The sequence below is a fragment of the Sceloporus occidentalis genome, unplaced genomic scaffold (genome assembly GCF_023333645.1).
Source record: "Sceloporus occidentalis isolate IW3139 unplaced genomic scaffold, rSceOcc1.0.p SCAF_38, whole genome shotgun sequence".
Taxonomy (NCBI): domain Eukaryota; kingdom Metazoa; phylum Chordata; class Lepidosauria; order Squamata; family Phrynosomatidae; genus Sceloporus; species Sceloporus occidentalis.
In genome coordinates, this window is record NW_028317018.1 from 929728 (window position 1) to 1073906 (window position 144179).

The 144179-nt window shown below is 39.2% G+C and overlaps 1 protein-coding gene across 1 annotated transcript; it reads left to right on the forward strand.

Moving 5' to 3' along the window:
* The first annotated feature begins 45850 nt into the window (after positions 1–45850).
* Positions 45851–100114, forward strand: LOC149290586 (Krueppel-like factor 7). The gene is made up of 4 exons (XM_089488537.1): positions 45851–45952; positions 82879–83491; positions 95590–95713; positions 100063–100114. The coding sequence occupies exons 1-4, from the start codon at positions 45851–45853 to the stop codon at positions 100112–100114; spliced, it is 891 nt and encodes a 296-aa protein (XP_089344663.1).
* The last annotated feature ends 44065 nt before the right edge of the window (positions 100115–144179 follow it).

Below are 144179 nucleotides of genomic sequence, written 5' to 3' on the forward strand. Positions count from 1 at the left end.
TAACAGGTCACACTCTCTGCTGAGTTACAGTGTCTCTGGAGGGATGACCTTTCACTTGTGCTTTTTTCTTTTTTACTTTTTCCTATGAACAGGATTTTATTCCCCTCCATGTGTCACCGCATTGTCATCGTGAGATATACTCAGCTAGGGGTTGGAAATAAAGTCGATTATAACAGGTGGAAATACAAATGGGGTTATAGAACATATTAGAAAGGTACAGCTTTGCTTCGCCAAAGAAGGGACCCTGAATGTGGGACTGTATCTTGTGGCAGACCAGGGCTTTGTAAATTTTGGACTACAATAGGGAGCATTTAACTCTTAAAGGGGCAAAGTAGCACAGTCTACACACCTTGGATGCTTTTAGACAGCAAGTAAGGCCTGTATTTTATTGCAAAGGTCACACTAACCAGGTGTGGTGACACGTGTGAATATTTTATGGGACATCCCCCAGACTGTGAAGTCAGTGCCCCAATACATGTTTAAATGCCCTCTTTATCTTCTCTTCATAAGGTGTAGACCCAACGCATTCTACGGATGGCAGGACATATGGCAAATATAAGGTGCAGATAACACAAATAATGTAAGAGTTAAATAGCACATTAAAATTGATTAGGTAAATATATTCACTCATATTATTAAAAAAATACATGTGCACATCAGAGTACTCTTAGAAACATGTCTTCAACAGGAACAAATGAGAATATGTGATGTAGTGTTTCCAGACATTACAGGGAATAAAATGACATTTAGAAGATAGATGGAAAATACAGCATAGTACAACTAGAAACTCAGTGCTTAAGCGGTATTTAGGAAATTATGGGACGAATCAAGATCGCCCTCCACCTATCACAACATATTGCTACGAAACAATCCTCAAAGTCTTTTTCATTAAATTCAGGGATACAGTATTTCTATCATTCAATGTATTTCTCTGGGACATACAAGGTCGAGGTTTTTCATTAAATTCAGGGGGGAAATTATGTCAATAACTTAATTTGAATTGGGCTGAGAATTGAGGAACTCTGTCCTGAGAATAATAATTGCATTTATGCTGCTTTTGTGGCCCAAAGTCTCTGCTGTAGTTGACCTCCAGTATTTGCATCAAACCCAACTAGCCATCTACTTAATATAGTGGCAAATTCTGACCTAGGTCAATAAGGTCTACAGAAGCAGAGTCAGGGGGCAACAGTCTCTATTAGGCTTGAAACTGGGCTCAATGGGCTTGGTTGTACTATGAAAGGTGTGCAGCCCTCAGTACATTAACTATGGCAGAGCAAAAGGATATATCATATCCCGACAGTAGGAAGAGTCACTGCAGTGAAAAAGGAGGACCTTCACTACTTCTGAAGGTATAAGGAGGTGGCAGAGAGAGCTACCCTGAGTCAAGCCACAGAAAGTGGGCACCACTGGTTAACTGGATGAAAGAAAAAACCCTTCACACAGTATTCAGAACATTTTCATCGATATTTATAGAACTTTACAGATCTTAATGGGTGACATTTTTATTCCCTATACCTGTCTGAGCCCAAGAAGAATTGTTTTTTCCCCTTTCATTTATGATCACTGCACCTTCCCAAAAAAGCAGTTTATTACCTAAAACCAAAAGATCAAAGTTTAAAAAAGCATATGGCTTCTTGTAATAATAAACCCTTGAATTTCAATTAAATCTTTTGAAAGTGGGTGATTAACATTGACAATAAAGCCTGATTATATAAAATAAAGGAGTTTCAAATATTTTCACCAACTGTGATATAGTCCATAGACCTATAAACAGTTAGTGAAGCTCTGTAAGAATCTTACTTGTGGAAATAGTTCAATTCCATTGTGTTTTGGTTTGCCTCAATGCATGTTTATACTTCATATTTAGATGCTTCATCTCTGATGTGAAGATGTATGTACTATTTACGTGCCAATGACTCCTTGACTTCTGAAACATCACATCAGGTTTCTCAACGGTAAATCACCTGGTCACTAATTTGCATTAAAAGTTGTGATGTCCCACTAGAAGATATTAGTAATCAAGAACGAGTTTGCAGACATTCAGTCTATTGCCTACCCCAGGTGTGCCATGTGAAAGATTATTCCTACATCTATTTGGATTTCTGATCTATTAGTATTCAATTTGAAATGATGTAAAATATATTAACACCATAATGAATAATTTAAGGCCTAAACAATATAATGCTGTAAAATCCATGTGTTAGAAATGGGTAAGCCATGGCTCACTCGAGCAGGGGCTGAAAAAGACTTGATCTGACTTGAGAAGCAATCACCCAAGATGAGTCAACTTACCCTCTAGAGACATACAGTAGGTTTTCCCATGCATTCTTTGAGACACATGTGGGGACCCAGTTCCTAATGGAGACAACCATAACTGGGAATCTTTTGTGTTTTACACAAAGTCTCTGTGTAAAGCCCTGCTTTCCCAAGTCAGTTTCTTCTTTCTCAGTCCAGGGAGTGATGTTTGGTCATGCTCATTCCCTAGCTACCTTTCTCCCACTAAAGGTTGTCTGGGGTTTCACAAAGCAACTAACCGAGAAGAGGGAGAGCTCCAGGCAGCCAACATTGGAAAGTTCCCTGGTATTCTGGCAGTGTTCTGATGTCCTTCAATCTTATTTTGACTAAGCCATGAATTAGGTGTAGGTCTGGCTTTAGCTCACACTGTCCCCTTACCCCGCTCTACAATGAACTTTTTACCTTAAACAGCTCTGTCTTATATTGCATCTTAGCGAGTATCTTGGCTGTCTATTGCTCAGTGCTTCACACAATTCTTCTGATAAGCACTCAGAGCAATCACTCATATACTGTATTTAATAATAGTTTAACATTATCTCTAAATGCATTCCTATGCCTTTTTTTTTTAACTGTTACATAAAAATTATCTACTGACCACAGATTATGTTTTTTTCAGCAGTAAATAGTATCTACTTATTCAACAAATATAACCCTTGGGCATTAACATAGTTTAAATTTGTTTGCTGCCTTCAGGGTTCTGATTTCTTAGGTGAACATTAGCCCACGTGTTTCTTGCAGCCAGATATTTGCTGACTAGAAGTGGAACAACTAAATGAAAATGTATTAAAAAAAATAACAAACAACTTCACTGCCCTATCTTATCGTGACTGTTAATATTGCATGAGATCTACTGGATGATAATTGTGATATCTACCAGACTTTATATTTACAGGAAACAACATATAATTCCATTGCCTGTGGAGTGGGGGCAATCCAATGCTCACTCATTAAGAAAAGTGACTGGTTTTGAATTAACTAAGTTTATGAAAAAAAAGACACTACAAAGTACAAAATAAATACAGTTTAATCAGGAAATGCATTTGAAAAAACCTTTGAGTGAACTATTCATCTGTGAACATCCTTCACGCTATGTCATGCCAGTTTCTGCATTTTGCTTGTATATAATATCTGGGGCCCTCTAAAACGTCTCTGTTTTTTTCTCGAGAGCTTTAACATGAACAATATACTCTTGACCTCCACACTGTTTACTCGTAAAATGGCGGTGAAATAAAAAAAAACCAGAAACAGGGGTTGGATTTTAAAGGACGCAGGTTTTTAAACTCTGCTACATGTTTTAATGTAATGAAAATGAACAGTCCATAAACCTTATCCTAAACAGCTTACTCCATTAACATAAACACAACTTTTTAAGATTAACAAGAACTCCCATGAGGAATGAACCCCTGCCTTGAGCCTTCTCTTTATGAATATCCCACCAAATACCACCGGCTGTAACCAAACCCAAACTGGTCGGTCGGGCGCTACCTTCCAAGATTCCGCAACTATGGGTCCCTCTCCATAGTGCTTGATCCTGTCTGACAGATGGGCTAACCTGACCCCCAAAATCCATCTCTCAAAACCAGGAACCCAAAACACCTGATCATAAATGAAAAAAATCCAATTAGGGTGGGATAACTCGTAAAATAAATAAATCAAAAGGAAGTAGTCCCTGTCTAGCAGTCTATTTTAAATCCTTCTATAACAGAACCTAACAAGCCCAACATGGTTTAAGGTATGCCACTTTTATCCTTATAAAACAGAAAACTACCTTATTCAAAGGCGCATGGGATCATTCAAGTTTAAAGGTAACAAAGTTTCTAGTATTTAATCATGTTATTGTGCACACTTCCTTTTATCCTAGACAGGTTTACCTCTATCTATAACCTATATTATAGCATGATCCAAAGAGCTTGTCAAATGTAATAAAAATATATGGATTTGCAATCAAATACAAATTCAAACATTTTATTGGGGTAATAAAACAATTATACTGCAGACGTAAATATATTTACTTTCATTTTTGTCTCTGCCTCAGTCACCTTGCGACGTCTCAGCTTTAAGGTTAACATGTTTTTAGCTCATTTACGGATGCATAAAATAATCCATAATTTACAGTTGCTTTGTGAAAACAGAAGATCAAAAGACGGCAAGGAACCTTAGTGAAGCAGAAGCCATCAGGTCTATTCATTAAGCAATCACTCTGCTACTGTGTTCATGCTCCTATTAAAGTTAAGGCTCCCAAATAATGTATTTACATAAAACAAGCTTTGTGTTTTGGCTCTAAGAAAGTGTAGGATGTTTTATTTTAACCAGTTACTAGCACAGTGTTTTCAAATCTTGTTCCAAGGGTATGATAAGTGTGATGGTGTCTCTGTGCAAATCAAAATAACTCAAAATTTGTAACATATACTTAATGCAGGGGAGGGCAGGTAAAGCCAAGTGGCCCCATCGGTCACTTGTCCTCCCTGTTTCTCACATATTTACACACACACAATCTCACAGTTACACATATTTACACATTCATGCTAACACATAGTCCCTCATACACTTACATATTCATGCTAAGAAAAAACACACACACTTTCATGCTCACACTCTCATTCATGCTAACACACAAATACTTACTCTCCAAACCTAACATACATATGTACACTCCATCATACTCACCCCCTCACTCCCTTACTTTACTCACAGCTTTCTTTGTAGCTGCTCATACTCTAAATGAGCAGTCTCGCTATTACCGCAGGCTCACATAACATTGTGTGACCCTGCTCCATTCCGGCAATTTGGGCCGATAGAAAATGGTTCACAAAGTTCCCCAGGCTGGTCCAAAATCATTCCAGGTCGGACAGGCAAATTGCCCCCAGGTCACTCCGCTTCCGATTTAAGTATGGTACGAGGAAAATCGTATTTAAACTGAAATCGCTTTATCATCACTTTTTGTAGTGTAGCTCTCTCTATATCTGCAGTCTTCTACTTATGAACATCAATTTGCAATTGAAGCATAAGTGAAAATATGGGCAACTTAACATATTACAGTGATCCAACATTATCAATTTGTAGAACATTTGATTCAATTGGTCAATGGGACCCCTAAACTTAATAACATGGTGTATTATATAAATATTTATAATTTGGCATATTTATTTGGGGTCAGGAAATTAATATTGTATTGTACAATTAATCATGATATTTCACTGCTAGTTACCTATAGAAGTTCACCATGCTAAAAGATCATTGTGTGCAAATAAGACCCAGCTTAATTTGGATATTGCCATGACCGCATATAACAGCAAAAGCCTGCACTCAGGATGGATGGATAAACATAGCTCTCTGGCACAATAGCAAGATGAGTCAGTCCTGACCCCTTACCCTGCAAACAATGCCACAGATAATGAAATCATACGTCTGTTCTCATGCGTAGATGTCTCTTGGGATCTCTTGCCCATCAGTTATCAGTTCTATAGCTTTCATTTTGTTTATGGGCTTGTCCAAAAGTGAACATCACTATGCTTTTTATCTGTCCAGGCATGCTCAGTCTAACACATACATATATAAAAAAAATCAATCTTGCTACGTCTTCTCGCCTTTTAATTACTTAATGCTGTGTCTCTTTTGTTTTTCCTTGAACGCCAGAAATAATTATGTGGGTCAAGCTGGAAAATGTTCTTTTATGATTAATCTTTTGTTTCGTTAAATAATATTGCTATAAATTACAGATTTTACAGTAAGAAAAATAAATATAGGTGCATTAGCCCAAGAAAAATGGAGTCTTTAGTTATAGCTGTCTTTTTTATTGGCTAACTTAGAAGAAGATGAAGAGTTGAATAAGCCTTTGAGTCATCAGAGATATATTCTCCAGGGGGAATCAATCTGAAGAAAAGACCACCAAGGTACCAAAAGCTTATGTAACTTTTATTTCTACATTGGTCCAACAAAAGGTATTAGCTATTGACTCCAGATGTAAGGCCTTACTGAAGTAAGGGCCAATACGCAATCATTTGTGAAAAATTGCTAAAATACAATGCTGACCAGAGTATTTTTGCCTTTAGGTACCCTAAAGACCTTATTTAACAAAATAAGCATGCGTTTTGATATCCCAGGTCTAATATTTGCCCCTAATCAAGATTTTGAAAATAATTTTTAGAAAGAATCCCAAAATTCTCAGCCAAAACCCTACAGACACTGGTGCAAATTAAAAATAAAAGGTAGGCAAGCAGAAACTGTACAGCAGGCAGTATGTGGAATAATATTCGGTTTTCTAACTGACCTTGTATCATCTTGTCAACTTAGATTTTATGAAAATAATTTAAAATAGGTCATAAGGTCAGTAGAGTGCAAGGCTTTATTCTGAAAGTAATTACTCCAAAAGGTAAGTGTTTTTCATGTATTTTGAAGATTGAAGTGTTCACATTACGATCAGTCCTTCGTATGTTAGAAGGCAAGCAACACCATTGCTGTGTAAAGTCCATGATTTTCCAGCGAGCTTCTGAAATCTAGAGGAAAGGGCAAAGTTCCAAAGATACATTGCTTAGAACTGTAGAAGATCTCTAGAACCAGATGAGATCCCTTTCATTCTAGAATCAAAAGAAGAGACGCAGCATCATGCTTTATGTGATTGTTTTGGGGTTGTTGATATGCTTGTGTCAAAATAGTCCATTGGTTTATTATATTTTCAAAATGATTTTGGTTTCCTTTCTTTTTTGTTTCTTTCAAATAAGACTTAAGAGAACAAAAATCCTATTTTTGGCAGTAGGGAAAAACCGAAGTCACCAGTTTTTTTTCAGGTTTTTATGATGATCCCTACAATTTTAGAACCCTCCTTCATAATTACTCAAGTGCCCTAAAAAGTATGGTAATAGTGAGTGAGACAAAACTATTTTGTGACACCTTAGACCCTTTTGGGCGAATCGCATTGTCCTACTTGTAAGAAGGGAAATTGTTTTTAGAAAGTCTTTATTTGTTCTGAGTTTGCCAGCAGCATAAATCAAAATGAGGGTAATTGTTAGAAACAAATAAAAAATGTATTAGTGTGGAACCATTATGGTAACTGGAAATAATTCATGGACTTTATTTTCTTCTATTCTGAGCAGAGCTTAATATCGCCGTTTATCTATGCAAATTCAACCTAACCATCCAAAAGCAAAATATTGTATTCCGTTTACTGCCCGATCATAGCAAGGCAATAACTTTCAGGAAGCTTTTTACACATTAAAGATGTTTTATTGACCTCTGGTAATGTATGGTGCAACATAACTTTAGAACATCCCATAAATAATTGACATTTATGTCTCCATGCTGATTGCAGTTATTTTATACTGAAATGTGTGTACTTAGGGGATATTATCACTGTTGCGTAAGCTTATCACCTAAATCCAGGTAATTGATGCCTGTCTGTGTTACAAAAGTAACAGCAAACCTGTTGACAGAGCCAAAGATTGCAGTTTGTACAAAAATCGGAGATAACATTAAATGAAATTAATTTACTAGATCAGGTGCACTAGTCATAGAAGGCTGCTTCTCCTGGTCTTTCACTTTCCTTCTGGAAATTAAATTGCCACTGTTGTAATCCTTATTGCAATGTTAACATTCTTGTAGCAAACTGAAGGAGTTTTTTCGTGAACTTTTGACAGATAGAAGGATACTTGCAAGATTTCTCGAAGCATTAACACTGGGTGACCAGGTCAGGGCTTAACCCAACGCCTTGCTCAACATGGCTTATCAGCATACTTCTCAAAATGTAAGCTGCCAAAAGGGCACATTCTGGGGTTGTGGCTAGAGATATTGCTAGCGTCAGTGCTCGTGTAGTCCTCCTCTCCCCTGATAAGCCACCAAATCTCCCTTTTTTGGTAATTCTGGGCCACCACAAAATGATTTCCAAAAATGAGAAATACACAGGCCTTTTGCTAAAGGCAGAGGCGTATATAGGGTATGGCAGCCATGGCACGTGGCATTTTTTATTTTTTTTTGATGCGGAGGAGAGAGAGGGGCGTCTAGCAACCGCTCGGCGCCCCTCATTCTCCTCCACGAGCCCTCTACCCCCATCCCGGTGCCGGCATTTCATGCAGAGCGCCGCAATATGCCGGCATATTGCGGCGCTCTGCATGAAATGCCGGCACCAGCGAGCGGCTTTTAAACACTGATGCGGAGGAGATAGAGGGGCGCCGAGCGGTTGCTAGGCGCCCCTCTATCTCCTCCGCATCAGTGTTTAAAAGCCGCTCGCTGGTGCCCGCTGCTTCACTGCTGGGCGCCGAAATATGACGTCATATTACGGCGCTCAGCAGTGAAGCAGCGGGCACCAGCGAGCGGTGCAGGAAGACAGCAACATCGTGCTCCCATCGCTGGACTTCAAGGTGAGAGGGGGGGGTTAAAAAGTGGTAAGGGAGGGAGGGGGGTTAAAAAGTGGTGAGGGAGGGAGGGAGGGAGGGGGGTTAAAAAGTGGTGAGGGAGGGGGGTTAAAAAGTGGTGAGGGAGGGGGGTTAAAAAGTGGTGAGGGAGGGAGGGAGGGGGGTTAAAAAGTGGTGAGGGAGGGAGGGAGGGGGGTTAAAAAGTGGTAAGGGAGGGAGGGAGGGGGGTTAAAAAGTGGTAAGGGAGGGAGGGAGGTTAAAAAGTGGTAAGGGAGGGAGGGGGGTTAAAAAGTGGTAAGGGAGGGGGGTTAAAAAGTGGTAAGGGAGGGAGGGGGGTTAAAAAGTGGTAAGGGAGGGAGGGGGTTAAAAAGTGGTAAGGGAGGGAGGGAGGGGGTTAAAAAGTGGTAAGGGAGGGAGGGGGTTAAAAAGTGGTAAGGAAGGAAGGGAGGGGGTGGGTTAAAAAGTGATGAGGGAGGGAGGGGGTTAAAAAGTGATGAGGGAGGGGGGTAGATATAAGTAAAGAGTGTGCATTAATGTGTGGATGCATTGAGTGAATGAGAGAGAGCATGAGTTAATGTGTGGATGAGTTGTCTGAATGAGGGCGAGCATGAGTTAATATGTGAATGTATTGTCTGAATGAGGGAGAGCATGAGTTAATGTGTGGATGAATTGTCTGAATGAGGGAGAGCATGAGTTAATGTGTGGATGAGTTCTCTGAATTAAAGTGTGAATTAGTGAGTGACTGTAAAAGTGTTTGTGTGTATCATAGATGTATAATTGTGGAAGGGCAAAGATGGCACTAGCAGGAGGTTTGAGCCTTGGGGACCGAGATGGCACAGGCAGGGTGTATATGGGACAAAGATGGCACTGGCCGGACTGTTTGGGGACAAAGTTGACTTGTGGTGGGCTATTTGGGGACAAAGATGGCAAATCTTATGTGTGTAATCTGGGTGCTGGCCAGGTTCTATGTCGGCAGTGTGGACGCCAGGGCTGGTTTTGCGGTGTGCAACCTGTGATCTATGCCTGTAATTTAGGGGGTTTTAAATATACCTTTAATGCCGTGTTTTTATGTGAATTCCAATTGATCTTTACCTGCAAAGCTGGGTTTTTGTGTTATGCTGTAGATCCATATCTGCTATGCTATGTTTCCATACATTATTTATGTGTACCTGCAAATACAGGGTTAATATGTCTTATTCAGTTGATCTATACCTGCGATGCTGCGTTTCATATATTATTATTGTATACCTGCAAATACAGGACTTGTATGTCTGATTCTGTTTATTTGATATATACCTTCAGTGCTGAGATCACAAGTGAATTTCAATTGATCTGGGTTTGTGTGTTGATCTATACCCGCTATCGGCACCAGGGACTAATATATATATATATATATATATATATATATATATATAGGCAGCAGGGGCTAGTAAATGGGTTTTTATTTGGACAGGGGCGCAATTTCAGTGCTTGCCATAGGCGCTATTTTCAGTAGATACGCCTCTGGCTAAAGGCATATAATTGTTTGAGTATTTTTGGACAATTTTGTTTTCTTTCAATTAATAAATATTTTTTGGCCCAATGTTTTTGCTTGTGGTAGTAGAGGGTCAATGCAGTCATCTGTGTTTCCCCTAAACAGAAAACATGATTCATTACTTGTGTGTCTGTCTGAAAAGAAAAAAAAAGAAATCTGTAAAATTACAATTTACCCTCCATCCGAGGTGTGACCTTCAGTGACTTTCTTACGTTCTTTATTTATCTCTGTAGCTATTAAGTGCTTGTTTAGCCAACAAGAATCTATTGATTAGACATGTCTTTGATGACATGTAGAGAAGTGTAATGGCTAAACAATGTTGTTCCACTGAAAACTATGAGCTTTCTAGGCTCAGAACTAGTAAGCTCACATAATGATGTACAATGTAAAACAATATTTAAATAAACCTTCCACGTGGTGAGATGTGCCAAACTATTCACCTGGAATCGCCTCAAACACCAACCCATTGAAATAATGAAACTTCATTATTTCATTCTATGTAGTATTAATAAGAACCCATTGTATCAAATTGTGTATTCAATTTAATTATAGTATGCTCTGGAGACAGACATCCTAAATTTATTTAGGCAACCATTAAATGTACCTTGTAATGTGTAGCACAAAAGCTGTTTATGTACTTTGGCAAAATCGGGTTTGCTCTTCATAATGTAAAGGAGTTACAACTGCAACACCCTGAAAACACAGCTGTCAACTTCCACTGTATCGAATAAATGCCTGTATCCGATGTATGATGTTGAGTACACAAGAATTCTCAGCTAGATTCTTACATTGGTGTGATACCGCTGTAAATCATTCGTTTTTCATATTGTTGATAATACATACCATATTTGCTCGATTATAAGACGACCCTGATTATAAGACGACCCCCCAAATCTGAATATTAATTTATGAAAAAAAGAAAAAGCCTGAATATAAGACGACCCTATAGGAAAAAAAAGTTTTACCAGTAAATGTTAATTCATGTAAACTATGTGAACAATTTTTTTTAAATAAAACCTATGATTGAGAAAAATATTTTGTTTTTATTTCCTTTTTTTTCAACCTGCCCCCCCAGTTATGCACATCTGCCCCCCGGGGTTGCCACTCTGCCCCATGATATGCCTTTTAACCCTCTAATTGCCACTCTGCCTCCAGAATTGCCTTATACCCCTATATGCCACTCTGGCATTTAGGGGGTTAAAAGGCATATTATGGGGCAGAGTGGCATATAGGGAGGTATAAGGCATTTCAGGAGGCAGAGTGGCGTATAGAGGGTTAAAAGGCACTTCTGGAAGCAGAGTGGCATTAAGGGGGTTAAAAGGCATTTCATAGAGCACTTTGCCTCCAGAAATGACTTATGCCCCCCATTTAACACTCCCTCCCCCTCCCTCCTCCAAACTTACTGGAGCTTCTGAGTCCCCGGTGCTTGGTCCGGGCAGCGTGTAGAGCTCTACGCGATTCGCGTAGACAACTTCCGCTGCAGCCGAGAGAAGGTGCGGTTAGCGGCGGGGGTTGTCTGCGTGCATCATGCAGACCTACCCGGCTGTCAGAGATCACGGTGAACTCTGATCTCCGACAGCCAGGGAAAGTCTGTGGGATGGACGCAGACAACCCCCGCCGCTAGCCGCACCTCCTCCTGGCTGCAGCGGAAGTTGTGTATGCGAATCGCGTAGAGCTCTACACGCTGCCAGGACCAAGCACCGGGGACTCAGAAGTACCGGTAAGTGGGGGGGTAGACAGGAGGATCCAGGTCCCCTGCATCGCTGCGGGGGATCTGGATCTTAGTCTCATAGTCAGTCCTAGTTGAGGTCTGATTATAAGACGACCCCGATTGCTCTGGAAAAAACCTCATCTTATAATCGAGCAAATACGCACTACAATCATATAAATAAATTAAGATATTCCCCTAATGTATTGCAGGTACTCACAATCAACCCACCAAAAATGAGGCGCATATACATAAAAAAACAAAAAAAAATATAGTGTAAATCATATGATTCTAACAAAATGAATATAATATTAGTGAATGTGCACTCCCAAACAACTGTAGGGACTTTTACTGCACAGTTGGTGGACTTTTTAATTGAACCGCAATTTGCACAATGCGTTCCATGTTGTGCCGTCAGAGTCTATGAGTGTTGTCAATACACTATTTTTATATCTTAAAGCTATACCGTGCAATTGGTCTCCTTTTATTATTATTCTCCAAAGCCAAGAAGTATACTTGATGAGCCTTCTTCGCACAGTTGTTCACGCATATTATAATCATTTTTCTGGAATCATACCTATTTGCACTATATTTATATATTTTTTTGCTCTCCCTTTTATGTATTTGCAACTCTTTAGTGCAGTTCAAGTGACTGAAGTGGTGTATTTATGTGGACCCAGTTCCTACCTAAACTTCAGTATGGCCTTGTTCTCCAAGTTATATGTCAACCAGACTGCTGCCCCTCACAACTGGGCCAGAATATGACACTTGGTGGGACACCACAGCTCCACCAGTCACATCACAACTCCATATGCCATGTTCATAATTCATGTGAGTCCAAGGGCATATGCAGAAAAGAAATAGTCTATGGCCATGCACAGTAGGAATGGAAGCTTCCATGAGACAGTATTAGTTGGTGGTATTCTATGCTCTTGTCTTCCTAATATATGAATATTATGTCACAAGATGGTTATTGTGCCCTGTGGGAAACTAGACCTTTATATTCCCTGTATATCATAAGGAAAGAGACAAATTAAGTTGAAGCCCTATAAAGGAAACGATCCAGACCACCCCATCTTTTCCCGGTGCTAGTCATAGCTGCAGTGCTAAGGTCCATTGGGATATAGGTCTAGAAAACCACTAAGCCTTCCGAGGTCTCTGTTAGTGTTAATGTATATTTTACCAAAATACATCGTACAGATTTTTTTTGGTTTCTTTTCAGCGCAATAACAGAAAATGGTTGCTTTTGAAAAATTTCTGCAGGTTTGAAGAAATGCTTGATAACAAAGGAGACTGTTTAGGTGGTAAGGAAGTAACACAGACATAAACAGAATCTCTTGTGTCCTGTGGGGCTTTGTGTTCTTGGCACCATGATGATGAATAGAATTGGCCGCAGCTCTACAAAAATAGCATTGTTTGCTCTCCTTTCTGATTGACAAACGTGGTCTTTTTTACAGGTTGGTGAGCAGACTCATGTAACGAGGCAAGCAGACATTGCCTTCATTTCTGCAAACATGCCTGGGGCCTGCAAACCATTTCTAAGATGGGGCAAATACTAAACAGGAATACAGATACAAAAAATAAATTAGCTAAGCGATAAAATGCAAGAATTAGAAATAAAGGTTTGAAATTGTATAAGACATATTGGGTAGCAGAAAGACATCAATGGTGACTTTGAGGATAGGGACTTGGATACAGTAATAAGTATTGTAAAACTGAACATGTAGGTATTTATGTATGAAGGGAAATGGGGCAAAGCGATGTAATTGCCATAGCAACAATTGGAATGTTCCTGCTGATTGTTCCACTTTGCATCAGATTTGTAGTGGCTTCCAGAAGAGTTGTTGAAACAGAATAAAATTGTTACATTAATAACAATGTCCTATGTATAGAGATACAGGATTTAAAACGATTTTAACTTTTACAGTGTGTGTGGGAAGAGTATGAGCTATGTGCACAGTGATTCTTATCAGACATGCAATTCTATCTTCCTGTGTTTACGGAGAATAGCATGCTTTATCATGCTACAGTGTTCAGCATACAAGTGCATCTGTCAAAATATCAGGATGAGGACTTGGAAATACTATATGTAGTCAATGAATGGCCACACAACCATTCTCAACCACAAATCCTATCATCCGCAGATAAAAGGTAGACTTGGACACCAGCCAACTCTTCGTGTTCATCTTCGAGGGAGGAAAATCTTCGTATTCCACGAATATCCGCCCATTCCTATGTTCAGTTCGGGCGAATATTCGTGTACATTCTTCGTGTTTGTTTTTTAATTTGTTTTTGCTGTTTTTTGTAGAAGGGGTTAATACGGGGTCAATGCGGTACGCACTACGCAGCAGCTTTGGCGCCAGGATTTTAAATGTCCGTACAAGCAACTCTATTGGTCGCCAGCAGGGGCCTCCTCTGCCATCAACCAATGAAGTTGGTTCATTGCAGACAAGCCCCCTGCTGGCAACCAATAGAGTCGCTCGTACAGACTTTTAAAATCCTGGTGTCGCAACTTGGCTAGGAGAGACCACTGGTCTCCCCACTCCAAGAGTTAAAGGTCCGTACGAGCCACCAATAGAGTTGCCTTTAACTCTTGGAGAGGGGAGACCATGGTCTCCCCAGGTCAAGTTGTGCTGTCAGGAGTTAAAGGGCCGTGCAAGTGAGTCTATTGGTCGCCTGCAGGGGCCTCCTCTGGCATTAACCAATTGGTTGATGCCAGAGGAGGCCCCTGCAGGCAACCAATAGAGTCGTTCGCACGGCCCTTTAAACTTCTGACGGCGAACCTACGGATTTCCGCTCTCGCTGACCCCTGCGATGCTACGTAGATAAGGTAGGCTAGATGGGGAAGGGACCAGGGAGATTAGTATATGAAGACGAAGATGAACACGTGTTCGTTTTCATTTTCGCCCGAATACGAATGCACAAGTCTAATGAGAGGTGCCCATATTACATTAAGAAAATGTCTCATGGTATGTGTCACGGAGCTGGCTTGTCCGACCGACTACCTCCGCTGTCTTGTGCTCCCTTAGCCTGGGACAACACACTTTCCCCGGTTCCCCAGTCACTAGCCGAGACTCAGTGTAGGGTAAAACCAAACGAAGACTGATTTATTTTAGACACACAGAGCTGGATATATCCAGCAAAACACACATTAACATAAAACAAGATATTGGGACACAAACCTCCCCCTTAATCTGCCTCTCAGAGACAACAGGGGCAGTAACGGGATTAACAATACAATAGGGGGGAGACTGATTTATACAACATTAAACATCAAAGAATGGTGGTCACTCCCTGGTGGCAGATCCTGGCTGTCTGCCGGAGATAATCCCCTCAGCCAGTGATGAGATGATACTGCTGGGGGTAGCCACAGAAGTCTCTACAAACCCAGGGCCCATAGTCAATAGGGAGGAGGCTGGCAGTCAGGCTTCTCCAGTGGCCCCAGTGATGGAGGCTTCCGTCACAATTCTCCCCCCTTCGAATTGGACTGACATAGGATGAGACCCCAAACGGGTTGACTCCGTAGTCAGTCAGTTTATTTGGCCCATTAATTCCCTCCCAAAATTGGTGCTCCTGCTGCTGCTGGGGAGATGGGCCGGCTGCGCCATCTCCCGGGTACCGCTGGGGAGTGATGCCGCCTGCATCCCCTCCCTGGTGCTCCTGTTGCCGTTGAGGAGAGAGTTCCGGTTGATCCGGTCCTGGAATTAGGTTCTGCTGCTGGGGGGGCGGGTCGGCCGCTGTATCTCCCTGAACTCCTGCAGCTTTGGTAGGTGCTGGGCAGAGGCCAGCGATGCTCTGCCTGGTTGCCAGCACTTCAGCTGGGGTTAGGGAATCTTGTGGGTCGGCCTGCCGCTGGGGAGGGAGGGCCGGTTCCTCTGCTCCCGGACATGTGAGCTGCCGCTGGGAAGATGGACCTGCTGTCACATCTCTCGGTTCCTCCCACTGCCGCTGGGGAGGAAAAACAAGTTCCTCCGCTCCCGGACATGTGAGCTGCCGCTGGGGAGAAGGGCCGGCTGCCACATCTCCCTGGATCCCTGTAGTCATTGCAGATGTGGGGCAGAAGCCAGCAGCGCTCTGCCCTGTTGCCAGCTCTTCAGATGGGACTAAGAGATCTGGGCAGACTGCCCAGCATTCTGAGGCCCCCGGTGTGGAGACTGCAGTGTTATCCACCCCTCTTGGGTTAACATCCTCAGATGTAAAATCAGTTAGATCCACAATCTCTGGATCTGGTTGTGGAGCACAGTCGCACAGCTCCAGTATCGGATCTGGATTAGCTGCCCAGTATCCCTCTGACTCAGGGGTGGAGACCGCAGTCCCATCCACCCCGCCTGGGTCAACACCCTCAGCTGACCACTCAATCACATCCACAAAATCCATACAATCCCTGGACACTGGGGCATTCTGTTGAACGCGGTCAAACAGTTTTTTATACGCCTTCTCCAGTTCCCACTCCTGCGTAATTAAAAAGTCTAAATCACTTTTAAGTCCTAGTGCATCTGGGAGGTCCCACTCCCTGAAATCCCGGATGTCCTCAATCCGCCACTCCGCTGTACTGCCGAAGTCCGGATCCTCCTGAAGACTATCCCATAATAATCCAGGGCCACCAAAGTCATAGCCCTCTGGAGAACAATCTTTCGCAGTTCCCCAATATGCTTGCTCTGTATACCACTGCAGAGCCCTATAGTGATCTTCCAGCTCTACCTCCTGTTGGACCAGCTTGTCCAATTCGGATACCCATTGCTCCTGGGGTTGCTGTCCCAGGAAAGACATCCGTAGTTCCCGCTGGTCTCTAATCTTTTGTTCGGAGCTTGGAAGACACCGACCCCGGCGTATAACAGCCCTCTGCCATACTGACCGTCGAACCACTTGCCTCAGGTTCTGGTATTGTTCTGTAGGCAAAGCAGTGGTGTAGCAGGAGAGGATGACCCGCAGCAGTCCCTGGAATTCGGATACCACATCCATGTCCTTGTCAAGGCGACCGAAGTCTGCCGTCCTGTCGGTCAATCCCGGTAGAAAGTAAGTGTCCCTCAGACTAAGAAGAAATCCCACCGCTTGCCACCAATGTCACGGAGCTGGCTTGTCCGACCGACTACCTCCGCTGTCTTGTGCTCCCTTAGCATGGGACAACACACTTTCCCCGGTTCCCCAGTCACTAGCCGAGACTCAGTGTAGGGTAAAACCAAACGAAGACTGATTTATTTTAGACACACAGAGCTGGATATATCCAGCAAAACAGACATTAACATAAAACAAGATATTGGGACACAAACCTCCCCCTTAATCTGCCTCTCAGAGACAACAGGGGCAGTAACGGGATTAACAATACAATAGGGGGGAGACTGATTTATACAACATTAAACATCAAAGAATGGTGGTCACTCCCTGGTGGCAGATCCTGGCTGTCTGCCGGAGATAATCCCCTCAGCCAGTGATGAGATGATACTGCTGGGGGTAGCCACAGAAGTCTCTACAAACCCAGGGCCCATAGTCAATAGGGAGGAGGTTGGCAGTCAGGCTTCTCCAGTGGCCCCAGTGATGGAGGCTTCCGTCACAGTATGTCATGGTGTTAACTCTACAGGAGCACTCTAAAGGGGCAAGTTAACTTTTTAATTACTGTGTTTTGCATGTATCCTATATAATAAAAAATATTTCAGTTATTATATCTCTTACTTTGAGCAAAGGCTAGATTGGCAAATACCTATCCCTAAACCAAAGGGAAGAGATATTTCTATCCTTGACCAACATTGTAAATGAGGTAAATGAGGTTGTCTTAAAATGGTTACAATTTTATTCAAAGAGTACTTTATAGAGACGTATGTTTGTCCCTGTGTGAATTGATATGTTGGCGAGTATACAATTCTGTATTACTCCAGGTTAGTGGCTGCAGTCTCTGGGAGTGATGTGTGGACAAGCCCAGTCCCACACTGGTTTCTGCTTACTTTCTTGCCAGTCATGCCAACTATTTACCTATTCTTTCTACCCTTTAAAGTCTAACCAGAAGCCCTGGATGCGGCTTTCCCCCAGGAGAGAAGAGCTCTGCACAACTAGCCTTGAGAGATTCAAAGATATGATAACTGAGTCTTTTGTGGATGTGCACACAATTCTACATGGGAATCCATGGATTTTAGAAGAGCACATGGAGATATTCTCAGTGAATTGTACCCCTGCAGCTATTCCAAGGACACAATGGGGCCACAAATTAAATGTTACCCTACCAAACAGGCTAACTTGCCATTTCATGGAAGGATGATGGACCAGGGAGCTTTAGGGATTGTTTAATATAGAAACAATCTGCTGGGCACAGGAAAGCTGGTGGAACATCCACAGGTCGTATGTTTAGCTGCAGGTCTGTCAAAATGCATGCTCTGGTCATAGTGTCCTTGAAGCTTCCAAGGAAATGCATAGTTGCTCAGTTTGCCTTCCTTTGTGTTTCATGACCTCTTGCATTGCTTGCCTTTAGTATCATATCCTTCCTAAACAAAGCCATATTAAATATCTGATTATATGTCACAAGTTCATGTGATTTTTTTTTTGGTTGAGTTTGCACCTAACTTCCCTTTGACTGCAATTTGTAATAGAGACCCGGAAACATGACCTAAAATGTTTGTGATTTGCATGATTGTGTTAGGATTACAAAAAGTTAACATGCTTAAAGTGTCAATTTCCTATTCCCTTAGTTAACCAATAGTGTATAAAAGTGCACCCTGTTCCACCCTGTAGACGACGATGGACATAGAATAGGCAGGAAGGACATAACCAACAGATGACCTATGGAATGTTTAAAATGCAGGCCAGGAATCATTCCAAGATGGTTTAACTCACTTTATCATGAACTCTTTATGCACTTTGAGCACAAATTTAAATTATTTTTTCATGACACCTTCAGTTTTGTCTGCAAAGATATATTTGTTGAAAAATATTGGGGCCTGACCTCATAGATGATTTTTTGGCTGAATGGGCACAAATTCCCACAGATACAACCCAAAATCTTGAAGAGTGGAGGCTGCTATAGCTGCAAAGTGTGTGTGTCAAATCTGTATTATATATATAGAATTAATAATTATCACAATTAATATAAGACTATTAATAGTGTCTCAAAGCAAAATACAGTTCGGCATCTTGCAGTGAAGAAGGTAATATGCGTATAAGTGGATTTTTTGCTTGCTTGGAAGCATCCTCTGCAGCCATTAGAACAGGTACCAGCTGGAATCAGCTGACTCTACTCATAATTAATGTATGTGGGCTAAAATAAGACATTTTGCAGTACAGGCCTATTTTAATGGAGTTTCTCACTTGTGTCAGATTTTTTTTCTTCATCCGTTGCCAGCTTTGTGCACAGGCCACTAAAAAGTGGGTCATGCCAAACAAAAGTGTAGTCTACTTGAACACTGGAACAAATCAATTTAATATAGTAAAGTCTTCTCTGTAATGCATCGGTAAGAAATGCACTATAAACGTTTTTTTGCGCATAACAGGGGGGCTATAAGTTCCTAAAATGTGCACAGTATAGAAAAACGCGTTTAACCTATTGTGTACCAGATTTCTTTGTAACAGGCTGCATTAGTTCAAAAATAATACATTGGTTTTACATAATAGTGTGAGCTTTGTAGTTTTCATTATGTTACATATAATTTTACCATTTTTACACATTAAATGTCAGGTGATTATATAAATGCATTTTATAATCTGTTCTCTTTCAGAGTCTTTTGATAAGCCTTGGTAAAGGTACTTTTTAATGTGCCTATGAAAATGGCAATGCTAAACAAACAAACAAAAAAACCATACATACATATGGACAAACAAAGTGATGTCTGCTAAATGAGGAGAATTCATATGTTAGAATAAAATCACGGAAATGTCATTTGAAGTTCTGGTAATGTGACATTAATCCATCTTTATTTCAAGTGTTTTTTTGCCTCAGTTTATTTGTCTAAATATATATGTATTAGTTGTTTCGTAACAATTCCATTATCATCCTCACTCCTTCTACCCCTCCAAATTCTTCTCACAATGGCTAAACTAATTTAGGACCCCCCTAAACTGCTGTGACCTGCACCTTATCATTCCCTATGGGTCTCCTTAACCCCTATACTCCTGCCCATGTCTCACTTAGATATTTTGTGGGTTTGACTTGATAAAGGGAGGTTGATACTCTCAAAAGCTCATCCTTAAAATGGAATGCTAGTCCAATAAAAAATATATATATTGCAGCACTTTTTTTTCACTACCAGACTAACATAGCTATCCCAAGATACGTTCATATTATATATATATATATATATATATATATATATACAGAAGTGCAAGGTATCGCGTTTGAACCCTATCATAATGAACATTGGACATTGCCCATGGATATTTATAGATTTTTTTTTCCGACTAGCACAAGAACAAAGGAGCAACCAGATACATAACTAAGCTGGAATGGAAACTGGACATTAATTATAATTTAACCACACCGGAAACTCCCCGCAGATAAATAGGAATCATAATGATGTAGCAGCATAAGCAGGAGGGATTTGCACAAAGCTCACCAAACTTCCTAGTAGGGAATCACTAATAATTATCCTAAAAGTCTGTCTTATCGGCGATATAATGCAACTGCTTACAGAGACACAAAATGGCATGCACATGTCTTTAAAGAGGCACTCTAACCATTGTTTGTGCTTCAGAGGGTCTGTCAAGACTCCCCACACACATGCGCTGAAATCACTTCCACTGATTTCAATGGCAGTTCTTTCCCTTGACCACAAAGGGGATGGTGCTCTGTCCCCTACCTATACATGCATTCTTTGTTAGTGAGGCTAAAAGTGATAGTAAACTGTTACAATAACATACATGCTACATTGTGTAATTTATAACAGAGAGAGACAGATACACATCAGCTATGATAATTAGCTTTCAAGATCATTGCTTGAAAATATATGGGCCCCTGTGATACATGATTTGTTTTGGGTTGACCATTCTTTCACATTTAAAACATGAGTAGGAACCGCATTTGTCAGATGGTTTTGGTGTCCGGAACAAAAATGGTGCTTATTAAAATCAATTGACTTTTGTCTGGTTGAGCATGATCCAGTATCATCTTCAGTTCGGTATCCCAGGCAAATGTCATTTCCGTTCTTGTGATTGAGCCAGTATTGGAGAAGGTCCTAAGTCAGTCAGTATACTGGTACTCAATGGTTGTTGAGTTAGCTGAGCAGAGTAGGAAGTGTGAAAAAGAAAATATCTGCTCCCATTCTGTATCCTTTATCTAGATGCCAAGAATGGCTCAGCTTATGCCAGGGTTGGCTCATCCACCACTTTTTAACACTATTGTGCTTTAAGATTAGTGTCATCTGTACGCCAGCAGTTAAACCTCCAATACCACATTATACAGAGATGTGCATTCAGTAACAATACAAATACCAATTCATTTATATCAGTGTATCCTCCCAAGATTGTATCGTGAAGAGACAATTTTTATTTAAAACTATAGGCTAAGGGCCGATGATTAAGTATATTATATAATACAACAGAACCATTGGGTTTTAGAACGTTTGTTCCCATAATAAAGAAGATACAGTATGCTTGCCATTAGATGAATAACAATGACAAAGACCAAAGTAAATGAAACGAAATCAATGCATTTCGCTCCTAATAATAATTACTCTTCAGCGACATATTGGAAATTATATAGAATTATGGCCAGAATGACTCATCAACAATGCCTTGTAAGAAGGATGAGCCACTCTTAGAAAGTGTATGATGTTTCAGATTTTCATGCTGCCAGGAACTAGGACATACTGACGATACTCTAGCCTTAAAGGGCCTGGGACAGCTTGAAAACCCTCAAGATCAGCATCCTCTTCTCCTTTTGTACCAGTATGTCTTAACGTGTGTTAATCTTATTGTTTAATGTTATTGCCAACTTTCACTGTCCCTGTGCTGTAATAGCGCAATGGAATCTTATTGAGCTCTATAAATAAATGTAATGTGATACCTGCATCAGCTATAACTGCTAGAGTACTGTGTCCATGTGTGCCACCCAACACAGATTACAAAGAAACCAAGTCTCTCTTCTTCATGAAAGCCTATTGGTAAGCAGTCAATTTGGCTAGATATACAGCAACATTAAGAAACTCCCTTACCCCACAAAGAAGCACTGATGTAGAGATTCTACAAAATAATGTTTTCAAGCAACAGTTAAGGGAAGCCATAATATGGCTGCAAATAACATCGGACATATCGATCAATGTCTGTGTGTAGCTAACTTACAGATAAAAAAAGATCTGATGCCCAGCTGCCCAGAACCATTCACAGAACAGAAAATATAAAGATTGAAAAAGGTTGTTTTAGATAGAAATAATGGTATTTTGGTTTAATAAACACATGTGCCACTTGTTCTGGAGTGTATGCATTAGTGCATAAGAATTCTCTTTGACTATTCATTCCTCAGGTTCTGGTCTTTGCCTATTAGACTTTCAACCCCATTATCCATTCCACAGTAACTATAGGTACACAAGACACAAAGCCAAACAAGACCGTGGGCCAACTGCACACAAACTGAGGAGGACTTTGCTAAATATTAACCTCTAGATACCTAGAGACATAGAGAATATAGATAATATATTCCTCTAGATACACACAAAGGAAGTTAAGCCAATTCAGATCCGCTCAAGCTCTTCCCATTTTGACAAGCCTGCTCTACCAATAATGCCTCTGATCTACTATTTCCTAAGGGAAATTTAAGGAGACAAAAATTTCACCTAAATGGTCTATTTTTAAGCACTGTCATATATTTTATCACAATTCCTCGATTGCTCACACGCATGTAGGTGCATTTGTATAGTTCTACCACATAAAGAAGACTGAACGCTTAGAACACAATAACTTTAAGCATTGTGCTGGGTCATTAAAAGAAACATAAGCAAAAATGTTTCCTATAATCAGGGAAGATGAACATGAGACAACAGCCAGATGCTAATTCGATCTCTACAGCTGATTTATGTGAGCAGAAATCTGATCTTGGATAAAATGCATATTTTATAATATTCCTCCAGCCAAAGATGCACTTAGGTACAGCAAATGAATGGAATTATTCTCTGCAGTTTGGTTTAGATGGAAGGATTGGCTGAGAGAAAATATATTATACCATTCGGTATGAACAGTCAACATATATAAGATTAGTTGTATAGGTATTGGGCATAATTATTAGTAGGGAACATGCTTTAATATTTTTGAAATTTATATACCTTACAAAAAAATATAAAAATAAACATGAATAAATAAGTTAAGTTATTAAGAGTAAAGGGTTGGGCAATCTACATATATGTACAACTATGTACACCTATAAATACATTTACTTAAGGGAAAATGATTCACTTTAAGTTACTTTTACTTAAATTTATGCGGAAATAGGATTTTGTGGATTTTTTTATTTATATTTTTACCAATAGATCACGCAATAGGATACATCCTAAACTAGGTATCTAGGTTTAGCTTTTCAAGAAAAAAAAAATTTATATGTTTTCCTAGTTAAAGAGTAAGCCTGGTATAGAAATATCATCTGGGAGAAAACAAGTGCCCCAACTCCTGGCAATCAAGAGGTTAACTCCATAGTTCTCCAGCTCACAGTTGTCCAGTACATAGATTTTTAAATTATATATTTTTTTTTAAATTACACATTTGTAGATTTTGTTAAACAAAAAAGTTTGCATTTCTCGCTTTCGCTCTGTAGAATAAAAATACAGAAATGTCTTAAAATTGTAGTAAAAAGTGGGCTTACAGCACATTTGTTATATTGGGGCAATACATTTAAAAAGGCATTGCTTCTCTGTTAAATATGATGGGATTTTAATGGGCTATCCATACAGAACATTTGGCCAGTTTCACAAACTGATCTAATTTTCTGAATATGCTAATGAATAAATGGATGAATCTTATGATATCCACTCTGGTGCAATAACCCACCAGGCCATTCAGAATATTAGGTTATCGGTTTGCTCTCATTCCAATGAATCTGTCAGTTAGGTATATTGAGAAAAGCAATACCAGAATCTAGAAATGCATTAATCTAGTATGGTGGAGCACCATGTGATGATAATCAGGGCCAATAGCTAAAAAGATCCCAGTCTAGGCAGCTGAGAATTAAGTTTCAATAAATTTCTTGGCTGTCAGTGTTACAAATGAGTTCCATAAATATTCTTGCACCAGTACCCCATATTCTATAAGTCTGTGTCATCATTATTCAATGTATGTACTTTAGTACATAGTGCTATAGGGAAGTGAGATTTTTCTATTGTGTAGAAATGTTAATGACACCAAAGCAGAGTGGTAATATTGGCATGTATTTATGTTTGCTTTTACACACTGCAACATTAACATTTTACTATATAATTTGCCATTAATATTAGCCACACATGCATGTCTTTCTGTTAATTCTGTTTTCCATTTTTTGGTAGGGGAAATTTCATATGTATACTTGGAAACCCTCTGGGTATTCCCTGGAGACTGTGTGTGAAACGCCGCTTCTCTGGTTCTCCAAGTTAACACCGGAATCCTCCGGGTCGCAGGAGCAGGGTCCTAACACGCCCCTCTCCCCTACCATTTTCCCCTTAAATGGGGGGTGTCCCATGACATCAGCAGGAATGACCAATGATGTCAGGATCACCCACTGATGTCCGCCAGTAGTCCTGGCCGCAACCTGCAACCCCCTTGTAGTCTACCTCCGGGTAGTCGAAGCCTAAAAGCTCCCAGGTATGTTCATATGCCACCATATATAACATTAATTTCTAAGTAATGGTGAAGGAAATTCATTGATAATGGGGATAAAAAAATGTTAACTCGAAATTTTGGTAATCCTTCTGTCAGGACTAATTTAAGTTTAATTCATTCAAGAACATGCCAGTAAGATGTACCAGAAGATTTACCGTATTGGCTCGATTATAAGACGAGATTTTTTTCAATGCTCTGAAAAATAACAATTGTCTTATATTCAAGGTCGTCTTCTAATCAGACCTCAAATAGAGGTCTGACTACAAGACTAAGATCCAGATCCTCCGCAGCTCTGCAGGGGATCAGGGTCCTCCTCTCCTGCAGTCGGTGGAGGTCTGTGCGATGCAGACAGACAACTTCCTCTGCTGCTGCCGGCACTTCCTCTGGGGCTTCTATGACAGAGCGCCGGCATCACATGACCTTCTGGTGCTCCTTCATAGAAGCCCCAGAGGAAGTGCCGGCAGCAGCAGAGGAGGTTGTCTGTGTGTATTGCGCAGACCTCCACCGGCTGCCCCACTAGACATCACGGAATCCGAAGCACGGGGGAGAAGTCTAGGGATGCACTGGTAAGTCGGGGGAAGGCAAGAGTGGCATATGGGGGTATAAGGGCTTTCTGGAGGCAGAGTGGCATAAAGGAGGTTAAAAGGAATATCAGGGAGACAAAATGGCATATAGGGGGGGTTAAAAGGCATATCTGGCGGCAGAGTGGCATATAAGGGGGTATAAGGCATATCTGGGGGGCATGGGTCGTACAAACCTTTAACTTGGCCTGAGGACTGAGGAGGTTTCCACACAAAGACTAACACAAAAATTCTTCCCAGGTCTAGTTGCGGCGTTAGGAGTGAAAGGTCTGTACGAGTGACTCTATCGGTCGCTTATCCTGACCTTTAACTCCTGGAGCAGGCCCAGGCGGAGTTTCGCCATCAGGAATTAAAGGTTAAAGATCAATAGAGTCGCTTGCACGGAGCTCCTCTGGCATCAACCAATGAAGGAGCTCCTTGCCGGCGACCAATAGAGTCGCTCGTACGGACCTTTAACTCCTGATGGCAAAACTCCGCCTGTGCCTGCTCTAGGAGTTAAATGTCTGTATGAGCGACCGATAGAGTCGCTCGTACGGACCTTTAACTCCTGACACCGCAACTAGACCTGTGGAGAATTTTTGTGTTAGTCTTCGTGTGGAAAAAAAAATCTTCGGATTCTACGAATATTCACCCATTCCTGCGTTCGGTTCAGGTGAATATTTGTTTATATTCTTCATGTTGGTTTTATTTTTTTGAAGAGGTTAATACGGGGTTAACGGGGAAACGCTATATATATATATATATATATATATATATTATATATATACATATTTACACATACACACCGATCAGCCATAACATTATGACCACCTGCCTAATATTGTGTAGGTCACCCTTTTGCTGCCAAAACAGCCCTGACCTTTCTAGGTATGGACTCTATTAGATCTCTGAAGATGTCAGCAGCAGATCCTTTAAGTCCTGTAAGTTGTGAGGTGGGGCCTCCTTGGATGCATTCTGGTGCCATGTATCCTCTCCAGGTAAGTGACACACGCGCACAGGGACATCCATGTGACGTAAAAGATGAACGTGATTCATCAGAACAGGCCGCCTTCATCTGTTGCTCTGTGGTCCAGTTCTTAAGCTCATGTGCCCATTGTAGGTGCTTGCAGAAGTGGACAGGGGTCAGCATGGGCACCCTGACTGGGCTGAAGTTACAGCTATCATGTGCATTAAAGTGCATATGATGGTTAGGGTAAGCTTTAATTCTATATCTGATCTTGATAAGATAGATTACATTTACTGCAAAGACTTAACTTGTATTACATGTGACTGTCCTACCTGTGGTTTAAGTCAGACATGCATTAAGCTTTTTATTTTCAAATGAAACTAGGAGTATAGGAAGCTGCTAAGTACATCCATTCTATATACAGTGTAAGAGGACATTAAGACATTTCATTATAGCAGAAGCATAACCACCAGAAATCCCCAAAACACAGACAAGGTTTAACATTCAGTAACTATAATTATGCTAACTTATGGAATGCAAAGTATTATCTGTCGATGTAGATTTCTCAAATAGCTTTGTTTTTGCTATTTTGGATGGCAGGGGGTATGAACTCTGCAGAAGGTACCCAGTTAAGCTCTTTTACTGTTCTTACCCTGAAGAAATACATACAATGAAGAAAGAAAAGTCTGAAAATAGGTCAACAAACATTTCTTAACCTTGGCATGCAAGACATCGCTTTCTGAGTTCCACAGAAAACAGCAGAAATGCCAGGGTAAACTATTTCCTTCCCTGCAGCCTTTCAAGTTTTGAAAATATCTGAAAGCCATTCAAAGCAGCAAACGTCTTAATAGAACACTTTGGGAAATTTGACATATTGAACTGTGCCATTCTCAGTTCACTGGAGATACTAGTGGACCGAACACTATAAACCTTTCTATGGCATCTCCTTTTTTATGATTACTGTGTGAGGTAGATATCACTGAGAGTTTGGAGGCAAATATCAGGGCACACAGAGACTTCACCCTGTCAATGCATTGTTATTTTAATCGGTGCATCATTCTTACCTTTATATTTGTGGTGTAAGTGTTTTAAAGGTATGAAACTGCAAACATATGGCAAAGTGAACGTTGATCAACCAGAGTCCCAGTAAGTTCCATCTATGGAAATGGAAGGAGATCTATAAACAACAGTACAGTGAGGGAATTAAAAAATGCATGGGACAGGCATAAAGCTATCTAGAATCTAAGACAAGACCAAGGATTGATTAAGGTCTGGGTATCTACCTCAGGATAAATGGGCAGACTAGATGGGCCTAATGGTTCTTATCTTGTGTCAAATGATTCTAAGTTCCACACTTAAAGGTACTATCTACTATTCTGAGTAATTAGACGCAACTCGCAACTCATTGTTGTTTCCATAAAATTTAAGAAGAATCTTAAAGGCTTGAGTTTTTTTCAGCTTTTAGAAGAAAGAATAAAATGAGAGGATTTCATGAAGCGCACATGCTTAACTATGCCTAGCTTCTCCTTCTATCCATATTGTATGTATTTCAAACTAATTTGTCTTCAGTCTGCCATTTCATCTGAAGAGACCTGAAGGTTTTATCTTGAGACATCAAAGAGTTTCAAAAGCATATATTTTTCTGTTGGGCCAATAAAATGGTGTCACTTTCAACTAAAGACTATCTTCTCATTACATTAAATTACATTACATTTATTTATAAAGCGCCGGCCGATTCCGCAGCGCTGTTACATTCATTAGAAGAATGTATAAACAAACACAATAAAACATACAATAACAAACTGGTGCAAAGGAGAAGAGGGCCCTGCTCTTGCGAGCTTACAATCTAGCCAGTGGTTGAGGGGAGTGAGACAATAGGAGAGGACAGCTTGGGTGAGGATGAGTTGATCTGCTTCTGATGTGTTGAAGCCGTTTGTTCTGATGGCTGTAATTAGGATGATGGTTGGGAGTACTGTAAAGCAATGTTGTACGCTTCCCTGAACAAGTGGGTTTTCAGAGAGGTTTTGAAAGTTGTGTACGAGGCAGAAAGTCTGACTGAACGGGGAAGGGGATTCCACAGGAGTGGAGCGGCACAGGTGAAATCCTGAATACGGGAGTGGGAAGAGGTAACAACAGTAGAAGAAAGCAGCAGGTCATGACAGGAACAAAGAGGGCGGGTAGGGATGTATTTGGATAGGAGGGTAGAGATGTAAGGGGGTGCTGAGTTGTTGAGGGCTCTATAGGTCAGGGTTAAAAGTTTAAATTTGATTCTGAAGGGTATGGGGAGCCAGTGAAGTGATTGGCATAGTGGAGCAGCAGATGAGGAGCGGCGGCAGAGAAAGATTAATCTAGCTGCAGTGTTGAGGATAGATTGAAGCGGTGAAAGGTGGGAGAGGGGTAGACCGGTTAGTAGGGAGTTGCAATAATCCAGGCAGGATATCACAAGGGAGTGGATTAGTAACTTGGTGGTATCTTGTGTGAGGAAAGGGCGGATTCGGGAGATGTTTTTCAGGTGGAGGCGGCAGGATTTGGTGAGGGACTGGATGTGAGGGATGAAGGAGAGAGCAGAGTCGAGGGTGACACCAAGGCAGCAAACCTGGTCTGTTGGATGGATAGTGGAGTTATCAACAGTAACATAGATGTCAGGAAAAGTGGACATAGCAGATGGCGGGATTACCATGAGTTCGGTCTTAGAGATGTTGAGCTTTAGGTAACGGGACGCCATCCATGATGCAGTTCCTGATAGACAGTCAGTGAGGTGAGTTAGAAGAGAGGGGGAAACGTCAGGAGCAGAAATATAGAGTAGAGTGTCATCTGCATATAGGTGGTACTGGAAACCAAAGGAAGAAATAAGTTTTCCGAGTGAAGTGTAGATGGAGAATAGCAGAGGCCCAAGAACTGAGCCTTGAGGAACACCAGTAGATAGCGGTAAGGGAGAGGAGCAAGTTTCAGTAAATGAGACACTAAAAGTACGGTTAGAAAGGTAGGATTTAAGCCATGAAAGAGCCGTGTCACGGATGCCATGAGCATGGAGAGTTTGTAGGAGAAGAGAGTGGTCGACTGTGTCGAAAGCGGCTGAGAGGTCCAAGAGAACAACCAGTGAGAATTGGCCTTTTGTTTTAGCTGTGAGGAGGTCATTAGTAATTTTAGTCAGTGCAGTCTTTGTTGAATGCTGTGGACAGAAGCCAGATTGCAGAGGGTCAAATTGGTTCTCTGGAACCAATACTGCTATTTCAGTTTTCCTTAACATACAAGGGATTGCAATGTTTTGGCTCAAAGGTGAAACACCACCTTGTGAACAGTATTTGTAGGGAAATCATTTGCTGATGTCCTGCACAATAATATATTGCAAGTTTTGATCACAATTTATAAAAACAGCAACACGAACTTGAGTACTCTGCAGAATAGTTAGTGCTTTAACTATTTCTTCTATCTATTAACTACTCTTGTTCTTTTTTCTATAGACCAACATTTTTGCTGATCTGCACTTCTCGGTCCTCTTCTCTCTCCTAGTTCTGCTTCCATAATCCTGTGCACCTTTGTTTAAGTGACCTTTACCCATACTATCTCTCACTCTTGCTTATGTCTGACAGGATTATCAGAAAATTGATGGTTGCTTGCTAATTAATATATATAGTAAGTACAATCTAATCTTAAACCTCTTTTGGAATCATGAAAGAGATCAGAAAGTCGCTAATTTGACCATATAATTTTTAAAGAATTAGTTTATATAGTAAAATATTCACTGTGGCCTCCCAACGATGTAAACTTTGTGTCATGGTGTAAATCGGTGCCCTATCGAAAGCCTAATCTGGCTCTGTAGTTAAGTATTACTTATTTAACGTATGTCTTCTTATAGTATGAACTGTCACAGTCAAACACATCTCCAGCTGCCTGCCATGTGGAGTCGGTTCCAGAACGCTCATTGATTGGCTTAAAGCAGCCAATCAGTGCTGTGAAAACTGGACCTTGGAATGGGTACTGCAGCTTCACCATCGCCTACAGGTAAGTAGTGTGTTTTTACGTGTTTAATGAATACATATAAAAAGATTATAAAGTAGTTTAATAGGCATTCTTGGTGAGGCTGACTGGGACACCAGAGTGTCCCTTTAATATATTTACTTTATAGCATTGCATACAGAAACAATATTTTCTCAAACCGCACTTGAGCATGTCTCTCAAAAGCTTAGGAGGGGAATTCTGAAATAATCATTAGACTTTGTGTTTGCTTGTACACAAGCTTGTTAATGGGAAGCTGTCATTATTGACATTTTCCCATTGACCCACCATTGATTTTTACCACTGTTTTAAAAGTAGCTAAGAGTCACAAAAAGAATTATCCTAAAACCATCAATTATGCTTACATTTTCCTTCCATCAGTGGGTTTCCTGGAGAAGAGATGTAATTGGAGAACGTCTGAGATTTCATGTCTGACGGATAGGAAAATGCTTTTACTGCTCTCTTACCAAATAAAGTAAATAATTGTCCTTTGTCAACATCTTAAATTCACCATATTACAACACTATATTATATATTGCTAAATATTCTGGATAGCTAAGGACTCATCATGGCCTCTTTTTTGATACTTTTAATATAGCAATAATTTGTGGGAATTTTCCACAGTGCTCCTTTCCTGGACCTTTATGTAGAAAAGATATAGGCAGATATGCATCAGGATACATAGATAAGAACAACCAGTGACTGCAGAGTGTGTAGTTGTGAACATGCCATCAGACGCCTTTGTCTTTGGTCCTGTGTCTCTGGTTGTCTTTTTCAGCACAGATGTCCCTGCTCCACCTATCAACTACCGTATGCATCAGTATCCCTTTGCATATGTACACAAAAAAGAGGCCACAAAAAACATAGCCTATTACCATGTAGAAAGAAAGAAAGACAATGATGCCCTACACAATGGAACATATGTAAAGATTAGACAATTACACAATTACTTTGAACATAGAACAAAAAAAATAATCCTGTGCTGTTTGCTATAATTTAAGTTAAACAAATTTGTTACCATAATATTTTAATATTATATTTCTAAGTTCAGTGTAATGGCTTTAGAAAACCACTCTCCCACTCAGAAGTAATCAGTGCGTTTCTTTTTTTTCTTCAAATATATGATATTGCTGACTTATTCGGACAGGGGAGGGTTAACTTATTCTAGAAAATGTATTACATGTGATTTTGGTGGCCAAGAGGTTAAATACCCCAGGGCACATGCTATATAGGATGTGACCCACTGGTCAAGAAAAGGTTTATATTGTTAACAATAAATGTCATTTTGTAAGTAATGACTGCAGATTCAGTAAGAGAATACAATCTGAAATTGGATACGTTTCTTGATGAAAAAGCACATTGGATTTACAGGAATCTGAAGGTTATGTTTTAACTGTCTTTGAACACATTCTCTTTAGACACAATCTTTAAAGGATCTTCTTCTCATCCTGGCTCCCACTGAGGTCTGATTTTACACTAATATCATTAGGTAGATTTCACCTTAAAAATAAATTATATTTATAATCTAGTAAACTAGTATGTCTCCTTAAATTACTTACATCGTTCTATAACACAAGGGAAATGTATGTGTGTGTAGATTTTGAAGCATGCAGCCACATTTATGGAGTTTAAGGGATTAGGACGTTAAAAAGATCTGCTGTACAAGCGATTAAAGTACATTTGGCACCAGCCCACTGGGCATTTGTGCAATTGTTAGTTCGGTTCTGAACTATGTAACTATGTAACTTTAAGTTCTGAGTTATGGGTAGACGAGCCTCATGTACGAGTCTATTAGTAAAAGACAATGGGCACATTAGGTCAGTCATGGTATTGTATGTATATAGTGAACATGCAAGGAACATGTAGAGTTTGTAAGAGGTACAGGCTACATCCACGTGGGGTAGATGTGTTATATTTCTGTTTAAAGTTTGCTATGAGCAGAGAAATAATTCTGTCAGTAAACAGCATGGATATTCACTATTAACCTTGACCTTGTTGCTGGGAAACTTAACAGACTCCTTTACTACTTTAGACCTCAGACATATCAAATTTGTGCTTTGGTTATTTTGTACTATAAAAGGCACTATTAGTGCTAAAAGGTCTGAAGTGGGTTAGTATACTCTTCAAGATTAAAACATAGTTTACTCTATCAAAGTAACAGAAGAAATATGATGTAGATGTCCTTTCATATGTATTCTTTAGACACATGAAGAGTAGGAGAGATGATCTAAAATCTAATATGTGAATCTCTTTGTTGGCAGGCAACCTGCTGAATGTGCTAATAAAGAGAATTATTTGAATTCTTCCAGCGACAGTCCGACCTGGCTTGGAGTACATAAAACATACGACCCATTCAAATTTTCTCAAACGCACACACAAAAAAAGAACGTCTCAGATCATCTAGATGAGAGACTCTTACGGTAGCTATAAAGGTCTGTGATTTCTTGTGTTTGTGAGTCAAATAAGGCACTCCACCTAATTATGCTGACTGACTCATTCAAGAAAAGACACACAAATGACACGTTGCAGCCCAGGAAAAAAAGAGGAAGGAATTTTTTCCCCATCTCCGTTTAATGGTGTTGTCCAAAGCCTCAAAAATGTCACTCAGGTTTCCATAGTTACCAAGCACAGCAACATGAGTAGCAGCAGAGTAACTGAATATATTTCAAAGGATCTTTTGGTCTTCTATGTATAAAACTTAGGTGCTGTTCTACTGCAATAAAAAAGTAAACCTTGGGAGTCATTGACTGCCTACAGATATTTCAGTGTTTTTTTAATAAATGATATTTGTGTAATTAGTTCTCTCACCAGCCACATGTAAGTACAGATGCTTCAAAAAGACAACAAAATGTATCAAGTAAGAAAGATTTATAGTATTTTTCCAACTTTCATTATTATTATCTTTTATTTATATAGCGCAACAAATTTACACAGAGCTTCTTATAAGGGGTCTGACAAAACTATCATTCACATACTAAGTTAAACTGATACATTAGGGTAACTTAAGAGTAATAATTGAACTCTTTGATAACGATAATAATATACCACATTTAATCTTTTAAAGTGCTAGGGGTTGGGACACATTTTTTCCCGTGGGAGGCCAAACCAATTTTTAGGTGACAACTTTATTACCAAAGGGAAATCTACACATATATATTTTTTCTGGCCTCATTAAGCTATTCATAGAATCCTAATCTAAAGCAAACAGTGAATCCCTTCGCATAGAACAATGATCTTGGGATAATATAGGTAGAAGATAGGTAAGTAGAGAAGCATCTGACAGAAAAAGTGAATTTCGAATAGATAAGATAAGGGCCATATAATACATGTGTATGAAAAGAAATCCATACACAATTTTGTGTGGGCAGTCTTGCTGAGAGTTCTGTAGGTAACGGTCAGGAGTTTAAATTTAGTTGTGGAAGGTATAGGGAACCAGTTGAAGAGAAGCACAGTGAGACAGTAGATTAAGAACTATAGAATAAGAAAATTAGTCTGGTAAAGGTGTTCGAAATGGATTAGGGTGGCGAAAGGTGGTGGGACCAGTTACTAGGATGTTGCAATTATCCAGATGGGATAGCACAACATAATGTATTAGTGGTTTAGTAGATATGAAGACAGCTAAATTTCCTGATTGAGTAATTGTGAGCGGTGAGGGAGGGAGCGAGAGTCAAGTGTAGAACCATGCTAGTGAACTTGGACTATTGTTTCAAATGATAGGACAGATTCACGTCCACCAAACATTTAGAACTCCTAGAAAAGAGGGACATCAATAGAAGAAAGAGGAACAAAGGGTTCTCTGTCACAAAGAAGAACGGTGCCTCCTAAAGACGGACACTTGGGAGGTGTGAAATGATAAATTGGCGAATTATAATACTTGTTTACCTTTGCAGACCATGCAATGGAACATTAACAAAAAGCAGACCCATGTGTGTTTTAGATATAATGCTGTAATTTACTATAAGTCGCTCTAGTAGAAATTAACTCCTCAAGGAGCAGGGATATTTTACAATGTTTGTGCAAACAAGCCACAGCATTTTTGTGTTTTTGCTATGTCATTAACCCATTGAGTTTACCCATGCAAATTATATATATATATATATATATATATATATATATATATATATATATATATATATATAAATAAATTTAGGACAAGTAGGGCTTTATTTTACAGTAACATTATTATTTTTTTATTGTTTCACCCATAAAACTATACCTAGCCAGTCAAATAGGAAAAAAAGAACAAAACAGTTATTTAGGTACCGGATTTTGGAAACACCTCATATGCCTGGTATTTGCATCTTTTTTGGTAGTTACAAGGCTTAAATATGAATTATGTGCATCACTGTTTCCAAACTAGGAGTTTTAAAAATGTGATATACTGATTTTTCAGTAGTAGAAGCACCAACTAATTGTCTTAAACAGCAACCTATGTCCTTGAAATTGCATACTCACGGGGATATATCTATATATCTATATTTACACACAAGTAAATAATAAAAAAAATAAAAATAAGTATGGCATTATGCACAGCAGTGAAATTACAACAGACTAACACATTTAATTTGCGTATTAATCCTTACCATAATCTAGCTCAAAGATTTTAAATCTCATAGCAACAGTTTCAAAATATACACAGTATATGTTGTTTAGACATATTAACATAAGTATATATTACTTCATCCACAAAGGGCCAGTTTACATAACTGCTACGATTTTTTTTCCAAATTTGTGGTATCACAGAACTGCTAATAATAGGTACACTTGCACAATAGTACATATGACCCTTATGGTCATAGAATACAGAATATCTATGATTCTATGCGTATGATTTTCTATTTTATTCATATGTTGTTGTATAATAACTATAATAACTATAATAACTGTGTATTCAGCCATTGGACCTAAAAGACCAGCAGCTCTTACCACATCTCTGACTGGAGAGGCACAGGGTTCCTGTGCTCTGTTGCTGGTACATGGATGCAGAAAACAATAGGGTATGGCATCCTTATTATGAATTTTGTTACCAATATACTTCCATCACTGTGGCCAAAGTTCTTGTTAGCAAAGCATGAAGTACGTAAGTGATACATACTTAACATTTTAATTTATTTTTATTTTAAAAGTATTTATTTTACTTTTATTTTTTATTTATCAAAGCTTTAACAGAAATACTCACCACGATGACACTTTTTGACATCCTGCTTTACATCCTGGAAGCCTCCACAGAAGACAGAACACTGCAGCATAGCATGTGATGTCATTGCATAAATATGGGGGTTGCGTATTGCCAGAAATATCAAAAACTGTGGCCTTATCTTTAGCTTCATGCAGGGGCATCTGATATCACCAACCTCAAATTATGTACAATGTCCCCTAAGGAAGCCGTATAGCGTAACCTTATCTTTGCCAGTACACTGCCTTATGCAAGGGACGTCTGACATAATTGCAAGTCTGTGGCTCTGCCGGAAGAGGTAAGACTGGAGAACTGTGAAGACCGAAGAGATAGCGGGGTAAGCACTCGGAGAGGGAAAGAAAGCAGGGATGCCCATTGAACAAATAGTAAATTTATCATCACAGTGCTTCACCTAACACAACACTAGGTTTCCTACTGCCTGCACAGTTGCATCAATGGGCGTAACTAGAAACCACAGGGCCCTGGTGCGAAAGCTGCCCCGGGCCCCCCAACTTCAGCAGCTAATCACTCCAATGGCCATTTAAAGTGGTAGCTCGCCTGCCACTTCAAGGCAAACCTCTTAGGCGAGTCCTACACTGAACAATTCACCTTGCTACTTTGAGCTAAAGGTAAAAATCTCTAATGAGACAGAGAGGGGTATTCTCTAAATCCCTACACATTTATAAGCCCTTAATAGGAACCACATGGGGTGGGCAGCAGCAATTGTAACCTTGCTGTGAAATACAAAATTTAAATACTTGGGATATAGCTATTTTTTGGTTCTATATATACAAACACATATACATATGTCCTGCACCCGCTTAACTCTCACCTCTGCTGCACCTTTATCTTTGGCTACTCGCGCACAGAGCAGCCTTGATTTTACTGTGGTTGTGTTCCTGTGCCAGTTCAAAATAGTTTAGAAAGAGCCCTTCCGACCTGGATCGGTGTGTTCCAGCAGGGCCAGACTGGTCCACCGGGAAATTTCCCAGAGCCTTTCCTGGTGTGTATTTGGGTGTCGGTGTGGCAGAGCCTTTCCTAGTGTGTATTTGGGTGTCTGTTTGGCAGAGCCTGTCCTGGTGTGTATGTTTTGGTGTCGTTGTGGTAGAGCCTTATCTGGTGTGTGTGTGTGTCATTGTGGTAGAGCCTTATCTGGTGTGTGTGTCTGTGTGGTAGAGTCTGTCCTGGTGTGTGTTTAGGTGTTGGTGTGGCAGAGCCTGTCCTGGTGTGTGTGTTTGGGTGTTGGTGTGGCAGAGCCTGTCCTGGTGTGTGTGTGTCTAGGTGTCGGTGTGTGCACTGTACTTACTGTAGTAATAAATTAATTTATTTAATGTTTACTTATCTAGAGATAAAACTCCCTCCTGAATTTGTAGTCACTTAAAAGGACAAAACTTTCTAGGCCCAGAAATCAGTGAGAGGAAAAGTAAAGGTATTGTACTATTTACTCTTATTTCAATCTGCATATTTTATCACAAAGGATTAATTGCAGAAACTTGAATGGTGGTTGGGATCTTCATAGTGAAACCCAATTTAGTTGTAAGAACTGATTTCATTATTCCCATTGGTTTCACAGTCCTTCCCCCTTAATAGAGGACCTACTGGCAGACCACTTTGCACCATGAACTGTGTGCATTTTTAAAAATAAAATAATAATGGATCTGGGGTAAGGTATTCATTGGATGATGCAGTGCTAGAAACGGGGTGGTGGTATTAATAGCCAAACTTTTCTTACAAGAATATCATGAAGAATAATGTGATCACTGTTTTTTTTTCACTGAATAAAATGGACCTTTTTCATCTATACATTTTTGCAGTAGCAAATGTTTTGATTCTATTATGTCTAATGTATTTAATTTATTAGGGCCTTTTAACACTTTATTTGTATGGCAAATGGTGTGACTCGGGTTTGTATAAGGGGTGCATGTAGGTACAAGAGCTCGACCACGAGATACAATATATGGGGCTGGTCTCCAAATCTTTCCAGGTCTGCTTTTCATTCCCAGTCCGGCTCTGCGGTCCAGCTCGGAGGCGCCTTTCTAAACTATTTTGAACTGGCACAGGAGACAGGAAGAAGGGGAGAAGAAACCAGTGTAGTAACGCCAGTGGTTGCATTGTCACTGTAAAAATGGGCAGACACTACATACACATGGCAAGATTAGACATTAGGACACAATAGGACAAGCAGTGAGGAAGTTCTGATATTACTCAAAACAAGCTTACTACAAAAAAAGCAGTTACAAGGTGAATGGTAGGAAGTCAAGAACACGTATAGGTTTAATGTTAGTGTTTGATCATTCTGGGATTATTTAAAAGAAAATACATCCAGGTCAGGCCTGCAAGCTGCTCAGGTACTCTGTGCCAAAAAGGAACTCAAATCACATACAACTATTGAAACCCAAAAGATCTATTGTACTTAGATCTGGAGATATATTGAAAGCAAAGCATATAAAACATATATTTCTGTCTCAAATTTGGTAATAATATCTAAATAAAAAAACTTTAGGCTGAGCCCTTAATCAAAAAAATGCACTGTCCGATTTCTTTGAGAATATGACGTATTTAGATGTCACCTTGCAGCTCACCAATGAGCTGCTCCTTTCATGAGAGATGCTCGTTTTTCACATAAGACCACTGGAGATCTAGGTCAAAATTAAGTTTAATTACTGGCAAAATGTGGCAAAATGTTGATGGCGGCTTGATTCACTGTCTGCAATTAGACACCGTGACCGCTTAGAGAAAGCAGCTTATAACTTCTAAAGTACAAACTGCTTTCTAAAAATTCCCAGGTCAATGTAAAAGATAAACTTGACCTTTTTGGGGGATAACTCTTGTCCTGTACTCCATGAAAACTGATATCCATTGCTCTGGTACTATTGGTTTATTTTACCTCTGCTGTTTCCATCATAACATTGTTAATATCTACGATATCCATATACATGTGTCATTCATTATTGTTCAAAACTTATTCTTGAAACATGTACCCTAGAGATTTTGTATAGTAGACAATGATTTTTTTTCCTTTTTGAAGTGCAATGATCTTCTTCAAATAAAAAGGTTTGTCCTTGTTTGACAATAAAACGCTTCCCACTACAGACTTTCATTAGAGTCAGTCTATGTAATTAAGATTGAGTAATTCTATTGTTTACTACAAGGCAGTATGATAAAAAGTCAGTGTGTAAGTCTAGTAGACTAGGTCAAAATAACACAGCTGGAACACATATACACGACTGAAAACATAAACACATTATAACTTTTTGTTTAAGGCAAACAGCACAATAATAACAGTTTTAGTCTGATCATAGTGATAAAAATGGTGGGAGTTGCACTTTAACCCCTTCAGTACCGGGACGTACCTGGTACTTCCTGGTTAACAGTCACCAGTAGACCGGGACGTACCAGGTACGTCTCCTCCAAAAAACGCCCCCACATCACCACAATCGCGGTGATCGTGGGGGCGCTGCTGCTGCTGTCTGCCCAGGAGTCCTGGGCAGACAGCACAGCCTGTCTAAGCCCGCCCCCAAGCCCACGATCACTCCCACGGAGTGATTTTGTAGGCAGAAACAGCGATTGCAGAAAAATCTGCAATCGCGGTTTCAGCTGCCACAGGCAGCTTCAGGGAAGGGGGGGTATTGAATGGGTCCCCACACAAGTGTGGGGGCCTGATCCAACACCCCCCTGCTGCCTGATCGCTCCATGAGAGCGTCAGTGCAGCGTTAACCCCTTCAATTCCCGTTTTTTACCAGGCAGACCAGCAACAGCAAAAACGAGCCCCCAGAAGTCCTCTGATCAGTCCTGTAGGACTGATCAGAGAGACTCCTCCCCTACAATCTCCAGTCTATTGGAGATTGTGTCCCAGCTGCCAGAGGCAGCTTCAGGGACAGGGAGACAGGGTTCTTTGGTCTCCACATGAGTGTGGAGACCAGACCCCCCCACCCCCACCCTTCCTCAGTTAACCCCTACCCCCCTCTTCCTCAATTAACCCCTTCAATGCTGCGATTGTGTATGACCCCCATCGCAGCATTGCAGGGGTTAATATTAGTCCCCACAAGCTTGTGGGGACTAAATATCAATCAATGCTGTGCTTCAATGGAGCATCAGCATTGAAAGAGTTAAAAAAAATAATGTAAAAAATAATAATAATTAAAAAAAAAATTAAAAAATAAATAAATTAAAAAAAATTAATAAAATAATAATAATTAAAAAAAATTAAAAGCACTGACCTGAAAGTCCAGGGTGCTTCCAGGTCAAATGCTGGGCTGGGCTGATCAGGGGTAATCAGTATCTGTGACAACTATTGCAGTTATTAGACTACCATGCCAAATTTGAAAAAAATTACATTTCAAAAACGTGATGCATGCCTTGCAATATTTGCCCTATACTGGTCAAAATAGATAAAAATCCTGGCCATGTTGGGTGGTTTCCAAATCAGGACAAGTTAATGAATATATTTGGGATAATTTTTTCCCATTGGTTTAATGTGTGTACAATTTGTATGTATACAAAACTGTAAAAAAATGCGTTTTTTTTCATTTTTTCCCCACTTTTTTTCAAACAAAACAATGTACTACCCAGCTTACTATGGTTTCAAATGAAAGCCCTACTTGTGCTGAAAAAAACAATATATGATTTGTGTGGGTGCACCAATTGATAAGAGAGAAATTACAGTTGAAGAAAGACATGGCAAAAACACAAAAACGGCTCCGGTCCTTTAGCGACACGTTAGTATCAAAATCCCGGTCCTGAAGGGGTTAATATGAAGCTTATTTTTACTGAAGGTAAATAAAACATAAAGATTAATATGTTTAGTGATCAAGGATTTGAAATGTCATTGGAAGTCCTTTGTAAAATCGCACACGAGGTTCATACAGTAAATGTTTTGCTATACAGTTACACACACGCTCAATTATGCATTATTTTTTATGTGTGCTTCAAGTTAGAACATAAAAATATGGGCTTACATAAAAGAATAAATAAAAATGATCCATTTGGGGTGATTATTTTAATGCACTGAGAATTTAAAAAAATGTCCTAGATATATAATATAAACTTGTCAATGTTTACAGAATTTAGCGTAGATTACAATATTGCATTATAAATGGCTCTATAATCAAGAAGGAGGGGAAGTAAATGAATAGAAGATGCCATTTGTGATTTAATGATAAAACAGACAGGGCTAAATTAGAAGTCTTAATTATAGTTCACAGGGATAGCTATCATGGCTCATTGACTTTCCCTTCTATGTCACTCACTAGAGAATCAGACTCTTGCTTTACCAGTGAAAGAGGACTAAGTAGCTTATCTTTTTGGAAATCATCTTAAAAGGAACTGTGTCTCACTTTCACACATTTATTGTTTTTGTCTAAACACTATCGTAGGAGCCCATGATAAGCATGAAAAGACCCCAGCATGATGAAAATCTGTATGATTGGCTAGGTAATGCACAGCAAACTTTACTTCTGTCAGGTCTAGTGGAAAAGTGCTGATCCTGTTGTAGTGCCTCCAGTTGACTTCATCTTTAAAAGACCACAAATATGCCTGGTCATGGTAAAGGCAACAATCATTAATGTGATGAAAAAAACTTTAGGAAGGCATCTCTTTCATGGGTGTAACAGATTTTATTTTTAACCCCTTAATGACAAAGCCCGTACATGTACGGGCTCAAAATGCATTGTTTTCAATGGGTTTTGGGATCGCCCATTGTCCTTAAGGGGTTAAACAACCACGTGATCCCTGCGTTCAGATTTGATCAGAGGGAGGTGTATTGGTTATTTCATTTCCAGAGGGTTGAGCAATGCATGGAAGATCAATTAATGAGAAACTTTAAGATTAACATTTGCCTGCAGATAGGAAAGGATATGCTGCTTAAAAGGTTATAGGGCAATCACTGTTGTGATTTAAAGATACAGAGCAAAATGTTTATTCTGTACATAGAGCAGTACTTGTGAAACACAAATGCTAGAGGCTGAGTCACTAATAGAGCTCTAAGGTCACACAGAGGTTACGCTTACAAATGAACCAGAATGTCTGTGGTACCTGGTTCAACTTCAGGCCAACAGACACTTTACCTGCAAATACATTACTGATCTTCCCAATAAATTTGTAAAAAAATCTATACCGTTGGCATCATTGAAGACTGGTAGGTTGGATGAATTGTATAGGGGTGGAAGATGCCTGTGTTTCAGCACACAGTTCTCCTATATGACAAGTACTGGCTCACAATGCATTGTCCTTAATGGGTTTAAGGACAACCCAGAAAGGAGCACTCCAGTGTCTCATCTGGGATGTCAAAAAATAGTGCATTTTAAAGTACTTTGAAAGTACTTTAGAAAACATTAACTTACCTTTAGTGGAAGTTGCAGCTTCATAGCTGCAGCAGAAAGGCGCCTCTGTGTCCCACCATTTCATGAGAAAGTGCTCCAAATTGAAATCACTGGAAGTGATGCACAAAGTGTTTGCTGAGCCAGCATTGGTGGTAAGTACACCATGTGCCAATAGATGTGTTCTGCTGAAAACACCTTCTGTATGGCAAATAAACTGGGACCACACATAAATTTAAACATTTCAACATGTACACTATATGACCAGCTTGACATTATACTCCAAAACCATGGCCATTAATATACAGTCCAACCCCCCACCCCCCCAAACCCCTTTGAGCTATAACAGCCTTAACCCTTCTGGGAAGATTTTTCAAAAGATTGTGGAGTATTTTTGTGGCAAGATGTGCCCATTAATCCAAAAGAGCGAGCTCAGGCGATGATGTTGGACAAGAAGGCCAGGGTCATTCAATCGGGTTAAAGTCAAGGCTTTGTGTTGGTTACTCAACACTAAACTCATCAAACCATGTCTTTATGGAGCTTGCTGTGTGCATGCTGGAAAAGGAAAGGAATTAAAATCACTCCAAATATTGTTGAAGTTGGAATTAAATCCACTAAAAATAGTACAACATCTCAATAAAACTTAACATTTAGTTCTACACTTAAAAGGGAATGCCAGACAAAAAGGATGAGAAATGCAAAATTGTATCTAGTAGTGCAAAATCTACAGCTGGTTTTGAGTCTCTTGGAGCTTCACCGGCTATGTGCCAGCTTCATCAGGGGAACCCGTATTTCTGGCTTATTAAATAACCTGTATGGTAAAAGAAAAAGGTCTTCAGCAAACTGGCATCACAAAGTTGGAAACAATTGTCTAGAATATCTTTTTATGATGTAGCATTAACATTACCCCTCGCTAGAAGGGGCCCAAACCCAGAAAAACAGCCCCAGACCACTATCCCTCCTCCAACAAACTTTACAGTTGGCTCAATGCAATCAGGGAGGTAGTGTCCTCCTGGCATCTGCCAATCCCAGATTGCCAGAGAAGCACAATCTGTCACTCCGCAGAACTTGTGTCCCCTTCTCCAGAGTACAGTGGCAGCGTGCTCTACTCTGGAGAAAGGGACACGAGTTCTGCAGAGTGACAGATTGTGCTTCTCTGGCAATGGTACTGGTACCGGTCCGTGGCCTATAAGCTACCGAGCCACACTGCAGTTCCGGGCAGCTGTTATCTTTTTTTCATTTAGCCCTGCTGCGGGCAAACAGCAGGATGAGGATCCAGATCGCCCGCAGCACCGCAGGGCATCTGGATAGTACTCTCCGGCAGCCACGGACGTCTGTGCGATGCAGACAACCCCGCTGCTGAAGGCACTTCAGCCGGGAATTCTATGAAGGAACCACCATAAAAGCCCCGGCAGCAGTAGAGGTTGTCTGAGCGCATTGCGCAGACTTCCCCCGGCTGCCAGAGAGGAGGATATTCCGCTGCTGCCTGCACTTCCCCCGGGGATTCTATGACGGAGCACCGGCATAGAAGCCCTGGCGGATGTGATGTGTAGCAGCAGAGGTTGTCATCGAGGAGACAAAAGATAAATCGGCTTCCCCCACTAGGCACCAGGGATATCGGGGGGGGGTGGTAGAGTGGCATATCTAGTGGGGCATAAAGCATATCAGGAGAGAAGAGTTGCATATCTAGGGGGGGCATAAACATATCAGGAGGCAGCGTGGCATATCAGGGGGGGCAGAGTGGCATATCAGGGAGGCAGAGTAGCATATCTAGGGGGGCAGAGTGGCATATCTAGGAGGGCATAAAGCAGGGGCCCCTGTGAGATCGGCAGCCAGGGCAACCACAAGAGCCCGGCTACTTACCTGTGGGAGGGTCTTTTGTACTGCACGGAGGAAGCGGAACCCAGCAGAGTTCACGTGACATCACACAACAGTACAAGAGAAAGCAGAGGGAGGCCGTGCCCCCTGCTGAAGTCTGTGAGCGGCATCGAGAGAGCTGCAGTGCAGGTAAGGGGGTGGGGAGGGTGTTTGAATGAGTATGCGTGATTGAAGGAATGAATCTGTGAATGAAGAATGAGTATATGAATGAATGAGTGTGTGTGTGATAGCATGGATGTGTAACAGCTGGAACCTAGGCACGATGGGACTGTGATTTCTGTTAGCAATCACACTCCTATCATGCCAAGTCAGCCAGTACATGCTGAAACCTGGCTAGCTGCCCCTCTTGTGTATTGATGCTGCCAGCAGTATGGGGTCTGCACATCACTTACAGCCACCCTCTACCAGCATGTACTGGCTGACTTGGCATGATAGGAGTGTGATTGCTAACAGCAAGTATCTCAACCAACCAGTCCTGCACGCTGCAGCTGCTGATCGGGCAGCTGTGCACCCCCTCACAGCTGCACCCAAGGGCACTCGCCTCACTTACAGCCCTGGGGGGATTTCTCTATTATCGGTCCCCCCGTTTTTTTTTTGTTTAAAAAATCACGTGGGCTTTTGGGATCAACTAGAGAAATGTTAAAACCATAAGATCCTAATCTACAACTAGCGTGTCAAAAGCATAGATGTAGCATAACTTTTACTTTACTGAGAGGGCAGTAGATAAATGGAGCAGCAGCTCAGCAAAAGTGGTAGAGACTAATACAGTATGGGAATTTAGAATGCTAAGGAATGAGTCTTAACCAGGAATAACAGACTAGATGAGCCGAACAATTCTCATCTGCCATCAATTTATGTGTTTTTAGTCCTGTCTGATCAATCACCTAGCAATGAAAGGGTTAAATAGAGTGGAGATGGTAATACTGGAGCCAAAATGCCACCCATTGTAATTGAAACTCTAAATGAGTTATACACACAAAGAATTACTATCCCACCAAGTAACTGTCACACCGGTCCGATGGCCTCGGCCATCACTGTGCTGCGCGTCCCCTTTACAGCCTTGTTTATGGCCAGTCACTGGGGCTCAATAGTGCCTTGACTTCTCATACAATGTTTAGTTAAATGACTTGGGTTTCTGCAGTCTCCTTACATTGAATTATACATTGTTAAGGGCTACCTCAGCCCTGAGTGAAACTTGCCAGCCCTTCATAATGAACACTGACGTGAGGTACCTGGAACCACAACTCTTGGTTAGTAAATGAAGCCCCGTAGCGATAGTAGTTGTAATGAATACTACTAATATTTTTACGTCAGATTTACATCCTTACAAGGTTTGGAAATCAAGCCAGAAAGCGATTTCCTCAGCAGAAAACACTCACAAGCAGCTCTCTCCGTGCATCTAACTAACTCAGGCAGCGCGGTCCGAACGTGCAGCTGCTTATATAGTGCTCTAAAAATAGCCCTTCTTACACTGCCTTGTAAGGCAGCGAAGAGACTCGGATGCAGCCAACCAGAGGACGCCTACTTTCGTAAGCCCTGCCCATCCTGTAAGTCTGCGTTTTCAATTGGTCGTGCGTGACATCACAGCCCTTAGCTGACTAAGCCACACAATTTCCCTCCCTGTTCTCCTAATATGGCTACAGGCTCTCGTGAGTGACAGCTTCTTCCAAGAATTGTTTGCAGCTGCGCAGTGGATCGAAAGAGGGGGGCTAGGAAGGGGGGAGAGGGAGGCAAGAAGGGGAGGTACTCACTCATCTGCCAGATCTGGAGGAGGAGGAGGGAGACAGAGAGGGAGAGAAAGTCTCTTAAGAAGCAAGGAGGGGGAGAGAGAAGAGGGAAAAAAGATCGCGAGAGAGGAAAAAATGCAAGCACTTCTGTCCCCCCTTCCTCCTAAAATAGAGAGCTAAGATTGCATCCAGGATCAGGCAGCACTAGTATACAAACAGATGATGGCAATTTAATGTCAGTGAGTTTGCATCTTTCTTCCTGGTACAAGCTCTGGAGTGATTACTGCATTCAAAAGGATTTCTTGCATCACTTAAGTGCTCTGGATGTTGACTTTTTCATTATTTTTCCGAATCCTTTTTAGACATAAATATTAAGCACCCCCTGATTTTTCTTCCCTTTTTTTTCCAAATGCTTGGGTTTGAATGATCAACACTTGTTCTCCTGCTTCTCGTTCTTTGCATTGACTCTTATCAATCCTCCTTAACACATTTTCACGAAGGGGACTCTGGATCTATCTTTGTTATAAGAGGACAGCAGTCAAGGAATATATACGTTTTGATTCTTCTTCTTACTTGCATTGCAAACATGGATGTTTTGGCTAGTTATAGTATATTCCAGGAGCTTCAGATTGTACATGACACTGGCTACTTCTCAGCAATGCCATCTTTGGAAGAGAATTGGCAGCAGGTGAATGATTTAAATTAATCTTGTAATCTTTAACTGCATACACACACACTCTTACACACACACTCATACACACACACACATGCACATTCACTTTCACATTCATGCCTGGATTCTCCTTGGCATCTTGCAGAAACCCCTCTACCTTACATTTGGATCAGGTTTTTATTCCACCCCATCCTAGCATCCAAATAAGTTTAAATCCTGTGATCTCAGCCCATACCTCGTCTTAATGTGATCCTTAACATTCGTTCCTAATTCTCTCAGGCAATGTCTGTGTCGTTTCTGCAGACCCATTTTTCTAAAAGCAATATGCTTAATCAGCAAAAAAAAACCCCCAGTGACTTTTTAACAGGGTCCTGATCTTCTGCTTTTTATCATCAGATACCCCATGACACTTAATGATATTATGAGAATTTCACAAATACAGAGAGTTTCATTCATAATTATGTCCCTCTTAAAAAGGGGAAACATGCAACTCACATTCAGGCTTGTTGATGAGCGTAGAATCCATACATGCAACTGAACACCATATATGCACATGTGTGTTTGCCAATGTGTATATAAATCTGTATCTTTTCAGGGTATATTGACTGATGTTTGGGTTTCTCGGCTACTGTTTTGCAATCCTTTGAGATGTTGCAATTTTTATTGTGTGTGTGTGTGTGTTTTGTGAGACATTGGAAGACAATAGCTGCAGCTGTAAATCAATTACTGTATTAAACAAAAGAGTTGTCTTCTAGGTATGCCTTGCGCTGCGTACTGTACTTTATACTACTTACAGGAGCAGTGACATGTGCGCACTCACAAATGGGTTGATGGGTGAAAATGGCATCTTACTGTCACCTTGGTGTATTTAAAAAATAATTATAATAATAATGGCGATCTCGTCAGTTGATTTAAGTACCTAGTCCTTGATTTAATCCAAATATTTTATTAAATATGCTTGTTCCAGTAAGACGTTTTATTTTTCAATTGGACGTTTGGTGTTATGTGTGATATTCGGATATTCTTAATTGTTCTAGTTTAGTTACAGCCGGTGGCGTAGAAAAAGGCAAAGGTGCTGAAATAAGTGTTTTAACGGGATATAGAGAAATGGAGACACAATGGTTCCCTGGCTAACAGAAGTTGCGTAACTGGTTGTTCATTCATAGAGTCGCCTCCAATGCTCTTTATCGTTAAAACTGTCACATTGATGCATAGATCATCGTCTTTCTAGAACAAGATATGACAATTAATAAGCTCATTACGTGGTGCTTCTAATTTGGTGTCCTCCGAGATGGTTTTATTTCCTATAATGTGCATGATGAGCATTGGATCTGCTGCCATTTTTTATTTAAATTGAGACAACTAATTAAAAAAATTAACACCCCCCCCCCCTAAAAAAAATAGAAAAGCGCAATGCACATGGCCAGTAGTTTGAATCAGTTGCATATTAATAACAGTCTAGACAGCTCAATGCAAGATAATCTGTTGACATAGCCAGCATGCCCAAGGCAGACTGTATGTGATACTTCGGCTGCAGCTGTTGCCTGCCCCAGTAGGAAACCATAACAGCATTTGCACTTTAGAACAATAGATCAAAGTACAGTGGGGATCCCATTTAAGTTTTAAGAGTCATAATAAAGGAGGAACTCTGAGCTTGTACGAGATCGTCTTTTGTAACATGGTTTGTGTGCAGCGAGCCCTGGCAGTTAACGGGTTAAACGCAAGTCTCCTACGGTCTTCTCCTTGAATATAAACCTGTACCATCAGATATTAGAACAATCTGTACTGCTAACTCACAAAACACGGAATGCACGTCATTTTCAATATTGTTACGGAAACCGATCCTGACGACTTTTCCTTCGTGGTAGGACCAAGCGTAGTTTTGGAGAAGGAATGCCATGTTGTCTTAAGAGTCTCCGTGGAATTCTAAATAAGGGATCTTGGATTTGTGTCTGTGCTGTGTGAATCACATAACCTAACATTTAGTACATTGTAGAAGCGTAGAAGACAGGAGTTAGGATGTTTAAATGGCTGCCTTCCATTGACGTCGCAGCACACAATCACAAAAATAGCTGAAATTCCATTGGAATACAGAAACAAACAACCGGATCCATAAGTTTGTGTTGCCAACAATGTAGTCGTTACTGATCTTCGTTATGATACGTTGTCCAAAAGAGCTAATTGTTCATTTTGACACATAATGTATTTCTAGCGCAATTTTGGTTATTCTAAAAAGCAAGAGGAAGGCCTCCAAAAGCAACAGCGTCATCAGAATTTCCATAAGAGCTTTATAATGTGTGACTGTAGTACCTCGCGCAGGTGGATTCGGGGATATGTATAAGATATTTAAGAGAAGTGTTACATCCCATTGTATTTATTGTATTAAAATTGTTTCTATTGTGTTTTATTTTATATATATTTCTACAGTGACACTTGTTTATTTTTTTCAAGGCAAAATATAAATTATGGTATAAAAAGCCTTCTTCTCCATTCTGTTTCAAAGCACCATTATGAATAATTAAGGACCAAAGCATATTGCCCTGGTGTTTAATAATTCAGCATTAATCGCTTGCAGAACCATTAGTATTTGTTTTAAGCGTCTGTACAGAGCAGATAGACTGTAAGCCATTTGTCGTGTAATTTACATGATTTTATTGGTGACAGTAATACATGGAAAGCGGTAAAATGAATATAATTGGAAAATATTTTTATTTTTAAGAATTCACAATAAATTCTGTTTTGAGATTTCTTGCTTGTCATATGCACTGCATATCCGCGCATGTATTATATGGGCCAATAATCGTGCTTGATCCATACTTTCTAAGAGCGGACTTGCATTATGTGTTGTATACCTATGCATGGAAGCAAAGTGTAGCTGTGATCAATTTGGCATGCAGTGTAATAGTTTATAATATGTTTTATATTAAAAAGAGGCGCTGTTCTTGCTTATCTGGTGCCACTAGTGGTCTATCTGTGGTATGGAGTGATTATTACTTCGAAGCTGTTCACACCTTAACAATATATATTGATATTGTTTTGGATGTAATAAAAAAAATAGTAAGTATGTTGCCACAAATTGGCTTTAGCTTAGGCCAGTAGGCTATATAGTTTATATGTAAAATTTGGTTTGAATGGGCCAGGCTTTATATTTGGTAAAATACCTTTAATTTGCACACACAAAAAAAAAAATAATGTGGCCTTCCGCTTCTCTCTAGACCAATCACAAGAAGGCTCATTCTCACTTTGCCTGTACTTGAGATGAGAGGCAACATGTTAACGTCATCAATTTCAATCTCAAAAGAATACCTTTAATTAATGTACTTACTACAAGACTCCGAAAATTATTTGACAGGTCTTCCCAAGTTAGTGTTATTTGCATCATGTCAGTTAATGAGAGACTGGTAGATAAATGGAACAGCCTGCCATCAGAAGTGGTAGAGGCTAATATAGTGAGGAAACCTAAACATGCATGGGTTAGGCACAAATCTATTCTGAAACGGAGACAAACCTAAGGACTCATTAAGGTCTCGCTCTCTACATCAAGTATGGAGAAGAGCGTGTATATTCTGTGGCACACAGGCTTTCCCAGTTGATGAAAATGTAGGCCTACTTGAAATCAGTACTCCATATCTTTTTTTTGAGGTATCATTCTCTATGTTTAGAGGGGCAGTGAGGATTTAAGGGGTTATTTAATAGAGAACACATTATGAGGAACCAGCTCTGGGACGTTCCTCCTGTATAAAGAGCCAAGTTGTATCGCCAATTGGACTAATCAAGTCTCCTTGTGATATATGTTTTACTTTTATTTGTAATCGTTTTGGCTTACTGTTGTAATTTGTACAAAGATGTATACGTCGGCTGATGTACACTGTTTCAATTGGAATGGGAAGTGATTGTGACATTGGTTCTTCTTTGCAATGCTGCATTGGCAACACCATGTTTGCTCAAATGTTTCGCGTCACTTATTACCACAGTTACTCTCATGGCGACACAAAATGGAGAAGTGTTATTTTAAAAAAAAACAATATTTAAGTAAACCGGCACTGAAAACTAGCTAAACTATTATACAGATTTCCTCATTTCTTAAGTAAATACGGAACCATTGAATGGTGCGGAAGCTAGGTTTCCATTGTACTGTCTGTAATTGGCATTGTGACCCTCACTCTAACGGTCATGGTTTTCCTTGAATTATGTAAAGCATCCACATCCAATGAAAGAAAGCCCTTTAGAAAATATCTCCATGTTTATTCAATACTTGACCGTATAAAATGTGTCAAACAGAAAATGTAAAATTATTATACGGCTTCCCATTATGTTAACTTTGCAACAATATTATACAAACATGGAGTACTAAAATCGTGAAATAGCATATTCTAACCCTATTACAATTTCCATGATGGATACAACAGTCAGAGCTGGCAGAATTCCCTGAACGTTACTATAGTAACTACAGGCAAGATACCGCTGCCTGCATAAAATCAGGTTGAGTGTAGAACTCCCATACATATTTCCAATTATTGCATTAAGGATACGCGAGAAGCGAGAGCGAGGTGTCAGTCTCCCCCACACACGCACATCCTAACGTTAAACATATACCTAACCACAGGGCCAGTTAACCTCGGGCGACAGACATTTTCTAAATTGTTCAAATAAAATGAGATATACGGCAACATTTACAAGTTAACAAAATTGTAAAACCACATTGACTTAAATATTAGTAAATTGGGGGTTTTGACTACGATTGTTTTGTGTTTTCTAAAGCAAACAGTATTTTTATATTTACTGGAATTTACATTCTCACGTGTTAACACTTTCTAGTATTTTTAATAAACGTGTTTTTTTGAGTAAATTGTCAATGTACGATTATTTGTTTGAAAAAATCTTAAGATGTGTTACTGTTTATCAATAACGTTTGTGAGAATACACAGTAATTGTGGTTTATATGTCAAAGACAAAATGGAGTCAGTAGTTGAAGGTGATACCTTTTTATTGGACCAGCACAGAAGAAGATGTAGTCACATAAGCTTTGTGGCCCTCAGAGGTCTCCTCTTCAGTTAAAGACTTTATTTCTTGGACCATTGTGCATTTGGACACAAAGTGGAATTAACATTGAATTATATCTGCCTTCTGTGAATAAGGAAAGACGCAATATAGGCAGAAGAACATAAAAAAACAACATGTGCCCTTTTAAATTTTAATACTAGATTTTCCGTAGACTATTGTAAAAATGTGTGAAAAGAGTGATTATTTAGAGACAAGAACATCAGAGATTCTTGACGTGATCAGCACATTGAAATACACGAAAGGGATAATAAGTAACAGTTTTTAATAGAAAACCTGGGTCAGAGACAGAGGACATTCTTTTAAGTTATTGGGTAGATATTTTAAGCACAGTAGTATATAGGAATACATTAAAATGGTGGTGATTGCTTTAAATAGCTTCTCAGTAGATATGCTTTATGCTAATACAGTTACAAAAATACCAGGAATCGTTCAATAGGCCTCGGGCTTCACTATTGGGTTGACTCAATATACCATTGTGTTCCCATCTGAAGGCATATTCTGTCTGACACGTTGTCCTATTTTTGCGTATATTTAATTTGTGTTCTCACCTCATCTGTCACACGCTCGGTATGTCATTCCATATTCTTTTCTAGTTTTATTGTTAGTTTTCTTTAACAGGATCTGTGCTATGCCAAATCGGATTGAAGCAGTTCATTTATTCCACTCACAATGGTTTGTGTTTAAAATGCGGGTATTTTTAAACAGCTCTTGAAGTGAGTCATCAAACTGATTTTGATCTTGGTAAATGGGAACCGCCAAGCTTGCCTGTTGAGTCTGTATAAAGGAAGTGTTAGTGTGATGTAATAGAAGTGTGAGCTGATGGTAGTGAAGAGGCCTTCTCACAAATAGTGCAGGATGTTTGTGAACCCTTCTGGACACGTGGCTTCAAATGGCCACCGCATCAACCACTAGGATGTTCCTGCTGATTGCTGGACTATAAGGACCTTAAGTATGGCCCAAGAGTTCTGATCTTAGAGGCCCAAATCCCTCATATTATGGTGCAAATAAAATAGTGGGAAGTACAGCAAATGAATGATATATAACTTATTTTATATAAAATTTATTTTATATTAGTATTCATGTAGCATGTTTTTTCTAGTTTGCTTTTAAATACAGAAAGTAGGTTACAGTTACAACCTGCATATTTCACAATAATCTTCGAAGGGGGATTTGTCACGTATAAATGATATGCATTATTAAAACGGGTGCACTGCATATATCACATTTATATCTTTGTACACAATCCCTTAGAGGGTATTTGTGATTTCCTTGCCCACCACAATCTCGGACAGCCTCTGTGTTGACGGAGACCACCTCATGGGACCCAGGGTCACGGGAAGGCACTTAATGTTGTCTCTATGGGGAAAAGCTTGGCAATGCGTGAATGACTCCAAGCAATATCATTGATGGGAGATACTGAAAAACTTTTTTTGTGAATATGGTACACGTTAAAGTAGGAGACATCTTTAAATTGGGTGAAGGATCATAAAATCTACACACAATGTCAATATGGGATCTCCTTCTGTATTAAAAATGTTAGTAAGCACTTTAAAGTGGTAGTAAAGTTCTAAGCATGTAGACATTTTTATGCTCTCAGTGCGACGTCCCATCCTTCCCTAATAAGTAATGAATCAAGTTATTTAAATAGTCTGTTAGTTAAAGACCAATAGGTAGGTTGAGTAGAAACAGACATTTTGCTGCAGTTATATTGGAGTCGTTGGCAGAAACCATACCTGAAAACTTCTTAATGTAGGTCCCTTAGAACATTCCTTCTCCTGGAGAAAGGCTTTGAGAGGGGCAGAGCTGGCTCCATATGGTCTTAAATTAGGAAGGGGTTCTTTGGTCAGATGTTGCTCTTCTGCCTCCAGAAAGAGGAAGGTGACCAGGAGACTCCAGGTCAAACCCAGACAGTTCCTAATTACGGCAGGAACATTTTAAAATTTTGCCATCTCAGAATTCTTTTTTGAAGATATGGCCCTTAAATGTTTTCCTTTATAAAAAAAAAAAATGGGGAAAATCAGCACTGGGAAGATGAAATCCTATGTTTATTATTCTCTTTTAAAGCAGCCAAAGATTTAGCTATCCCCATTTTCAGCTCAATGTGATGTCACTGGAGTCACAATGCATCAGATCTTCCTCACAGCTGAAATTAGACACTTCAATTGAATCACTAAAAAGAAGACCATATTTCTTTATCTTGCATAAACTGCCATAGTGGCCTAAGTAATACCGATGCCACCTGCTGAAATAAAGCCAAGAAACATTAATGTAAACGTATACATTCTAACTGGGACAAAACAGTTTCTGTCATTCCAGATACATAAAAGGAATTCTTAACCACTTGTGAGTTTCTATGCTAGAGTAAGCACTCGAGGCAGGGTACAGTTCATGCCAACCTTAGGCAACTGTATTTACTGATGTTTTTTTATGTAAAGGGGTAATGGTCATAATCTTTCATTATTATTAACGTGCACTTACATATTAACCACCATTTAAACAAAAAAAATCCCCTAATGTAAATGAGTCAAATGGGGGCTTCTTAGCCTTGTGGAATCCCCGCATTATTGTTATTGTAGCATTTGCATTTTTGCAAGCTCCAGATAATTGTGTTTTATCAGCATTAGCCAGCACTGCTGAAGAAATCCGGTTACAAATGTCTCCACTTTATTATCTAGTAAAGGAGCAGAGACCATTAGTAAATGCATTTTTTATGGTAAGGTCTCAGGGACGTAAAATAGATGACAAAGAGTTTGTGCTTCCATTGGTTTAATTAACATGGATTTTTATTATAAACCTAAATCTTTAAATTTGCTAAATACCCTTTTTTTGTAGCCCTGTCCAGCCTCTTTTAATTTGGCAATAATGATAAAGGTAACTTATTTAAAATCAATGCCACGGGCTAATTAATCTTACAGCACTATATCCGACTTTTCATTTTCTCTGCTTTTGTCCATAAAGTGTGCATGTTGTACATCATTTTCATTGACAAAAAAGTAGACAAATTGATCTGAATGGTAAAATTCCACTTGGGACCTATTTAAAGTGAAAAAAAATTGAATAACCCCATTAAATGTGCCTTTTTATATTAGTTGTATATTTAACTTATGTTTTACATATCATAGTATGGTATTCATTACAAAACCTTGTGAACAGATCATTGCTATTTAACATTTCATGTTCAGCCATTAAATTCCGTAACAACATTTCGAGAACATTAAAGATAACATGAATTTAGAATATGGCAGCCATAAACAGAATAGCAACAAGGAGAAAGAATATGAAACATAGAATCTTACGCTAGCTAAGAGGCATTTAAGCCACCTAAGCCATTTACGGTCCATCTAGTCTGCTTTTTATTCCACCTACTATATGACCTCAAAACAGTTTCTCCTTGGTCTGGCCTTATGTTAAGATAATCATGCAAGTCCTATCACAGTGTTTAATGTTAAACCTAAAATTTAAGAAAGGAGAAAATACTTAACCCTAACTAATGTGAGTATATGTCCAGATCATTCTTAATCTTTATATTACAGACATTGAAAAAGAATGCTCCACCACCATCATTTGAATGTATTTGCTCACGGACCTGCCCTGTAAAATATATAGTTTTGCTATATTTTACTTTAAAATTACTAATAAAGTGGTCGACCTATGTGGGGTTCAAATGCATGGATGAACCTTTTCTGAGATCCGTGAACAAGAAGAGCTAATAAAGACTACATAGTTTCACCCAGATATCTATAGGATATAGATCCCAGGAAAGAAGCCCAAGCAGTCGCAGGGACCCAATTCCTAGCATCTTCATAGTTATAATGTAAAACACACTTTGGTTTTAAAAGGGAAATGCGGAATATTTTTTTTTTTCTCGGGTCAACCACCTTCAGTGCCAAAAATTTATATTACCTAATCCTACCTAATTACCTGTATCCTAATCCTAATTGCTGTGTGTTTATATATATATATATATATATATATTATATAGTATATGTGTACAGTCCCTTCTTTTCTAATATCGCCTATGTAACAAATAAAATGGGGCACAAATTGACTATTACGTGAAAAAAATGGTTTATGGGAATGGGAGTATTTTGTTCATTGACTAAGAGTTGGTCAACTATACCTTCAGTTTAATAGCCCCATAGTAGCCCTGCACTCAAATGCAGAACTATTATCCTCATGTTTTATTGCTGCGATCCTTATGTTTGAAATCACATACATATCTAAAGGTGCTGTGTGGTGGAACATATGGATTCCTCAGATGTGGAACAAAACGATGCTCTTCTGGTGCTCATCCATTCTCTGACCTTCCAAGAACACACATGTACTTCTGCTAGGTATCCCCCCAATTACTTAAACAACTACCGAATAGTAATTCTATGCAAAGAATCTTAACAACACTGTCTCCTTTACATACTTTACATCTTTACATTCTAATTTATGAGTGGAAACTAACATATAACCAAGCTAGTAAATATAACATTCGTTGATTAACATCTGTTGTGGAAAATGGAAAACTGCATTTTATGTTGTGAAGGCGCTTTATAATACCAAGAGGAATCATCAAAGCTAATGTGACTTCCCCTTAAAGATTATGCAATCTGGCTTCTCCAGAGGACAATAAATTCCTGAAATGTAGCAGGAAAGTTTTTTTAGACCATGTATTGAATTTGAAAGATGTGTCTAGAGACTGGACGCATCATGCGCTCTTTCACATGAATCAACCCCATACAGGTTCTGATAACCTTCGGCGCCAAATACTTTTATTTAACTGTAGACTTGATATTTTTATTTGAAATGTTGATAAATGGGTTGTCAAGGTTTCTAGATGCACCACAAAGAAGAAACAATTGGATTTCCATTCATCCTGATGTATGGCGCTGGTTCCACTTTCTTTTCATGCTGGATTTAGGAGTAGGCTAAGGCTTTCCGAGCCTTTGGTACAACAGCAGGGGGAATCTGGATATGACAATATTTTTCAATAATTACCTTTGTGTCTAGGAATGCAGAGGATTGCAGATTGTGGTTTTGCTTTATGATATGTTGTAGTATCGAGTTTTTCCCAGATAGGAATGTTAAGTGAAAAAAAAAAAGTATATGTTACAAAAACTTTTTACCTAAAGCTATAATTACCTCGATCGATAAAGGATATAGTATTTCTAATGAGGTAAAGGCTAACTAGTATTTGCATAGACATCCATATAGTCTACCATATAGGATTTTTCCTGTAAATCAGTTTCTTCAGACTAAAAGTGTTGATCTCTTACTTTTCCCAGACCCTACATTTTGCGTCTGCACACAGTAAATACATTAGTGTAATGATGTTTACTGATTTAAATACAGATTATATATGTATTAAAAACCCACCTTCTGTGTGCATGACTGGAGCAGCCATATTAAGTTCCTGTTCTTAGAATGGGCATGACTGTTCCTTGACATCAACTTAATAATGCCGGAAAAGTTTTTTTTTCTTGCTTAAGAGACTAATTAAGCAAACCTTACTTATTTTAAGGAAGGTTTGCACAATTGTTTTTGTAAGAGATTGCGAACCCCCCTTATTACTGACCTGCAAATAGTCTCCTGTACAGTTAGAGATCACTTCTGCAATGAGCAGCACGGAGGCGATGAGTTGGAGGAAGTGAGCATGGACGGTTCAGCAAAGATGGCCCTACTGTTTGTTGTTCGGGCTGGTTCACAACTGGGAAAAGAGAGATAACATCCGTTAAGTTCTACCATCCTAATAACACAAATCTCAGCTTGCATGAGCTTGAAATGTTTCCAAAATAATTACACTAATGGGCAAAGAAAAGGGCACACATTACAGTAAGGGCTGTGGTGGTGACAATTCCCCTTTAAGCACCCACTTTAGACCATTTTTTGTCTTCTCGTGGGGATATATGGCCCTTTAAATAAGCACAGTTGTAAAAAGACGAAATTGATTCACCTGTCCTAATGTAAGGGGCTGTTTATTATTATTATATTTTTTTTATAACGGCAACAATTTCTGCAGCGCTTCTTACAGAAAATACATTCAAAGGGTATGACAAAACTAGAAGTAGTCCTTACATTAGGCAACGAGGAGAGCCCTGCTCTCAAGCTTACAATCTAGCTATTATTGAGAAACCTGCTCTGTGCATGAAGAGCTCTACAAACTCTCCATCGATGATCTTGGATTCTTTGGAATTGGAGAGCTATAATTGATTTGTTCTGTTTCTGTAGTCCTTTAGGATCTATATATATTTTTACTATAGTCTACCTTGCATATTACAAATTTTACTACTCACTGTTCTTTTTTTCAGAGGGATGCAAATTGTTTCCAGTAGAGGAGATTAATATTTACCTAATTTGTTAAGTGGAAGTGTTGTATTTATTTATTGCAAACATTACCTGGGATAAACTACAGCTGATTACATTACAGTTTACATACAGTGTGTGTGTGCATGGTATATGTGTGTAAGTGTGTGTGTATATAAATCACGGTATCTGTTTGCGTATGATTTTATGGGGTTTTTCTTGGAAGGGGTTGAATCTGCTCCTCTCTTTCTGAGGCATAAACCTTACTCCATAAATTAAGGGGGCAGTCATGCTCATTTTTTCAGTCATCAATAAAATCCCTGCGGTGAGAAATGCTGCTCAATAATTCACAATGACTGCCTGTTGGCATCTTTAAATTGGCAGTGTTGTGTCTCTATACATGTTCACGTACTCATAATCCATTCTCATCTGGCAGCTTAGTTCAGGATTGAACCCAGCTTCATCCTGACCATGCCATTGGCACTGTATCTGTTGCCGGTTTATGGAAGAAGAGGTAAGCAGCTTTGTAAACTCACAAAAAAACTATCTGCAGGACACATTAAGGCTGTGAGAAATTTGTTTTTGTGGAACAGAAGCAAATAAAATTAATTAAATGTCGCATAACCTTCCCTTTAAATGGGAATGTTGAATAGGTAGTGTAAAGGGTCCTGGCTTTTATTTATTGAAATTAACAGAATATTTAATAATATTCTTATTCTAAAACTGGAATTTTTCAATAGCCTAACAGAAATAAGATTTTGAACCATAATGCGGAAAGAATGGTTACTCACAGGAAAGGTGTTACTTGACTGACAATGTAGCAAGCAGAAGATCCTACATCCAGGACTGTTGCATTTTTACTTCCTTTGCATTTCTGTTTTTTCTGTGACGTTTCCATGACGTAGACAATGTGGCAGACATCAGTGCAGAGGCCTACTTACTTTTCCAGGCCCTCCGGCTTAAATAACTATGGTTGCCAAGGCTTATCTTGTTGGCTGGGAATGCCAGCTCCCTAAGGGTTTTAACACAATTAACATCATCTTCTCAAGCCCATTTTTATTTTCCCTGCAATTTGACATTCAATTGGGTTCGAATAGTGAGAAACAATGCCACATCTTTAGTAATTACTAGATTTCAGTAAGAACCCATCAATCTCAAGTGCTTCTGCTCTATTTACAAGCAAAATAGGATACTCAAACTAGGGAAGGTAAATAAGAAACCTCTCTGCTTCACAAGGGTTACAGGAAAGCAACATTCTGTGAAGTGTATTATGTATCAAAGCAAACCCAATGGGAAATGTTTTCATACAATGTCAACACACCTAGACTTGGCTGCTGTGTCAAGAGGACCAGCCGTCAAGGAGCACCTTGCTAAATAGAAACCCAATTTAATTCTGCTTCCCATGTTAAATCAGATCATATCATCAGGCAGGGGCGGGCTGGGCAGGGGGGCAATTGCCCCCCAGGCCGCCCGAAATCTAATCTAAACGGCCGCTGGGTGCTGATGCCGCCGGCCGGCGCTACTTTAATACTTTTTTTTAAAATTTAATATGGCAAGCCGGATCGGCTATTAAATGAAAAAAAAAGGTATTAAAGCAGCGCCGGCCAGCGGCATCAGCACCCAGCGGCCGTATGCGATGGCCGCCAAGTGATGGGAGCAGCGTGAGGGGTGAAAGCTCCGCCCCCTCGCACTCACCTTTCACCCCTCACGCTGCTCCCATCACTATGCGGCCATCAGATTGTTGGAAATCGAATCTAAACGGCCGCTGGGTGCTGATGCTGCCGGCCGGCGCTACTTTAATACTTTATTTATTTTTAATATGGCAAGCCGATCCGGCATATTAAATAAATAAAGACCACTAGTCTATAACCTGGATTAATAACTGAATGAGCAGCCTTCTTCCAAGGCATTCAAAGAGTCGGTGTATGTCATGTCATATAGTGTGTTATTTCTAATCAATTGGGTTTTATTTTTGTCTTGCCTCAAACATTGTGATCTCTGATTTTTGTATTATATCATTGCATCAGACATAACAATCAGTGTCGTCAGCACTCGTTATAAGACAGACTGTAATTTAGCCACATGGAACAGATAGGAATTCCAGATTTAATGTGTAGGTGCAGTGCTAACAGCTGTATTACCCAAAAATCTTAGAGTTGTCAACTTCTGTCCTTTGCAGGGATATTGAAGTGCCCAGAATGGTATTCTGTAGTTTCTGCTCTGAAAGTCAAAATGTTCTCTGGAAAGGTTGGCCTACTGCTAGCTGACATTCTCGGTATACAATAGGGGTTAACTCTGAAGGAGACTGCTACAGGGAAAGACTACAATTTTGTTATTGTTTAATCTTTCGGGTTGGAATGTGCTGAGATAGGGAAAGAAGTCATAATTTCTCATTTCTTACTCCCCTTCAGTCTTCTTTGTATTTACATTCTGTTTTTTTTTTTGCTTGTGTTGGAAGAAACATTAACCCAGTAAATGCCAGAGGGTACTCAGTGGGTAGCAGAGAGTTAAACAATTGAGCATTGTACAGCGGCACTGTGGCAATCTTTGTTACGAAACAATGCATGTTTACAGAAACAAGATGGATTTTCCTCCGAGACTGGTATTTCTGCTTCCCCTTTCTGTTTGAAGCTGTACGTTCTCTACCACTGAGTCCTGAATTCCCATCTTCATTACTTTTCATTACTCACGATAAAATGCCATGTGCACCGCAGCCTTTATTATTTCACCTTTCTGCATTTCTAACACCCCATATATAAAAAAAAATATAGTAAAATGATACTTGCAGGGATTCCAGTGTATTGGATGAGGGCATTTTTTTTGCTCAGGTTTATTTATCAGGAGCGTTTTTTTGAAAATCGCTACAATAACAATTTTAAGAATATTTAAATAATAAATATTAATGTATTATTCTTACTGCAGTTTATAATTCCACACTGCACATTGTCGCATGTCTTCGCTCACAGTTTAGAACACCTAATCTCCTCCTGTAATACCGCAATCTTGATAATTGAAACATCTGCTGGGAAAGCTGACAGCCAACATATAACATCAGTTGTTGGGACTTTCCTTGAAAAATGTAGACTTTTGGCAGCTATATGGGCTAATCATTGGAAGACAATACAATTTTTAAAGATAAAAAGATAAGTGTGTGTGATTGGTTGGCATACAGATTTTTAAAAAATATATATTTTATATGGGGTAAATTGTAAGCCCATTATGTGCCTTCAATCATTTCTGCTGCTTCAGTATCTGTTCTGAAATGGATTTTTATTGGAAGAGGCTCCTGGAAATGTTCGTGGTCATCCGCTGAGTAATCTTTTCTCTGTGTCTGTGCCAAAAGATGCTGATGTCTCCACTGGAAAAAAAGCAATTCCAGGAAAACAGATGAAAAGCCCTCAAATAAGGAAATAGATTCCATCGCTTGGAAAGAAAGGCGTAACTCCAAGCAGTAGCTGCTTTGCTAACCCCTATTAGGGGGTGTAGGAGAGCCTTTAGCTGGCCGGAGGGTTTGGAATAGCAATTCCAGCCTGGATCTATTGTATCCCCGTTATCTTCATAACCCCTTTATTCTCCATGACTTTCTTCTTTTTTTCTTTTTCTCTCCCCATGCTTTCTTTTTTTTTTTAATTCTTGCCTACATCACACCATGGTTCATGATTGTATTTGAACTAGAATTCCACCAGTATGGTCTCCTTAGGTCCATTTCAATCTAAATTTGAATTTAGATTATTAGGGAGTTACCCCTAAATTAATCCTTTAGAGGCACTCCATCCTACTCTAGAGGACATAATGTATGTTATGTGAAAAAGCAAATAGGCATGGTTGTTTTTTTAGTACAATTCATGCATTTCACACTAATTCAAATCCGTTGTATATTGGTAAAAATCACAGCACAGTACTAATGAACAGAAGTGTAATTGCGGAATGAAAAAAAAAGAAAATATTTAAGGAAAATGTTATCTTTCTATTTTCTAATTTTATATTCTAGATGTGTATTCTGTTTTTCTAACTCTAGAAGGTGATACATTTTCATCCTTGGAAACAGTTTTTAATCAGACTGGCAGTAAAAATATCCCATTGATGGCAAACAATGTCATTACTCAGCATTCACAGAATGACCCTGTTGTCCTTCCTTAACTCTATCACAGCCTCTGATAGCTCGCTATAGTAAAATCCCTTCTTCTACTGTATCATATAAACTTCTAAAGAGCGAAATATAAGTGATGTGCTGGGAAAGAGAACCAGCCATTTTAATAGCTTCCTGGAAACTGCAAGCCTTGCTGAATTGGTTGACTTATCTACAAGAAGGCATTTTGCTGCACCCAAACATAAATCTGACTGAACCTGTGCATATATATATATATATATATATATATATCAACAAATGTGCTTCCTTCAGATGTATTTTTCTCTCCTTCTAGTAACCAGATAGTTAAATTTCAAATGACAGCAAGAGAACATGTTGAATCAAATATCGGTATCTCTCTGTAACAGACAGCATATGCTTAGTCTCGTATAAATGTATAGATCTAATTTAAAATTCAAGGTAGGACAAAAAGCATAGAAATAATGGCCTCAGGCTTAGATACAGCAAGCGAAGAAGCAACCTGATACACCGAAGAGACTGTAATGTATTGCACTGAGCCATGTGACGAGAACGTTCACTGGTAGCTGTATGTTACATTGTCAAAATATCAAATATTAGTTGCCTCTGTTGATGGATTTAAAACAAATGTTTAATTAATAAGGTATTATTTTCCTCAATAATTATACCAATTTTAAAGCCTAATAAGAAGCTATATGCCAATGTATTATTCCCAATGTAATTTCTGATTGTCCAAAAAGCTTGTTATTCAAAGATACCTGCATCTGTTTACATAATGTATAGAGCAAAAACGGATCTACTGAATTTTGAAGGAAACATATAGACTAAAACACATTCGGTGGAAAAAATTCATGCTGGCAAAATAGGTGGCATCTAGACACAATAATGAACCAAACCAAGGATCACGTCCTTCTCCACACCGCCAAAATGTGTGCACATGGTGGAGATGGTTAGAGATACATTGATGAACCCAATGTATATAGTGAGGTCAATTATATAAAATATACATTTTATGATTAAACAGCAGATGATAAGAAAACTGGACTTGGAGCAGAAAGACGTTGCATACCCGTTCAGATTGTGTGGTTATTGTAATGTAATCTATTTTTTTCTGTCTGTACAATGACATGAACTAATGTAACTCTTGAGATGATTGTGGCCCCAGGCAGTATAGTGGGGTTACTAAAAGGGCAATATGATGATGTATGAGCTTTTTCTTTCCGTACTGTTTCTTCCTGGGGTCGTAGATATTCAGCACCTCTTCAACTACAGCCTGTGATGCTTTAAGCACCAATGGTTTTATATTTACCCCCTGGGTACTCCATGCGTGACTGACAGTTAATAATACCCTGCATAATTAGGTAATACTTTGGCCATATTTTTAAAAGGAATTTTAATAGGGTTGCAGATTTCGACAGGGGCCGTCTTTTTTTTTTTTGGGGGGGGTGTGGATCAATAATTAATTTTATTTTTTACATAAAAAAATGCTGTAATTTTAATATCCCTGTTTATTGTCATAATTTCTAAGGATCCATATGTTTGCATAGGTTTCTTCAATTGGAAACTATGTACCTTTGTACAGTCTTCAACCACACTTAGCCCTAAGGTTGGTTTACCCCCTTGTGTTAAAACAGTGCAGTCCTTGAATGTCCGGTAAACCAGTGGTCAGGGTATTTTTAAATATATGGCCAATTATAAGCAGTCAAATACAAGAACTGCCATCAACTGGAATAAGGTGACTTTACTTGAATAAGATGTCCATGTATAAATTCACTAGAAGGAGCTTGAAAGGATTATTAGCCTTGTACGAAATATGACCTTGTGGTACTATTGCTCCATGAATAACCGGAGAGATGCTGTGAAATATCTTTTTGGTCCCATAGATACAGGATCCTGTGACCTCACATCTAATTTATTTAAGGGTGGAAAATCAGTGCAAACCAGTTTTTCCTTGCCTGAACCTATCAGTCAGGAACAAATTGCAATTGAACAGGGCAGATACGTTTGATAACTGTATTAACAACACAATAACTTCTTTGCTGTCCTGTTTTCCAGCATGTTGTTAAATAGATTTATTTACGTTTCCGAGACACGTTTGCTGATTCAACATTTTTACTACATAGAGAAAGTATTTTCTTTTTTTTAAATTATCTTTGTACTATACATACCTGCTTTAGACAGCTGCACAAGGATAGTTATAGTATTTCTCGTTGCCGATCAATTCTTTTTACAGTACCTCTCGATTCTGCGTGGGACAAAGTTTGGAGAAGATTTATGATATGTGGCTAAACGTGCATGGATACCCCAAGGTGCCATGGTTCAATATGAAGAAAGTGAGTGTTCTCCAAGTTGCTTGAGTGAGAGCCACAGAGGTAGCCGGAGTCATAAATCTTCTGAGGAGGCACTCCCCGAAGGGATATGCCTCTTCTTCCTTACCTCCCAGACAATAGTCTAAAGGAGGGCTGGCTCTTCTTGGTCCTCCTCAAGCTACAATGAGGAGACCACTGAATTCTTCAAGATGAGAGCCATAAGGCATCACCGTCTCTCCCACCAAAAAACCGAAATCTTACTGTGGCATGTCCAATGCGTCAAATCCATGAATCAGTTCAAATCCATGTAGCCCTTATGCTGGTGCAGTACTCATATGGTGTTCCAAAATATTTCACACAAAAAACAAAAACTATATGCAAATATCTGATTAATGGCTCAAAAGAAAAAAGTGCAATCGTGAGGACAAGTGAAAAATGAAAAAAAAGTGCCCATAGTAGACCAGGGAAAGTAAAAAAAAAAATCTGTGTAGCGCCCAATGGCGCTAACAATAAGAACGTTATCCATAAATTGATATGAAGAAACGTGATTGGCACACTCATGTGAATCGGAGCTAAAGAAATGGAGTGACATTTTCCTTAATTGCATCTGTAATTATATTCTAAATAAGAGTGCACCTTTTTATACAAACCATAGAAAATGCTGAAAATTCTTTTTCTATTTCAGTGCAGAATTACCAGTAACTTGCATATCTTTTCATGGTTTTAATGGCCTAATTGCTTTCATTTGCATAGCAATTTACTATGCATTTTTAACAGAGTGCTAATCAATTGTAATCCATTTTTGATAAAACTGCACTACAAATTACAAAGCATTACAAAGCTGCACAAAGGCAGTCTGGAAATGTGCAGTTTTGCTGAAGCAGTCCAATGTGCCTCTGGGCTTATGTAATGAGTTATAGGAAGGTGATTATCTGCTAATGCCTTGTTATGCAAAAGACACGATTTAAAGATGCCAGCCCACTGTAACATACTGTACATGCGCTTAAAAATGTTATCTCTGCCCTGTGGAATTGGAGTCCTTTTTTTAAGTCCAGTGTGCTAAATAAACCTCTACAATAGGATTCACTGGTAAAAAAGATACCCATGTGTATAATATATAAAATACCTATATACATACTTTTTGCCACATTTCAGGTTTCATAATGAAAAAACGCCTAACTATTGGAATATATCCAAAATTCTGCGCTGCTGTGTAAGTAAAGAATTAGAAGGCTTTCTCCTAGCACATAGGTCAAGCATTTGCAGATGCCTGAGGAATCCAGTCTCCAGTGTGAATGACTTAAGAATAAAAAAATAGAGTGTCTATAGAATATTCCAAAAACTAAGGCACTAGCATTAACATTTATGTATTCATTTGTTTATTGCTAAACCCGGCCTTGACTTATAAATCTCTCTCTTTCTGTTTGGCTGTTCCAGTTTCGCATGGCTCTCTATATGCAGGTAACTCATCAAATTGGTGCATCATTTCTGGTTGTAACTGTAGTAAAGCTAAACCGCGAAGCACATTTTCAACAGATATCAAAAGCAGTTCTGATGTTCTCAGCTCAATCCTAGAACTCGTTTTGGTTGCTGATGAACGCATGGTGGAAGCCAACACTGCATTTGAGGAATATGGCTTTGTTGACTGCAGTGACTTTTCATTCAAGCACCCCAGATATGAAGATTACTAAAAATACCTTTTAAAATGACTATCTTGAATTAAAATTTTAAAAATAAACAGTCTAGAAGTAGTACCCCATAAAATATTCATATTGACGCTGTGAATCTACACAAGGGAGGAAACCGGAAGCAACGTAAGAAACTAAAATGTGGAAAGCTGTGAACTTTATAGTGGTGGTCTATGTAATAAGTTTTGCACTTCTTAACACTTCTGATATTGTTGGAACTCGCTGATATTTGTATTCTTCCAGAAATAATAATCATAAACTCTCTTCAGGCACTAATAAAGGAAGGTGTTGAAGGGAATAGGATTATTTATGTTATGTTAAATTATACCAGTTTTTTTATATTTATTTTTATGTCCTGTGGACTTATTTGACTATGTCTACATAAACATAAACTCAAAGATAAAACAATGATTACTGGTTGACGATACAAGATCCTGAGAAAATATTCATAGATAATGTGTATGAAGATACAACAGACAATATATCAAGGTGGTGTATGTGTAACATTAGCCAGCTAAAAGGAAGTGGAAAACAGTCCTGTTTATCTGCATTTGGTTACATGCTGTGTCGTTGCTTCAAATCCTGACATGCAAATTCAGATGGTTTCAATTTTCCATATGTATTCATCGAATGCTTTTATGACGGGCCTCTCTCTGCCATTAAATCAATAAATTTGGTCTTCATTTCAGCAGGTACGTGAGTGCTTTTAATTTGTGCAGATGTGCCTATTCTAGGGTTATCTGCCATGCATCATTTACCAGAAAGTGGAGTGGGATTCAGGACACTGACTGTGCTGCTTACTTACCAATTAACCATAAGCTGCTCCATTTGGACACCTGGCATCCCATCCATCTGTCACTGGGTTTCTTTACACTCCCTTCCTCTGCCCCATTGCTTTTGAAGATAATACAAACATGACAAGTCAATTTCACCTTGATAGAGCTACAAAGACCTAGAAGCCAGAATTAAGAAAATACATTGAGAATTAACCCTTTTTACGCACCCTTTATTGACACCAATATGAAAGACACAGCACTTGCATGCTAGGATAAAAGACCCTAAAATAAAACCACAAGTGACCTAGCTTGTCACATGCTTTGACAAATTAATGTGCTGCTGACCCTTGTATTTAACAAATTACCTACTTTTTTATATTTTTCGAGACTGTTATGTTCCAGCTGTGCATGGAGTTGGCCCGGCTCTTTGCAGAAATGCAGATGGAGTATGTAAGAAACCAGTAATTCTTAGACTCTTTCGTTTGGGAAAAATAGGTTTATTTTGCAAATCCACCAGAAAAATTCTGGTCTGCTGCTAGATTTAGATTATTAGTCACAAAAACAGTTTCTGTAGTTAGATGGCAATTTTTAAATTACATTTTGGAACATGCAATTAACATAGTTACCAAAAAAGGACAACTGTGTATAGGCTTATTTGAGGTTTTAGAGATTTGTAAATTAGGAGATCACTAACACAGCTTGAATTCCTGACATTGGACCAACAACACTATATTATTTTTCAGATTTTCAATAAAAATGTATCAAAAATTCCTGTTGCCAAGAGATACTATAAGTATGTGTAACTAAAAAGTAACGCATAAAGAACATATTTAGCGGCTATATTCTCTGCAATTTGTGTATTTTGTATTGATAAAGTTGCTGATGAGATTTTTTGGTAAGAAGTAGAATCCTCACCTCTATTTTCTATAAAAAGTAGCAGATGTTTTTATCCAGAGGATCAGTTTGGCTTTTGGAACACCTTCTCAGAAGAGATGAATGGTGGTTTTCAAGGCAACACATGATACTAGAGCTTGTTTTTAACTTGAGGGATACAGAGTGGGGGTTCAGTAATTTGTAATCTGTAATCCTACAGAAGGCAGAAATACTAATTATGAACCTTGATACTTGTTTACTGATGGCGTCATAATTACTTTACACAAAGCAACAAAGAAAAATAGCAATTGAAAGTTTGCTTCTAGATGAAAAATTAGTCGTCAGGCATGAGTCTTTGTAGCAAAGGATTGGTTTGCCTGTTGCTTTTTGGTACCAGGTCGTATATATATAAGTGTCCATTGTATAGTATAAAGGAAGCCCATCGGTGTGTCTGACATTGTCATTTCTGCCCAATTAGTTGGTCACATCTAAATGTTATCTTTCTATGGGTGTTAGGTTACTGAGACATTGGGCAACACAAAGTGCCTGATAAGCATTCCTTATAACTTCCATCGCTTGCTTTCTTGGTAAGAGTCATGACTTGAGAAATGTGCGGATGTATCTGTTATAAAAATTGCCGTAGCAAAATTGAAAACATGTAATTCAGAATTGTATTTTTTGGTGAGTATGTAGTTGGTAAGCGCAAGCAAATATCCCTGCTTTGCTTAATGTGGTTTTGTTCTTATGCTATTCTCCTTCAGTGCAGCTTCCTCTGGGTTCCTTCTGTGCCATAAAAGACTGCTAATGATAAGGGTTAATCCGCTGCAGCATTGCTGAGATGTGTTGAAATGTCCATTACTCACCCTCTACAATCAGACTTTCCATTTCTTTGCCTTTTCAGCAATTTGTTTTCTTTAAGAGCTGCTGCTAGTTCAGGGAGTTGTGGTCAAATCAGAAGACCAGTGGATGAATGGAGTCATCTGAGGTTGAATTCCAACTGTGGCCAACTGTGATGACATAGTCTTAAAAAGCAACAAAAAGAATTGACAATGTTCGGAGGTTAAATGCAGGTGACTGCTACAGACATAAGACATGCTAAAAATACTTTGCTATTTAAAGGTTTTATGTTTTAAAGGGAAGATGTTACAAATAACAATACTGCACTATTACTCGCTTTACATGTTCTGTTGTGAATGGTACAACAGTTAAAGTTCTGGTCAGAAAATTGGAACTGATAAAATAAAAGCTTTTAACTCAAAATTATTTACAGCTCACGCTGCTTTGATGAAACCCCATCATGTTCTTTGTAAAAGTTTTATAACAGCATAGTTTACAAAAAGATTGCAGAATTAGTGGTCTTGTCTACAAATACATGGTTCTTCTAAAGCTGCTCTCATTTCAATTCTAATGATGTGTTTCTTTTGCCTTTTTATTTTACGATTTCTAACCTTAGCGTTAAATGGCTTTAACACACTCCGTTACATTTCATTTTTATTAGACAGCACAAATTTGTTGTTAATTCCAACTATATAATTAGGTCTTGAAACATATATTGTTTTAATACACTGCTTTGCTTATCAGATTTACTAGGAAGCGATTAGTTAGGCTAATTTAAGGTTTTTTTTCTTTTGTTTTACATACACCAATATATCGTGTTGTTTTTATTTCTTGATTTTGGGAGAACTGATTTAATTTGTGTCCCTTTCTTTGTAGTCGTGCCAGATTTATGTCCATCAGGAGAATTGTTTAATTACCTTATCACGTAAAACCCACTTATCTCTACTGGGAGGGATAGCTATCAATCTGTCTCCATTCTGTAAACTAGAATGCAGTTTTATTGTCACAGAGCCTGCCAAGTGCTTGTTTTTAGATGGCAATCTCTTTATTTTCTGAATTATTCTTCCCAGATGAATATTTTTCAATTTCACAAATTTGTGACACTTCTACCACACCCAGGCTCTCTGGATTATTTTCAACCACTCATTTTTTTTTCTTCACACCCAGCTGTATGACCCTACACAAGTTGTGATTAATTTTTATAAGAAAAAAAAATGTCTTCAGAATACCCACTCGTTTCCAAAATGTACCCATTTACATGTTTTATTCCACCCAAGAAAAACAGTTGTATTAACCTGATTCCACCTGTCCTTATGAATGTAATTCATTTTTGTTTTCTTAAGCCCTTCAGTACCCTATAGACATTCAGGTACGTCCACAAAAGTTGTAGCCAGGTTACCCTGCACGGGAGATTGGGTTGTCTATTGCAGACTTGGCTTCCTGCAGGCCGATCATGTGTTAATGATGCTCGGTGCGAGCGCCAGTACACCTTTACACAAGGAATGCCTGAACGTACTGACACTCACTGGAGTCTCTTTGGAAAAGAGGAAAAATCCAGCAGGGTTTCAAAAGACCCTGTTGGATACTGGCCAATAGCATGCATTGCAATTAGCAAAGCAGGGCTATGGAGTCCTCCTTGCTGAGCACAATGTGTTTGTGAAGGAGAGATCAGAGGTAAGTGAGCGAGAAACAACTTTTCTTCCTCACAATAGGAAAAAGTATATATAAAAAAAGGAGTGTTATTTTTTAATGAAATATAACTAAAAAATAAAAAAAATACAGTGAGCTCAGTGATGTCACTGAAATACATAAGATGTACAAAAGATCTCTATCCATATTGGATATGCATAATGGAATATAAACAAAACGAGTAAAAAATAATTAAAGCTCTAGCACTACATGTAAAAATGACACCCCCAATTAACTACCCCCAAAACCCTTAAGCCGGAAGTATCATAAATACTGCCCTAAAAGCTACCATGTAAAGAATAGATGTGGCCCACTTGAAAATATCTATAATAATCCAAAATATCTGGGGAATCGGGATGTTGCGGAACGTAAATTGGGTCATTGTAAGTCAGGGGCACTTACTGTGTAGAAAAAAAATTACTTTCAATTGCAAACAATATATACTAGCACTCACAATTATTATTATATGCATGTTTCTGTGGTTTCAAACGAAAGCCCTATTTTCCTGAAAAAAGGATGTATAGTTTTGTGTGGGTACATCAAACACGGTAAAAGGGAATCTTGAGTGCTATGGTAAGAATAGCAAAAAAACCTGTACGGTACGATAGGGTAATAAAGAATTCTTGGTACGGAAAAGGTTACATTAGAAAGTATAGGATAGACTAAAATGGAATCTGGTTTTTGGATGTAAACAATGTAAGCAGATGAAACGTTTGCTTACATGTCCTTTAACTTACAAGAGAGCCTGTGCATGTTTTGATGGCCTTGTGTGTAAGCAGGAAGCCTCTCCCCTTCCTACATGCACGTGTGTATCCGCATTAAAGGGTCCAGGAGATTCTGTAGTTATCCTAAAAGGCTAGTTCTCACGGAAGTGGATTTCCAGCCAGTGGATTAAGCAGAGAGGAGGGATTTTACAAATTCAATCAACAACAAAGGACCTGAAAACTATTTCGACCACAGAAAGTGTTAGGATTTGCCTGTAATACCATCTAATAAGAGTAAACCTATATAAAGCTTCCATCACAATCAGGAGAAAGGGTGGGGGACACATTGACCTGTGCTAAATATAATTCTTAGCTAAAGTGTTCTTGGAATTAGTAAATTATGGGTGACTGCAATCTGAACACACTCAGACATGCACATGCACACCTACTACACCTGCGCACGCTCTTCCAAGGTTTTGGTAATGAAGTCATATTAGTGCAAGGTTATATGGAATTTGTGGTATTCAATCATATGTATTGTACATATTTATCTGTGTATTTTTTCCATAACCAAATTTAAACTAGGGTAACTGGTATTAGTAATTGGTATTGTTATCCCCTGAGTGCCATTAGACAGATGGTTCGGTAATAGTTCATAGCCTAGTGGAGTATACTACAGCCGTAATCTAGAAACTAATGTGGTTAAATGTAATCTTAGATGCATGTATTCATTCAGTCTTAAATATATATCCCATGTTGTTCCTTGTATAAAAAGAATATACCTTCCCCTTTATTTGAGTGCAGAGTCAATTTTTGGTTTACAAAGCTACAGTAACTAGATTTCTCATCATAGCCTGTAACGCTTCCTGTTCTGCTACTTATGGCTTTTCTAACCAAAATGCTTGTAATATATACGATTTGTCGCTTTCATCTGTTTACACAGCTCTAGTTATGACCCCAGGGCTCAATTCACTACCTTTTCATACCATGAAAAAGCCTTTTCAGAAACCAACGATGGCTTTCAACAACACTAAGAAAAGTTTATTACGTGAACAAATCATCCACAATAGAAAAACTGAATGCTCCAACGCTTGGGGAAATCTTGAAGCATATTTTGCTGAAAGCTTCTGTAACATTTTCTTGGCAGCGTCTCGCTTTGATTCTGCACAGATTTGTAGAGGTCAAGAATTGGGAGACTCTGATTTCTTCTGAGTTTCTTACTTACAAGTAATTGGGAGTTTTTAAAGATGACCCACTGGTCTTGTGCTTACTTGATGCAGTGGGTCAAAATATTTCTAATCTGGAATGACCTGTAACACAACATCCTTTAACTAAAAGAGTATTTATTATAAATTGTGAACTGTCTAGTTATCGCGTACCTAAGAATTCGTGAACTCTGAAGACCAGGATTACAACATCTCTTCAAGTGAGAACAGTAGGTGGGTATTTCCACAAGTTCGAAGGATTCCCTTGTACTTATTTTGAAGGTTATACTGAAATTGTTGGGGCTTCTACACAGAATAGTATAATTCCCCTTAGAAAGTTAACATCTTTAGATGTATTGAATGTTTTTTTTTCATGTTATAAACATTTTATCAAACCAGAAAACTAAACCATATCCAAAAATATCTACTATAATGAAAGGTTATGTTATGTTCCAGAGTAGCCCAGCATATCAAGCAATGGTAGCCTTCTAAGCATGTCTCAGTGGACTGTCTCCAGCCTGACACGTCACAGACATGTTGCCTTGGTAGTGTGCTTTTGAGAACTAAGCTTGGTCACCTGATTATAAATAATGATGAACCCCCAGAGGTGTGAGTTTTCCCCATGTGACATGAGCTTGCTGTGTTTGCGCACGGAGAAAGCTATAATACGACATGCCTTACTAATGTAATGTTTTACTTCCATCAACGTGTAAACATTGTCATGTGCATTTGGTATCAATTTTAATCTATAAATATATATTTTACTCATTGTGATCTGTGTTTTGGCTTCCATGGCTTGTATGGCACACTTCTGGAATGAATTTATGTAATGCTTCCTTATGGGGAATAAGGAATATATATATATATATATATATATATATATATATATATATATAGTGTGAGGTAGGTCTCGGATCGCCCCTCGCTGTGGACAAGGGACAGGTTTATTGGAAAGGTTGCAAAGACAAAAAATATAACAACACAGCAACAAAAGAAAAACCTTGCCTGTCCGGCACTTACTATACAAGGGATGTCCCTCACTACCAGCTGGAGAGCTTCTCTCTGCCAACCTAACACAATACGTCCAGCAACCTTTACTCACTTTACTCACACGTCTCTCCCACAGACAGGCTTTCTGTGTCCTCAGCCAGAGAGCTACCTGCCCTCCTGGCTTCCCTTTTATATCCGCCCTCTCATTCACCTAAATTAATCACCTAGCAAGTGGAAGACTCTGGAGTTACTTCACATAGGAAAGGAATCTAGGAGAAACAAACCTCCCTTCCACCACCAATCCTACATGAATGTCACAATATATATATATATATTATTCCATGTCCAGGTTGCTGAAACAATATAAATAACTATTATTATTATGAAAAAGAAGTAGTAAATGTATACAGGTAAAATCCAAAATTTCTTTTTCCAATAAACGTTTCCTCCGTTTTTCTAGCTGGCCTTGTACAATAAAACAAATTAAAGAATTAAGAAGAAGACCTTTTTGAAAGAAACTCTGTTTGGTAAACCCACAGCTGAATAATAGGCATTTCTTAAATGCTATGTTTTATGCTTCCTTATGACTCCCTGTCATCAGTTAGTGGTTCAAGGGTCCTGATCTGAAAATGTTCTGCAGTATGTTTCCACAACATTGAAAGATTAGTTATTAAAACACCCCAGGGACCTAAAAGGCATTTTCAAAGCAAGGTTAAAATCACTTGTAATGATTAAAAGAAACTCCTACAGGGACATTAAACCTTTTCCACAGTCACGGCACAGAAACGGCAACCTTGTCTCCGCTCCAAAAAATATACTTTCTAAATGTCTCCTTTCAACAAGATGATTTATGACATCACTGGTAAACCACACTTTTCTGTACAAGTCGTTATTTTATAGCTTGATTTCATGTACAGATTTAGGGTAACACACCTGCCACGAAGGATGTTTCCATGAAGCATTGGGGCAAAAAAATTAGTAGATGTATTATGCTAACATTTTCTAACATAATGACTGGTCGATACTATATATATATATATATATATATATATATATATATATATATATATGCATACATATATGGTACTTGCCTCTTTCACTTTAGCTTTTTTCCAGAATGCAGTCAACCACCTCTTTGTTGGTGCAGCAGTCGGGAGAGAGGGTATGTCTTAGCTATGACCTTTAGATGGTTGTAACGTAATTATTTCTATTTTCAAGTAGCAGTGTTTAGCATGTTCTAAAATAAGGCCATATTTTACCCTCGCAGTGGGTTTCTGAGAAACACTTAGCAGAGCTGCTTGGCATCTCCTAGTCACTGATTGGGTCTTGCATGTCGGTATATACTGAAAGCACAAAGGGGTGCTGCTGGGTTCAGCTCTGAATTGAGTCAAATTGCAGTTTTTAACTCATTATCCTCACTAAGGATCAACTGATTGATCTTCTCCTGCAAGTAGGGATTGGCAGGCCCTTTAACATGCATTCTTAAATCAGCAACATTTCTACACATAAACTTTACCATGCATTAACTTGGGAGACGGATGTCAGGGTTGCCCTATCATATTATGAATCAATTTGCTGAAACCACAATTTTCTTGCAAAAAAGGAAATGATATGCTTCTAGATCTGCAGTGGAAATTAAATAATCAAATGCCTTTATTTGTAGATAAGATAACATGATTCCCTGTATATACATACTTTTATTGGTTTGGTTTAAATAGAGGATGATAAAGGCAAATTGTGTGTTATAGTCAATTATTATGAGATCAAGGACAACTCTGAGGATAAAATGGGCCAAGATAGATAAGAGTACAAAATGCGTAAATTGTAAAAATCAAGCCGTGTCCTACAATAGATTCGAGCCACCTAGACACCCCATTAGCCTAATAGTTGGAACATCTTATAAACTAGCAAAAAATATAACAGGCGGCTCAGATAAAGGGTTAAATTTGGGTGGAAGGCCAGCAGTCGCGCATGGCGCTCTGCCAGCTGCTTTCTCTAACTGACACAGGTGCAAAGACAGTGGGAAGAGTCGAGAGGAGATGTGGATAATTACAGGTTGCTGGAGCACTAGACCAGACTGGAAGGGACTTTGGGGAAAAAAAACGCTATGCGGGGATTCTGAGACCAGACAGACTCCTGCCTTGTGCAGTCTAGCTGCAAAGCCCAGAAACAGATTAGCAAGAATCGTGCCCAAGTAATTAGTTAAAAGACAGCAATAATAAAAACTGAATTGAAAAATGTCCTTGGATGAAGAGTAATTTAAGTATTTAATCTAGTATTTCTACAAAATCATTAACTATGGCAAATATTCAACAGGAAAAAAAAATCATATATAATGCTTAATTAGGCACAACTGGCACTATTTGATTACAGTTAAACTGTAATTCATCTGATTTACTTGTAAATAGATAGTTTTGTCACAAAGTTTCCCATTTCTAATATACATAAAACTTTCTAGAAACACTCGCATTTGCACAGAAATGTTATGTTCCTTGCTTTTTCCTAATACGTTTAATATTTTTGTTGATAAACTTGTAAGACTATTATTACAACTTAGTGAATAATTTGAAACTATAATTGGCGTTCCCAAGTGCATTCACTAAGGCCTATAGAAGGTGCTCAGATGCAGTATAGGACTCTTCGTAACGCCAGGTCCCATGGCAACAGCCCCGCTTACCACCATGGACAAAACGGCTCTGCCTGATACTGTTGGGCTCTCTTAGTACTTTATAGCGATTTAGTTCTGCATTGTTTGTGACCTTTCGGTGGTTATACTTGTGAAAGGTATGTTAAAGAAGGTTTTCTTACCTCATGCAAATGTGCTGGATTTTCTGTACACAGTCCCCAGGATCAGATGAAAAGCACTTACAGTAAACACCATTAAAACAGAGGAGCTTAACAGCCAGTTGTTATCCTCAAGTAGCATCAATTCAACATCTAATTGCACTTAAGTTACTTTTGAGGAGCAGCAAACCTTCACTATGGACATAATAGCATCCATTCATAATGGATTAAAGATAAAAAATGGAATTAAGAAAGTCAGCAAAAGACGTTCACATAAATAGTTCAACTGAATGCTTCTGTCAGTTTGTCCTTAGTCTGGTCCTTAATATTTTACTGCGGTAATTTCAAATTAAATAAAGTAAAATAAATCACTGACTAAAAATTCGGTTGACTTAAAAAGTTAATGGAATAAGTCTGGCACAGCATACTTTGGAAATCTTTCCATTTTGTGGAGACCCTGTTTGTTTTTGTGTTCTGTGGAGACCAGTTTCATGTCTGTTGTCTTCTACAGACGACAAAGTTGGGCCTCTGGAAATTTGTAATGTATTTGTGGAAAGTCCTAAAAACTTTTACATTTTTTGTACAACAACACTTATTTGAAAGTAAAAGTCAATTTTAAACAAATTCATATTACTAGAACCTTCATTTTTGAGATGAAAATGATAATTAAGTATGCATACCGTACATACCAGTATACCAGAATTAAAACATAGTAGAATGTTGGGTTTTCATTCTTGAAACCAGTTTTCTAAATGTGTACTAAATTTTTTTTTTAGACTACATTTCATTATTTGAGTAACTAATCTATTTCCAATCCTGGTTGCTTTAAGAGTTAAGCAGACCAGTATTAACCATTATTTTTCTAATTTATTCATGTGTTCACTGTGAAAATCAATCAATCTCTCTTACTGACAGACTTTGATCTTGTGTTAGAGACAGAGGAGATAGGGAGACTGTGTCCCTGAAAATAAAGTAATCAGAAAATAAAGTAATAAAAACTATTTCTTTTATTATTTTCACATCCTTTATTGCATTTTAAACAGTAAACAAAGGGTTAAGTATCTGGAAGCCCTGTCTGTCCTTAAAAAACCTACTTTATTACCCCTTACATAAATGTGTGTATAAGTGAGTGGCAGAGCATACGTTTGCATATGAGAGCGTGGCAGAGTGTAAGTGCGTATGAGTGTGTGACAGAGTGTAAGTTTGCTTATGAGAGTGTGGCAGAGTGTAAGTTTGCATATGAGAGCGTGGCAGAGTGTAAGTGCGTATGAGTGTGTGACAGAGTGTAAGTTTGCTTATGAGAGTGTGGCAGAGTGTAAGTTTGCATATGAGAGCGTGGCAGAGTGTAAGTGCGTATGAGTGTGTGACAGAGTGTAAATTTGCTTATGAGAGTGTAGCAGAGTGTAAGTTTGCTTATGAGAGTGTGGCAGAGTGTAAGTTTTCTTATGAGAGTGTGGCAGAGTGTAAGTGTGCGTATGAGTGTGTGACAGAGTGTAAGTTTTCTTATGAGAGTGTGGCAGAGTGTAAGTGTGCGTATGAGTGTGTGGCAGAGTGTAAGTGTGCGTATGAGTGTGTGGTATTTCCAATAGAATCATCTTATATTAAGCCGTTTTAATTTTTTCTTTCGATAAGATCCCGTTTGGAGCGGGTCGTCTTATAATCAAGCATATACGGTACATTCCCTGACCATTTCGGATAGCAAAATGTATACGTGGAATCTGTCACTCTTTTAAACCATGTCAGGTTAATTACCTTAATACATACGCCTGGAAATAGATGAAATGATTCAGACTGAGCAAAGGCAATCACTTTATCACAACTAAATAACCCATTTATGTCATGCAATCTTGTTGGAAACCAGTTCTATAAAAGCTTTAGTATCCCTTGAGACCTTTAACAAGACTGGGAATTTGATTGTTCAGTGTTTTCTTACCATGTGCCCGTAATCTACAAAATTCAACATCAAACCAATTTGTGAGATTTTAGTTATGAATTCTAACCTCCTACAGACTATGAATAAATAATCAAGTCTATACTCTCTCAAGGGCACTAGTCTCCATTATTCATTTGCCAGAAGGTTGAGTACTGTTTGCTAAGCCAGAAAAACAATATGGTTTGCTAAATAAAGAATTGTTGTTTTTGTGGTACCCTTGGTACACAGCATGTAATTACAGGATGGCAGGTACTCCCTTACATCACAGGCAGACAGAATAATCCATTCTCATATAGCACCAGGTTATTTATACTGTATTTGCTCAATTATAAGATAACTCTGATTATAAGGTAACCCCCCTAAACTTTGGATCTTAATGAAAGAAAAAAAGAAAAGGCCTGAATATAAGATGACCCTATTGGGGAAAAAAATCAAAATCCCTTTCATTTCTCTTGTACTCTCACTCACGCTCTCTAACACTCCCTCACTCTCTCACCTTTTCGTTCTCCTTTTTCCCCTGGTATCAGCTCTGCTATCCGGTAAGCCTCGATGCACACGCACACCCCCCAATCTGCGGAAGTACTCCAAGAAGAATGCTATTAGTGAACACATAGTTTACACGTAATTGTAGAAAAAGGAATACAAAGTGTTCATGAACGTGTACCCCACCCGACCCTTAACCAGCAGGATCCCATAACCCCAACCATACTTCCCACTTAGTCTCACCTGCTGTACCTTAATGGTTATTTGGCAGATGGTCTTGCTTTAAACTCAGAATAGCTTTATGCCATGCAATGCATGTTCAATTGAATCTCTTCCACAAACGTGTAGCCTTTCAACAACAAGCTTAGATTAGTTTATCTGGCTAATATCAACTCTAGCCATGCCCAGTTTTAGGTGGGGCTCTTTAAACAACATTTGTGTTTTAAGTTGCTTGTGTGTCATTAGGATTATACTTATGTCTGGAGTCTGAGTACATTTAAGATGAGCATAATAATGTGGATCAATACCAGGCCTTGTTAAATGGTAGTGGAGATTTTATCAAATCATCCTTTGTAGGCTGCCTATTGTTTTCTGGCATAGGTTCCTGCCTGGTGTTCTTTCCTATAGGCAGCATGCTGAATAAACAGCTGCAGACAGACTAGATGACAGGATACCAACAGCCATTGTCTTTATCGTTGGAGAAGGGAAACAGAGCAGGGGCAACTATACTGCTAGTAATAGGGGCAAAGGAACATCAAGGGGTAGCTGATGCGTGCCTGGACCTTGGGCAGAAGCCTCTTTAGCCCCATGTCAAAGATGGCCCCAGATCAATCTTTTGAACTTGGAATTCTTACAGTAAGTAATGATTAATCCTAACTGTGTGATGTCATTACAGACATTTACTTAATAGGAAGATAACTGAAGCACTCTAAACTTTCTCTGTAGATACTTTTGAAGTTTCATAGCCAACTTTTTTATTCATTCTTGAAATGTTGTAATTCACCAGAATTCGGGAAATTTGGTCAGCGTTTTGTAAGCTACGCTTGTTTCCATCCCCGCAAAGGATCTCTCATTTCTCAGTTCAGTACACTTTAATATACTTCTCAGAGTAAGACTTTTCTTTTCCCATTAAGTTGTCATTTTATTAAACCGCAGACCCACAGTCTCCCCCGTACTCCTTGTGACAGCTGCACATTTTTGTTAGATGGAATGCATGTTCTGAACTTATTGGGCTGAGACCCCCTGTCAAGGTATACTTGAGCATAATTCAGTGGCCATTAGCTTGTATATCAGATCACGTCACTGTCTGCAATGGAGTTTATTTAATTTGCATATTATGAGAGAGGAAATTCAAGCCAATTCCAAAGGGAGTAAGCAAAAACAGGCAGCCATAATCTGCTCAGCCCCATTAATTAACCCCTGTGATTGAATATGAGTACATCCTGCATGCTTTGACCAAGACTGTGTGTGTGTGTGTATATGTATGCACTCATGTATTTACTAATTTAATAATTTTATTGATCAACACTGACCCCATTAGACAAACCAGTTAAATATGGACCATTTCCTTAGTAAGTAAAATATAAAGGAGGATTTTATTCTACCGTTTTACCGTATAGACGTTCTCTAGCTGAGATTAAATTCTTCTTATACGCTGGCAGTCCTCATGGCTGAAGACCCCATAAGGCAGAATATACATGTAGTTAGAGTGTTGCTTATTTTTAACCATACACACTGAAGTATCTTAAAAGTCTCCTTATCAACTCAATTTGAATTGAAAGTCTCCTTATCAATTGAATTATGCATTATGCAGGGCTGTCCAAAACAGCCGGCCAGAGGAAGGTGTCAATAATTACCCTTCACCGTGCTTAATAAACTCAGTAAGTTGAAGCTACAGCTTTCCTGCCAAGCCTCATCATCTAAAAATGGATTTAAGTATATAATAAAGGGCAGCGTTTAGTCTTTATATGTTTCTTAGACAACACAGCTATAAAGTATACTATAGAGAAAAACGTAACCTTTCCAGACTCCATAGGTCATGTCCTCAGGGCAGACTATTATATTGTGTTTTTTTATTTTATTTCTGTAATGGACATTAGAGTCAAATCCATGCAGTTACCCTACCACATAGGCAGTTATATGTTTAGCTGCCATTAACTTATTAATTATTATTAATTTTATCAAATAAAGGATCTTTAAAACCTTTGTTACAGTGAATATGCAAATTAAAGAAAAGATGTTCAATGGAGCCTCATAGCTGCAGTATTAGCCTATGCATTTGATGGAGTGGGTATTCAGTTACTATGGTGACCCATTACACCATTTAAAGAATTCTAATCATTTATCCCCCATGCAAGAGACTTTGTCCTTTTTCTATTGTTGTAAAAACTCCCTTACCTGGTGTGTAAAATGTAAATGTATGAAATAAGTATTTTATGGGACATAACGTATATTAACCTTGGTCTCCCGCTGCCAAGTGGATCTCGAGACTATTTGTATTATTGTTTTGGCATTTTATACAAACACTAATTAAACCTTTAAAAAATTACACAGAAACATTTATTTTGTGAATGTCCCGTGTACCAAAGACTGGTTTTCTAACCACAGATGATACAATCACAAATACATCTTTTTCTACAGGTTTTGTAATTTAAATTATTGTTCTATAATATTATCCCCTTTATCATCATTCTTATGTATAGGTACATACCTAACTATATATATGGCGTAGGTCGATTTGTATTGGCGGGATCATCCTCACCAAACCATCAGTCATATTTTTTTTCTCAAAACAAGATGAGCTAGTTTAGGATTTTTTGTTTGTTTTATACACTTCATTTTATACTGATTATTTATGGATTGAATAAAAAAGAATGAATTACTGATCATGTTAGATCAATATCCAGCCAATGTACTGTAAGTAGACAAGGGAACAAAGGTCTAAGTTAGAAGGGAACCCTGAGCCAGTGGTTTCCAATGCATATCTTTCCATCATTGTGTTTCATGACTTGTTTCCATTTGTTTATGGAAAGACGATGGTCAATCAGTGTTGCCTGAAATTTCTAAAGTTGATATAGTTATATAGTATAAGGGTTGCATTAACTTGAGGGGTGATACATGTAATTAACAATGTAATGCAATAAAACATTTTCACAGGGGCCATGAAAAAGCTTGGAGGGTAGCTTCCTGTTGTTGGGCCATTAGTCGGACGACTCTCATGCAAATAATAGCAAATTCTGGGCTTTCTGAGACCCTGATGGCTCCCGCTGGTAGATTTGAGAACCAATTACCTCTAGTGTGTATTGTTCATCTTTAGTTTTTTTGTAATATTTTGTGAATTTCTATGTATCCGTAGTTTGTAATTGCTTCAGTGATATACTGTATATGGACTTTATAGACCATTTCTCTAATTTTATGTGTGGTCCTAATCTGTATTCCCTTATCATTAGACACTTTTCCAGTAATATAATTGGGTACGCGGGAACGGCATCTCACTGTTCATCCCACATACCATGGACAGCTCACTGTTTTGCTGCTTCTAAAGACTGCATGTCCAATAGCAGCAAACGCGATAATCGGCTAATGCATAATTATCACTTTTACAAATGCTTTTGCATTTCTTTTCTCATTCTGGCTGCACACTTCGGTAGTTTTCCATTTTCGTGATATATTGATGTTTGAATCATTTCTACGGTACCTGAATTGTTCTACCACCTCTGTGGGGTTTTTTTTCATTGCAGGTAATAAATAATTAGTTTCTCCAGAGTGAGCGAGAATGCCAGCATGTATGTTTTATACTGGTACTGAAAGAGTTATTTGAAACTCAATATTCTGCTGTTGGAGTAATGTCCCTGCCTGAAAAAAAATAATCAATTTTATGACAAATAATTTCTTTAGACTCTATGGGATGTGAGAATGTTTTTTTTATGTTTGCTGTATACAGGGCAATGAAAAAACAGTATTTATTTTGAATTCTCATGGACTTTTTTTAATGGTGTGTATTTGTGTGTCCATAATTTTTCCCGACACCTTTCAGATTTGAGTTGCATGAAACATTAGGGAGTAGCTCTCACAGAGCAATTCATTAAAATTTCAACTCTCACTATGTCCGCTTCTAAATCTCCGTCATATTAGACTGGCCCAGGGCAACCATTTTAATAACCACAAAATAGCTTATTTTCCTAAGCATTTAAGCTCAGAGGAGAAATATTGGAGTTCCGTATTGTCTCTGGGTATCCATTATGTTTTGCAAAAAGCGGTTATTGTCAGCTTGCTAACCATTACCTAAAGTTAATATCATGTTAATTTTGCACGTTATACCTCCTTGGAAAGAGAAATCCAGCTCCATTTGTCAATGAAAGAAGCAGGCCATTTATTTGTAATTTCTTATTCTTTTTTTGACAACGTGTTTAGAGCCTGTTCCAGATAAATTGGTATGCGCCATTCTGTTGCCTTAATTCCTCTGAGAAATTGTTATGAGCTGGTAAAGAAACCTGTAAGCAGTCAAAAAGTTATCTCAGCCTTTCAGATATTCACGGAATGCCTTACTGCAATATTTTGTTAGAAAAAAAATAATTTATGGTATATAAGGAAACAGATGCTGTGAGCCCTCTTCGTCTTGGTGGCAAAGAGAGCACGGAAGCTTAATTCTAAATACTATAAACATATTTAACTGCGTCCTTGCGGTGTTATTCAAGAGCGAACAAATTTCGACTCTGTATATGGGATGAACTGCTGTGGGAGACAAAAGAATAGAATACGCCAAGTAGCATGCCTCAGACTGATACACAGTTGTATAGTCGGTTGAATTGATTTTGCATGTCAAGGAATCATGATAATTCTTTAGAATCTACGTAGGGAATTGTGTTAAAGACCCGCAATAAATCCTTGCTCAGCATGATACACAATCGAAATGTCAAAAATAAGGCCTGTCGCTAGAAATCCAAAATGGTTGGCAAGTATACTCCTCTGTTATATATATATTTATCTTTTGGAATTCTACAATCCTTATCTTTAATGTGTTGTTTGGTTTTCCATGTTTCCAAGACACAGAGTGGCCATGCTGGAGAAACCTTAGTCCATATACAGCCGCATGCTAACTGGAATTTTTTCTTCAAAAAAACCCAACAAATTTTAGCATGTCCTAATCTTGTGTTTATTGTGTACCCTAATCATTTTATAAAATTACTTTTCTGTTTTATTTCTAGACATGTCTGGAGTTGGAACGGTATTTGCAAACAGAACCTAAGAAAATGACAGAGACCTTTGGGGAGGATATTGACTGTTTTCTTAACACCTCTATTGCTCAGGGCACGGAAGGCAATGCCCGAAAGCTTGATCCCATTGTAATTCCTGTGGACATTAGCACATACGAGAAGCGTCCTAGCATGGACGTTTTGCTTTCGCAAGACAAACTGCTATCTGAAACGTGTGTTAGTCTACAGCCCGCTAGTTCTTCTTCGGAGTGCTACACATCCGTAAATCAAGCGCAACTCAATGCAGTAACTTCTCTAACGCCACCATCCTCTCCAGAACTCAGTAGGCATCTAGTCAAAACCCCCCAGTCCCTATCTTCACTGGACGGCACTGTTACGTTAAAACTTGTGGCCAAAAAGGCCTCTATCAGCTCGGGAAAGGCAACAGAGTCTGCATCGTCTGCCGTTACGTCAAAGTGTGCCCTCAGCGACAGTGAGCAGGCTGGTGGCTCGGGGGAAGCATCCCCCGAAAACAAGAAAAGGGTTCATCGGTGCCAATTTAATGGCTGTCGGAAAGTCTACACGAAGAGTTCACATTTGAAAGCTCACCAGAGGACGCATACAGGTACTGCTTAGATCTTTCCTACTATATGTCATTGCTGCTATCTTTTGCTTAGCATGATTAGCAAATCCCCAAATTAGCTACTGAAAAAATGAGTAATCTAAATAATATTTATGCTTATTGTTAGCCGATTTCATACAGCTATATATAAAATCAATCCTATAAACCGATAATGAAACTCATGTAAAATTATATATAACCCCTTAGGCGACTCCTCTTATTTTATGCAATTACCCACCATGTGTACCAACCCATTCGTTCTTGAACCAGCCTTTAAGGAAACTCTTACCAATGCCATTCAAATTATCAGTATCCAAGCTGACACTTCACCTCTGGCATTTTTTTTAAAAACAACAATATATATTGTCTGTATACAGACTCACTGTCTATTGTCCTCTAAAAAAGCCTTTGGCTGTGAGTTTTATTCATCTATCAATGGTAATCCCATTGTTAATTGTTCAATAGACGCTCTAATATCTCTACTGACCTTTACTAGTGTTATTCCAATAGTCTGTAAATTCACATCTTAAAAATTATACATAAGAAGGGATATGGCATCACATCAACTGCAAATAGGGAAATAAGTATGTATCTGACATTTATTCCAATATCAAGAGCCATACTTTGTTTTACAGCACCCTGTGTGCTGATTAGAACTTATTGTTAAATGGGACTGTGCCTTGAAGGACAAAAACATATAATAGAGAGATCACAGGAGAACATTGACAGAATGCAGAATTGGGCAGATTGAAAATGGGAAAGCAGCCAAAAATTGATTCCTTTTTTTCTTGTAGTCTCTGGCAGGAGATTTTCTTAAGTCATTTGGTTTTTAGTCTTTTTTTTTTTTTCTTTCTTTTTTTAAAGGTTTTGAGCTTTCAAAAATATTTTTAACTGAACATAAAATCTGTACTAACCTTTTTATTACCACATTCACAAATATCTTATTAAAGGGGTATTTAAAAGGGCACTAATCCCGCTAACACAGGAAGAGGGATGGTAAATATTTATTGTGCTTATAGCAATGTTAGTATCAGCATGACATTATATCTTGGTGCTCTGCTACAGTATATTGTGAGGTTTCATGTTCTACAACCACAGATCTGCATTTAAAATGTTAAATCCTTTATTTAGTAAATTATTAAGGTGTACCAGTACACTTTTACAATCTAGTGTATTACACTCATATCTGTAGGAATACTGAAAAACAGTATATTCAATCTCCTGTTAAAGTGAAACAACTTCCTTGTGCACTTTGGCTTCCAAATCACAACTCCTGAATGATCCTGCTCATTTTATACAAAGTAGCCCCCAAAAAACCTAGAAATGTTGCTGTTTATGCATCATGTTATTCAAGTGGTTTTATAGATACAAGTTATTAGATGCCAACTAGCTGGACCCACATGGGTTAATTTGTGAACCTGGACTAATGTCCTAAAAGATCAGAGATTGTGTTGTTGAGGGTGCTAGGGCATATGTTTCCTTGCAGACAGATGGGCCATTGAATTAGCGAGGGCATCTTACAATGATACAATAGCTCTTCAGAAGTCACCATTACATAGCCCATTTCAGTCTTCAGTCAGCTGGAAGAGGGGGAAATAGTGCAGCACCTCAAGTACTTGGGTATGGACATATGCAGGGGAAAAGAGGAGACGGGGATGAGGAGTGAATAAAGCAGATTTTCTTCCTGTGTTCTGCATTTTCTTCCCTGTCAAAGAACCAAAAGAATTTACCATGAAAAAGGTTTTTCTTGGTGCTGATGTTGGTGGCATCATTGGTACTTAATTCTGCTAGTTGTTATATCGTCAAATAACTTTAAAGCATATGATAAATCTGCTATACAGGATAACAGAATCCTTTGCCGTTGGATGGGCTACATTCTCACATTTCTGCTGTGCCACACTGACGATGGCGCCAGGTATTTTCAGTAAAGATGCTTCTGCATTACTGTAATTTTTGTGCTGCAGGCTTTTTATGGCCAACCTGTCGCTAACCTGCAGCATAATGTGGAGGAGACTGAAACATCCATCTGGTGTGCAGCTCCAGATTAACCACACAGTTAGTCTGAAAAGTTTTAGTTAACCCTATCATGAAGATAATTAAAGATCTAATGAAGATGCTGAAGGAACCTCAGAATTGCACCAACAGCATTAAATCTGTTTTTACAGAAACAGATTCTAACATGCAGAGCACTATAAACTATGTCATAAAGCTAAAGGAGAAGATAGGGGGTTGAAAAAAAACAAGACTCTTGACATAGGCTCAACTTGAAGGCCATGCTGCCGTCTCAATCTCTGCTTAGAGCAATTGCCTCCAGTACAACATCAACATTAGGTCTGATGATTTCTATGTGACAACCAACCTCAAGAAGACTAGCACAGGAAGAAACAGGTATACGGCATACATGGCTGGAGATATATATTTATTTTCTGTTTTGCATGTACCTCTAAGAGCTGAGCTGAAACATAGCCACTTTCCCACAAACCAAAATGGAAATAATCAAAATGGCTAGGTGGAAAGTTGGAACCACAAAATGGCAATGGGATTTTTATGTGTTCTACCTTAGAAAAAGAATGGATGAAACTTGATTCTTTGTTTCATCAAACAAATGTATTGTTTTTCCTTTTGCTTGGTGGTATATGGAAAATAATGCTCAACTGACCAGTTTTCATGATACCACCACAGTTGACAAAAATAATAAATGTTTAAACTTAATTGCTTAATTGCTGAGACCATCTCTAAATGTTTATTGCTACTTCACAATTAATGTTTTGGAGAAGATGCAAAAAATTCAATACAGTGTATATTTTGTCATGGGTTTATGGTACAAATAGTAAGCATTAAAAAGAATGTGGTATAAAAAGACTGTAAGCCAAATGTTTGATATGGGTTTGTGTATCACCAGTATTCTAAAAGGACTTATGATGTAATACTAAAATAAAATGGTTGTTTACAGCAGGGTGACTTTTTGAAACCATTTGAGAAATGTCTCTTCCAAAGCGTCAAGGTTTTAAATTAATTAGCCTTTTTAATGCAATTTATGGTCAGTCACTACTCCTAATTTAGACTTTTTTTGCAGTGACAGGGTTAAAATGTGTTTCCCCAGGGTCTCCAGGGACTTCATATAATAACAAGAGCAGACAGTGGGGCTGTAATTACAGCCGCATGCAGTGCTCAGAAGAAGGTGTTACTGAGGGACTTGGAGCAGAGCAGGAGAAAGGTGTGGGGAACGGAGGCAGTGTGATGATGCTGGTTGCTTGGCAACACAATCAGCATTAAATGCATTGTGCTAATTGGCTGGCCTGTTAAATCCAGGGTACCATCCCTTGCTTGGTGCTCAGCTGTTTCTTCTCAGTCACTCTGTTGCTAGACTACTGCATCATCCTCTCGCTCTTTATTCTGAGGCTAATTGGCTGCCTGGCTGGTCTGTGTTTCTGCCGGGTACCAGTCTGAGCCTGCATCTTGGCTGTTCTCCCTGGAGGCACTCGACAGGAGGGGGAGGGGGGAGAGTGAGAGAGAGAAGGAAGGATATGTCAGCAATTAATGGAGCACAAGTGTAAATTCTACACTGTGGTGCCACCTGCGGCCCCTGAATCAGCCCTTAAACCCAAATCCTTTATATCTGTCATCATCATAAGCCTGCCGCTATGTTTGACTATATAATAAATTATTATTACAGGTTAGACGTTACTATAGCTGTTGTTACAAATGTTAACCTTTATTACAATCAATGAACAATCCAACCTGTTTCAGGTATCTACGTAGTTAATAGTAAGTTAATAGTTAAAATTTGCAGTTTCCTTACAGCTGCGATATACGGTAAAGATTTCTTTCATAATTGATGATCTGCTTAATGCCTAATGGCTTTCCAAAGTCAGACATGGGAGGATAATTCCAGAACACACAGATAAATAGAATGGAAGGTATTCCAGGCCTTTAGTCATCCTCTTTTTCCAACTGGACACAAGTCATGATGTTTCAGCCTTTGATGTATGACCCTTTGTTCACTGCAAATGCTGTGGTAGTCATACACATTTTGCCTTCATACTCCTCAACATTTCAGATGTCCAGTATAGTAAAAGTGCCCTTTCATTGGGCAGTGGGCAGTCCAGGAAATTGGGACTGTCCAACAAAAACCAAGACACGTGGATATGTTTTGGTACCTGGAAGATTTTTGTGGGCGCCTTCATAAAATTACCAACCAAGCCATTGATCTCATTGGATTAATGGCTGGTCTAAAAGGGGCAGCATTAAACAAAGTGCTTCTCAGGTGTCAGAGTTGTATACAGAAGTATTGTGCAGGACACAGTCCAGCCAATTCGGGGACAGTTTTTATTGTTGTTTTAAACCTTTTCTAAATAGTTTTCCCAGGCATAATACCGGTTTGTTGGAAACGTCATTCTGTTGCGTTACTGTTAAATATAGTGTATTCAAAAACCTTTTCCAACTACATGAAAAATGAATTTTGTATTATTTTAGTGTCATATTTTACATCTACTTTTTATATATCCATAAATATGCATTGACTGGTTGAATTAGCAACTTATGGATCCCCCGTTTCAGGTTGCCTACGCACTTATGTAACATCTTCTATTTCAGTATCTGTTATGTGTGACTTTCGGTGGTTATTTTCACCTTTTCTTTCATGGTTTTCTATTCTCAGGCCTAAATTTCCCTCACATTAGGTGTAACATCGCAAGCTCCCTTTTGCTTTCTTGTTAGCATTGAATATGTAATTCCCTGTCCTTATTTATCCTGGATAGTTCATTTTTAGATCGCAGAATCCAGCTCTTTCCCACAAAGACTCATATATTAAAGTAAGTGTGTGCTGAATGTTTCTTTTTACTGATTTGAAGGTCAGAACATTTAGAGTGACCATACACCGCTAATGACCCATTACTACAATACTCCGTCCTCAGGTTTTCGACAGAGGTGGTGCCCTTCAGCTGTTGTAAGCCTTAACATTCTAAGTCAACTGCTGGATGAAGGGGTTAATTACAGTCGTATTCCAACAATAATTAAGCCTTTGGGTGACATTAACTTGTCACCACGTTTTGGTCCATCTATGTTACGTGGATGATTTCGGAACATTGCACAGTTCTCTGTACGTGGGTGGCGTTCTGAGTTAATGGCCTATCTTTGCCCCTGCACAGTGAGTTGTTTGGGCGCTGTGCATGCAGCCATACATTTGGCAGGAAAATAAACTGCTTGTGCATTGCAAGGACTTTTTGGGCAAATCTAAAACAGCTGGAAGCTATGGGGTAAAAGAAATATCCTTAAATCAGCTGGAGGACTGCAAATAATTTTCCCTGCGTAATCAGATATTTATATTGGGCCAACATAGGAAATTATATTTAGTCCCATAACCTCAGGTCTCTTCTTTAGAACGTTGCATAGACCTGCGGATCATAAGGAGGGTATGCATACTTGGAATCTGTTAGAATAAAAGGACAAAAACTACAAGGACTAAAAATTTTAATTTGTGTTGGAAAAAAATCTTTTAGCTCCTGCCATGGAAAGCACTTAGTTGTTAATTACATATCCAAAGCCTGTATATAAATAGAGATTTCCACTTCCTTTTAATATTCTTTTCTTTCAAGGAGTGTAACCTTAAGTTATTTGTGGTACACAAAAGCAGCCTCATTAGGTTCAAAGTGATCATTCGGTTGTAGTACATTTGGATTACAGGCTTGTAGGCTTTTGTTTTTTGTACTCGGGCACCAATATGATAAAGACCTTAACAAAGCCATATGCGTTCTCTTAAGCAGACATCAGAAAAATATCCATAATGTATGCAAGGAGAAGGCTTCTGTTTCTCTAATGCTCTGAGGATTTGAGAAGCCTATAGGAAACCTATCAAAAACCCTGACATCTTAAATGACCCTGGAGAGAGCTGAAGTCATTATAGCATGCATCTAAAAAAAACTGGAAATCCATTTACCGTTTCCAGAATGAGGCCTAATGCTTGCCGTAGATGACATATCAAAATGGCTCCATGTCTCGCAGGTTGCATAATAAAATCATGCAAAATGGATTATCAATTCCGTTTTCCTTTCCCCCATATAGTGGATTGCTTTTACTGCTAGCTTTGCAGCTAAATCAGCCTGCAACACGAGTACAATCTTGGCTAGATTTTTTGACGTTTTACTGTTATACTTTGCTTTTAATATCGTCAGACTTGAGAAGGATCGTGTTAGCACTCTACTAGCAGAAATATATTATTATTATTTTTTATTCTTATTCTCGTTTTCGTGGAAAAAGTTTTTTTGTATTTTTATTCTTATTAGTGAAAAAAGTTTTGTTTTGTTTTTCATTTTTATTCTTGGTGAAAAGAACTTTTGTCAAAACGCCAAATAAAAATCTCTGTGTGCGTATTGTCTTTTTTAGTAACTATATATGAGCTGCAAGTTTGTACTTTTGGGCTTCAAGTACCATTATTCCTAAAACATTCATGGGCTGGCTGAGGTTGATGGGTGGTGTAATTAATGAAGAGCGGCTTTGTTGTACTGTACAACAAGAGATCGTTATATGCGCTCAAGGAGTATTGTCGGTTCATATCGAGATTTTTTTTATTTATTTTTTTTATTTCCCTGAAGACAGATCAATATTTTCTTAGTTATTGATATTAATAGTAATTGATATCATTATTAGTTATAATCTGTGGAGCACTATGCGGATGCAGTGTTTTGACCTATGCTATAGAAGTTTTATTGATCAAACCAAATAGGAGCTAATCTACATTAGCCTCCTAAAGGATGTTACTTTTAAATACAATCGACAAAAAATACATTGTTAGTATCTGCAAAACTTGAGTTTCCAATTTTTTTTTAAAATTATACTTTTTTTGCCCTAAAGCAATTAATTCCTGCAAAAGCTATTGCATAGTTCCCAAACAAGATAATTACAGCGGAAGCCATTTTTTTCCTCCCTCTCTCTCAATTCGCCCTTTAGTCTAATCAGAATACTTAATGAGCATCTGTGGGATATGAAATTAATCCTTCTAATGAAGGAAGGACCTTTCTAATTCACTTCCAGCCTTAACATTTGTGAATCCCTTAACGCTGGGAGGATTAATACGGCAATCTCTGTTTCTCACTCTGCCAGGCACGCAAGGACTAGAGATACAGCTTTGGGTCCTGCCCCTCTTCATCAATTCAAACACTTTATATTCAGTTACAGTGGTGTTTTGAAGTTTTAAACATGAAAAAGCTAATATGCTTGTTCTTCAAGTTGCTTTCTAAAGCCTGAAAACGATTAGAATGTACATTTTGGGCCACATCTTTGAAATGATTTAGTCGTAGACAAACACTTCTTGCTTAATAGAAGACATCCTCTCTCATCGTGCTCTATTGCCAGAGACAGGAATCCACATCATGTTCTACCACAGCAGCTGGAAGCCCACAGATAAACCTATGTGGACAGTGAAGTCCTTGTCTCCTGCCGTAATCTTGAATAATCATGAAAGAACATGTTCAATGGATAGAGAATGAATACTTTCTCTTTTTATCTTTCTAGATGAACAGATGTTTAGGTATCCCAAACAGACCACCATGACCACTGGGTATTTGCCTTGGGTACCTTATGGCTAGTCCGGGCCAGTGACTGGGCCACACAGAATATTATTCTTGTTTTATATAGCGCCATCATATTCTACAGCGCTGTACAATGTGTTAAACAGGACATGACAAGTAGTATATAACGTGACAATTAGACTTACAGCAACAACAAGTGAGGACGGCCCTTCTCAAACAAGCTTACAATCTAGAGATCAGTTGTACTTAGCCATTTTGGTTATAAGCCCCATTTAACCGGTGATACTGGATATTTTGGCTGTGTGTTAAGATTTACAGGAGAAAATATCTTTTTTTTCTCTATGCTCAGTATTGTAATAATTTTGGTTCATGGGAAGCCTTCTGGAAGTGCCTTCCCTCCTGCCTCTAGCATCTTAGAATTTAAAGTCCATTCTTTTATAAACACTGTAAGCCTTTTATTTCTTTGTGCAAGTTACGTCCTTGAAGTGCTGCATATGGTGACCATTATGCTTGCATACAAATGTATAGTATTCTTTTCTTTATTGTTCGTATTTCATACCTTAGATTCAACTTCCTTTGTTTGTGGGAATACGTACAGCTGCCGAGTGTATAGATTGGTGTATAATGCACATTTAAAATATTTGCAACAAGCAAGGAAAGGGCCAAATGTGAATTTTAACCACAAAATTACGGTTTTATACATACTTTGCGTGTTAATGTTTTATATATATATTTTAAAACTATTTCGACTCCCGGAGGATATGAGCAATATTCACGTATCTGGTGAAAAGGTTTAAGACGCTCTCACAATGTTTTTACTAAAATGTTTCATATTTGGAATAAAGAAATGGCCTCTCTTAAAGACTGTATTGTTAACGCCTGCATTTTTATTAAAATATACGCAAATGGTGGCAGTCGTCTTCTACAGAATACAACTCCCATCATGCCCTGCTCTTTAGAGGAGAACTTTCATTTTGGTTTTGTGTAACAGACAAGAGTCCCAGCCATGCTCTCCCACAGCAGTCATAATTCCAGAGAGGTACTGGCTTTGCAGAGGGGCAGTAATCATAAATTATCGTTACAAAAAAAATCTTTAATAGTGGATTGAGAGTGCACGGAGGTATAAGTCTGTCTAAAGATGGATATTTTAATATAGGAGGTTAAAGGGAAGTATTTAATAAAGGATAATAAAGTTCTTTAGTTTTATTGTGTTTCTTGAACGGGTGCTCACCTAATTGACTAGTGCCTTCAGAAAGCAACACGGGGAATCTAAGATATCCTCATTGGAAGAAAAGAAACATCCTCTAATCTTCTGAGGGTCGAAAATCCCATCTGACTGAGTTTAATAGGTCACCTACACATTTAGCTTTAAGTAATACTGCAAGGATTGGATTGTAACCTTTCCACTTCAGCCCCGGGCAGGGCAATGAGTCACTGTCTACCAGGAGACAGATGCTGCCTCGCTAATGGCAGGCAACAAAAAGAGAGGAATTCATCAAATCCCAAATATCCTTTTGGAGAATAAGTACCCAAAACCCTAGGAGAAATAATTCCATATAGGGCGAATGAAACAGAGAATGTTTATACACATTCCTGCTACAATTCCTGCTACAATTACCATTTTTGTAGCATGATGGTACACCAGCTAAATTTGGATTTGGAGACAAAAGACATGCTAAGATTTTTGCTTATTACTGTGGGTTTTGCATAACATCCGTATCTTATGGAGCCTTTCACGTTGATAAGATTGTGTATGCGTTAAAACATGAAAACAATTTTTTCTTTCCTTTTTAAATCAGTCCTTGAAGGTTCCAGACAAAAAAGTAAATGATCTAATGATCTAAGATGGACACTTCGGGGGGGGGGGGTTAAAATGATGGCTTTGTGGGCTTTTGAGAGTATGGGATTTAGAAATTGAATGTACTTTTTTTTATTGTAATTGCATTTCTGCTAGGGCAAATCTGCAAAGACCTCATACACTCATACCTATGACATTCTAAATTGTTAGAAAAAGAGAGACCATGGGAGAAAAGTAGGACACAGAGGCGCTGTCCCTCCTAAAGAGTTACTCTTGGGAGATACGCTGTTGATTAATCACCTAATTCCAGTAACTCAGAAAAATTTCAAATGATTCTGGCCTTTGCCAATAGACCTAGACATCCTTCTCTTTAAGGGAAAACTTTCTATTTCCTCTTTTCTTTTAATACATTAGTAGGGTCAGTAGGGTACAGTCAATATTTTTCTTTGCTATCTGATTGCATCATGATGTTTAGTGTTTTGAGATTATTGTGGTAGATTTCAGTGTTCCAAAGATAAGAAGCATTAGAAGTGAGAGGTTTAATTAAGGATCAGGCGTTAAACCGGCGTCATCAGCCGTTCTCGGAAATCCTAATGGGTAGGTTATAAGGGATTCAGCTAGAAATAACGGTGATGGGGCTATGAAGTAAGGTCACTATGCTTCCTGTTACATCCTAGTCTGCTGAGTCTGCAGACATGGATATCCTTTTATAGTCTGCTCAAGGGTCCTCTAACATATGGATACAGGATGTGAGTGGTGGTTTGGCACAATGGACAAGGCAGTAATTACCTTCTGGGCTACTTTGATTTGGTTCTGGTCCATTGGAGAGTGTGTGTGTGTGGGTGGGCAACTGTATTGCTGAATGAGGCCATGGATATGCAGTTCCCCTCCTAGTACATATGGTAGCCAGGAGGAATCATACCTTAGACAGGGAGAAGCACCATATGGAACTAGGTGGAAATAAATACCACCACCCTCTCCATTTACAGATAAAAAGGATTGTCCTTCAGGACAGATAACAGACATGGCCATTTGGCAGAGCTTGCCCTTAGGGCTGAAGTTTGTTAGCCCCCTGTACAGGAATATATAGCTGCCATTCCCTTCTAGCAGTACATATTAGCTTTAAAGTATACTTTTGGATATACCCTCTTGGTGTTATTGTGCGAAAAACTGGCATAGCAAAAAGAGATATTAGAAATATCGTACATAATACTGCATTTTGTTTCATGGTAAGCCATTGAGTTAAAGCAACACAGTCACTTAAATACAAATTACTGCAGTACGGAACCTTGACAATTATGTATGGAAAATGTTCCATTCTATGACAGAATTTAACATATACAAAATTTAATTTCGTGGTTTCAGCAGTCTACAGAGAGCAATTTTGCTGTACGCTTGCTGATTCCAACAGAATGAATTTGCAAGTACAAAATTTATTTTTCCTACCCTCTTGCAGTGCATCGAAAACATGTGAACACGGATACCTTTGTTAAGTGTCAAGTGAAAAACTGATAATGTATTTTTTTTTTTAACATTATCAGGAAAGATGAGAAGTGGAAAAACCTAACAGGTACAAAAATAAACTAATTACGAAAAAGAAAAGGATTATATAATGAGAATGGTTCTGGGAAAAACAATTAAAAATGTCCTAACCGAGGTGGTTTGGCGCTGCGTCTAGATATATCCAGAACAGATCAGCCTGCTCTGCCTAATGATATATTATTGAAGTTGGCAAAAATGTAGTTTGGCTCGTTACTGCAGTGGTGCACAGACTGTCCATTAATACTTGTTCACCCATAAATGTCTAATTACATATGTGGATTTCCTGCACATTGGAGTCCCATAAACACTTCAAAAAATCACAGCAAAATGTTCTTTTTTCCGGACGTGGAATATGATCGATGGCACTCGGAGGACCGAGGCGAAAAGCTCCAAAACACGACACTGGGAAAAATCTCCAAATGTCACATTTCCTCCCCTCTGAAAGCGTGCAAAGCATTTCTTCAGTCTGGTGATCCTGTTAATATAGCAGTGAAAGCTTATTAAGCATACAAAGGTGACCCTGTAATTGGCCCGAAGGATGTTGTATTCGGCTATTATGAGCTTGCCAACTACCTGCAGGTCACCAGTGATCCAGTTTATTTTTTACATTTTCTACTAGACGAGTGACTAGGGAATGTGAGAACCGTGAATAAGATCATGATCATAATATAAATGGATTTTTCCTACATAATGCTGGAATGCATAAAGACTGCTTCGGCTTCCTAGTTCGTTTTTGAGTCCCTCGGAGTGAAAGGGTACTTATTCTTGTTGAATTGTAGAATATACCATCGCTTATTCATGGTATGAAGGAAGGAAAAGGGAGCAATGAGTCCTTTTCTTCTGCTGTTACATAGCAATAGAGTTTTAACCTTATTATTTTAGCTGTATGTAATTCATCTTGTTTGCAGGTGTGTGCTCAGACCTGCCAGTTGTCTCATATTTCTAGGTTTAGTCCCTAGTTTTGGCATCCACCCCCAGTATCTTGCTATTCCAAAATGTGTCTTCGGTTTAGAATTGGATTGTAATTACCTGGAGCATTATTCTATTTTATTAGTTAAAGGCTGCTTTCCTCAACATTCATTCACTTAAGGGAATATCCATTATATATCTTTGTCTGCAAGTTTGCCTCAGATAAGTGGTAGTTTCATGAAAATAAAATAAAATATTTTACTAATCTCAATGTAATACTTGCCGTTGCCTTTCCTCACACTTTATGTCTCCTTGTCTCGTAGGTGAGAAGCCATACAAGTGTTCCTGGGAAGGATGTGAGTGGCGTTTTGCTCGGAGTGATGAGCTTACGAGGCACTATAGGAAACACACAGGGGCAAAGCCATTTAAATGCAACCACTGTGACAGGTAAGGAGAGTGTCCTGTGATCTGGCAAACAAAATAGTCCCTGTATAAGATGAGCAGACCATACATCACACATAAAGCTGACGTGCACCATAAGGTCTGTGCTCAGCTTTCACTAAATGTCAAGATCTCAGTATCCCAGTGTCCTTTTATACAGCATGCAATGTTCTAAACCTTTTGGACCGTCCAGCTAATAGAAACTGCGTCCGTGAAATAGTCTAAAATTATGTAAATGTTATTATAGGATGCGCATTTTTGAGTACCCATGATGTTATTTTGTCCAGATACATTTGGTGCAGAATAGAACGTCCTAAATGATTAATAGTTTAATTAATGTCTAACCACAAGAACAGAAGTCGAAAAATGACCAGTAATCTCAAGTTGCTAAGGGATGCAAAGGTGAACCTGACCATTGACTTTATAGCACTGTACAATGAGACATTATGATGTCATCTTTACAAAGGATTTAGATTTGTTTATATATCTCCTTTTATTTAGAAAATTATATATATATATCATTCATTTCTTTGTGTAAGAGGCGTTACATGGGTGTTGCTTTCTTCTTTTCACACTACACAGATAACATAAAACCTCAATAAGTTGTACTGACAACAACTTTCTCACTCTCTTAGACAACTCTCCCAATAAAAATGTTCTTCATTATTTTGTGTCCTAATGGAAGGAAATCTCACCGAAAGAACAAGAATTCCTGTATGGGAAAGAGAGGTTGTAGGGTGAAAGGGACAGAGAGCTCCTGTAATTATAAGTGACAGGCCTGACATTATCATCTTATGAAAGCCGAGTGGCAAAGGCCTAGCAAGCCAGACAAAGCCTCGGTCGGGCTATTGTCAACGTTATTGAATAAAGATGTGCTTTTAATCACATTAGAAAAGGGCTGAAGAAGATGGGTTATCAGGCCAAAGAACCCAGGAGTAGCATTAAAATAAAGGTCCGGGAAAATGTCTGTAATATAATCATGTTTATATATTTAGCTGCTGGTCGGATAGCAGGTCAGGAAACAGGAAGGCAGCCTCTTACTTTGATTGCAAAGACATGTGCTCTTTGCGCATCCTGCCTTCCCGAGACCTCACTGCTCCCTCCTGTGACACAGTCCGGTAATAAGCAAACATGAGTACTATACGCAGTGCCGTTAGAAAACATACCCCTGTCATACTGTTTATATGTATGATTCTCTCTGCGTCCTAAAATGGAAAACAGGTATTACAATAAATGAGTTTTGATAATGAATACGTTTGGAGCTACAACTAAATTAGTTGTAAAATAGTCGTGGGCCCCCATCGCCTATGAGATTTAGGGGCCTCGTTATTTCCCCCCTTCCTAGGGGCCACGCAGAAGGGTCAGTTCTTCATGGTTCCTGTTCAAGGTTGGGGAATCCATCTTTAGAGGAAGGTGGAAGTCAAAACGCCAGCATCCACCTTCCTTACCAAAAAGTCCAGGAAACTGGCCCCACTTCAGCCAGAGATGAAGCAGTAGTGATCTACCCATTACCTATTTTACAGTATACTAATTTCTTACATGTTTCCCTAATGCAGGGCTCGACAAATCCCAGGCGCCAGGTCGCCATGGCGACTGATAATTTTGTCCTGGCGCCTAGGTGTTTGTGAGCCAAACCGGTGACCGAAACAAAACAAAAAAACGGGCGAAAATGAATATGCAAGCAGCTTCTCTTGTGCTGGCCACGGGAAGCAGGAAACCAGGAGTCACATGAATTCATCTCAGGTCACATGACTGCTCCATTCCTCCTCCCAGTGGGCGGGACAAGAGAAGTATGTGCAGAGAGACAGAGAATTAGCAGGGCCCCTATGGAAGTCTGCGTGTGAGAGATCTGCAGTGCAGGTAAGGGGGTGAAGGAGTGTGTATGAGTATATGAATGAGTGTGTGTGATAGCATGGTTGTGTAAGTGGGGGGAGCAGCATGGCACAGGGATGTGCAGCATCAATACACAAGGGGGGGCAGCAAGCCAGGTTTCAGCATGTACTCCTATCATGCCAAGTCAGCCAGTACATGCTGGAACCTGGGTATGTCTGGGCAGGACTGTGATTGCTGGCTCCTAACTTTTTTAGCTGGCTCCTAGATTAAAAACAAATTTGTCAAGCCCTGCCCTAATGTGTTAAAAAAAATTTTTTACAAAATTGAGTTAATGTTTGAATTTTCTTTGTTTATCTCCTTCTGAATTATTTAGCATTTTTTTAAAGATGCAGTTTAAAGAGGCAGTAAAATGTAGTTGTCTGGATAATATGGATTATTTAGTGTCCCAGTATCTTGTGTCTTTATTGTGCAGAAGCCCCTTTCTATAAAATCCCTGTTATCTTACATGATTCAGAAAGCAGTAAAGCCTGCACCATTTATAGTCTCCAGAATTATTAGTCTCCAATATAAGTGCACCATTTTTAGCCACGACAAGGGTCGTGAATGGAGGTTCTTTAAATGAATCCACCTTGTTTTACAGTAGATCTGTCACTTACGCAAGTGCTATGTGTACAAGGGGGAAATGTCAATCAATAAGAAAGGCATGAGAAGGGAAAATATCTTCAGAACACAAAATTAGGTGATAGTTGTGCTACGTTTTGCTTTCCTTAAGTGAAATAGTCACCAGAGCAAATGGACCAAAAAAAACCCACAAGCTATTGGTAGTTCTGATAATTTGAGTTTTGTTAAAAACGCTATGGTTTTGACCAGGGCCGGCCCAAGGCAAAATGCCGCCTGGGGCGAATTAAAATGCCGCCCCCCCCCTAACTAGCCTTTCTCTCCCTCCATCCCTGCCGCCCCCCCCCATTATCTACCCTTACCCCCCCTTGTACTTACCTTTCAGCAGTCCTGCGGCGAGTCTCCCTGTTCTGTCTCGGTGCCGGCTTGTAATGCTCAGAAAGACTCTCTCTTTCGCTTTAAAAAAAAAAAAGGGGCTTGGGGCGACAAAGTGCCGCCCCTTCAAAAGTGCCGCCTGGAGCGGTTGCCCCACACGGCTCCATTGTCGGGCCGGCCCTGGTTTTGACAACACAGTGTAGAATCGGTAGAATGCTATCCAGCTCAAATTAAGGGGCATCAAATACTCTTTGTAGGTAAGGTGTAAATTAACTGCTTAATTTATTAAAATTCCCTTTATTAGACGTGCTAACACCGTTGCCTGAAAAAGCAGGGTTTAAATATTATGTTTATATATCATGTCTTTTGGCTCATTTTTAAACACTTTACTTGTATAATTTATTAGTGTTTTCTGCAGTGCTTTACATTGACCATTACAAACAGTAGCGGGGATCCTTTCTAATGAAAGCTATTAGCGGACAATATGGCGGTAAATAGGTTAAAGGACATTAACAATAAGCTGGATCAAAAATGTCTAAGATAGATTTGGTTCAAAGTAAGCCGCCATGGTACAGTTAACATTTGTATATATTTACTGTAGCATATTTTATGGTTAATGACATTCTTTGTGCTGCTTAATTGATAGTAAAGTCAGCACCATTAATTGCCATTGTAATTAAATCATATGTATGCATTAGCACTATGGTGCCCAGAGCCTTAGAGCGGAGAAACTCATACTTTCAAGGAGAACATTAAGGGATATATATGGAAGCTCTCCAACTGAGGCTAATGGCTTTTCAACAGATGGTACAGAAAACAGAAAGAAACAGAAGGCCAAGGGGTAGGGGGCAACAGAAAGGTAAATAATCAAACATTCAAAGGGTTTAGGGGAAGCTGCAAGGAGATCTAGAAGGCAAAGTCATTTGGTGATTTAACCTATTCAGTTCCAGGAAGACTTCTTTCTGGAAGCTCGCTTTCATTAGGTGTCCGTGATGTTGGCACAGGGCCAAGACATTTTGTAGAAAAGTGACAGTGAATGATTTGAATTTGAAGAATTCTCAATTCTTCAGCCTAGAAACCAATTCTTTTCTTTGTACTCTGCTACACAAGGATTTTAATGTGCTCTTCACCCCTCATGCACTCAGATGTTTAAATCATAAGCGTTTCCTTTTTTAATAATGCGTTCCCTTTACAGCAAAAGACAGGTTGGAGACTGTTGCTATGCGCTGATGGTAAGGGATAATGATTGCAGGTATAATGCCGTGCAGGATCCCAAACTGCTTACACAAAATCAGTGATATCGATGTTTCCTGGCTAAATGTCAGGGAGAGGTAGTCAGTATGTTCTCACTAATAAGAACAGGCCAGTGCTTTTCTGCTAAGCTGGCCAATTTGCCTAAAATGGTTGATTTACATTAAGATGATATATGTATTCTACATCTTGCAGATACACTTCAGTTGACAGGTAATAACTCACGGTACGTCTTAACGTCTATACTAACTGGTTCTTGTGAATCTCTTTCATTGCAGATGCTTTTCCAGGTCTGATCACCTTGCTTTGCACATGAAGAGACATATCTAAGGACATCAACAAACACATGGCTCTTTGGCCTTGGTAGTGCCCAATTTTTGATGGACACTTCTGGCGATACCCTTAATCTTGCAGGAGAAACATTGCCACATGTAAAGCTCTGTACACAAAATCCATATGAAATGTTAATGTATCATCACATGCTCGCTCATACAAGAGAACACAGTCTGTTTTTTATGCCTTATCCCCATCCTGATTGAGACGGATGCAGGCAGATGACGGTTGATTTTTAAGGATCTGTGATTTCCTCATACAGTTGCATACTGGATGCTCTTATATATGTTACCACGGAAACCAAGATAAACAAGACTTGCCTGCAAGTGGACAGTGGTCTTAAGGAGCTCTGAAGAACTCACTTTATTGCAACTCAGAAGCTACTGAAAAAAACCACCTTCAAGTTGCATTGTTGTAGCACTAATACTTTCTTTTAAAATTTATTTTAAGAGAAAAAAAAAAAATAGACGGATTTCGAACTAGGAAACCAAATGTCACTTCATGAGCCTGTAGGTTTGTGTTAATATCTGAAGACTCCATATCAAGAAAGGATCCTGCTACGTATTGGTTCCCTGTGGTTTTGCTTCTTCACTGACCTTTTATCTCAATGCCATAGGCCTTACTGGCACAAAACTGGTGGAGTCACAAATATAAAAGTGTCTGCAATTGACTGGTCTATATTTCAATAGGATTCATGAATGGAGGATCGCCAAGAACAACTCCCCATCCCCCACCTTTTCCTCAATTATTTATTTTGTATTTCTTTCATTTGTTTTACATTGTATGCACTAGGGACTTGTAAAAGCCACTAACACTGACTGTGACAGGACCTGATTTGTCAAAAGTGAAGTGTCCTGGCTTCAGTGTGTGCACTTCCAAAGGTTAAAAACCTTTCCTTTTTTAGTTCTGTTTAATTTGAAAAATAATTTAAGAAACTTTGTTCTGTTCACTCTATGGACTATTATCTGAACTTTTCTTTCTCCACCTGGACACTCTTAGCTTGGAAGTGATCAGCCACCTATAATTTGCTACTAAGGTTTGGCAGACTTCAAGCATTGTTCCACTGAACTTTCCACACTTTGTGCTTGATCATTGACTTCTAGTCCTAACATTATAATAGTTAGTAACTTGATGTTATTTCCAGAGCAGCTGCATTTTTTACTAAATATTTTGTTTAAGTGTCAACAACAACTGCAACAAAAAGCCAAATATCTGAACCTGTAGAACACTGAATTTTGAAGTACACCTTAAAGTAAGTTGAGTTTGTACCATCAGTGGTCTAACAACTGACTCTTCCTTGCATACGAAGGTCAACAACTGGGCACTTTTTTAAACAATTCAGAGTGCTCATATAGGTAGGAATAATGGCTACATTTATCCAGAAAATTGACTTTTTTTCCACAGGGATATCATGCAATTTCCAAGCAGAAGGTCCTGTGCGGCCTTACATTTTTAATAACATCAGGGGTTGTAAAGGAACTAAACCTTACCTAAAAAGAATAAATGAGAATCTACCACAAACAACAAATTATCCATGTACATATAAGTCATATCAGTTGTCATTAGGCTGTACTCCAAAAGCTGCCAATCAGACCATATCAAGTGATCAATTCAAGTAGGTGTGGTGGGGAACAGGTTGTATATTTTGTATATTCTGGGACCACCCCTAAGCAGCTATTAAAATTGCACATTTGGCCCCACTGTGTCCAGATGAACGCAGCTCTTTTACCCCAGCCAACTGGCCTCTTTTTATCTTGTTTTGACTCCTTGACTGTTAAACAAAAAAAAAAGAAATAAAAAAAATAAAAAAGTAAAATGAATAAAAAACATAAAATACTTAAAAAAAATACTTAAAAATCATTAGAAAAGAAAACCTTTTCAAAGTCTGAGACCTAAACAGATGGAATAGATCAATAAATGAAAGAGCAGCCTTGGCACTTACGGTTTAAGCTTGCAGTTGCCAGAGGGACACAGAATTTTGATTTCAATTTCCCTCTGGCTGCTAAAAGGGTTTTAAACTTCCCTTTACTATTGACATGTGGTACCTGCCCATTGTTGATTATTTTTTATTTCTCACTAAATATATTAAACTCTCGTTATTTTATTGTTAGAATGGGGCAGGGAGATGTTACATGATCAAGACCAAAACCTAAGAATATTTTAGGTGTTCCGACAAATCTTGTAACAAAGGAGGAAAGAAAATGTTTGATTCCAAAGATTTAAAAGCAAAACGTACTTAAATATACCTGAAGCACTGCTTGTCGACAATCCTTGTAGTCTTCTGCTTCTGCATATGAATATATTTATATTTTAATTAAATGGCCATCTTAAGAAGTTTTTAATGGGTTTGAAAAGCCGAGGGGCATGTTACATGTGATGTAACCATTAGACCATTTCACAAAACAAGTACTAGTCCTGATGTTAAAAAAAACATGTATTATACACCCCCCATGCAATTGAAATTTTTTTTTTTTTTTAAAGTTACATTTTTGGGTAACCCAGCCATTTTTTTCCCATTGTCCTCAGATATGTTTCTTCTCCCAGTTTATTGGTGTTTTTATGATATTGTATTGGATTTTACTTAACTGTGAAAATATGCAGATTAGTATTGGCTAGCAATGCATATGCAGTATATTCCATATAACAGCCCAACCTAGCCATCAAAGAGGTTCATTAATCTTTAAATTAAAGCCTGCTTTGGTAAACTACGGAAAGGCTCTAGATTTTGAACAGCCTATACATCAATATCAGTTCAATTGGCACAAAATAATATCCAACCACAGCCCTAAATTGTTGTCCAAAGCATGTCCTTTTGCCATATATGTTGCCATTTTCAATCTAAAATTACAGTTTTTCCTTTATACTATTTGTCATATGTAATACTTGTTATACCTTGTCATATGTGTTTACAAAGGTTTCCATAAGAAGAAAGAAACAACGTTTCTCCTGTGTCATTCTGGGACTTTTACATTATATCATCAACATATTAACAATTTGGCAAAATAACAGACCCCCTCAAAAATGGACTTCTTGCCCAGACAGTGACAGATAAAATGCTGAAATAACATGGCTTTAATGGTAGTCAGTAGCATGCTGTCTTTAATGGGAGACAATGGTTTCTTGAACTTTTTAAGCCAGGAAATTTCAGTCCATTTCGTAGCAGCACAGAAAATCTGGATGTCCTCAGGGGGATCACACGTGGAGCTGCCAAAATGACTGATCCACTGATTGAGCCATCTGTGCTTATGTGTGACTATCATTCTAAAAAAAATTGCAGTGTTCGCTAGTCCTAAACTCAAAAATCTTCTTTTGTGTTTTATACTTTTAACCAGATGTATTGATTTTGGCAACTGTCTTGTGGGCTCATGTATGGCAAAAACCTGATGCTTGAGAACACCTTTAAAACAGAAAATAGCATATTTGACATTTAATATGTCAGCATTTAGTTGTAGATAGATTCAAGTAATATTAATGGTTTATCTAATGGTTTTATCAAAATACCATCTACAAGACATGCAGAGTTACAGATCACTATTTTGATTCATTTCCAAATTTTGTAAGGTTTAGCTTATTGGCCAAATTTTTCTTTCACTGTTTTGAACAAAAGTAGCATAAGATGCCTTTGAAATGCAAACCTGCATCATTTAAATGATCGGTATAATCTTGTTTCATATGATGAAAAATGAGCAAACATACAGTTTGTATGTATATATAATGTATATCCTGGGGGGAGCTATTTTCCACAAGTACATCAAAACACACAGTTAAAAGGGTTTCATCCATATTGATTAGGAATAAATCTGGGATATTTTTTCTAGCTCTGTCTGCCATTTGAGCAGCGACCTTACTCAGGCAAAATGTTATCAAACCAGGCTTCAGTTGATTGCGCCAATTTTTTTTCATTTTCTTGTCACAGCATAGAGACTTAGTAGTGGTTAGCGTCCCTGAAGATAGCTCATATATGTCACACCCGTACCATCTCCTTGGGAAAACGAAAATGGTAACAATTTCTTTGAAGACAATTGCTTATAGAATGTACCCATTTTAAGAGAATAACTCAACCAAGGTCTTTTCCTCCCATTGAAAACCTTAGTTTAATAAAATGGCCATCCTTATTTGCTGAGGAACCGGTGGGATCCAGCAATCATGAGTAGCCTCCTCAGATCCCACTGGATTGTCCCAGTAGTTCACAATCTCATTTTTTTCCCCTTTTCACTAACTCGCTTAAGGGGAAGATTGTCAATGTATTAAGGTTTCACTCCTTGTTTGCTGGGTGGTGCCGACCTTTTCTCTCCCCATCCCAAAATGTAATCCTAAAACGTATCACTTTAAGATCAAACCTAGTGTAGTATTTCATAAATGTTGCACTTTTTCAATCTTGTATTGAGAACACAGAGCTTGAGAAGATGGACACCCTCTGCTCCCCTCCGTTGAATGAATGAAAAGTGTGATTGCTTTTTTTGTTAATTCCCCTATTCATATTTTTTGGTAAGCAGATATTTAGTGGGTAGGGGTATTTCTGCTGCCTTATTCTCAGCCCAGTGAGTGGAATTGTTTAGTTAGAAGATTTAGGAGCTTGAAGTAGTATTTTTTTCCTTTGAACTCTACAATACTAGAGGGACTAGCAGGTATTGCCTTCCCATCTGGCACTGTAAGGTTTAACTAATTTCCTTTCTAAAACTTATTCAGGCCTTTTTTATGTGTGCAAAAAGTAAAAAAAAAAGTAAAAAAAAATATAATTACAAAATAAAAGTTGGAGACCATTCAGAATTTTTTATAAATATTGAAGAAATATTGATTTCTCAATTTGTACTTTTATTCCTCCTGTATGATCACTATAGTGACTAGTTTTGTAAATGGCTAATTTGACGTTTCTGTTACCGTATTACACTTTGCTATAACAACAAAATTTGACCAAACCACTGGTTTTTTTTGGAAAACATCCTCATGCCATTATGCCAGACATGTTTTTAATTTTCCTAAACAATCAGAAATTATATTAAAATGCTACTGTCACTTTTTATAATCCAAAATTTCATGTTAATATCGAGTTAAATTCACCTCTAAACATCTTCACCTGAACAACCCTTATATCTTTACCTGTATTATACAGCAGACAATACCTACAAACCTATTAACATGACAGTGTATCTAAAGGTGGCTTCATTTTTTTTTTCTTTTTTATATTTTGTAATTTTTCTCCTCGGTCCAGTAGTAAAATTAGTTATTTATTTGACTTACCTTTTTAAAAAAAATCCTCATCAAATTTGGAATATTAACTAAGTTAGACAAATATTGCATCACCATTGGAATCAGAACAATTATTGTAAGAATAAAGTTGAGCAGGGTTTTATTAGTACTCATGTTTTATAAAGAATGTGTACAATTTGGACCAAAGGTGGTTCTAATACTGGTACGCCGAATGGTATCATAACCTGCAAATTAGCCATACTTCACCTGGGCCAGTGTGTTAAAACTAGTTGTCCAAGGTATGTCCCTATTGCCAAGTGCTGTCATTTCCCTAAATAATAAGTTTGCAGGTGGAATTGTGGATCTAGATAGTATGCAAAGCTTAACCGAAGATGTATGATTTGAAGGATAATGGTCAGGGTGATTTATTTGTCCACACAGGATCGTTTCTACTCCAAGTTGTTTGCCATTCTGACAAATGAACGATAATTGAGATAAATGACCCATACAGTGCCAATTGGTATAGCATAGTTGCATAAATATGGTCATGGGTGTCTTGTCTCCATATTCATTGCCAATATATAAACCCGATTTGGATTGCACCTTTTAGAAGCATTTTCCTATTGAAATAAACACTCTTATATGGGAAAAATTCTGAATGCTTCTCAAACTTGAAAATAAAAAAAAACCACATTGCTTGAAGGAATTTAATTTGCACTATAATTTTAGAATCTAATTTTATTTTGTTTTTGGCCAGGCGTGTCGAACAAGTGCTTATGGAGAGACCCTCATTTATATTCTCTCAGGCCTTTTATGGTATTTCTCCTATATTCCAGAAATACCCAAATTATAGCTCTCCGTTCACCCTTTGTTATTTTTATTGTTTAATTTTTGTGTCTTTTTTTTTTTACTTTTTTATTTTTTAGTCTTTTTTATATATGAATATATTACTTTGTCTTTTTTTGCTGTAAAAAAGTCTTAACATTTAAATAAAATATTATTTGTATTATATGATGGTGGTATGTTAATGTTACAAAATTATTAATGAAGAAAAAAATTTATTTTTGTTACTGGTCTGTTTCATAATTCTTTTTTAAATTGGTATATTGTAAGATATCTATGCAAAAATGTTATGTGACGCATTTTTATTTAAGAATGTAATGTGTAATAAACCGTAGAATGTGTTTGGCCTGGAAATGATTAAATGCCTCTTGTTGGTCCTTTTTTTTTTAAATTAACAATGACACAAAGGGGGTGTTCTTGCTTATCGAACCTGCTGTTAAGGTCTAGAGCCTTGCAGAATTAATATTTTTGAGCATTTCACAGCAGAACAGCGTTCTGATTCTTTAGAAGTGATGCTTTTGAAACAGATGGATTGGCGATGGCCAGGCAACCCTAGTATTTTAAGGCTGGCCATCCCTGATGATGACAGTGTGGTCGACAGCTGGACATGCGCAGCAACATGCTACTTTTTTCTGGTCATGTAGGATGTGGCTGGTCATATGCAGCCACTGGCAGCACACTCCAGCGCCTGATCTGCCGCTCGAGTGCTAGATGGGTGAGTGTGTGTCGATGACAGCCAGTGGCCAACCAGGCATTTGCCTCGTGTGCCAGATGGTCAGCCTGGGCCTGGTATGACATTTGTTTACATGTCTACATGTCCAGGTGGAATTTGGTATCCATTGTGATCTGGGTACCTTTGTAACAGGGTGGAGTTAGAACTTATTAACTTATATATTGTCAAGTTTTTTTGCGATCTGCATTTTTATTTGGAAATTTCACTGTATTATAATTTATGTTAGTTTGAAAAGACTTCAGAACAAATGTCATGCCGTAAAAGCTGCTTCGGATGCGGTGTGGCTTTCCTTTCTACATAATTCAAAACGATTAATTATATTCGTAATTATACTGATAAACTTTTTTTTCAGTTTTTATACTAAATGCACAGTGGTTATTTTCTGCTGCTGAAAATGTGCATGGTAGCCACATTCATGCTATTATGAGTCTTATACACTGAAAGTTACATAGGCTTTTGTGACTTCAGAGGTCTATTCTTCACATGTGTGACATAAAACCACATATTGTGTGATGTGAAACCCAGAAACCCCTGCACACCATATCAGAAGTCACTGTGTCATCGTTTACACGCTTGGACATAAATCTTGGGATTAAAATATATCAACAATGCCAGGAGAGATGTTTTAAACCAAGATTATGGGTTTATGTCTCACTGTGACCCCCCTTTTATGCCTTTGCTTTTTTCCTAATCCTGTATTATGGGTCCACACGTTTTATCAATTATCGTTTCGTGTTAATCCCCTGTACCACTCTCCCCTTACTCCTTAGACCTCTGACGTCCAAAAACTTTTACATGGTTTTCTATGTTGGCCTGGTAACAGGTATCGGCATTGACTAAACAGTCCATTTGTTCTTGGGCTAATGTGGCTATATCCATTTTTCTTACAATGAAATCAGTAAAAGTATAGAAGAAATGACAATGAAAAAAACATAATATGGTAAAGATATTGGGTTTGTCTATTACAAAATGTTCCTGTATAAGCATGTGTCATGCATGTACTGAATTGTCTGTTAATAACGTGTGTTCTTAATGTCTGATTTGTTACTTCACCATAAACCAATAGGGTATCAATGTATAAAAATATAAGTGGATTCATTTTTACCGACTTGAAACACTTATCACAATAGGGAAAATTAATATAACCACGTTAGTTCAAGAGAAGGTGGGGTGTTTAGTCAAGGCTCAAACCCTTTCTCAGGAGAACATAAAACATAGGCAGGCCAGAAAAAGGACACAGCACACCTCTTAAATGGATATAGTAATTTATTCCAGGTCCGAAACGTTGCCTGTTTTATGCTGGAATAAATGGCCATTTCCTTTGAAGCTGTGTGTGCTGAGTCCTTTTCCTGGTGAACATACTATATTGTGATGAAGCGGAGTCCTGGGATTATTGCACCTTTATAGGAATGTTGGCATGTATGCCTGGTTTCATAAAGTCTCAGCTGTTATATACAATCCAATAACAGCTTTCTGCACTTCATGGGTCTCACTTTGGCTGAGTTTTACCTCATAATGGTGAGAGTTGGTGATTGGTGCTGATTAAAATAGCTGCATAAATATCAGGTTTGCTTACTGATCTTGTTCCAAGTAGTTTGTGGATTTTGTACATTTCAATTACTAGCAAACAACTGCACCATAATATATGTTTTATAAGTTAAGAAAAATAAGGAATGTGTCATTAAACGTTAAAGTGCTTGATTTAGTACAGAAAGTTTGCATTTGTCATTTTGGATGTAGAATATAAAAAAACCAGGGAGGAAGAATTTTTGTGAGAAATCGAAAAATGTCAATGAAAAGGGACACAATGTTAACGCTATAAAAAAAGCGTGCATCTAATGTATAAATACTTGTATTATGCTAAAATGGACTACCTCGTGCAAAGTAGACTTGCGAAAGAATGCTTTTTCCTGCCAAATGTTACCGTTTCGTCCTTTTGCCTGAATAACGAACCAAAGAATGCAACATTGGAAGAAAGAAACAAAAAACAAATGTGCGCAATACGAAAATATTAATTAAGATCATTCATTAATTTAATTAAGATCATTTAACAAGTCCACTACTATCCTTGTTTCTTGTTTCCATGGCAACCTCACAGACGAATGCAAAGTGGCGATGTTGCACCAGATATCTGCATAAAGGGTGCTAATTCAGACCTAAATCACCCCATTATCAAAGATTGTTTAACCTACACGATGCACAACTACCAATCTGAATTTAGGGTTAAATTACTCAACCACAACATTAGCAGAACCCATAAATGTTGATTATTTTTTATTATTACTATAGACTTTACCATCTTTCAAATTAAGATGTTCAGATTCCCGTATTTCAGCAATCAATGTATGTCATTTCCAAGAATGTTGTCAGGTAAAGCTTTATTATATTTTAAATATTTATAATGATGCACTCTAATCAAAGCCATCAGGTTTTTTTATTTTTTATTTTTTTAAAGTTTAAGCTTAAATGGAACATTCTCTGAGGGAAAACTGATTATCAACAAGAAAAAAGAGACAAAGTATATATATATATATATATATATATATATATATATATATATATATATATATATAGTGCGGGTCCCCTTCAGCATACCAAGACATTTTGGACAATGCTATGCTTTCAACTTTCTGGGAACATGTTTGGGAAGGTCCTTTTCCATTCCAGCATGACCGTTCCCCAGCGCACAAAGCAAGGTTCATAAAGACATGGTTTAATAAGTTAGATGTGGAAGAACTTGAATGGCCCGCACAGAGCCCTGACCTCAACCCCATCGACCACGTTTGGGATAAACTGGAACAGAAATCATGAGCCGGGCCTTCTTGTCCAACATCAGTGCCTGACCTCACAAATGCTCTACTAGATGAATGGGCCAAAATTCTCACAGAAACACTCCAAAATCTTGTGGAAAGCCTTCCCAGAAGAGTGGAAACTGTTATAGCTGTAGTTGGTGAGGACCAACTATTGTATTTAGAACGCAATGTCATAAAAGTCCTTGTTGGTCTAATGGTCAGGTGTCCCAATACTTTTGTCCATACAGGGTGTATATATATATATATATATATACATATATATATATATATATATATATATATATATGTGTGTGTGTGTGTGTACAATAATAAAAATCTTTGCCGTGAAGTTCTAAAGCTCTACAAACTTCCTTTGAAAGGAATCATTTAATCACACATTAAATGTGGAAAAATAATGCAGATACACACAAATTTATCGAAGAAAAAATGTGTGCATCAGTTACAATATCTATAGATTCAGGAAGTTTGGATGGAAGGCATTGGCACATCTAACGCTTGCCAGGCGTTTTAAGTAAGGATGTTTCAGTAAAATTATCTTTAAAATATCATCATGCAATTATGTTAGCCAATATTTGTTAATGATCTTTTTAAATGCAGGGTTTTGTGAATTATAAGTAGAAAACCAAACTACCTGTATTCGGCTGGATAATTTCTATCAAAAAATCTGTTCATTAGCAATAGAGCTTGTTCATAATAATCTTCCTCTAAGGAACAATTTCTTTAACCACTTTTAAATTGGCTTTTGGGAATGTTCTCAATCCAAGGTGGTGACAACTGTTCAAATCAATATAATTTTTACTTTCCATAGCTTTAAAATAGTTACTGGATCAAATTTTATTATCTAATAAAAATAAGAAAATCAATTTTTTCCTCATTTCTATTTGGAACAAATTAAAAGTGCAGTGGTTGATATATTCAATAAAGTCTTTAATATGTTGTTCAGTGCCTCTCTAACTGATCAATATGTCGTCTATGTAGTGCATCTGTGTGGCCAGATGACGATCAAATGGATTACAATGTCAAATGTGAAACTCGCAGTCTGCATTATACAATTTATAACTGGAAGAAAATCTCCTTCCCGTAGTAGGAGAAACAAATTCCATCAAAATAAAAAAATTTAAGCCGTCCCTCACATAGCTAACCCTGCCCCTTGCAAAGCCCCACCCCCTCGGAGCACAAAAGACTCCAGGAAGTTCCCTGGTATGTTCATGATCCCCTCTCTCTCTGCAATAATGTTTCACTATTAAAAGCTACCTGGTTATTCATAGGACGGCTACTTATTCATATAATGGTCTCAGTCATTGAATCATTTCATTCAAGGGCACATGCATACATGAGACTGCGGGCAGTGGTAATGCGCTAGGGTACAGAGATGTATTAATCTTTGCCGCTGTCCTAGGCCTAAGCCCCTTCTTCTGAATGCAAGGGGTATAATGTCATGGTGTTTACAAATTAAAATATGCATTATATGTTTATTGAAAACCCATTTCACGTATATAGTATGCTGAAAGGTATCTTAACTTCTTTTTTAGGGTCTGTATAATTATCCCTGCCATTTACGTTATTTATTTGCTGCTGTTCAGTTGCTGATTAGAGTTAATTGGTTCAAGCAGTTCTGTAAGGGTGGGTAAGGAGTAGGAGGAGAAATTCAGGACAGGTAAACTATTAGACATTGATTGCTCTGCCACAGACCACTAATTTAAGGTTCCATGAAGTGAAGTTATAAAGTAAATATGTCCAAAGCAATTACACCAAGACTCCAAAAATCCATGTATTAACAGCGAACACCAGACTCCCTCTTGTATGACTTGTTCTTGTATGGGATTTTTAAATATGAATACACAAAGCCTTATGTAGCATTTCCTTTAACTATAAAAACACCATATCAGTATATGATCTATTTAAAAATTTAGCAAAAAAATTGTTTTTTTTAGAATCAAGGTATGGAACGTAAACCTGAGGATATCTTACAGTTTTTGTCATGTAAGCTGACAGAAGCAAGTAATTTCTTCAGATGTTTTATCTCCCTTAAACATAGTTGTTATCTTACATGATTCTTCCCATACCATTCTAGAGCAATTATTTTAAAAGAAGACATGGTGGAAAGCGATGAGTGTATAGAGGTCCCGTAAGATAAGTAACAAAATAATAATTCTCCACATTCCAAAGCCGCTCTTACTATGTAATAAAATATGTCATTGCCCGGTACGGTTCTGAAATCTAGTCTACTAACAGAATATGAGGATGATCTTGCAATCATTCATTTCTGCATTCTAGTATGAAAGGTTTATAAATTGGTTGAATGCAAAATGCCTTAGACACTGCACATTTTATAAAATTTAAATTCCTATATGATTTCTCCTTTCTTTTCTTATTAGTCAGTTCTTTATACAGAAGATCAAATGGGTTTCATGGTCCAAATGCAGGACAAGGGGGCTGCTTGGTGCCAGTACCCAAAAATTGTGTTTCAAGAAAAGTGGGACACTTTGGAAGTATGCATATTATATCTGCATGTATAGTTGTGGCAACATGGCAAAAATTAAAATGACATAAATAATAATAAAATAATAGGTTCTGTTCCCTAAAAAAAGAATTGTATATATTATCCTCCACATCTCACCCTTAAGCCTTTTGCTTCCATAGCCAACTTTAACACAATGTCCCTAAATTCCTGCAATGACTTCCTACAGATGATATATTTTTCTATTAATTTTATTTCCTAGGGAAAATAACTGTTTCTGTTTCTTGAAATATCTTCCCCTTTTAAGTGCAATACATTTGACAAGAACCTCTTAAAGTAGGGGACAGAATATATTCCCACGTACCTTTATTGCATGTTCTAATAGTGTAATGCCATAGCATGTGTATACAGGGGCTCTCACACCATTTTATTATCCATTAGTCTAAAAGTGACAGTGCTGATTTTAATCCCCTGTGCTCCCCTGATGTTAAACTTACTATCAGGTTTCACTGGTGACATTAAATCAATGTAACATATATATATAGTAATTTAGGTTTTAAATACCTGGCTGCTCAACTTGCCAGTTGGCAAAAACCTCACAGTGAAATATTTTCCAATTTATAAAGACACGGAGGCTCCCATTATGCTTATCTCTTTTCTTTATTTCCCTCAGCAGCAAAGAAAGAGAAAAAATGTTAACATATGAAAAAATATAAACACACATACACCAATCAGAAGTATACATATATATATATCCAATGAGGGACTTCCATGGATACCCCTCCTCTTCCTATATATACTTCTGTATCCTAAGCCTCTTCCTCTCCCGTTTACTTGTGTATTATTTGTGGTATTTATTTTGCTGTGGTGTTCTCCGGTTCACCCCCCCCCTCTCCCCTCCGTTCGGGGGGGCTGTCCTGCCTTATTGTATGGCATTTCCCCGTTTTTCCGTGTGCGTTTTTCTTACCTTTTACCGTCCACACCGTTCTGCGTTTCTCCTTTGTCTGCCGCTCTGCCTCGGCATTTGCGGCCTGTTCTTTTAGGTTTTTGCGCATGCGCGACTCTCGCCGGACGCACGGCGGCCATCTTTGTTTTGGGTAAGTACCCTTTTTCCTCCCTTACCAGGCGTTACGTCGGCCGTTTAGGTTTGCGGCGGCCATTTTCTCACTCACTGCCACGCAGTTGTTGTCTCCAGTGCTCGGCTGTGCTATTTCCTCGCCGTTTTCGGTCATTTGCTCTGGGTTTTTTCTCCGTTTTTCACCCTACTTGGCTAGTTTTCCTTGGGTTATGTTCCCCAACAAGTCCATGTCCTCGGCTGAACTGCCAATGGTTTCTAGCCAGCATGTTGCTGGCTCTCATGCTGAGGGTTCAGGCCCACATGATTCTCAGGGGGATGCCCTTACCTCTGAGGAATTCCACACTTTGCTTGATGCTACTATGTCCAAATCAGTCAATCAGGCCCTTCAATCTGCCATGGGTATTATGTCCTCCAACATCACTCAATCAATTGCCTCTGCCTTTAAAGCCGTGCAATTCCCTGCCATGCTACCTAATCCTGACCTTGCTGGACATGGCACTTCAGAGGTTCTCTCTGGGCGTAAGGCCTCTGCTAAATCTCGCCATATTGCGTCTTTGCCCTCCAAAATTAGCAAGACGGACAAGGTATGCCCTGTCACTGAGGACGTGGTTGCACCACGTAAGAGAGCCCACCATCGGGCAAAATCGATGCGTAAGTGGAAAAAGGCAAAGTCTTTTTCCGATTCGTCGGACTCTGAGTCGACTTCCGAGGAGGCATCTGTTTGTTCGGACCGGGCCGAAGCCTCCTCTTGTGAGGATGCTGCTCCTGAGGATGGGGGACTAACTGATCCCGACCGCCATACTATTGGGGATGGTGCCATCGTGGATCCTCAGGGTGAACCCCTGTTCGATCCAGATGAGTTGCAGAACCCTAGATCAGCGGAGTGGTTCCCTTCTCCTCATGTTGCCCAATATGTGGCCTCCAGTGTTCGCAAACCTTTGGATAAAGCGGCTAGAAATAAGCTGCGGGCTGAATGCCCTAGGCCATCTGTGCCAGATGACGCCTGTGCCACTCCTGAGGTGGATCCCAAGATCGCCCAATTTTTGAGCAAGTCGGGCTGGAAGTCTAAGAAGGGTCTGGAATTTTCCCTTAGGAATTGTCAGGATAAGATCCTGGATATCCTGGGCCCGGCTACTAAGGCCTTCGAGGTGGTAGAGTCTGCTCTCTCTGACAATACCCCGGTGGATCTTATGGAGCTGCGTGGATGGCTGCAGCGCATTATTTGCCTCGTTGGCAACGCCAATACAGCGGTGGCTTCTGAGAGGCGCAAGGCGATTTTGCTCAAGATTGAGCCGAAACTAGTCAATATGGCAGTGTCTGAGCCTGGCCCGCAGGCAAAAGGTCTACTTTTTGGTGACAATTTTGTCAAGGATCTGGGATCGTTCGTCCACACGTTTACGGCTCTAGACAAGGCGCAGTCTAATATGCGCAAAGTGTTTCGGGGGAAGGTTTTTGGCGGGGCCAGTAGACAGAGGGACCGTCTACCGGGCCGTAGTTCCAGGGGGCCATACCACGGTCCTCGAGGCCCCGGTCTCTCAAGATCCCACTTCCAGGAGCACAAGCCGGCGCCTACTCCATTCTTCCCCCAGCGTCAACGGCCCTGGCAAAACAGAGGAGCTCGAGGATCCTACCAAGGCAAGCGCCCTTATGGTATGTACACAACTAACCTCTTTACCTCCCACGTATCAGGTCGGCGGCAGACTGCGCTTCTGCTTCGCGGTCTGGAAATCCCTGACAGCGGATCCCTGGGTTCTGGATACAGTGCGGGGCTATCACATCGACTTTATCCAGACCCCGGTTCAATACGTGGTACCCGGGGAGATTCGGTTTTCGGAGACAGACAGATCTCTGGTCTCCAAGGAAGTTCAGGCTCTGTTTACAAAAGGGGCTATATGCCCTATCCCCGACGCCTCGCCGGGGTTCCTGAGCAACCTGTTTTTGGTGGCCAAAAAGGGCGGCGGTGTTCGTCCCGTTATCAACCTTCGCCCGTTGAATGCCTTTGTGTCCTACCAGCATTTCTGTCTGAGAGACTTGTTGCAGGTGGGCGATTGGATGGTCAAGCTCGATCTCCAGGACGCCTATCTGATGGTCCCCATAGCTGCGGAGCATCAGGACTTCCTTCAGTTTCGCTGGGAGTCGCAGAAGTGGAAGTTCACAAGCCTGCCATTCGGCCTGTCGTCGGCACCCTGGTGTTTCACCAAGCTTCTGAAGCCGGTGGTGGGCAAGTTGAGAGGAAACGGCGTGCGTCTAATTATTTATTTAGACGATTTGCTCATTATGTCGCAAGGCGTTCGTACTCTGAACCTTCACCTGTCATGGACCACGTCCCTCCTGCAGAACCTGGGTTTCCTGCTCAATTGGGAGAAGTCAGATCTTATTCCCTCCCAATCTATGGAGTTCCTGGGATTCCTGATCGACTCAGTCCAGGGGACCATGCATCTGCCGGTGTCCAAGGTGAGGTCGATCAAGAAAGAAATCAGGAGAATTCTGCGGCTACCGGCCATTTCCGTCCGCAACCTGGCACGGATTATAGGGACTCTGTCGGCGTCGATTCAGGCCATCTTTCCCGGGCCTCTGCACTATCGTGCACTGCAGCGCCTGAAGAACCGTTCGTTGTTACAGGGTCTCTCTTACGATGCGATCGTTCCACTCGACTGCGAGGCGACGGAGGAGCTCTCTTGGTGGCTGACCCACATGGATGCCTGGAACGGGAGGGCGATCTTCGGTACTGCTCCCGACTTGGTCATAGAGTCCGATGCCAGTCTGGAGGGCTGGGGAGCGAGGTGCGGTCGCTTCTCCACGGGCGGCAAGTGGTCCTTGGCGGAGAAGCAGCTCCATATAAACTGTCTAGAACTCCTGGCAGGGTCGTTCGCCGTTCGGAGTTTTTTGGGAGATTCCTTAAATTGCTCCGTTCTTCTTCGCTTGGACAACGTCTACGCGGTCAGATATATCAACCATCTGGGCGGGACGCGGTCTCAGGCGTTGTCGAGTCTGGCGACAGAGTTTTGGCATTTCTGCCTGGCTCACAACATTTCTGTCCAGGCGGAACATATCCCAGGACTGAGCAATTCTGTCGCCGATTGGAACTCACGCCATCTCAAGGATTCCGGCGATTGGCGCCTGCTCCAATATGTTTTTCAGCGAATTTCGGATCTTTGGGGCCCATTCGAGATAGACCTGTTCGCTTCACGGTTGAACACTCAGCTTCCCAGTTTTTTCAGCTGGCGGCCGGACCCGGAAGCTGTGGCGTGCGATGCCTTTCTTCAGGACTGGTCGTTCCGCAGGAGTTACGCGCTCCCTCCCTTTTGCCTTCTGGCACGCACGTTGCGTCATCTTTGCCGATGCAGCTCCTTGCTGGTCCTCGTTGCTCCTTTGTGGACCACTCAGCCATGGTTCCCTTCACTGTTGGAGATGCTCGTGGACATTCCGCGTCTGCTTCCCTCCAGTCTGGACTTGGTGGTGGATTGGGACGGGTCTCCTCACCCCCTTCTTTGTCAGGACCTTCTCCCCTTGATGGCCTGGAAGGTTTCCGGGGACCCTGGTTTGTCCAGGGAGTTTCGCAATCGACTCAGGATCTCTTGGCTGGGGCTTGGGCACCGGGAACTAGACGGCTTACAGTTTTGCCTGGAACGTGTGGGAACGTTGGTGCGTGGGACAACGTGTGGATCCCGTTTCGACTCCTGTAGCACTTGTATTACGTTTTCTTACGGACTTGTTCGACGGTGGTTTGGCGTACCGCACCATCAACATTTATAGGTCGGCTATCTCCGCTGGTCACGTTGGTGTTGCGGGGGTGTCACTAGGGAAACATCCGGTTGTATGCCGTTTGCTTAAGGGTATGAGATTGTCGCGTCCACCTCGTCCTCGTTATTCGGGCTTATGGGATGTTAACATTGTTCTTCAGTTTCTGATTTCATGGCCCGATAATGCTTCTTTGTCTCTTCAGCAGTTGTCTGCCAAACTGGTCATGTTGTTTTGTCTTATATCCTGCAAGCGTGTGTCTGATGTTCGGGCTTTGGATGTTTCATCCCGGTCTTTTACCCCGGAGGGTGTTAAGTTTGACATTTCCAGGCGGACCAAAACGTCTCTTCTTTCTGTCTTTTTTCCCTCTTTTCCTCTTCAGCCTCAGTTGTGCCCTGTGGCATGTCTTAAGGCATATGAGGAGAGGACTGCTCTTTTTAGGGACGGTTCACGTCCCGAACAATTTTTGTCCTTTCGTAGGCCTCATTTGCCTGTGACGACTACCACTTTGGCACGGTGGGTCAAATGGTTGTTGGAAGCTGCAGGTGTTGATACTTCCATTTTTGGCCCTCATTCTGTTAGGGGGGCCATGGCATCTAAGGTTGCCTTTCTGGGTTGTCGGTTGGAGGATCTCCTCAAGGCAGCGGATTGGTCCAGGGAGTCTACGTTTCGGGAATTTTATTTCAAGCCTTTGAAATTTTCTGCGGCAGTCATCGACCAGCTTTGAACTAGCATAATGGGAGCCTCCGTGTCTTTATAAATTGCCAGATTTTACTAATTTATGACGTAAAGTCATGATTTATAAAGACATGGAGGCGAGCATTATTCCCACCCTGATTCGCTGTTTTTTCCTTCTGTTTTGGTTTGTATTTCCCACCCATACCTTGATTTGTTTGTTTTTCTTGTGCGCTGTATTGTATTATTAATTACGATGGTTCTGTCGTTAGTATTGTTTATGTTTATATATATTTTTTTCGTCACTGGCCGTGGATGTGTTTCTTTTATTTGTTGCCTGTGATTCAATTCTCTTGGTTTCTGTTTTCTTTCAGCTTGAGGTCTTCTGGCTATCCGGTTCCTGGTTGGTTTACTTTTTTCCGTCCATTCTGTGGTTGGTGTGACGGTTTTCTTCGGAGTTTCCAGTTCTTGTTTGTCTGGTTCCCTGCTCTTCGGTTCCGTTCAAAGAAAAGAGGAAGAGGCTTGGGATACAGAAGTATATATAGGAAGAGGAGGGGTATCCATGGAACTCCCTCATTGGATATATATATGTATACTTCTGATTGGTGTATGTGTGTTTATATTTTTTCATTTGTTAACATTTTTTCTCTTTCTTTGCTGCTGAGGGAAATAAAGAAAAGAGATAAGCATAATGCTCGCCTCCGTGTCTTTATAAATCATGACTTTACGTCATAAATTAGTAAAATCTGGCAATTGTGCCTCAAAAAGGGGGAAAAATATTTTTTTTGACTCAAAATGCCAATCTTATTTCTCACTGGATCAATACACTGTAACTAATCATGTCTTTATAACCAGTTATATCGTAGCATTTTCTTCTTTGCTAAAAAGTGATCTACATACCTGTGAAGCCCCCTGGTGAAGCGCCGCTTCTCCAGTTGACACAATAAATCTCCAGGTTGCTGGAGTGGCGTTTAGGCATGTACCTCTCGATAGCACAACCTCTGAAGGTATTAAATCCTATATCTTTATTGTTTTAACAAGCCTTTTTGCTACTTTTGTTGGGATCCCCAGCCGAGACCCCAACGGAGTGACTCATCTGAGTACCCGCTATCTGCATGTACCGGGTCCAACGATGCTGCTCAGGCTCCCTCTCCATTCATTGGCCGCATGGCTGGCTCGATGATGTCACGCACGGGGTGGGGCTCAGTTATTGTGCCTAAGGCTAGGTTTCCACTTGGGTTTTTGTCCTGCGTTTTTTTTCTTGATGAAAAACGCCAAGAAAACTGCCACTGCATTTTTCTGCGTTTTGGCGTTTTTTTCTGGAGTTTTTTCTGGCGTTTTAGCCTTTCTGTGGAAATTGCTTTTTTTGACCTTAGGCAGTTTTTCCAGCCTTTACAAGTTAGAAGTTTCACCCAGCTAAAAGGGATTAGGATAAATGGCAAGTATCTGCCCCCTGATGTCATTTACTTGGTAGAGTTCTACTTAAACGCCCCGGCGGACCCTTTTGTCACTTTTCTGTGGTTTGTAAGGCATGCTTTATTTCGAATGTCTGCTCCTCTAGGAAGATTGGCCCCAAATGATGGTGCAAATTGTTTGCTGTTGCTTTTGGCACGCAGGATCCAGTTGATGTGTCGCGTATGTTTGTTTGTAATGGCATGTTTGTTCCAAATGGTGTAGAATTCAATATGAACTTTGTTTTGTGTGAAACTGTTTGTTTCCAGCCTATTTCTCGTAGAACACACAGATACTGGGTCCATCCTCTGCATTGTAACTGTGGAAAAAACGCCATAAAAAACGCCAAGGCAATAAACCCACATGGCTTTTTCATGGCGTTTTTTCTCTCCCATAGACTTCTATTGGAGAAAAACGCCAAGATTTCCTTGCAAAAAACGCCAGAGTGTCAACATGCTGCGATTTTGAAAAACTGCCACAGAGCCCAAAAAAGCAGAAAAACGCCAAAGAGGACTGAAAAAACGCCAAACAAAAAAACGCCAAGTGGATATGGCATTCTGCGATTTCCTATTGAAGAACAGCTAACATCTGGCTGCTGCGTTTTTTCACAAAAAAAACGCCAGGTGGCGCTATTGGCGTTTTTATGGGCGTTTTTAGCTAAAAAAAAACAAGTGGAAACCTAGCCTAATAGTGCTCTTCCTTGCCTTGATATTTGATAATTATCCTTTTTCTACGCTGCCTTCTGTAACCCTGACCTCGGCTATTGCCTACAGCCATGCTCTGAACCGAACCTGGCCCTGCATCGAAACCTCTACCTGATCCGGCACCCAGTGCCCTTACAACTTTATACATTTCTTTCTTCAAGTCTGAATGGATGACCTCTCTTTCTTTGCAAAGTCCTATTGATGAATAGGTCTTTAGAAAGTGTCTAGTATGTCCTGTTTGTGTTTGTTGTATAAAGTTATTTCTAGCCGATCTTCATAACTAAAGTCATTCATTCTTCTTATTAATTTACTAGCTCACCTCTGTACCAGCTCCATAATGTCCTTTCTAAAAACGGGTACCAAGACTAGCAGTGCATGTTCAAGGTGGGGTCTTCCCATTGACTTATACAAAGGCTAAATGATATTCACATTATAAGCGTAAAGAAGTTAGACATTGCCGCCTTCTGTCTCTTTTAATATATGTCACCTTTATCTATAATCTCATTGTAAAGCACCATAGAATATATTGGTTCTATAAATATAATCACGAATACCTGGTTGTAGCAATGCATGACTATTATTCATGCATGCAATAGCAAGTTCTGTTAGGTAATAGGACTTGAACTTTTGAAGTCTGTTTATAATTGCTAAACAAACATGATAGCTTCCTTTAAAGATGATGTGTATCGGACTACATCACATGGCTTTGAATCCATTTAGAGCTCTCTGTATCGCCACAGTAGAGTTTGTGTTTCCTCAGAAAGCCCTTTGGGATGAGAATGTTTACTCATTTTTCTTTCTCCTGACTCAGGACCTCAAGTTCCTGCCATTGTTGGACAGCTGGTCAGGAAGAAGGGACAGGATGTCAAGCATGGGGAGTGGGAAACAGATAAGGTACCTCTGATTTTTTCTTCTTTCTTGTAACAGCTGACAAAAATGTACAACTATGTTTTCATACATATATATATATATATATATATGTCTGCATGTAACTCAATTATTGGAGCGTTCGATTGCTGTTATATGTGAGATTTAATGCTACTTAAGTAAATTGCAAACTTCCAAAAAAATATTGAAATTTATTTACGGTGACCCACATCAGTAAGATTACTGTATGATCACTTTACAAGGCAATAAAGGCAGTTGCCCTGGGCCTTTTTACCCTTAATGGCTTCATCTGTTCCTTTGGATCAGAGACAAACAGAAGGCGAAAAAAAAGCAACTGCTGAACAACAAGATGATTTTCAGGGGGCAGTTATCTGAACAAGACTTTTGACTCTGCCTCCTGGTGTTGTACTTGTTGGTATGAGTGTATGGTAGAGCAGAAAGTATGTTATGAAAGCTGTACTGAAAAAACAATATATTTTAGCATATTAATATTCTGCAATTATATATTGACATGGAAAAAAAGTTGGCCCCTCTGGTTGGCATATTTTTCAATTTTGCCTTTATTTTCCGTATTCCTACGTATTGCTACATTGTCATGTATAGGGTACTCCATAGTTGGGATATGACATTTAATATGTCAATAGTCATGATTTTTTGTGGAATATTATTGGTTTTGCTATATTAATCATAATGTACTCCATGTTTGGATTATGGAAGGCACACAATGGGTCAAAAGGAACCTTGATTTTCTTTATGGCCTGTAACCATATCACTTTTTGCAGAATATTGAAAACAAAAAAAGCTAGTAATTTAAAATAAATACTGGAAATATCTGCCTCTTTATTCTAATTATCGGTGTATAAATCTGTTTTACAAATTCCTTTCTGTGTTTTAATATATTTTTCCTGTTTTTTTTAGATCCAATTGTACACCACTGCAGACTATAATGGTGGAATATAAATCAATAATAATAATAATAATAATAATAATAATAATGTAACATAAATAAATCCTGACAGAATCACCTATTCAAATATATGGACACAGAAGCGATTATCAGCATTAAGATGCAGAATCTGGGTATAGTCTAGTGCTCTGAAACAGAAAAACAATGGCTTTTGTTTGAATGGTAATTAATAATTATTTAATATTCACTACCAGATTCAAAGTGTCCTATTATATTAAAACAGAAAAAATAGGGACAATAGTTTACACATAAAAAAATGGTTCTGAAAACCATGTAATGATGGACAGAAGCAAGAAAAGAAGAAACAATTACAAAAGAATTACAGAAATGAATTTTCTAAGAGTTTTGTGGGGAGAAATAAGTCTGCTTTAACGTAGTGATAAGTTTTCCCTGCAAGATAACCTAATATTAATAACGCTATCTCTGCTTACTTCCAGGGCTGGACCGATTTCAAGGAAGAAATGCTGCCCCCCATCAAAACCAGATTCACACCAGACTCTCATACTCTCATTTAATACCTTAATACCCTCTCTGCTGGCTGCTTCCATGTCCCTGTGTACGAGTGTACAATTAAAAATGAACCAATGTATTATGTACCACAGGCAGTATGAGTCTGAGTGTTTGCCTAGTAAATTAGGCCAAGACAACGCAGCAAGAACACATACACATGGCAAATATGTAGCTGCCTCAAATATGCAAAAACTACAACTTTGTAATAAAAGAAAACAGCAAAATATTTAAAAACTTGTTTCTGATACTAATAGTGAAAATAATGATGGGACTTCTCCTTTAAAAATTATATAGATCTAAACATTACTCATTTTATCCCTTGCGTGTATTTCATTCTTTTACTTTATAAAGTGGAAAAAAATAGAATGGCAGCCATTGTACTATTACCCATGATCCTCTTTCCCAGCTGAGCAATATTACTCAATAGAAAGGAATTGTTCTGGTTGCCGATTCGGTGCTTAGCTGATCACATCACTGTTATTATTATTGGCAAGTGTGTCCCCTCTCGATCTCTTACACAAAGAGTATTTAGGGTATAAAAGAAATGGAAGACACACTTCATTAATCGCATGCAGGCTGCTGCTACATTAACTAGTTCACCTCCATATCACTACACAAGCCTTTTTTTAAACAGCAGCACAGAATACTCATACATTATACGGATTTATAATACATCTACGTTTCATTGCCAGGCTAATGGTTTCTTTTTTCGCTTCTTTGGAAAATCGGCATTAGAAATTAGGTTTTTGTTCAACTTCTACTTTTTTTGTGTGTCTAAATCAATACAGCACTGCTAGAACGTGCTCCAGGAAGATAATGATTCAAACATTATACTGAAGTAGGCATTGAACAGATCAGAAAATGGGTATGAGATGTGATGAGAAATTCTTTTTAGACCTGAAACATTGATAAAATTCAGTTTTCGAAAAAATAACAATAGAGTGTATCAACATGAATCTTTATTTAGACACAAATATTTAACTACCGGTATATGCCTGCGTTACGTTATTTGTATATGTTCTTGTCAAAGGATTATGTAGAAAGCTGTTGTTTTTGTTAATGTATTTTATTGACCCTGTGCATATCACTCATGTTAATGAGCTAAGCAGGTGGAAAATGTCTTATTTGCATATTGCCACTGGGAATTAAATAATAGTGGAACTCCAAAATGAGGCGATTTTCACTGCAATTGCTCAAAATGGAATAGGGTCCAACCAAATTGAAGTTATTTGCAAGTAATTAATTCTATGGGCTCCACAAGATGTCACACATTGCCAAAGATTTATGGTGTGATAATGATGATTTGCCTATAGCAGTGCCAATGCCATTCTTTTTTGGGTAAATCAATATTTATTATATATTCAAATAAGCAGGGTACAGAAGGTAAAAAAAAGGGGGTAAACAAACAATGAAAAGGAAGGCGATAAGCCCAAGAGCATAAAATAGTGGAACAACCCCGGTGGGGAATGAATACAAACATGGCGGAAATGCCGCTGCAGAATATTAAGGACCCTATGCCCTCGGGATGAGGAGATCTGCGTCCTCGGTACAGGGGGTCAGGTCAGGGGTGGGTGGGTCAGAAAAAGGGAGGGTGGGGCGGGGAAGGGAAGAATGGTCACAGGAAGAATGGCGAAGCGCGTCCGCAATAGCAGGGTTATAACGCATTGCCTATACCAAAGAGCCTTCAAATTATGCAACATTTCTTGATCCCTATTGCTCAGAGCAGCGATGGGTCAGAACGCATACCCACTCCCACTGCTCCTCCGTGAGGACGACCTGCAGCGACGCCTCCCACCCACTCATAAAAGCTGGAAGGACGGGGTTCAAGATGGACAACAGCAGACTATAAAGCCGCAAAATACCATGGGCCCGGGGCACGGTGGAGGCGCACAGAGTCTCGAACGTGGTGAGGTCTCTCAGATCATGATGCCGCCGCACTGATTGGAAGAAATTGGCCAACTCAGCGTATCGAAACCTATTAAGATGTGTGGGAGGGCCCTCAACCACCAGACTCTCCAGGGGCTTAAGGCCTGTGAGAAGGAACACGTCGCAAAACTTTTTTCCCAAATTTTCCTGGGTTTTTTTCATAGTGCTATTACAATAGGGTGAAGCAGAAATGAACAACATTAAAAATGACAATTTACAAATTCACAGTAACATTGACACATGTTAAGAACCACTGACACATAAGAAGAAGAGGGCCATGCTCTTGTAATCTCACAAAGGTAGTGCTATCACCTAACAGCTAGTAAATGTATGGAGGTTTCACACTCAAGGACCTCCATACGCCTGTGAATACACGTACAGATATGAATTGTGACCCCACTGTATTGTACTATACAGAAACTGAATATGAATAAGATCAAATTGTTTCTGGATGTCTAGATAATCGCAAAGCTCGGTTGTGTGCAGGTGCATACTGCCAAGCTCCTGTATAATACTTGGGAGGCTAAAATGCATGGAAAATGCTTCTTCTTTTCATATATAACACAATTTCAGGGTACAAATGGAGAGTACACTCAAAAAAGAGATACAGCTTGAATATTTCTACAAAAGGTTTTTTTTAAAGTCTTTGTGCCGTCACTTTGCATACAGGTGCATTAATACACATAGATAGCAATCAACGTGGCAGAATGTTCATTCATTTGATGAGCAAGCACTGGCTGTCCTACAATACATTGCCATTCTCGCTCAGAGAGGGTTAATTCATTATGTAGCATATGAAAAAGTCTACGCAACCTTGGGTCTTTCAGAGGAAGAGATGGCTGTGATAAGAGGCTTGATACATTCCTTTTTATATTACTGGTTCTGCCTCCATGGTAACAGTGGGACTACAGTGGATGTCAATATGGAGGCTTCTGTTGCTAATTAATTTAACCCATGTCTTGTAATAGTAGTAATTTGAAGAACCTATTTTTGTAATGTGTTCAGATGTGCAGATCTTACACAAAAAGAACTATAATACGCAACATGGCTTGTTTTATTATGAATAAAAACATGCAGGCACCAAAATCTGAATACATGTATGATCACGGTTGGTTTAATGGCTTATCAGCATTAATATTTGGAAGTCTCTCTGTTCATTGTGCACAGGGCTCGAAATACATCACAATTGCACATTTGTAGAAAAGGCAGATAAAGAGCAGGATTTATGACTCTATACCAAATATGCTAGCAGGTGGCAGGTATAAAAAATACTAGTTTTTGATGTGGCGGCATTCAATGAATTATTGTTTATTATATGTCCAATCAAACTCATTCTTGTAGAACTAGGAATTCCTTTAGAAAGCAAAATAAATCTCAACTAGGTCATCACTTAGATTAGATTCCCTTTAAATGAGAAAGAGCAGTCACACTTATATGTGCCATAACAGAAGAAGGAGTACATTTTCATCTTACAGGGTAAATATACCATCTTGACTTCATGGGCAATCAGATTTTCCATGGTTCAATATTGCCTGCGCTAAATATAAGTTTTAAATGTGTTTGCTTGAAAAGTACCCAGCATATTTATAATATGATATATTATATAATTTATATTATAATGTTATAGAATGATACATTTTCCACATGTACCTCTAGTGAAACGATCTTGTTTCTTGATACCACATTTATAAGACACGCATAACTCCTCTGGCGTAGAATATTATTTCCCCTGCTTGTCCATGAATAGTACAATTGTAGAGTATTAGTTACTGATTTCACCTTGTAATTTTGATTGTTTTCAACCTCAAAGGACTAAAGGATGCAAATTGTTTTGTTCACTAACAAGAGCTATTTGCCTAATTGGCACAAAATGGTCACCAGTGTAGACTGACTAATAGGACATTATTACAGACTGTATTATTGCTTCCAGCAGACACATAATTACTTGAGACATCATGTTAATCAAAATCATGACACTTGTTTGGAGTTACCAAATATCACTTTTCACTTCCTTTATTTACAAGTTTTGTTAAATTATTAGAATTTGTAGTGTTATCTGAATTGTCAACATGGAAGTCATGTTTAGATCTTAAAGTTACAACAGAATTACACCAATTTTTTTTTAATATAATGTGTGTTTATTCTAACTTGTTTAAATATACGTAGCTTCAAAATGAAACCATCAAAAAGGTATTTATATTTGATACAGGGAGTGGCATCACAGGCATCTCAAATCATAAGATGCAAAAATGTTATTGATCTAGGTGGAACTGTCGCACCGTTTTTAACATCATTCAATTTAGTTATTGAAATTACTAATAGCTTGTACCTTTTTTCTCCTTCTACACACCCCATCTTTACAAGTGCTACCAAAACATCACCTTCCAACAAATGGAGGTACATTTCATTTTTGCATCAATGCTAAAAACACAGACCTTGAACGATTTCATAGCTCAGTAGGCCTGGTAAGGGTAGATCCTCCGATCTCCCTAACTAACCCATGATCCCTACTGCCCATATGAGACAGCGGGGATGTCACCAGGACTTTAGAAAGTGTAGCGTGTGAAGGAAGGTTTGCTAAAAATGTGATGAGAAATGTCTGGGGAAATGGGCACAGTTATCACCCACACAGAAATTAAAAGGCCGCCTTGTATGCCTGGTGATCACACTTTGGGTTACATTTTTTATCTCTGGCATTTTTATTAAACATGGTCAAAAGAAGTTTATGATACCATTTCACAGACAAGCGCCCATAGAGAAACAGGTGAGTTCACATAATTATTATGACCTTCATGACCTTGAAAGCTTATGTGACTCTGCTCCTACTCTATGAATGATGGCCTGCTGTAAAGGATCACTAATTCCTTGGACTCACTTTTGTCTAATATGGCAATATCCATTTTTGTGTTATGGGCAACACTAAGGGACTTTTCTTCGGGGGTACTTATCAATTTCTAGGTAGGGCTTAACTGGAGCCTATTGTATTACAGATGCATGTGTATTGTAACACTTATCAGAGAATTTCATGACAAAGTTACAGATTTTAAAGGTCACTACCGTCTGGGGAAGTAATCACCTTGACAATATGTACCTTCGCCCTGAAAATCTGAGATACAGGTTAAAACTTAAGTAACTCAAATACTTTCTGAAAGATCAAATCTTAGCCCAAAGTTAACATCCCTATGACTACCACGTCTGAGGAAGTGGCTTCATGACAGGGCAGGGCTAGCCATTCACAAGGGCAAGCCTAGCTGATTAAGGGGCACAGTTAGCTGTGGGATGGGTATGGTTAGTTCCGACTATCAATAAATAGGTGGAGACAGGGAGGGAATGGGCATGGCTAAACACCGCTCCCCTGCCCTAGAGAAAGGGGTGTCAGAAGACCCAGGAAAGAACTTCACATGGAGACTCTGGGTCATACCTGGATAGCATCCAATTATGGTTAGGAGTCAAGTTGGTTTAAAACATTTCATTTTTGCTCTGAAATAATATCGCATGATGCAGTGTGACAGAATGAAGCGTGACTACTGTATATTCAGATTGACTAGAAAGAGTTAAACCATACTTTCAATAATTGAACATATACCATAAAAAAAACATTAAAATCATTTTGCAATGTTGTTTTGACTTTAAAACCTTTACTGTTGGAAGGAATGAGAGGTCAACTGAGCTCCAGACATTTTGGACTCCTTTTGCACCAAAGGTGTTAAACTAGACACATGGAAGCCGGCATATTTAAATATTAAACCATGAGGGCAAAAAACTATTTCTGTAAATATGGCCATCGCTGTAAACAAGCATAAGATATGCCAAACACTCCTAAAATGCAACGTATGATCCATTTGCAGATTTAATAAAAGAGTCTTATTATGCAGATAAAAGGTTATTCTTGCTCTGTGGAATGAAATGCCTGAAATTATTTCGTAACCACGGGTTACCTTGACCTTTAACAAAAGCCATTGTGTATCTTTGTCAATTAAACCGGAGAATGAGGTGGATATTAACTATACGTTTATTTTTTGTTCCATACTGCTCAAGGCTGTTGCTTTATTTAAAAGGTAGAATTTTGTATATTGCTTATAAAAAAAACCCCTGAACCTTTTTTTTATAATTTTAAAGAATACTCTAATCTTTTATTTTTCTTTAAGAAATTAACCAACTTTGCTAATACCAGATACCAGGCCACACTCCACTTTGAACATGTTTGTTAGATAAGAAGTTTGTTAGTAAGAAGCATATTTTTAAGGTTTCTCGCTTTCTTACAATTCTTGAATTTTTACAGTTCTATACACTAAATAAATCAAAGCAACCATGTTTTACAGATTAAAATAGGCAATATATAAGTATTGGAAACGCACCTTATGTGGGACAGCTATCGTAATTTCCAAATGATTACCCACCGTTAAGTTATTGCTCACTGTTAATATCATAATATCATAGCTGTTGCTTGGTTCATGCTGTCCTTGTAATGGTGGGATGATGAGAAGTAAAAGAACTTTAGAACTTTGTGTTCTCCCCCACGGAATCCCCCATATAAATTTACCCCTTTCCTCAACTATTACCAATGCAGAGGATGTGTTTCAGCTGACATGTAATATACCCACCACCAGTCAGCTCACAAGCTGGCTCACCACCATACCTGGGAACTCTCTGTGTTTGACCCAGAGAACTCCGAGAGAAGGACTGCTCATCTGGTTCTCCCTGTTAACACCCAAATCCTCCGGGGAGCGGGAGCAAGGTCTTGACACACCCCACTCTCCACCCATTTCCCCTATAAATGGGGTGTTTCCTGCAATGTCAGCAGGAACGCCCACTGACATCAGTGGGATTGCCCCGGATGTCAGCAGGACCACATACCGATTTCTGCGGAACCGCCCTGACGGAGTCCTGCTGAAATCAGTATTCACTTAAGGTAAAAGCTCTGAATTTGACATTTCGCTTTAATTCTGATTTAACCCACCACTATATAGCAGGGGTGTCCAACTTGCGGCCCTCCAGCTGCTGCAGGATTACATCTCCCATAATGCTCTTTCAGCTAAGGGGCTGATAGAGGAGTGTCCATATGTGTCACATTGTGTGATATTGCAAAATGTGTTCATAAAATGTATCCACGTAAGTCCACTGGAACTGTTCACTAACCACAGTGCATCTCAAGTAGATCCCTCTGTTTAGTGTACTGAAGACTGTCGCGCCATTTGTGATTGTAAAACACCTACCATATCCCAGATGTATCTGGTCAAACCTTTCAGCCCTTAGACTGCGTGATCTGAAGTATATTTCCCAACAAACATAAAATTCTCCCCTGTACAGTTTCAATTTTGTGAAGGTTGAAGGTTTTCTGACCCAGCTGGAGCCGGGACCATACTTCATGTTTCTAGATCTTTTACAGTGACAAATAGTGGGAAATACCGTATTTGCTCGATTATAAGACGACCCTGAATATAAGACGACCCTATAGGAAAAAAGTTTTACCAGTAAATGTTAATTCATCTAAACTATTTTTTTTTTTTAATAAAAGCTATGATTGAGAAAAATATTTTGGTTTTATTTCCTTCTATTTTCCAACCTGCCCCCCAGTTATGCACATCTGCCCCAGAAATGCCTTATACCCCCTATATGCCACTGTGCCCCATGATATGCCTTTTAACCCTATATGCCACTGTGCCCCATTATATGCCTTTTGACCCCTATGTGCCACTCTGGCATTTAGAGGGTTAAAAGGCATATTATGGGGAAGAGTGGAATATAGGGAGGTTTAAGGCATTCAGGAGGCAGACTGGCGTATAGAGGTTAAAAAGGCATTTCTGGAGGCAGAGTGGCATTAAGGGGGTTAAAAGGTATTTCACAGAGCACTCTGCCTCCAGAAATGCCTTATGCCCCCCATTTAACACTCCCCCCTCCCTCCTCCCTCCCTCCCTCCCTCCTCCCTCCCTCCTCCTCCTCCAAACTTACCGGTGCTTCTGACTTCCCTGTCATGTAGCCGGGGCAGCGTGTAGATCCCACGCGCTTGCGCTGCAGCCGGAAGGAGGCGTGGCTAGCAGCGGGGATTGTCTGCGTCCATCGCGCAGACCTTCCCCGACTGTCAGAGATCAGAGTTCCCCGCACCGGTGCGGGGAACTCTGATCTCTGACAGCCGGGGAAGGTCTGCGCGATGGAAGCAGACAACCCCCGCTGCTAGCCATGCCTCCTTCCTGCTGCAGCGGAAGTTGTCTACGCGAATCACGTAGACATCTACACGCTGCCCCAGCTACACACCGGGGACTCAGAAGTACCGGTAAGTGGGGCGGGGGGGGAGACAGGAGGATCCAGGTCCCCTGCAGCTGCGGGGGATCTGGATCTTAGTCGTCTCATAGTCAGACCTGTTTGAGGTCTGATTATAAGACGACCCTCGTCTTATAATCGAGCAAATACGGTATAATGTACGCAGGAACAAAAAGTACACAATTGAAAGCAGAACATATACAAAACAAAGCAGATACAAACAAGAACACCAAGAATACCCCAGACAGAAGACAACAGAGGAGACAGAGCAAAGAAAATATCACAGCAAGGCCTAGGAAAAAATCAAGCAACTGTCACGATCAAAGCCTGTACATTACTTATGTTAACCCCCACATAGCATGCTGCTCCTAGCCGAATATCCAAAGGCAGTTCCAGCATCTTACAGGCAGATGTGTATTTAATTTGTGCGTTTATGGGTCTTTTAGTCATCCCCTAACGAGTGAGAATGCATTTCCATCCTCCGCTCCCTGCTGTTTTGTGTTCTATAAATACCGCGCTAGTTAAAATAAATGGAGCAGGTAGGAGCAGGGAACGGCTTGTTTGGCTTTTTGGCGCACACTCTATTTATTTTTATTGTAATAATCCTCCTGCGACTTTATTTTATGAACTATTCTTTTATCCCTCCACTGCAGAATTGCTAAAGGGAACAAAAATGTATAGAAAGCCTTTAACCATTTGATTGCCAGGGAGCTAGCAAAGCATGTCTTTGTCCTTTTAAAGAGTGTTTCCTATTGGCCATAAACCTCCATCAGTCTGCGAGGAACCGTATTTACAATAAACAATAAATACTTGGCTCTGAGTTAAATTTTCCTTGACCCTTTAGTAATATTAGGACACTCTGACAATCGTAGTGAACAGCAAGCTTTACACAGAAGAATTTTGCTTAGGTTTCACCAAAGCATTTTTAACATATTAGATCACTTCTTCTGAAGTATGTAGTCAGCTCCTGTTCAAGAGCATGACCTAAAGGAGCTGACACAGTGCAAATATTGTCACTGCTACCCTGGTCTATCTGACCTGAAACTCATTTGTACAGGATACTTGACAGGTTCTAGAAAAATATATAAAATTGAACATTGCTATCTTGAAAAAAAACAACAAAACATGAAAAAGTTAATCTGACATTAAAGTTAGGTGATAGGAAAGTAAACATTAAACTTTTAAAGACACAATTCCATCATCTTTCCTCATTCTTTCTATTATGCTGCTGTTCAGGGCAGCCTTTCGAATTTTAGAGGCCCAGTACATGCTTAATGCTTAATAGCCTCCCTATTAACTAACACACATACATATTAACACACAAAGAAACTTTAACACCCACTCACTGTGCCACCGTGCACATACACACACATTGGTTTTCTTCCTCTTCTCCCACTCCTAGGCGCCATTAACCCTATCCTCACCCAAGACACTCCAACACCATACGCTTACACACAAACTCATGACAACTTCATGCACTGACACCCAGATACACATGATAACACATAAAAATAAAACATATAAACTGATGCTAGCACCATACGCTTAGTCTAATACCATACCGAATACAGCATATCAGCACAAACACCTCACACCAACTGTCAAACACAGTGATGGATGGGTGATGATTTGGGCTTGTTTTGCAGCCACAGGACCTGGGAACCTTTCAGTCATTGAGTTGACCATAAACTCCTCTATATACCAAAGTATTCTAGAATCAAATGTGAGGACAGCCAAATTTGGGTCATGCAATAGGACAATGATCCCAAGCACACCAGCAAATTTACAACAGGGTGGCTGAACAAGAAAAGAACCAAGGTGGTGGAATGGCCCAGTCACAGTCCGCACCTGAGGTTGTATTTAACTATTTAGCTATTATTTAGACCTGCTGATTGTTATTTTGTCCTGAAATTTAAAACCATAGAATTCAAAGAGGGTGTTCTTTCTTTTTCACATGACTGTATATGTATAGTGTTACAGTCAGTGTGTATATTATATAAAAAAAAGCATACACACTTTGAGTGATGTAAAAAAATGTCATAATTTGGTGCTCAGGAAGCCTGAGGAAGCACTGCCCCAATACAGGCATAGCCGTATATATATATATATATATATATATATATATATATATATATATATATATATATATATATGGGAGAGGGGCAAGTGAAAAACCACTGCTGACCAAAAAAACACAAAGGTTTGTCTCTCATTTGCCAAAAAAACATCTTCATGACCCCCAAGACGTTTTAGGATTATATTCTGTGGACTGATGAGTCAAAAGAGGAACTTTTTGGAAGACATGGGTACATTGCTCATAATGCTAACACAGAATTCCACAGTAAGACTATCATATGAACTATCATACGAACAGTCACACACAGTGATGGGAGTGTGATGGTCTGGGGCTGGTTTGCTGCTTCAGGACCTGGGTGACTTGTCAAATTGATGAAGACCCTGAATTCTGCTCTCTAAAAGTAAAACTAGAAGAAATTGGGAAGAAACAAGTACTTTTTTAAGGCACTGTATTATGGAGAGTGGGCTGCTTAATCACAGTCCTCCATAGATTTACAAGGAGACAGACTAATTTATTTTTTCTTCCACTATGTTTAGAACATAATCGCCTGGGTGGAAGACAATATATTTTCTGCTGAGATTTCATTCATTACTGGCTGCAAATTGGTTGTCAAGATTAATATTGACCACTAAAATAACCTTTTTTTTTCCTGTATTTTTATTGACAAAATTTATTTTGTGGACAAATGTTACAGTTCTGAAATAGCAACAGAACGTGCTTGTATGTGTACCAAATTAGATTTTATTTATATAGATTGCTTTTTTAAGCTGTTATATATTTGCGGATATTTATTCATGAAATCCATTTTCCTGCTAACTCTTTGGTTGTTAAAGAGAACAGTTTTACAAGAATATTTGTTTTACATAAACTCCATAGTATGTGCAAAAAAAGTAGTTGTTTGCTGTTGTATCATAAATATATAACACTTGCTTGATGTTTTTCTTCCAAAAAAGTATACTAATCGATTTAATTAATTTTATTAAAAGTATTTGGCTAGTGGTATATGTTGGTTTGGCCTACACAAGGCCTGACCCAGGGCAGGTCCCTAGCAGCCCTTAGCACCTACCACTGCTGTCCTCTCTGCTGAGCACCAGGATATGATGTCATAATATTAATGCTCCACCTTCCATACTTCCCTGTGGGCCTGCCACCCTAGACCCAAGACAATAGTTTACACCGCTGTATTTTCCACAGTCAAACGCATTTCAAAAATGGCCACCAGCCAATTTATTTGACTGAATACTACCTTTAAAATAACATCAGCTATACGAAATGTGATAAATATTACAAAAAATGAATAAAACATGAAAGAGTGTCCCTGGAGTTCATTCTCAAAATCTGGTCATCTTAGCTATTGAAATGTAATTTGGTCTTTCATACATTAAGTGAAAAAGTACCACTTTAATTGTAATACTACACGAAATTAAACATATTCTAGGCAACAGTAATAAAGCTTTCAAGGTTCAGTCCGTTTAAAGCCACGTAACCGTATCTAATGCTAGTAAGCGCACATGATGAAAACAAACTGTGTAATAGATGCTGAAATATAGAAGTCTGGCTTCATTAAGCTACCCATTGGAATCTGGTCACTGATGTTCTTTTATGCTGAATGTGCCATATGTAAGCGCCAGTTATTAAGGACTTATGATTTAACATGACACAATATTAAAATATGCTGCCTGGCAGCTCATCACCTAGATCTGACCACAAATGTACGGTAAAGGCCAAAATGTATAACATGCAATTGGATATATCTGTACAAGGATATAGAACTAGTGCATTATATATCTTGCACAGCTAACTATAACTTCACCAGAGATGCAATTTTCTTTTTCATTTCCGTTAAAATGTTATTTAAATGGCATTAACCATGCTGCAAAGCAACAAAAATAGGTAGTCTTGCCAAGGACCCAGCAAGCAGTGTCGGACATGGCATATTCAATGTGGTCCTCCTATATTGTGAATTGATAATATGCTTGAAATCATCACTTGGATGGGGACAGTTTTGGTCCTTCTTGTACTAAAGATTTGCGGACATTTTAAGAAGCAGCTTTAGCTTGTTTCAAAAATGAGATGGAAATATTGCTGGCAGGTTTGGCCTCGTAGAAAATGCTAATAGTGATGAATAATAAAATCAGATATATTCTCTACGTTAATAGAGCAGTGGGTTTAGAATGCCGGATCCATAGTAAAACACACCAAGCACAATACACCTCAGCAGCCATAAGAGTCTTCTTTCACATATTTTTATGATACTGTCTTGGTGTGTAATTTGAAATTATTCTAGCCTTGGTGCCCGAATAATTATAATTTTAATAAAGACAGGAGGCGAGTATTTTGCATATCTTCCTTTACTCTCACCAACAGCAGCAAAGAAAGAGTTAATAACACAAGTGAAAACAACCAATAGAAACAGTACACAGGTGGTATATAAACCCCTTAACTATCTTCCTCTTCCTCTTTCGTCCGCTGTGAACCGGAACTGAAGAACGTAGCAAACCGTCTAGCAATGTAAAACCGAACCCAACACCCGAACTGGAACCAAAGTCAAGAGCAAGGCGACAATGCACTCCAACTGGGAAACAGAACCGCTGACACGGAGATGGTATCAAGCTGAAACAAAGAGAGAGACATAACAGAACCAAATTCTTCACAAACATGGTAACACACAGTAGAACGAGTCATCACAAATTAGCAAACGCAACGGAGCAGACAAAACCCCCCAAAAAACAAATTCAAACCTGGCCTACTTACCCAGAGTGTACACCTAACCATCGGGAGGGCAGGGAGGGAAAATACTCGCCTCCTGTCTTTATTAAAATTATAATTATTCGGGCACCAAGGCTAGAATAATTTCAAATTTTAAGGCAAGACAGGAGGCTTCCTATTTTGCATTTTTAACGCCGGAAACCAACGCCATTGCCCCTGAAGAAACCGGGCGAAATAAAATGCCCGAAAGGTGGAGGCACGGGACCAATCTGCCGCTCGCAGAATATCCACTAAAGCTCCACCAGCCCGAAGGGCACAGGAGGCCGCAGCTCCCCTGACGGAAAGAGCACCGATGCTCTTGTAGGAGAAGAAAACAGCCTTGAAAGGTTTCACAAAGGAGAGGAGTTGAGATGTCAAGACCGGACGGATCGACGTCGTGCGTGACAGATAAGTCCTGACACACCTGGCGACACATATTTGGGTCGCCTAGAAAAAACGGCTAGGATACAGATGAGAACAAATCAGGGAAGAATAGAGAGACAGCATGAGCATCCAAAGCGCTAACATCCAAAACCCTGCAAAATGATGAGACAACAGAAGGGTAAGTTTCGCCGACAACTGTCGGAGGGAGAGCGAATCGTTGTCTGGCCATCCCGAAGGAAATCTAACACGACAGTTACTTCCCACAGAGAACCGTAGCGTGGCGCTGGAGGACGGGATAAACGAATACCACGCAAAAGGTGGCAGACTAAGGGAGCCAAGGGGATCCATGTGCCGTCCCAAACTCCAAGGAGCCCAGCCTCGCCAAGCTGTCCGGTATGACATACTGGTACCTGGAGCCTAAGATTTGCGGAGCAAGGACTGAGCCGCCTCCAATAGGCCCAAGACTGTTCGGGGTCCCCTGAAATCGTCCATACCACCAGGAGGAGATGTCTTTCCAGGATGTGCGGATGAACATGGACCTCCGGGCCCATCAGGGGATAGTACAGAGATGGGATCTCCAGAGGATCCTGGGCAGATACCCGCAGCAGGGCTGGAAACCACGGCTGAGCATGCCACCGAAGGGGGGCAGGTCACCAGAACCAAAGACCCCCCGTCCCAACACAGGTGATGGATGACCCTCGAAATGACCGTCAGGCGATTCGTCCTGGATGCAAATAGGTCCAGGTGCAAGACCTGACTGAGAAGTCTCCAGTCGCTCGCATCCCGCCAGTGTCTGGAGAACCTGTCCGCCAAGAGAACCTCGGCACCCGGGAGGTATCCTGCCTGCAGAGTATGCTGCACGCAAGGCAAAAGTCGAAAAACGTCCTTTGTTACCTCTGAGGTACTTGGACCGAGAACCCCTAAGCGATTGATATACCGAACCGCCGACATGTTGTCTAAGAAGCCTAAGAAGAGAAAGCGGCTTGGGACCAGGTCAGATTTGAGAGAATTGACTAGAAACCCTAGTTGGTGAAGGATCTGCACCACGAAAGCGGTCTGGACGAGCAGGGTCTCCCGGCAGCTAGAGAAGAGCAGAATGCCTAGATAGACTATACACCTGATACCCCTGGACCTGAAGAGAGCCATAACCGGCTTCAGGAGCTTTGTAAGGCACCAAGGGGCTGAACTTAGGCCGAAGGGAAGGGCCTTGAACTGCCATACCTGCCTGCCCCAGCGAAACCGAAGAAATCGCCCGGAATCTGGGTGAATCGGGACGGAGAGAAAGCGTCCGAGAGGTCTAACCGTGTAAACCAATCGCCTTCCAACATAAGGTCTCAGAAGAGACGGATCCCTTCCATTTTGAAGTGGCGATAAACGAAAGCATTGAGAGCCCGTAGATTGATCACTGGGCAGAAGTCCCCGGTGCATTAGCGTACAAGGAAAAAGGAGCTGAGGAAACCGATTGATCCTTTTGCCCACTGGATAGCCCCCTTGTCGCGTAAGGTGCGGAGTTCTGCTTCCATTAAGGCCTGATCTGTAATGCCCTCCGAGATGTGGGCGGTCAGCGTACCTGAAATGGGGAAGAGCTGAAAAACTATCTGGAAAACCTGTACCGTTAAGGGGATCCAAGGGTCCGACGAAATCCACACCCAGTCGTGGAAAAAGATGATATATGGCCAGTAACCCAGGGAAGGGAAAGAAGGACAAGAAACATTCGGGCTCACCGAAAACGGAGCGTCCCCTGGGAAATCCGGAAGTGCCTCTACTGTCTCCGCGTGGGTTGAAGGCCCTCTGTTGGAACGGAGTCCTGTAGGACATCTAGTTCTGAGGGAAGTACCGGGAGCCTTAGGATGAACGGCTGGTGGCCCGGCGGTCGACCAGCCCTCCCAGACGAGGGCCAGTCTGAAAGACCTTCCTCATTGACAGTTTGGCCTTATTCCATGATGTCATCTAGGATACGTGGCGGTTTGATTCCTTGACAAACGTGTCTCCAAACAGTAAGCGGCTGCACCTAGGTCTTAAGGGCCCCATTCCGCCAACCTGGGATCCATGAGGAGTAGCCTTTGCGACGTACAGAAGAGATTGAAACTGTTGCATTTCCCAACAGGCATACCACACAAAGTGCCCAATCTCAGATAGTCTTGGGATAAAGGGGTGTCTCCTATAGAACTGCTCTGTCTGCCAGGGATAGGATTTGGGTGACTGCTCCCAAGTTCTGCTGGGGATCGTCTAGGTGGGGCTCATCCACCAAATACTCACGGACGAAGCGCGAGTCGAAATCTCTGGGCGAGACCAGATTTGCTGAAGCCTCTGATTCACTAGATGAATCCGCGTGCCATACGCCCACTATAGATAATGGGTCATGCAAAGGAGTGTCAGAGGGTTTTGGGCGTTTGGCAGGTACCTTTGCCGACTGAAACACTACTGCCCTTCCAAGGCCGTTTGGAGCCGGACGCCTCTCCTTCAGATTTCTCGGATTCTGACTCAGACGGTATTGCCTCTGGTCTGGAGGGAGCAGGAGGCTGCCCTTGGGGCAAATTGGCAGACGTTTTAGAGAAAAAGGATTCCACTGAGTTAGAAAACTTTGCCCCTAACCAGGCCATAAAGGCATCCTGGGATGGCACAGTATCCTGAGACATTATGTCTGTATAAGGTAGGTGATGAGAACAGAGGCGCAGCCCGTATATTGTGCACGGCCACAGGGACGCAGCCCGTATATTGTGCACGGCCACAGGGACGCAGCCCGTATATTGTGCACGGCCACAGGGACGCAGCCCGTATATTGTGCACGGCCACAGGGACGCAGCCCGTATATTGTGCACGGCCACAGGGACGCAGCCCGTATATTGTGCACGGCCACAGGGACGCAGCCCGTATATTGTGCACGGCCACAGGGACGCAGCCCGTATATTGTGCACGGCCACAGGGACGCAGCCCTCATATTGTGCAAGGCCACAGGGACGCAGCCCTCATATTGTGCAAGGCCACAGGGACTCAGCCCTCATATTGTGCAAGGCCACAGGGACTCAGCCCTCATATTGTGCAAGGCCACAGGGACTCAGCCCTCATATTGTGCAAGGCCACAGGGACTCAGCCCTCATATTGTGCAAGGCCACAGGGACTCAGCCCTCATATTGTGCAAGGCCACAGGGACTCAGCCCTCATATTGTGCAAGGCCACAGGGACTCAGCCCTTATATTGTGCAAGGCCACAGGGACTCAGCCCTTATATTGTGCAAGGCCACAGGGACTCAGCCCTCATATTGTGCAAGGCCACAGGGACTCAGCCCTCATATTGTGCAAGGCCACAGGGACTCAGCCTGTATATAATGCGCAAGGCCACAGGGACTCAGCCTATATATAAATGTGCAAGGCCACAGGTACTCAGCCTGTATATAATGTGCAAGACCACAGGGACTCAGCCTGTATATAATGCGCAAGGCCACAGGGACTCAGCCTATATATAAATGTGCAAGGCCACAGGTACTCAGCCTGTATATAATGTGCAAGACCACAGGGACACAGCCAGTATATAATGTGCAAGGCCACAGCCTGTATATAATGTGCAAGGCCACAGGGCCACAGCCTGTATATAATGTACAAGGCCACAGGGACACAGCCTGTATATAATGTGCAAACCACATGGACTCAACCTGTATATAATGTGCAAAAACCACATGGACTCAGCCTGTATATAAATGTGCAAAACCACATGGACTCAGCCTGTATATAAATGTGCAAAACCACATGGACTCAGCCTGTATATAAATGTGCAAAACCACATGGACTCAGCCTGTATATAAATGTGCAAAACCACATGGACTCAGCCTGTATATAAATGTGCAAAAACCACATGGACTCAGCCTGTATATAAATGTGCAAAACCACATGGACTCAGCCTGTATATAATGTGCAACACCACATGGACTCAGCCTGTATATAAATGTGCAACACCACATGGACTCAGCCTGTATATAATGTGCAAAACCAGAAAATTCCCAACAAATATTGAAAATAATGCAGGGCTCACCCTGTAACCACTCCAGTGAGGCACAGAGAACTCATAGAAAAAAGGGGTCCCGGATAGGGAAGAGAGACGGGGAAAAAATCCCCCCAAAATGCACAGATGCAAAGAAATAATGAATATAAATAATGAAAGACAAGTAAAAAAATCTACATATACACATATATATATATATATATATATATCAAAAATCTATACTGTATATAAATGTGCATACCCACCTAATTATCTAGAATTAGGTGAAAAAAGCAATATGTAATGAATAATAAACGGATATTATTCAATAAATCAGCAATAACTGTAGATAGGAAGAGGCCTGACCTGCAACTTTGGTGAGCAGCAAAGAAAGAGGAAGAGGAAGATAGTTAAGGGGTTTATATACCACCTGTGTACTGTTTCTATTGGTTGTTTTCACTTGTGTTATTAACTCTTTCTTTGCTGCTGTTGGTGAGAGTAAAGGAAGATATGCAAAATAGGAAGCCTCCTGTCTTGCCTTAAAATTATGCTGTCATCAGCAGCCTGGAACCATGATACTATCAAATAACAAAATAACTAATCAGTGACTAAACATTTTATCACAATGATATTCTCTTGTTCAGTTTCACTTCATGCTAGCTAAACTTGTCAAGAGCCCTCATAAGGGTGGCAGGAGGGACAAGGTCTTACTTCAGAATGAATCATAGGAGATACATCATCTTGATACCTTGACATGCACAAGTCCGAATACTGAACTTCGACTGTCATGCTTCTTGAAAACATGCACAATTTCTTTCAGCTAAGAATACCACAAGCTGACAACTGCTTGTCAGTGGCGACACAACAAATATATCGGAAGAATTTGAGGGTTCTTCCAACAAACAGATCAATCGTGAATTTATTTCATTTTAATGTTCTTTATAATATCTTAATGACATCTGACATATATGTGGGTCTATTAAATGTGTTATGGGGTTTTCCATACTCTCCAATACACTGTGACTGAAACAGTTGGCATAAATTGTCGTCAACCTCTAATTGCTGTGTAGATGTTTTTGTGTTTATAACAAATGTAATAATGGGTGTTTATCCCACTGGCACAACACATTTGGATGGCAGATTGGATGGCTGAAGTGATTGGCATTTAATTATTTCCCTATGGAACACAAGGATCACAGAGATATTGACATTTGTATGTGCTATATTAACTTATGTTATGGTATTTACAAATTCCAATAAGAATGTATATGTATTGAAAAAAAAAAATCCAATGTGATGAGCTGCCGTATTGTCTCCTAAAGCACTATGAATGATTTATGATCTCCACTAAAAGTTTAATGCCTGCCCTTCTCAGCCTCTTGCCTCACAGTTGACTTGGTCATCCAGGGCTAAAGGCACCTCGACACATAAATATCTCTCATGCCTCTATGCATTAAAAAATCAACCCATAAAATAAGTTCTCTAGGCTTTAAAGAAGTTTTTCACTGGCATTAAATAGATGGGACGTCAGCCAAAAATGGTTGAGAAGAGGTCTTGGCTTGGACAAGAGTGGATAGAAATTCTACCTTGAATCTATTCAGGAGATGACATCTGTGACAACTCTTTTTTTCTGTATATCTATGGAAAGGCCGGGGATTAAAATTATACTTGGCACTTTAAGGTCAGTGATTGATAAATAATGTACAAGCAGCTGCCTTTTGCTTACACATGGCCGCATGCTCTTACACTCTCACACTGCACGAGCAGCACAATTGGGCACCAGCTCACCAGGCATTTGTCTAGTTCACCCGACGGCCAGTCCATGTCTGTGTATAATCAATCCAATTCTAGCAATCTGAGCGTTTTCTATAACTAGTTATGAACACAATACATTAAAGTACATGTAGAAACTATAATGCATTCCAGGGCCATCAACAGCTAACAATGCCAACACTGCGTCCCTTCCCTCTCTAGTACCTTCTGTATTACTGTTGATACAATAAACATCTGCAATGTCAGCAAATGCAATCATTATAAGCTTTCTTTTTGACCTTGGGCATTTTAATTTTTTTCTTCTTATTTTTAACCCTGGATGATACAGATAATCAAATTGAATAGATAAACATTCAACACATATCCTGCTTGAAAAAAATTTTTTTTTTCAAATAGATGTCTACTTAATCTCTGGTTAATGCTATTTTGGCTGGGCCTGGTATAAGGCATACAAAGTGGATTTGGCCTGCTTATGAAGAACAAGACGCTCGATACAATGCATTGTATCTTATCGTTTTAATGCCTTGTTGTCTTTCCCAGACGCCTGACTGCTTTCAGAGAGCAGAAGCAAACCCGGCTGTCTGTATCTTATTTTCTATTTTCTCTGGCTTGGAATATTCAACGCAGAAGCTGGACCCAGGGAATAAATGACATACTTTCTGCATGTACTGTACATGCTCAGACTGCACTATATGGCACTTATAAGCACTTTAAACCTGACAGATCCATAGCAAGAATTGTCTGCACTTAATCCATCGGGATTGCAGAAAAGTGTTAGATAGGACCAATTAGTATGAATAGATCTCAGCTCCTAAAAGCATATATTAACCCTGCGTATGACAGAAAAACAACCTTATGTAGTTCTTAAACAGTTACCATACTAACCAATGCTATCATTCACTACCCATAATCTTTTTAGCTCCATAATCCTATATTGTACATGTCTATAATGCTCTTATCTATTTAATCCTTTCCCCTTGCTACCTAATCTTGTTATCTATATTGAATCTAACCTCTATCTTCTATTTATTGATTTTTTACATAAAGCATTGATAAACCAGAACAACATTTCAAGAAAATAATTTCTTCTTCTGCAGTGTGATCCTCATGTCTAAAACTCTGTTTGTACTAATTATTTATTTGTGATGGTTAACGATGAGTGTGTAGAGGTCTTTTCAACTATAGGTGAACATTTGTTAGTTAATTCAGATATGTAAAACATTATTCCTGGTGCAAAATGATGGCATTATTGAAGTCTCTTGGGTTATTAAAGTTTATCAAATAATGCTTGCAGCTAGAAAGGATGAGTCACTTCATCATTTGTGATGATAATTTTTGATGGATCAATACGTAAAGGTTATATTCAAAGCTACTGGTGAAGATTTTTGTGGATTACATCACAGTTGCTGAGTGGTAGGCTTAGATCATACACATATATTCATCATATCTGGCTACTCTTTCTGGTACTTATTAACTCATTGATGGACATCTCGCACATTTTCTTTCTACCAACACCCTGCCCTCTAGGCATTCACTGTCTCTCTGAGCGACTTTCCTGTATGCTAGCTTCCCAAATCCCAGCCAATCATGAGTTTTGCCACTTTCCATCCACTATAGTTATAAGTTATAGTTATAAAGTTATAGTAAACCCTCCAGACATTCAACTCATGTCTTTGCTCAGCCCTCAACCATTCTAAATTACAAAATGTTTAACAAAATAGGCAAGTGTTTTTAAACGCTTCTATGTGAAAACCAAACACACAACATCTGGGGCTGTTTGTTCCCTTTGTCTTTCACTTTTGGTTTGTAATGTTGTTACTAGTGATCACCTTGGTTTTCTAGAAGGTCACAAGTAAGCAATAAACTACTTAAAACAGTCTCCAATACAGACTAATAACAGGGCACTTTTTAGGCATTACTCATTCCTGGTCAAGCTAGTCTCAGATGATATAAATGTATATCCCTATATAAAAAGAAATGTATATATATATATTAATGTTGACACTTCTACCTATGCCTTGATATGACCAGGATAACAAAGTTGCCTGCATCTCATTTGAAAGCTTATATAGATATACAATAAGACATTTATGCAATAATTAATACAAACACAAAGAATAAATCTTTCAAACCAATAAATGATAAAATGTCTATGGGTCTTACTGTGTTACCCAGTGCCATATAACTCTGTTTTATATTCAATCTACTGCTGATTCATTTCAAGTGAAAAAATAAATCTGGATGCAATTTAGTTTTCATAAATATCATCAATATAATTTGCTGAGATTTAAGAGCGTAATATTATATTTACACGTTTAATGATACTAATATGAATATATTAATATTATTATTGCCTACAGCTAAAATGCTTGAATAATAGTGGAAGTGAGATATTGGACAGGGAAACCAGCAGAGCTGCTATGTCCTATGCTAGTGTTATTTTGTGTAGGACAGTGGGATGACATGAATAATGAGAGTGAGAATTTATACAGAAGCTAACCATGAGTAACTTAATGCCTGCTGAGTGTTTCTGCTCCCGCTGGCATCATATATTTCATGAGACTAACTGATATGCCTATGCAAATGGCTAATGTATCATCGTTTTGCCTTAAATAAATGCTTACTTCATACAATGTGGTGAGAGAAAGCATTAAAGCACGTTAGATAAGCCCTTTCACCTTTTAGCATAACGTAATTTATGTGAACCTTTAGCTTTTTGTTATCGTTTGTATTTCATTTTTTATTTGAACCTCTTAGTTTTTATTTTTGTTTGTATTTAATTTTTTTGTAGATCTACATTTTTAGATTGATTTAGATAAAAAAAATAAAGGACTATTTTACTTCAGGGAAATTAAGAATT

What these genes read in the sequence shown, in the direction of transcription:
- LOC149290586 (XM_089488537.1), top strand. Translation starts at nt 45,851, where the DNA reads ATGGATGTTTTGGCTAGTTATAGTATATTCCAGGAGCTTCAGATTGTA. An exon ending in TCACCAGAGGACGCATACAG is followed by an intron (nt 83,492 to 95,589) that starts GTACTGCTTAGA and finishes CTTGTCTCGTAG; the next exon opens with GTGAGAAGCCATACAAGTGT. An exon ending in AAATGCAACCACTGTGACAG is followed by an intron (nt 95,714 to 100,062) that starts GTAAGGAGAGTG and finishes CTTTCATTGCAG; the next exon opens with ATGCTTTTCCAGGTCTGATC.